Genomic DNA, 144,179 nt, shown 5'->3' on the forward strand with positions numbered 1-144,179 from the left:
ATAGGCAATATAATTATCTTTACTATAAAATAAATCTCACAGAGCCCAATACAGTTTACCGCTTAGCATGCATATTACAAATTGTAACATGCACAGTGCAGCCTTTTCAGCAACTCCCACTCATTTCAAAAGAATTTAGCACTGGAAACATTGATAATGTCACAGTATTACTAATAGGATTAACATCAGATAAAGTACTGTTTTACAAAATTAACCATGATTAGTACAGTACAGTAATACATGTTTTATAAGTCAATCCCACAATCCTAATATTTTTAAGTAAAGATTAAACATGAATATACTAGTTTGTTTAATTATTTTAGCAAGAACAATTTTGTTATGGAAAATTAAAAAGGCAACATGACTGGTCAGTTTTTCTTGGTTAGTTTCTTCCTAGTGAGCAATCATGGAGCGCAGAGACTATTTTAAGGAAGACACTGGCCTGAATCTCTGCATAACTTAAGGTGGTTTATGAAAGGAAAGATTTCTGATATCTCTCAAAAGCTGCTCTAATGAGGCTTCCTTAAGCATTGTGGGACTGGATGGGAGGATTTGAACAAAATCATATGTGGTTCTAAGACGTCAACTTGAGGAAAGTAAGCAAAGGAGAGTTTCCTGTTGGTTCTATAGTACCATCAGCAGGTCCCTGGCCTCATCACGTGTTGTTCAGAAGAGATCCCTGAAACTCTACCAAGAACAAAATTGGTTTTTGGGAAAAACAGGATATTTTCTTTCTATGGACTTCCTTAAATTATGTTAGGGTTATATAGAGCCTTCTGATCAAAACAACATGACATTCATGCACTCGTTCTGATGCTATTCTCCAACATTTCTGTACAAAATAAAGGTAATACGTTACCAGATCAACATGCTAAAATAACTAAACCACAATGGATTCTTTACTATAAATAGGAGAAAATGTCAATTATGGCTAGGATTTCTCTGCCCACACATACATACACATGCACCCCCCACCCCAATCCATATTGCCAGAAAGGATTTAAACCTGTATTTAACACCGATGAAAGTGCAACTGAGGGGCTGGTTATCATCTATTAATTCCTGCATGGCATAGGACTGGGTTATTTGCAGGACTGCCTGTCTCTAGTTATATTGTCTCACCCCATACACTCTGCCAAGTTGGGCATGCACCAGGTCCCTTGTGCCAGTGTCATTTGGCTGGACCTAGGAAGAATGCCTCTTCCATGACAATGCCTGGCTCTGGAATGATCTTCTCCTAAGATCCAATTGGCCCTGATCCTGCTAGCTTTTCATAAGGCATTAAAAAAGTGGCTTTCGGGCTGGGATGTTAGATGTGCCCACCTTGGGAGACAGTATGATGTGGTTTGATGGCCAGATTGTATGTTTTGTTATTACTGTTGACTACTGTTAATCAACATTAATGTCGTTTTAGCTGTCCAGAGGTTCTCTAGGAAGTTGGCAGCCATATAAATTGATTAAATGACCACCGCCATCACCATCATTTATTTATTTATTTATATTTCAAATTTAGATACCGCCCATCTCACAAAAACGTGACTCTGGGCAGTTTACAATAAAACAGCAATAAATATTAATTAAAATACAATAAAAACTATATAAAATACAATAAAAATAGAATAAAAACCAAACATGTCATCAATCATCATCAGTGTTTTCTCGCCAAAGCTAAATTACCCTTGATAACAGAGAAGGATTTAACCTTTCCTACTTCTATCCCAATGACCCGTGTCATCTCCCTATACTCCATGCTTAATATCTAGACATAGTAGTATGCTATATATTCCAACAATAGCTTGATCCCCCTTCCACACATGGGAAGCTGAAGTATTAACCTCACGCAATTTGAGGGGGGGAGGGAAGGTCAAAACTACATTCATTGCTAATATATAGAATCTCACTGATTTACTGAAATGAAATCCTTATTAAGATTACTCCTACTGATGCCCTGTTTAGGCTCCCAGGATATAGCAACAGAATATACTGTCGTCATTATAAGCTGTGGTTTATGAAGCATTTTTTTCAAAATAAGCATATACCGTACTAACACTGGTCTTTCCTTTCACAATTATGCTGAAAGACCTACCCAATGAATAGAGTTGCAGGGCTGATGAGATAGGCTCTCGGTGTACAGATTGATAGCTTTTCTTAATGTACGCTAGTGGTCCAATAATAGCAGTACAAATCAAGCTTATGGTCTTATAATTGTTTTTTGATGTGGCCTTAGATTGCTGAAATCTAAATATAAAAATTTGGAAACTTCAGCAATATATACTGTTGATCATCCAGTATTATATTTTTCTTTCTCTTTTGTTCAACAGATCTCCTTGGTCAGATTAGACCCCACATGGGGCTTCCATGCCTTGGCTTTTTCAGAGTCATATTTGAGAAAAAATCCAGATCTGAAGAGTGCATTTCCTTTTACTATTCTCCCAATGAAATCACACATAACCTCATCAGAGAGGAAAAAACACAGGAACTTACGTTCCTGTAAGTTTTTATTCCGTGCTTACAAATTGCTTTGGAACTGCAGATTCTCAGCAGTCTTGAGAGACATCAGGGACCCCCAAAGAGGCTTTTTAATTAGAAATATATGCTAGAAGATGCAACTGAAGGACTCTGACCTTATATCTATTTTGAACAGATTCCTAAATGAAATAAGTAGGGGATTTTAACAGTTTAAAATGAGATTTTTTTTATTACAAACGATAAGAATGCACATGAATAATGGAGTAGGTTTTGCCTCTTTATAACAAATAATTGCTGCTGTTTGGCGACATTTGTTACTGATTGTGTTCAGGAATTTAGTGACAAAAATCACTGAGTAAAATGTCTACATAGTTGTACTTTCTGCATTGGTGCTTACATATTTTCATTTATAAAACATTTTTTAAAAGTATAATGAGATGCAATGCTGATTTACAAATTCCAGGTGAAGTAGAGTGCAATAAAAGCCAAACAGGGAAGCTTTATTGAATCACAGCACAAAGTGTGATAAATGTATTGCTGAAAATAAGTACAGGAATGAAGAGGACACTTATTTTCCTGGGCTAAACCGAAACACTGCAGCTACATTGATTGGATTGCCCTCCACCCCCAATGACAACAGCATAAGAGATTGGGCAGTACGGATGGAATACTTTGTGAACATTAAGATGGTCTACCTACCAGTTTGAGTATATTTTTATGTTGTTTATGATAGATGTATATAACTGAGTTTGCACTTCACTGGCTTTTTTAAGTCTTGCTCTTTGTATACATTTGTGTAGACTGATCTTGTCTGAAGTATATTCAATAACGTCTAAAGCAATAAGTTGCATGTGCACACAAGGTATTGGTAAATTAGAATAAAGGAAAAGAATGTAGCAGTTTCTTGGATTTTTTCCCCCGTTAAAATGGTGTGTCCTATAATTACTGTATTTAAACAGCTAAATCCAGATATGATAGATGAAGAGAACTTGGTATTCCTTAGCAGCTTTGGAATAAATTATTTATTGGCACTGGAACAAGATAACCCAATTTTTTCTTCTGAGGACATAGTTTTAAAAGTATTCTACTTACACTATTAAAGTCTACGGTGAGATAAATTAAGATGACTCATGCCACACATCCAAGTTGTGCTGCAATAAAAGTTGAATGTAATTAAAAGATAACAGTTGAAGGTTAAGGCTTTTTATATAGAAATATTTGAAAAGTAATCTTTCACCTATACTTTCATATTCTATTTTACATATTATATTGATAAGTGGAATATGATTAAAAGCAGCTATATTTGATTAAAAAGCCATTTCAACATTTAAGCATTTCATTGCTATATAGTGGTAGCTGAGCAATTTTGGGAAAATACCTTAGAAAGTGCACATTAACCGTTCATCTCTAGTTGGACTCTGTTTCTCTACTCAAGATCTCACATAAACAGTGGCCACCACTTCAGTAGTGTACAGAAGATGCTGTAAATCTCTGTAAGAGCTGGATTGCAAAACGTGAAGTTCCCAAAGCCACACTTAAGTACAGAAAACTTGGCCCAGTTTTTCATGTTTGGGTTTTAAAGACCAAAATGTGTCATCAGCTTACAATATTTAAGAAACCATTTCTGCCATTAAGAACTTTGAATCCCCACTTCTTCAAAACTGAGATCCCCTCATGCAGCCAGGCTAATGCTTTTCATCTCTTCTCCAGTGTGCATAAAGCTATCAGTACTTAGGAAAATTGTTTCCCCCAGTGGCTACTCACAACATTCCATAGATCTTGGATGTAAATGAAGCTGAATTTTTGTTACGCCATTTTTTAATGTTGAATTTGCAACTGCAACTGAACTGTGTTAGTGTACCTGCTGAGATCTCAAGTAAAAGAAAACCATTGATTTTGAATGTTTCCTGGTTCACTTGCAAAATGATAGGAATAAGATCACACAAAAGAAGACCAAGAACAAAATACTACCTAGTATCCCAGCTACTACAACAAATACTTTTGATCATGGGTAAGGAGTAAAAAGGTTTGGAGGAGAGAAAACTACTCTTTTCCTATCATTTCTGAAAAAATATTCTGCAGAAGTTCTGTAATACTTAGAATTATGATGTCACTAAAACAATTGTAATTTTAACAAATTAAAATTGCTGTTGCCACATTGGCAGCAATGTATTCTATACACTAGTAGAACTAAGAATCAGATGCATTACAGTGGAAATTGGGAAATATTTTAATAGTGCCTCAGGCCCAACCTCTATATGACATTAACATGTCTGTTTATATAAACTCAACCCTGCCCTAGCCTAATCATCTATGAAGCTGCTGGCATGAAGTCATTTTAAAAATAACAGGAACATATAGATAATGGGAGCAAAATGCTTCTTCACCACAAGATTCTTCTCTACTATTAGGCTTATCTGAATTGGCATCCATGTTATGGAATAGTAATCTACAGTACTGTGTGATGAGTTTCACATGTGACAAGTTTATTTAATAAAGGTTTGTTCAATAAGCCATGATTGTCTGGGTTCAAACAACATGCTGAGCCATAAACTGTGGTACAAACCATGATTGATTCATGCAACATGCCAAATTGAAAATAAACCACATTATGTTTTAAGATGATACATTAACTCAGTCACAATGTATGTGTCTTACTTTAATGTTTGACAGTTAAGGTCTGTCACTGGCATGCCTTTTTGCTTTAAAACTAAGGACTATCATGTCCAGCTTTACACAGAATAAGAGAAGATCCAGATATAAACAAATATACCAGCTGTCATCACATGTATTCTCTGCCATTTGAAAAAAAAGCTGCCCAGAGTCACTTGTTTGGTGAGATGGGCGGCCATATAAATTTGACGAATGAATGAATGAATGCTTAAGGACAAATTATATATTTGTAATATGTATTACAAAAGTTATCGAACATATCTAGAGATAATTTTAATAAAATTAAACAATGCCTTATAAATGGTGTCACTAGTGAGATTAACAGAGCAAATCCACTCAAAAGGTAAAAAAAAAAAAAATTAAACCTGAATCTATTTGAAGGCCTTATATTGTAGTTTAAATAATTTATAGGTAACATGTTTGCATGTTTTTTTTTTCAATAGCATAATGTAAGGTAGCTTTCCTGAACCTTGCACATTTCAGGTGTGTTAAAAGTACAGTCACCACAATAATAGCAACCAATTAAAATTCATAGAATTGAAATGATTAAAAGTATCATTAACAACCAGAACTAAAGTAAGAGCATGAAGAAATGGTATCGATTTTGAGATTCAGTAGGGCTGTGAAACATTATTATTATGGTTGGTTGCACAGTCAACCAGATGTTTAGACTGGATTTGGCATTTTTATCCACTTCTCTGGGATAGGCAGAAGTTTGATGGTGTTAAAGGTATCATCGCAGGATATAAGCTGTTCCAAGTAAAGCTGCCTTTTGCAATTGACTGATGGTGATTTTGTCAGTGCTGATGGTGTTCAAATGGTAGTCCAGGTGTTTTGGGATTGCACCCAAGGTGCCTATTACTATTGGCACTATTTTTTCTTTCTTTTGCCAGTCATTCTATTTCTATTTGCAGGTCTTTGTATTTTGTGGTTTTCCCCAGTTCTTTCTCTTCTAGTCTGCTGTCTCCGGGTATTGCAGTGTCCACCATCCAGACTTTTTTGTCTTTCTTATCAACAGTTGTTAAGTCTGGGGTATTGTGTGGCAGGTACTTGTCTGTTTGAATTCTAAAGTCCCAGAGCACTTTAGTTTCTTCATTTTCTATTACTTTGACTGTTTTGTGGCCCCACCAGTTCTTGCTTGCAGGCAAATGGTATTTCATTCAGATATTCCAATGCACCATTGTTGCTACTTTGTCATGCCATTGCTTGTAGTCAGTCTGTGCGATCTTCTTGCAAGCAGCTAACTAGGTGGTCCACTGTTTTTTCAGCTTCTTCACAGAGGCAGCATTATATTTTTATTTTTAAAACATATTTTGGTCAACTCAAGGTGGCAAACATACCTAATATTCCTACCTCCTATTTTCCCCACAACAATCACTCTGTGAGGTGGATTGGGCTGAGAGAGACTGGCCCAAAGTGACCCAGCCAGCAATTTGTCTCACCACGCTGATACATATTTTTTCTAAGTCAGGACAATGTGCTTGAGTTTTAAAAGCCAAGCCACCAAACAAAACCCAGGAACCTACAGTCTAGTAAACGAGAAAAATGGTCGATTCCCTTCCTTGACTGACTGACCAAAGGGCAATTTTTGCGGAAAGCGGCCAGAAAACAAAAAAAGCGAAAGGCTCTGCTATTTTTTTCCTTAATAACTTCATATACGCCAGAGCTGAACTCAAATTAAGCCCTTTTCTCCCTAGATTAAGTCGAAAGGGACAGGAAGACACCTTGAACCCGAATCGAAGACTTTCCGCAGGCAAGACTCGGAGGGCCGAAGAAAAGCACGTTCTACGGTTACCGTAGAAACAAACGTCAGCTTCTTTTCCATTTAACCCGCCCTCTCCGCCGACTGCCGCGCTCCTAAGTCCCGCCCGAGAGACCTTCTCCGCCACCCCCGTTAGTTTAATTCGCCGTTTGGTTTTAAAGCTCCGCCTGATCGCAGAACGTCTCTTCTCGCGAGAGACATGAGGTGAGTTTCGCAGGGAGCTCGGGCCCCGGAGATTAGAGAGGGGGTAATTAGCGCGCCTCTTTTTCTCCCCTCGTCAAGGGGGAGAGCGCGTGCGTAAGCGAGCGCGAGAGAAGCGCGTGCAGCCGCCTCAGTGGTTTATTTAGCTGCGCTGTTGTCAGGCTTCTCTCTCTCTCTCTCTGTAATAGATGAGGTCGGGGGGGGGGCGGTGACTTCGGAATTTCTGTCATTCGGGGTTCCTTGACGTCAGTTCTCCCCTCCGCCACGAAACCCGGGCCAGGAACTGGGGCTAGTGGATGCCCCTCCACCTTGGGGGTTGAGAGGGAGGGGAGCCGAAAAAACTCTTGATAGGAGGGAGGGGGATAAAATGGACCAAAATACCCAAATAGCTAGAAACGTGGGTATGCGGAGGAAGGGGGTGGCTGGGTGGGGGGGTTCCTGTGTCGAATTGATGCGTGTCATGTAGCTTTCAAAATTCAGGTCAGGCTAGAAATCAGCCTATTTAACAAGGTGACCTTGGGTCGATACAATTCGGGTAGATAAACTGTTCAGGCAAGACATCAGGTGGTGCTCCTTCTCGGTACACAAATAAAAGCTGAATATCCAAGTCTTTGAAGATGCTGCTTATATTGGCTATACTGTGAGATGAGAGGGTGAGGTTTTTATGTGTTTGGATGTATGTGTATTAGTATCTATAGAGGAGTTAGTAAAAAAAAAAAACTATGCTGCACTCTTGCTGTAGCTCTCTTTGATGCAGATGTAGACCCCCCCCCCCCGCCAAAGCCTGTTTCTTCCTCATTTTAATTTCCACATTTCATTCCTTGTAAGTCCATCTATTGCCTTCATTTTCTGTTTTTTACACACAGGATTCTTAACATCTTGGTGAGTAGTTGTCATGGCTGGCTAGGGGTGTCCAGATTTGGACCTCGTCCTTCACTTGTTATAAAATGTTTAATTGGAAGGGGAACATTACTCTGTGATAGGGAAATTATTTAATGAATGATCAAATCTGGCTGGTTGTTAATTCCTGTTTTGAAGCTTCAGGTTGGAATTCTAGTAATATTTCAGTATCCCTGGTATTTTTCTGCTGTTTGTGTTTCTAATACTAATGTAGTTGAAAACATGTATATAGTTACATTTGACAAATTCCACTATTTTTAATTAGTTTAAAATGTTTTTCTTTTTCATTTTTTCTCAGGAAAATCCATGGGCTTTTCCTGTAGCTAATGGGCGGTCATGAAATGGAAAATATGTTTTGCTTGAAACTGGAAATTTTAATTGTCCATGGTTTGGCAGAAATAAAACCTTGGTTGATTCAGAGGGATCACAAAGTAATTTTATACAGAGTGTAGGGAAGGCTGGTAGTGTTACTCTCTCCCCATTTCTTCATGGCCTGTGCACAGCTCTGCTCCATCCAATCTTTCCAGGGTCTTCCCTCCTGCTTTTCCCTCCCCTTAACTGTCACCAATATTCATGGATGGCATATCTCACAGGCCCACCTATTCTCTGATCTTCCAATACCTTTCCTTCCTCCCTTGCATTCCCTCAGCTACTGCTGCTAGTGTCCTAGCACGACATCCCACCAGGATGCCAGCTCCCTGAACTTAACAGTACTTTCCTTTTCCTCTTCCTTTTCCTCCCTTACCTCTTGTTGCCACTCTCACACTTGTCATTCCCAGAAATCCATAATCTTACCTTTTTTCACTATAGCACCCCCCCTTCCTGCCTGGAACCATATTTTGATCCATATATGGAACAAAAGCCATCTTTAATTCTATATATGGATTAAAACAACCAAAACATATATGTTTCAGTTTGTGCATGGACCACCAAGCCTAGCTGTTTAATGGATGGAGTGGTTCATGCATGGAACATTTTGTACATCCTTTCTGCCCCAGTATAATGCTTTAAAACAATTATGAAACTCCAGAAAATAGTAGAGACAGTCAGTAAATTGTATAGCCATTAAGACATCTTATTAAATAAGCTTTTAAACACAGAACCAATTCATCGAGAAGGCAACTGCTAATGGTCTGAAAGCCTTACTAAAATGATGATAAATGCCTTGATAAAAAAATCACATCTGCCTGTATGTGAAAATTAATGAATATAATCATTCAGTAGAGTAACTGAAATAATTTCTCCTTCCCATGACTACATTCTGAGAATAGTATCTGAAAAAAGATATATGTAAAGTATGCTTGATGGGGTCTGAGCTAACCATTGACTGGAAAAGGGATCTTAGGTAATGGATAGCTTGATTAAAGCATTGGCATAGTTTGTGGCTCCCTCAGAAAAAATAAACACCATAACAGGAATCACTAGGAAAAGGATTTAAAAAGTACCACTATCATAATGCTGTCATAAAATTCTGTATGTGGCCTATTTTGTACACAATGTACAGTTCTGGTTGCTGCACCTCAAAGATTATAGGGTTGGAAAAAGTACCAAAAAAGCTTAGAGTAGCTAGAGGAGGGTACACAATTTGGCCTCCATTCTCAGTTGGCAACCAATTGTCTCTTAAGTTACAACTAAGCTTAGTGATTTTAGAACTTGGTAAAGTGTGAAGTGATGTGGTTGGGATTTCTAAAAGTCCATTATTAGCCCTTATGCAAATAATTATGGATACATGGGATAGAGTAACAATTAGGAAATATTATAGCATTTGGGGCTTTTTAACTTAGGAAAAAAAACATTTAAGGAGGCTGATGATACAAGTTAATAACATGTGCATTGTGTGAAGGAAGTGGACTGGATCTGAGATCATCCAGTGAAATTTAAATTTTGGAACCTACAGCATGCATAAAAAGAAGCTGTTCTTCACACTGTGTATAGTTGAGTAATAGAACTAATTACAAGAAGTAGGGATGACCACCAACTTAAATGCCTTTGAAAGAGTATTCAGCAAATTTATTTTGATAAATTTGATATCTCTAGAAAGAGAACGAGCATTATTTATCTATTGTGAGGAATGAAAATTTGTTGAAGCTAAAATGGCCAAGTATAGGAGTAGACTTCTGCCCAACTGTTTATGTCAGTTGCAAATTTGTTTGCTTAAAAAATATGGGAGATCTTTTAAGTAAATTAGTGTGGTTTTGTTTACTTTGTTATATGAAAGTGAGAGTTGGGTAAATAAGGAGAACATAAAAGTAAATTGAATATTGTGGAAACGGGTTTCTTAAATGCGTGTGGTAAAACAGTAAATGGGTGATAACTGAGTACCAAATGAATAAAAACATGAGTGACCAGTACAAAAGAAGTGCAGTGAAGTTGCTTGGTTATCTAGAGAGAATGAATGAAGATAAGTTGTGAAACAAATATATGAAGGGAGAATGAACGGACTCAGTAGAAGAGGAAGACCAAAAACGTTGTGATTAGATGGAGTGGATTGGATCCTGAAAAAGAAAGAGATGGGAAGTTTAAAGAACAAAAGGCAGTATTTGGGAGCATTAATATATTTTCTTAACTGATAGAAATAGTTGTTTAGAACATTCTAAAATATTCTAATATTTTAAAGAGATATCTGTTTTACAGTTTATTATGTTCTTTAATGTAATGTTTTTATAATTCTTCCATTAGGCATATTATTTGTCTGTAAGTATTTTATTTGTTTTCTATAAATTATATTCATTTGAATTTCAGGTGATCTGTCCAGTAATTTAAAATAAAGCAGGAAATTAAGGTTGTCATGGGTTTATCTGCATCCTCTCCGTTAGCTACACTTCAGACTACTGTATCAGAACAGTCTCAAACTGAAACCTCACAGTGTCCCATGCATCAGAAGAACATAGAAGGTGACTGCTCACTCTGTTAAACTAACCAGGCATTTTTTCACAAATAAAGATCTTTTTAAAGAACAGGAACAGTATCCACATTTTCATTTTACATCATTAAGTATGTAGCTACTGACTGATAAGCATGAAAAACTCCATCTTCCATCCATTTAGTTGCAGAAATGGGTTGGATTTGAAATCTCCTTCATTTAGAGGAAGGCTAAAGTTTGGCCACTGAAGTCAGTATAGCTTAGAGGTAAAACGTTTGGCTTGTTTCTGAAGGGTTGGAAGAACATTGAAGAGTAAAAGGGTGCCATAAGTCTTGCAACTCTTTTTAACCTTTAAAATCCTTCTGAAACAGAGGCTAGAAGTTGCACAGCGGAATTAAGTTTCTATAAAGCTGAAGACATGCCTTTGGCCCCTTGGTCTTCAGAAATGGCAACATTCCTTGACCTTGCCTGCTCTAGGAGTAGACTGGGGTCTAAAAGAGGGATGCTGGATACTGTATATGGCCATGAGTTGCCCACCCCAATGTAGATGAACTGTTCCAAGTGACAGTAAATCTACAGCACATCACCATATGTCCCATGAAGGTTGCCTTACAAAATCGATTTTCATTTATTTCTATTTATATAGCTGCCCATCTCACTTTTATGTGACTCTAGGTGGCTAGAGTACTTTACTCCTAGTGTTTAGATTAATAGTTGGCATTCTAATGCTTTGTTCTGTTTCAGCCTGTCCAATGAAATCAGGTGACAGTTCTAGTGAGAAGCAGAACGCGCCTGTTCCTGCACATCAAGAAAGAGCATATGAATATGTACAATGCCCCGTTACATCGCAGACACAAGAAGAGATTGATCCTAGAAATATGGTAACTTCAGTCTGGTTCCCTGAATGCAGTGCTGTCAATTATGAAAGAGATGTTTTACTATTTTGAAAAATTAGGGGTTATTTTGCTATGTTTCTGTTTCTGCTTTCAAAATAAGTTCTTAAAATCTTAATGCTTCCATTTGTCATAGTTGAACTGAGAATATATTAAACTATTTAATCAATAGTGAAGATAAACACTAAATTGTCCAGTTGAGAACTTCATTATTGCAGCTGTCTGCCCTTAGAAATGATCCAAATATATTCCTTCACATCTGCTTTTTTCAAAACTCACACTAACATAATTTTGGAAAAAGAGTTTTCAATTACTTATGATTCTGCAAATAAGACATTTATGACAGGCCTATATTCATTTTTGAATAAGAATTTGGCTAGTGTTTTAATGAATATGTTCAGGTGAACTCAGAAATTGATGAACTATCATTAGTTTAACTTGAGAGGTGTATAACTTGAAATTCTAGTGTTGCAAACAACCTCCAAAAACCTTAAGTGCAGCCTCGGCATCTCTTCAAAATTCTTCATCAAATTATAATTTTTAATATGAGAAAAGGGAGAAATTATCACATTCATAGTATTTAATTTAATTCTTGCTCTGACTTCACTCATTTCTTTGCCTTGACCCTCCTCTTTTTGGAGGATGAGCCCTATCATTCCTCTCAAGGTGAAAGTGCAGTCTTCAGCACCTTTTTTAAACTAAGAGTATGCCACAGCTGTTTTAACATGTTGGTATCAGAGATACTCTAATTATATTTGATTACACATAACAGTAAGGTATATAGGACAATAGCTTCCATGTATTAAAGCTCTTGACCAGTTCATTGTACAATTCTTTCTGTTCTTAATTAAATCTTAGTTATGTTTAACTCTAGTAGTCATCCCCACTGTTTCCAACTGTTAATAGTTCTTGCTAACCTGTAAGATATATAATAGTTCAGAAAACAATCTCAGTTAAAAAAGAAGGGCATACGTAGTGTTTAGTGTGCTCCTGCTTGGTCTTTGATTCTCAGAAACCCTTATCTACAAATGTAGAAAGGAAATAGTTGAAAAACTGCAACTGCATAAGTTAGGCATTAACAAGAGCGTTTGTTTATTCTTGTCATGCTCAGAGTTAAGTAAAATCTGGATGGAGTAGCAAGTGGCAAACATGTTGGTCCATTCAGAGTCCTCTGCCTCCAGTTAAAGCACCATACTAGAATTAAACCTGTTTGTCCTGAATTGAAAAGGAATGAAGCAAGTTGATAAATGGAAAAAGTATTTACTACTGAATATATTTGCTTCTCTAACTTTCTGTTCTTACTATTTTATTTAGATGCCACCACCTAATCAACTACCATCCCCTGGGCAACCTTTTCCATTATCTACAGTAAGAGAAGAGTCTACTATTCCTAGAACTTATTCAGAACAAAATTGGGTTTATCCCTCAGAACAGATGTTTTGGAATGCAATGCTTAGAAAAGGGTAAGTGAATTACAAATGTAGATTTATATTAGTTTTGCAGAATAATGATATGTATAGAACCAAATAATAAATGGGTTTCTCATACCTTCCTATTGTAACATTTGACTTTAATTCTGATGAAGAAATGACTTTTTGGAAAGACCCTTATTTAAAAATGGCGATAAAACACCTTTTTTAAAGAAAATGAGTGGAAATGGCATAGTTACTCTCAATCAGTTATTTATAAATGACACTTTAAAAACTTTTAAAATATTACAAAAGGAATATAATTTATCCAAAACAGCTGAATAGCAATAAATTCAGTTAAAGTATTCTTTGCATTCCTTGTTCGGTCCAGATTCCTGCTTCCAAACCCCTGGGGATTTTGATTGTTGAAAGAAGGTTTCTAGAGGTTAAGCCCACAATTTGTTATGATCAATTAAAAATTAAAAATTTGTACAAAAATACATTTTGGACAGTATACAAGACATTTGGAATAGAGAAGAATTCTTTGGGTTAAGTGAACTTCCCAGAAGTTGGTCAGAAAAAAATGGCTGTCATGTATCTTAAGTCGGAGATGCAATTGATTTTGAAAGTACACTAATACACATGCTTCAGTTATGTCAGTAGTAGTTCTTTATTGGTTGAATATTCTTATAATGGAGAACCAGGAAGTTAAGGTTAAATGATTATGCTGTTAATGTGTTGTTAAATTATATTCCACAAATTTGGAAGGTCTCAATTTATGAATTTGTACTTGGACAGTTGTCAAAAAGATTATTTATATATCCTTGAAAGGATACTTGAGTACCAAAACCTAATCTAAGCCTTTGAATTGGCTCTTTATTGGTGACAATTTGATTCCATGTCATCAAGGTTTAACTTGTTTAAAAACTGAGTTGTAGTTGTTTTATATAGATAGAATTGTTACATTAGTATTGTAATAATGTAGTATTGGATTGTTGTTGTTTTTTCTCCCTTTTAATATTCATGCCTCAGCCTATCTGGAATATGGTGTAGATTTGCAAGGTGAACATTAATTGGCTTTGTTGTTCACATTTATTAAGAGTCAAAAAGCTAAAATCTTCTTTTTTGGGTGTGTACATGTGCCTTCGAGGCAGTGTTGACTCCTCGAGACTGCCTGGATAAGTCCCTGTAGTTTTCTTGGTAAGATTTCAAAAGTGGTTTGCCATTGCCTACTTCCTAGGGCTGAGAGGGAATGACCGGCCCAAGGCCACCCAGCTGGCTTCGTGCTTAAGGCAGGACTAGAACTCACGGTTTCCAGGTTTGTAGCCCGATGCCTTAACTACTATACCAAACTGGCTCAAAATCTTCTTTAGCAGTTTCTTTCTGTTACGTTATTTATGAACTTTGTACTTGCTTCCTAAATTGCACGATTACTTATTGTTTGTTCAGTAAAAGTAGGATAGGGAGAAGTTAATCTTGATTCAATATTTAAGGTCTGCACATTTTTTTCCCAATTAGAATGAAAGAAGGAGGAGGAGATTGAGATATTTATTACATTGCATTTATATCCCCTCTTTCCTCAGGAAGTGGAAGCTTATATAACGTTGCCTTTGTCTCATTTTATCTACACAACAACAGCTCTGGGAAGTAATTGGGCTAAGAAATAGTGAACTGGCCCAAAGTCACTCACCAAACTCAGTGGTCAAATAGGACATGAATTGGAATCTCTCTAGTCACACTCCAACATCCTAAAAGCTACATTACGCTAACAAATGCCACATAAACAGCTCACCTCTTCATCTTGCTAACTTTTTCAGTATTGCTTTTTTTAGATGGAGGTGGAAAGATGATGACATGACCCCAGAAGATATGACGAATATTATCAAGATTCATAATCAGAACAATGAACAGGCTTGGAAGGAAATTTTAAAATGGGAATTACTTCATGTTAGGCAAGTACACATACAATCTTAAGATATAATACTTTCTGATTTGCATGTCTGAATGTGTTCTGAAAGAATGGTAGAAATGGAAAACTGATAAAGATCCTTTCTGGGACATTCCAATAATGCTACTTGAATTTTTTTCACTTGTGCATTGTCAACTAGCTATCCTTTAACTTTTTTTTTTTTTTGTGCTTTTGAGTCAGTGTTGACTCTTGGTGACTGCCTGGACTAGTTCTTGCAATTTTCTTGGCAAGATTTCAGAAGTGGTTTGCCACTGCCTGCTTCCTAGGGCTGAGAGAGAATGATGGCCCAAAGTCCCCCAGTTAGCTTCATGCCTAAGGCAGGACTAGAACTCATGGTTTCCTGGTTTCTAGCCTGATGCCTTAACCACTACACCAAACTGGCTCTCCATCCTTTAACTTCCTAGAACCTAATTTGTCCTTTAAGTATTCTTAACAGACTGTTTCAGTGTCTCTGATACTCTGTCACTAGATCATTTAGCATACTTTTCCTCAAAAGAAGTATAAGAAAAAAATATTGTTCTTTCTATTTCCCCCCTCAGAATGGATAAATATTTCCTAATATTTTCATTTTAAATGATACTTAAAATGTTTAAGATGTAACAGAAATTCCTGAATATTTGGAAAGACACCAAATCAAGGAATAAAGTAACTTGAGAAAGGACAAGAAAAACTTGTCTTGCCAGCAGTTTTTAGAAGTACATTAAAATAATAAAATAATATAAAAACTAGAAAATGAGTTTGATTAGATATACCTTTGCTTCCTAAACAAGCAAAAATTAACAGAAAGTTCTTTGGAATTCAGAAACTTCATGTCAACAAAAGTGACAAATATTTAATTTTCCATCAAGTTTGTATTTACAACAAAACAAAAACCTGAAATTTTCTTTCGGATTACTTTAAACCTAAATATATTCCTAAACTGTCTTGTCTTTATCACTTCAAGGGGAAATGAAAAATCTGCTTTTTTAGGAGAGATGGATCTGCTGTCTTTTGGAAAAAAACTTTTATCTCTGAGCCCAGAGTTAGATGAATTCCATTTAAACACTGCTGCTTTTCAAATGGCTTCAAAATAGCTTTTAACGTTTTTCTCAAGGTGAACAAAATTAACATACATGGCTACATACACAGAATTAATATAAACATTAACTCCACAGAATTAATATAAACATTAACTCTAGAGGATTGTTTTTAATTGATATTTCTTGTGAACATTTTGTAAGACACAATATTTTGTTCTCTGAACAACTGGGGACTTGTTTTGTGGTGACATTTAAGTCCTTGTTATGGCAGTGTGGGGCTGGAATATGCATTTTGGTTGGATGTATTTAGTCTGTTTTTCTGCATTCCCTTTTGTTACACATTTCTAAAATTGTCTTTCAGGGAGTGTCCATGTGGACCAACACTTATTCGATTTGGAGGTAAAGCTAAGGAATATTCTCCAAGAGCTAGAATACGATCCTGGATGGGGTATGTTGTTGTTATCTTGTTTCTATTTAAAAGAAGAGAAATCTTAAAGTTAGAATTTTTGTTTTCAACAGAAAATTGAGTATTGATAATACGGTACCTTCTATAATTTAAACTGTAAATATGAACTACTTATTATATAGAGAGAGCATAATTAAGATTTGTATTTCTTTCTAGGTATGAACTGCCTTTTGATAGACACGATTGGATTGTTGACCGCTGTGGAACACAAGTCCGATATGTTATTGATTATTACGATGGAGGAAAAGTAGATAAGAACTATCAGTTTACCATTTTGGATGTTCGTCCTGCTTTCGATTCCTTGTCTGCTGTGTGGGACAGGATGAAAGTGGCTTGGTGGCGTTGGACTTCATAATTAATTTTATGTGCTGTGAACAGGACTATATTTGCATCTGGTGTTATTCTGACAGTAAACTTTAATAAAGTTTATATTACCGATGTTTCTATTTGATAGCGTATATTTACGCTTGAGGTGTGTGTGTGTGGAAAAATGAATTATTTTAAACACACCTTTATTTAAAAATTACAGTGTCAGAGTTCTCTTTGTATTGACCTTTTGGTCATATTTTACCAGAATGGGAAAACTTATACTCAGAAGTTCCTCATGTATCAAGATCATTTTATTGGAACAGTTGTTAACAGTATTGCTGAGATATTAGTGCGCTAAATCTAGAGTCAAATGAAATTTTGATTTTGCTTTGAAATGATACTATCTGCTGTTGAAAAAGGGAAATAAAAATGACATTTAAAATGTTGTTTAAAATCTAAATTATTAACTGTACTAGAGTGGCTTATGTAATGAAGACCCCTTTGATTTATCCCATTCAAAATGGGCACAGTCGTAAACAAACCATGCTTTACTCACAAATCAGTTTGTAGTACCCACTTTAAAGCAGTCAGAAATCATTTGACATCATAATGATCAAAATCAACAGGCATGATCCTCAGGTTATGACCACCCATTCAGCAACAGTTGAAAGTTACCACGGTGCTGAATGCGGGGGACTTACGACAGTTTCTTGAAGTTGCAGCCACTGCAGCATCCCACAATCATGTGATCGCGATTCAGGCACTTGGCAATCGGTTCATGCTTAATGATGGTTGCACATCCCATGGTTATGTGACCACCATTTCTGACTTTCCCTGCTGGCTTCCCACAAGCAAGTCAATGGCGAAGCCAGCAGGAGGTTGCAAATCATCTGGTAAGTTGCTCCCACTCCCACTGCTTTTTCTTCTGAGGAGCCTCCAGGTAGCAGGGCAAGGTCACACTCACCCACTGCCCACCCACACGCTGCACCACAGCACCAACCCACCCCACTTGCACCGCACTGCAGCACCACCCCTGCTCACCCGTATTCACGCCATGCCACAACACTCACCCTTTCTGCTTGCACTCATGCCATGCTGTAGCACCCACCCCCTCGCTTTCCCCTCTTTGCTCCGTGCCGCAGCACCCACCCCACCTGCCCACCCGCACTTGCACCCATCTGTGGCACTCACCTCCCCCCCACCTGCACTCTGTAGCACTCACGCCTGCCGGCCTGCTTGCAAGCCACCTAAGGAAAGGCTTGTCATGACTGGGACTTGCAACTTCCTACTGGCTTCACCATTGACTTAGGTTGTTGGAAGTTCTCAGGAAGTCGCAAGTTGTGGTCATGTGAGGTGACTCACTTAACACTCATAATCCTTGCTTAACAACGGCAATGGGGACTCCTGGGATTGCTGTCACTAAGTGAAGTGGTCACTTGACATCACACTTTATGACTGCATTGCTTAGTGATGGAAATTCTGGTCCCAATTACCATTGTTAAGCAAGGACTACCTGAATTTTTGACAATCCTTTGTGATTTAGGAAAAAGGTGGCCTCCAGATTTCCCTAAAAAATCCTTTAAAAACCTTCCAAAAGTAAATTTTTAAAGGCAGAAAATGTTTCATTTGCAGATCTCACCACATCAACACCATGCCATCTGTATCCCTTGGAAGCCATTTTTGAGGAATTTCCTTCTAGGAAAATGAAAGGATATTGAAAACACATTAAACATTGTGATAGTGTTCACTGTTCTTTAGAAATATTGCCTCTTATTAATAGTTTTTTGAAAAATAATTTAAGATGTTTTAAATTAATTATTTATTTTGATACCCATAACATTGCAGAAAGTCATGCAGTGCTGCCTACTGCCTGAAAAGATTGTTGCTGCCTAATATACATCAGTTGCAAAATCACTTAGTATCTTTTTTTTTTAATCAATTTTTATGGGAGCTACCTACAGTGCACTTTTTTCTAGTCAAAACATTTTGGTTTTGGTTCTGAAGATTCTCTGTAGACAAAGACGTTATTTTCTAGCGATGGCAAATATTACCATGTAATATATGTGAACTGGCTTTTCAGTTTCTCTTTGTGTGAGTCAACAGTTGCTCCCCTGAGAAAGAAACAACCTGGCTACATATTGCTAAAGATGTGGCTCATGATGAACACCTGTGCAGTTGGATTGGGAGTTGGGAAATACTTCTGCTGCTATTTGTATCTAGGGGAACATCTAGTGTGATGTATGATGATTGCACACACACTCTTTCATTGTCCCGTTCCTTTCTGATTCTCAAAGGGATGGTAAAGAAGGTGAACCAAAAGGAAAACGAGTGATTTACTCTTTGAATATTCATTACGCTTTTGTACTCAAGCCATTGTCTCTTCCCAGACTTCAGATTGAGAACAGATCTTTTAAAAAGTGGAAAAACGTTTTTTGTAAGCATATATACAAAACATTGGAAAGATTTGGGGAAAATTAACAGAAAATGTGTACATCAACTACTTGAAAAAAATGGTCAGGATGTTAATATTTAAATTGTCAAGTTGAGTGCCTCTGCCCACTCAACATGACAATTTAAAACTGAAATTTAATTCATGAGTAGTAAGACAATAGTATTGTAGTTAAAAATATAAATCTAATTCTATCACTTTACATAATATTTCAGCCGATTATTCTTTCAGGTATATTTACAAAACTGTGATAATGTACTTGCTATACAAATGTCCATTTTTCTTACATAATTTTATATATAAAGTGCACACACACACAGACACTTTGTAAATTGCTGGATTTGGTTATTTTTTGATAAGACATTAATAGATGTGATTATTATATTTTAATGAACTGTTTTTTATCTTCTTTTACTGGTTCATCAAATGTTCTATGGTAATTAAGTTTTCTAAAGTACTGAGCCTCTATGTAGTGCTTTGCTTTGAAAGAAATGATTTGGCAAAGCAGTTTGCTCATATGACAGATGGAGGATGGAGATAGAAGATTTAGGGTGCAATTTGTGGAGGCAGCATAATATGGAGATTGTCTGGTTCCTCTTATAACCCTCTATCACATCATCTGCCGTGTGCCCTTGTAGCCAGCATCCAACAGCTTAGTAGCTCCCAGGACCTCAATATGTAAGTTCTTAGCAGCAGTAAAATTGTGCTAAAGGCCCCGGAGAAGAACAGGCAACAGGATCAGAAAATAAAATATTGGTGGTCTGCAGGGAAAAAGTTGGCTAGCAAAAAAAAAAAGAAAAAAAAATCAAAGCAGAAAGTAAATATGATAATCAGAAAATGGAAAATACAGTGCATGCATTTTGCGCTGATAGGCTACTATTTTAGCAGCATAATCTTACTCATACAAACTTGAATTTTTAGAAGAGCTGATGTCCAAACATCCAGAATTTTGGAACTGTCTTCTTTTTGACTACCTTCCTTCACTATTGAGTTATAACCCTACCCACTCATTATTGGGCCACCATAAAACATGCTGTCATAATGTTTGCTGTCCCTGCTGCCAATTCTTACCCTGCCCTTTCTGCACCTATTTCACATCATTGCTGAATCGTGTTGTCCAATTTGTGGGTGCGTTTTTATAGACAAGGTGATTCAAACACGGTAAGATTCTGCAAAAGAAACAGTCCCAACAGAACCTGCTGGGCAAGCCCTTGTTTTCGGAGAATTGATGAGGAAGTGATTAAAACTAGCAAATAAGCAACAAAAGCCCAATTTCACCTCCCTTCTTTTCAGGATGCTGAAATGAGGAAATGCAGTCTAAAGGTGAAGCCACCCCATGGATGTCATTTCAGAGTTGTGGATGCCTGTCTTCCCCCATGTAAAATAGCAGAGATCTGCTCTCCTTATCTGGTTAAAAACCAAGAGCAGACTTTCTCAACCTTGGGCACTTGAAGATGTGTGGACTTCAACTCCCAGAATTCCCCAGCCAGGGAAGTCCACACATCTTCAAGTGCCCAAGGTTGAGAAATTCTGGCCTAGAGAGAAGTTGGTTTCAAAAATGGGGAGATGAAGAGGTGACAGTAGGAAAGAAACTCCATAAACCAAGCACTCACTAATAGGGCAGCTGGGAGAGAAATTGGATGCCTAACATTTATTTATTTATTTTATTTGTTAAATTTATATGGCTGCTCATCTCGCCTCAGACCAGAGGACTCCTAAAACATACCTCTACCTCCAAGACAATACAATACATGGCAAGCTTTAACATACTCAAAGCGGGGGAGGGCCACTGTTGACTTAAGGCAGAAAATACAATGTTCATTATGGTACAGGAAGTGATGACATAAAGCCCTTTTCCTCGTGAGATCAGATGAAGACAATCTTTGGTGATCAAGGGGGAAGACTCCGATTGTGACGTTACAGCAGTGACATAAACTGGGGACAGCATCTATGTGTAACTGGCTCTCGTCCATTTCTTTTCAAAGGGGACCACTAGTCCCAGTCGGAATGCACACCACCCCCAGGTTCAAAAGTGGTATCTGACTGAAGGTGGTATCGTCTGCCTGCTTTGTTGAAGCTCAGAGCATCTCCCTATGCTAAATTTGGGATTATTCAGAAGATAACAAAGCAACACGAGAAATTCACACACACACACTGATGGCTGGTGACCAGCATTCACAGACCAGGAAAGGGATACTGAAATCATGGTGAAAAGCTCACTGAAAATATCATGAGGCAAAATATTCGATAATGACGCTTCCAATATAATAAATATATGGAACAATAGCCATAATTCTTGAAGACTAGAGGAGTTCCCATATGAGGAAAAACTCCAGTGTTTGTGCTTTTCAAGAAAGCTGCTAAGATGGATATGATAGAAGTAGAAGTATATAAAATAACGCATGGCACAGCACTTCCTTCTTTTTTCTTGTTTTAAAACTTCCCTATTGCATTTGGTCAGCTGCTACGTAACACAAGACATTGGCTTAGATAGCAAGACTCTGTAATGCTTTGGAATTAATTCTGAAAAAGAAGTTTTAATCCCATGGGAATGCAAATATAGCACATATCTTTAATCCTTTAAAGCAGTTGCATCTTTAAAACATCTTTTCTTGGGATCACATGGCAGGATCCCCAGCAGCGGCCATGTGATCTTGGAAAAAGACACGGCTACCTAGAGCTGGGAGCAGGTGCTATGTTTGGACGTTTTGCATGTACTAAAGCAGTGTTTCTCAACCTCAGCAACTTTAAGATGCTGGCTCTGGAATTCTGGGAATTGAAGTCCACACATCTTAAAATGTTGAGGTTGAGAAATACTGTACTAAAGCACTTTTCTGGAACAAAACGTGAAGTATGCAATTATATTGATCTTTGTCCTGATACAAAAGCGCACTTTTGATGTTTTTATTTCCAGGGAACGGGGGCTATACTGCTGTTCTGCCTCCAGCATCATCCACAAGGGTGGGGACAGGGGGATCAGATTGTCTAAAGCAGCATTGCAGTGTTGCAATGCAATGTATGATCCACTTCTTTTCTACATGCAATTGAGGTCACCCCCCCCACCCTCCCCGCAAGTATCCTATGGATACTGCTGCCTGTCCCTGTGGTCCTGCAGCTTCCCCTGCTTCTGTTTAGCTTCAGGAAGTAAGTTGCCATGTCGGTTGCAATGATGGGAAAGTCTACAATAGTTAGAGGCCGATATGTATCTGCCTTCTGTCTATAAATATAGCTGTACCTAACATGGTTGTTGGAGTCAAGAGTATGAATTATTATAATTAGAAATGTAATTTTCAGCAATAGCATTTGTCATTTGTCCCAACATTTCATTTAGTTTCTTTGTTTTTATACATAATATGAAATGGCATATTGTTTTTCAAGTTCATAATTTCCTTTGAATCTTCCACTGAAAAGCAAAGAGTCTTGTCATACACATTTAAGGGCATTAAAGAATATGTTAGTAGCTGTGGGCCATTTGCTCAGAAATAAATGATTAACTCCACCTTATAAAATTAAGGAACTCTTTTTGTTGGTGAAAATGACAGCTATGCTGCTTTTTTTAATGAAATGAAACCTGCTGTTAAGATTTCATGAAGCTGCAGATTGTCTTGACTTAAACCTGACCTTTCTTAAATTGTAGACATGAATTAATTCCACAGGAAGATCCTATTGTGATCACATTACTACCAGAAATGTCATGATAGGCCATCATATATTCAGAGTTCAGAAGCCATACAAAAAACATTAAAGCTATATTTACATCCTTTAAATCTGCTCTGACCTTTATAGAGTCGTTTACTCTCCATAAAACATGCTGGTTGCTTGTATAACTGTAATTAAAAAAAATCAAGCAATTTTCCCCCCATAATGGTTTATGTAACATGGTTTAAAAATGCATTCAATCTCTTTCAGACAAAATCCTCAGAAAAGGTGTCTTGATATACCAGATGTTGAAGTTCACTTAAATGTGGTATTTTGTGGCTTCACATGTCTATTCTTTTACATTACATAAATAGCAGCGTACACATTTCTGTGGCATTATGGCAATCCTGGAGCATCACAGTGATTGACTGATTGATTATATGCCATCAAGTTGGTGTCAACTCTTAGTGACCAAACAGATAGATTTTCTCCATGATGATCTGTCCTTCACCTGATCTTTCAGGTCTTCCAACTCTGCATCCATGGCCATTGCGACTGAGTCTATCCACCTCGCTGTTGGTCGTCTTCTCTTTCCTTCCACCTTTCCCAGCATTAGAGCCTTCTCCAGAGAGCTAGGTCTTCGTATAATGTGTCTGAAGGAATGAACAGATTTGAGCCTGGTCATTTGTGCCTCAAGTGAGAACTCTGGGTTGATTTGTTTGATGCATCATAGTACCTCCTGGGAATACATTTAAATATTGCAGATCATCTTTTACTGGAATCTCAACTCTTTTTCTTTTTTGCAACATTTAGTGGTTATCAAGATTTTTAGCTCAGATATGCTAGGCCTAAACTAGTCCTTTCCATTAATCCATTTCCATCCTTGTTTTTACTTTTTTTCTGATATTTCTACTGGGAAGAAAGAGGAATGTGTGTGTATGTAGTGTGTTTTCCTGCATTAGAATAGCCTAGGTGTGGGAGACAGAATGTTTGGTATATGGCAATAAGGGATCAGTTTTTATAAATGGAGTATCTTATTTTACAGTCAATTAATTTTAATCAATAGTTATTAATTCAATTAACAGAAATGTATTCTCTTGTCCTGTCTCTGCCCTTTTCTTTGACACTGCTTGCCTTGCTTTAAATTCTTGTGGCTCTGAAAGTAATTACACAATTTGGACATGCTTCATATTAAAATGAAGATAAGGAATAGAGCTATCAACCACAACAACTAAGCTACTAACAGGTCCAGAATATCGTGACTGCCTTAAGAAAAAACAGTAATTTGGGGCATGTAGTGAGAATGTACATCACCATGGGCTCTTCCAAACAAGACTGCAGACCTGATAGCAAGGTGATACGAACAATCACATGACTTTGTCCCATAACTGGGCTCTGATCATTGCAAGAATTCCAGACATGTCTTTGCCAATGGCATTCTATCCATTAGTGAACGTTAATTTGCTGATGGTTTTCTGGGCTCAGCCATTAGCTATGCAGAAGAAATGATGATTGACCATTGGCTCTGAGTTCTATAGACTTGCAAAATGCAAACACAGGACTCTATTGTCTTGATGTCTGTAAACAGTCAAGATAATTCTGATCAAACCCAGCAGTGTTTTAAAGTGGAATCAGAGGGATTGGGAGGCAGAAAAGCTGATCGTCTGGAAATATTCCATGTGTATAGCCAATATCTCCCATCAGTTTTAAGACATCATTAACTACAAATAGATATAGTTGGTAGTCATACTTCTGGTCAAGTGGAGCCATGGAACACTGGCAAATGGCTGGAGCAATGCTGGCCAAATTACAGAAAACATGCAAAAGCATAGCTAAGAATAAGAAGAAAAAGGCTGGGTCAGTAGATGAGCAGAGGATGTCAACAAAGCTAGGAAAGTGATAGAATGGACTGTCAACAACAAACCTGTCTCAGATTATTACAAGAAGCTGATAACAAGGAATGTCAACAAGAAGAAACCATCTCAGAATGTTGTAAAAGAGAATGACAAAAACAATAATAAAGACAGTGTTTGCTCTCATATCAAAAAAGGGAAATTTGTTATAATGAAAGGTTTCTCTCAGACAACACTAGCAAAGACAGATTTCTTGCAACAAAAGACAAAGCTTCTCACAATAAAATATCCTTCTCAGGCTGCCAGCAGAAAAAAATTATATATAGCCAGAAAATAAACTCTAAGAATTCATTGGACCAACAGAGCAAAAGCTCCATCTATGTGTTCTTGTGTGTAAGCTCATCTTTTTCATCTGACCTCATATTTGCTTTGGGTTAGCTACCCAAAAGTGTAGCAATGCAAGTAGGACTGATGAATGGGTGAAGGAAAAGACATCTCGCATTTATTATGATTATTATGCTTATAAGAAAGTCATACTTTACATTTATGCAGCTATCTCATTTAAGCCTCTGTCTAGGGTTTATATGTTTAGAAATAAAAGTTATATAAAAGGGGAATAATTGGAGTTGCATTTGGATTGCTCAATACCGCTCCCCCTCTTTATCGATCCTGCATCACAGATTTAATCACAGTGCCTTGCTGGGGAATAAAATAGAATAAGCCACCACTGGAAGGAACAGCATTACCTCCACAGTGAAAGAGTTGGTCACCAGATGTTTTCTGGGCAAGACTGAAAGTACTGGTTTTAACCTTTAATGCTCTATGCCCAATTCCCCATTATGGACACATCAACACTGGTACAATTAAAAAATGATACTGTAATCAACTTTCATAAGTTTCTTAGAAATATTAGTAATGTTAACTATAGAAGACTTAAAATCTACTTACAGAAATTTTAACTGATTACACAGTACTAATCTTAATTATAGCAGAATTTGAAAGTTTCTCTGTGTGGAAATCGTGATATTTTCTCTAGAAGGGAATGATTAAGTAATGAGACTCATGTTGCAAATGAAGTTACCACTGTATAAGCTTACCATATGTTCTCTAAAATTGTCTTCAGCAGCAAGTGAGAAGTCTCCATTAATTTTTTAGTTTGCAGTGGCAGAAAGTTAATGTGACAAGCACTCATTTGATTAAAACTGATGCCTGTGGGTAAGTCTACAAAACAGTATTCTAAACTTTTCTTGTACAATTTTAAATCTCAAGTCTAGAATTGCACTTACAGCAGCAATGTAATGAGTAAATTACTCCACCATGCATTAGCAGTAAAATCTGATGCAAGACAACTCAGAAGAAGATGCAGTGGGATTTATTTCCAGATATGTGTATATAAGATGGAAGCTTAAATTATTAATACTGTACGAAGTATAACTTATAACAGTTTAATGGTAGGAACAGTGTTTCTGTTAGTTTTAAAATACTAATTGTTTTTTTTACTATTCAAAAACCATTGTGCTTTTTCACTTCCTCCTGTAAAAACATCCAAATGTAAAAGATTAATATCTGTATTTTAAAAATCCAATCTATTTACCAACACTTATTTAATAGGAGAACTGTCCTTTTACTGAGAATCTGTGGGATTCTTCTGGCTTCTGAGGTTTCACCAAGATAAGTTGAAAAAAAAAAAAAGCCAGTCTTTTCAGGCTGTTTTGCTCAGTAATAAAAATATGGAATTATGATGGATAAAATGTAAAGTCTTCTTTGAATTGATCTTGACTTATAATAACTATATGTCCATGTCTATGTAGTTATCTTGGCAACAATACAAAAATGGTTTGCTCTTGTTTGCCCTAGTCTAGTCTCATCTAACTCTAAGAATTCCTGATGGACTCTCATCTAAGTACTAAACAAGTCCTACTGTACTCTGTTTAGCTTTTATTAGCCACGTTAAGTGTTGTTATCTACAGTGACCTATTGTAATACACTCTTGTGCACTGGATATTGTGAATACCCAGAATATATACCATTCTTCTGGCTAGTATCCCTAAATTGAAAGATTACAGCATCCAATTAAGCAATAATAAACTGTATCCTGGAAGCATGGATAGAACAAACCAGTTTCCTCCGGATCGTATCATGTGATGACTTCAAAAAACTGTTTACCTCTGAACAGGTGAACACATATAGGAATCCCATGGAAGGGATTAATAGTTCACAGGCAGGTGCCCGTTTGCATATTTTCTGGAAAACATGCAGAGAACGAGGAGTTGGGGGTGACCCCACCTTCATTCTCCTGTGAAACTGGTTGAAAGGACAATATCTCCTTCTGTATCTTAAAAAAAAATTGCATTTGCAGGATTTGGTAGGCCAGGCACATACCATTCTGACAGGCTAGCAAACTGAACTACTAATAATATTATGGGAATTATTATTATTATTTTAATGGAAAAGAGATTTTGACTTCCTTAGTAATAATGCAGTATGAAGATCAAGAATAAGATATTCATCTCAAATTTAAATATTTAACATTTTCACAAGGTGGTGACTACAAGAAAATGTATTACATTTAGATGGGATTTAATCTTTGACATGAAGCTGATATTTGCATAGTGTGACAAATATCAAACTGACATTATGCTGTCTCATTTGATGACTTCCAAATGTCAGAGTGCAGGAACTTACACATGGGGACCTCACTATTTTTAGATAGTGTCAGTTTAAAAGACATTTACATTGACTGAGTTTTAAAAAATATTGAAATGTATAAAAAAAACCCAAAGGACAGAAAGGAAAAACAGGAATGCAACAGGAGAAAAGTTTGTCATGAAAGTTTCAGTTCCTTTTTACATAGAAGGGTAACACTTTGATTGCTTGTGTTTCCTGTTGTTTTAGAAACTTAATTCTACGCACTCCACATCAACTTCTGAATTGTTCATCTGACACAGAAAGACCTCATCTCTACCTTCTGTCTGTCCAAGTGGTCTATAATGACATGTTACCCAAACATTTTAAACAGGATTTCAGTGCTCCAGTTCCAGCATATTTTTCTTTATATACAATCCAACACCTCCATCCTATTCCTTGTGAATGAAGTGTAGCTTTCCAGTGTTGTGTGCCAGTCATGATTATCGTCCCACCAAGTTTCAGTGATGACTATCACATCATATTTGCCTTCCTGAGTTAGGATCTCTAGTTCTCTCTGTTTATTTCCCGTAGTATGTGTGTTGGTGTAGAAACATCTGAGTTTTGAATGGTACCACTTACCTACCTCTCTGTTATCGTTTCCTATGAAACTCTTGGCCTTCTGCTTCTCCCTTTGTGTTCTGCCTTCTTGGCCCTGGTCCTTGGCTGTGTATTCAGTTCTGGGCTTACCCACTTTCTTCTTTTGTTCTAGCTTAAGACCCATTTGATGAGGCTGCCAAAAACATCTTTCCCAGTCTTTGTAAAATGTATCCTGACTCTTCCCAGAAGTCCTTTGTTGAAAGTAGCATAGGCCATTGTTGTAATATCTGAGTCCTTTTCAGTGATGCTGTCTAATGTTGCCAGTAGTTGACTTCCAGGATCCTGTTTTCTTTTTTTGAGCCATGACCCTCAATTACAAGGATTGATGAAAGAACTATGTGTGCTTCCAGTTCTTTCACCTTTCTGTCCAAACTCTTGTAGTCTCTGGATTCTTTCTTGGTCTCATTAACACATGAACCAAGAGTAAAGGATAGTTCTTGGTAGACTTGAATAGTTTTGATGATCTCACTGTCATGGCTTGGCTATGGGTTCCTGGAAGATGACACATCTCTTGGGTCATCATATTGGGCCAGTACATAGCCGTTTCAGTTCCTCTCAGCTGGGATTCATCCACCACCATGGCATGGCTTGTCCTTCCCAAGGTGGCTCCTGAGTTTGTTCAGTACATGATTGAACCTGGCATTGGTTCCTGAACTCCACTTTCACCCAGTGTTTCTTGATCCTCTAGCTTGTTTTGGTCATGTGCTTCCATGTATTTGCCTCTGCTGGCAGGAAGTCAAATGTACTTAGATGGGAACTGTGAAGCAGAATTCTGAGATAACATAATGGCTGCTTTTAGTCAGTTCATAATGGAATCGCATTTTTAAATTATGCCAACAAATAACATTCCAACAAAGAGGAAGCAAACTCCTGCAACGCAAGGGTGGGATTTTGTTTGATTTTATTTGACTTGCAGGAACTAAATTGTAATCCTTATTTGTAATCTGAAATTATGTGCTGTTTGTGCTGACTAGGCTCTGAAATGGAAACCATACATTACTACATATGGAGATTTACTCTTCCAATAACCCTTTTTGCTTTAAAATATAAAGAGGGGCTGAATGGGACATGTAGCAAGTACTGTACACATAGATTTCTTTCAGAATGACAGAAAAGGAGTAATTTGGCTTTCCTGGTTTCTGTGCAACCTTGTTGATGAGTTCTACATTTGTGAAAATGTCCTTCAAGCACAGTCTTTGTAACCGTCCTGCCTGAATTATCCAAGATGAAGGATGCTCTGAGAACAACTGTATGACCATTCCCAACTCTTAGTAACTTAACAAAAACAACAAAAAAGTGGTCAAGGATTCTTATCCTGCTTTAAATGTGGAGTTTGATTTGGCTGAACATGTAAAGAAAGGCAATGTCTGAGGGACCCTTAATGTATCAGCATTTTTTACTCAGATTGTTAATACTGTACTTATACTAGCATATTTCAAGATTTTATGTAGGGAATTATTTACCTGATACTGTTAAAAACAGTTCATGAACATTATCCTTTTAATTTCCCTTTTATTTTTGTGAATATGAATTGTTATAGGGTTTAATTGTATATTTATCTATTGTTTTAATGTGTTGTGAGCCGCCCAGAGTCCCCCATTGGGGGGAGATGGGCGGGGGACAAATTAAATAAATAAGCAAATAAATAAATAAATAAATAAATTTCCCCCCTCCTCCCAACAACAGGTAGCTATAGTTTCAGCATGTTTCTTCTCCTCTTCATCCAACAGAGACTAGCTTTCTGCAATAACCCTGTGAGGTCAATCTGGACCAGGCAAAGCCAGTGTTTCGCAAAAGTTTTGCCTAGCTGGAATCTGAACACATCCCAAGTATTAATCCTACTGTTCTAAGCACTGTATCAGCCCCCATCCCAGATGTGTAGGACTACAATGCCCATAATCCAGCCATATTGGACTTGCTGGGAATGATGGGCGTTATTGTCCAACACCTCTAAAGGACCAATGGTTAGGGGACACTGAAATAAGCATACTAACATTGATGCACTAAAGCTGTGTGTTCTTGGGAACTTTAAGATGTGTGGATTTCAGTAAAGCACATAACTCACATTCGTCTCATCTCTTCTGTGTGGGCACTATCACTGGGGGTCAACGTGCTGCATTTGCAATTTACGCTGCGCGGTGCAGTTATTTTGCAACGCCCTCCGCTGCAGACATTTCAAGCAGCCTCTCCCGTTCGGACTGAAGGTAGCGGAGCGCCCCCTCGTGGGGATATGCTTTCTTTTCCGTCTGCTGCCGCTTTATGGCAGGCGGAAGTGGAAGTGCTGCTCTCGCCTTTTGCTTGCGACCGGAGTGGGGCGACAGCGAGGAAGGGTCCCTTTCTGCCATGTCGGCGGTAGCTTTGGAGGAGCTTTCTGCCATTGCTGCTATTTACTGTGGGAGAGAGGAATGCGAAGTGCTTGAAGTGTCAGGTGACTGCTTTGCAACTGTGACATGCTGCTGTTTCGTCGCGTTATTTACCTGGGGGTGTAAGAGCACCGTCCTAATCATGAGATGCAAACCTCTGCTTTTGTCTCGAGGAAAAAGAGCAGGGGCTCCCCTTAAACAAGGCTCGCAATCAGTGCCTGCCAGATATTTTGACCGCTAATGTTCCTGCCCAGTCTGCAACACAGGATGGGAATATTAAGAGGCCCGGTTAGGGAAAACCTGCCCATGAGAGCCACATCAGTAGTTGCATCCTGCTTTGCACCCTCAAATATAGGGTGTATTTTTTTTTTAGCATTTCCCAAATGATCTCCCCAAGCTCAGTCCGTTTCTACCTAAAATTGGCATGTCGCTCTTTGTGCTGGGGGATATTTGAATTCCCCCTGAAGAAGAACCAATGATTTTAAGCGGGTGGAGCTCCAGTTTTTAGCCTGGTTCTTTTCCTTGTACCAGGACTGTCACCCGTTTAGAAAGGAAAGGCTGGTTTGAAGTATATACAGAAGGTCACTATCTCCTCATGGACAGCAGGATTGGCTTCTGGGGTGGAAGGAGTGAGATTTCTAAAAGTAGTAAAGCTGTCTGCAGAGTTTCCCTGCCCTTGCCCCCTCCTTCCACATCAACAGCCTTTTTCAAATGGACCTGTTGGTGCTACAGTTTGGCACTGATGGGTTTGCAGTGTTTTCGGGCAGAGGACTCCTAGCTCCAGCAGTCAAAAGACTGTATGCTTGTGCAACTACAGGTAGTTCTTGTTTAGCGACCACAATTAAACCGGCAATTCAGTCATTAAGCGAAGTAGTTGCCAAATGAAACTGTGACTGTGTTTATGATCTTACTTCAGCTTTCCTTTGCTTTACAGACCTTTAAGGATCGTAAATGTGAGGATTGGTTGCATAGTTACTTTTTCATCACTGTCGTAACTGCGAACAGTCGCTAAACAAGGCAGTTGTTAAACAAGAACTATCTGTATTGTGTTTTTTAGGTATTTTTGGTGGTGGTGTTCTTAGAGTTAGAGCGTGGAGATATGTAATCTGTACAATATCACATTTTATGAGGGAGGCGGGCAACTGTATGTTCAAAATCTTGCCAGAAGCCACCTCAGTTGATGCTGTCATTTTCAACAAAATGCATGCCTGTTAGGAGGCCCCTTTTTTTCCTTTATGTGTGCTTCTGCACAGTTTCCTAAACTATGTTAGCAGTTCCCCTGCATGGTGCAGTAGTTTTAAAGTATATTTGTGGGAACTGCGGGTTGTTCCAAGGCTTGTTATAGGTTCCTAGTGAAACAGTCAATTGGTTTTATTATTTATTTATTAAGTATATTTTGATGCTGCTGAAATCAGAATGACTTGGGGGCTTACATAGGAAAAAATACAGTCTAAAACACCCCCGGTACAAAAAATAAAAATGTGGCAGCCATACAACAATACAAAGGAAAGAGAATAAAGAAAGATGGCAATATCAGATTAAATGAAATCAAGGGAATGTTAAGGACTAAGCCATGACTGGCAGTGTAAAACCGCATTCAGCTGTTTCAGAGCAGGCTAACTTGAGTAAAATGTTTTCGAAATACCACCAGCTCCCTCATCTTTTTTGCTTCCCCTCTTTAGCTATATAGCTTGTGTCTTTTATGTCAAGCAGGAGGTAATACCAGTTTCCTATGAGATGTGTTTTCTCACCGTTTTTTCCCTCTATCCCTAGCATGGGGATAAATTACTCGATGTAAACTTTATTTATTTATTTCCCCCGCTCTCAGCTCAAACGTCTGTAAACATGTAAAATGTTCCCATCGCGTTCCCTTTCCTCTTGTAAGCATTGCCCTTCTACCCTGCCTATCTGTCAACACCTGCTGGTAAGCTGAACCAAACATTCTCCTTTGCTGCCAGTAGCCACTGAAAGCCCCAAGACTGCTTTACAAGAGTTTACCATCAGACTGCTAAACATCACTAATGCCCATTAAATATGCATTCTGGTATGTTGCAAAAAACACTTTAGCTTCTCTAGTCCGTGATGCTATTGGCATACTTTCTGTCAGAATTTTGTTTGCATGGTACAGTGGTTTTAAAGTACATTTGTGGGAACTGTGGGTTGTTCCAAGGTTTGTTGTAGGTTCCTAGTGAAACAGTCAAGATAGATAAACTTCTTTAAGTAACAGCATGACTCATAAAGGTAGTCTTAATTTCTAGGGGGGTGATGAAAGGTGACACATGCAAGTGGCAGCACCTGGTTGACATTGTCTGAATTTTGAAGCTAAGCAGGTTCAGGTTTGATTAGTATTTGGATGGGAGGCAACCAGGGACTCCCAGGGCTATAGGGTAGTTCTGAACATCAGAAAATATTCCAGAAGGCAGTAGCAAACCACCTCCACCCTGCTGTCAAGAAGACTGCATGGATGCATTCATGAAACCCCCAGGAGTCAAGCTTGACTTGAAGGAGATTTTATTTTTATTAGGGTGTTTTCTCTCTTTGAGGCTCTAGCAGAACTAGGTTTGGTGCTCTGCAGGAAGTGACAGTTCTCCACGGTGACTTTGTGTGGATAATGAAGAGCATGGGAATAAGATAGAATCTATGGGATCCCAAGGCCTGAAATCCCCCAATGCTATATACTGAAAATGATCCTGGAGGTAGGAGTGTAAACCCTTCTTCAAGTGCTCTCTCTAGCTACTAAAATATGTAATTGATGGTGTCAGATCTTCAGAGGAAGTTGTAAATACCACTACCTGTATTCAGATACCTTCTGTCAGGTCAACCAAGGAGATTTTGGTGCCAACCTTATATTGCAATGGCCCAGAAAAATCGGTTCCATCGAAGTGTGCTGGAGTAGAGCAGCAGCGCTTTAAGTATCCTGTCTAAATCCTCAAGCTTCATTTATTAAAGATGATCTCATGCAACTGGATCAGAAAGTGTTTTGGATGCTTCAGTAGAAGCTACTCTTAATGTTGAGATCATTGTCAGCAAATATGAGTGAAATTATCGAAGCCTAATAAATTAGGCATGGAAAGTTCTGAACAATTCTGATGTCTCTCTTTTGAGGCTTAGTTAAAATAAATTTTTCATCGTTGAAAGAGCTCCGCTGGATGGTTACTTGATGCAGTGGTGGTGGAGAATGAACTTCGTACATGTAGGAAAACTGTCCCTGAAAGCAAACAGTTTGAAAATCACTGATGTGCAACATATTGTGACAGTTTATCTAGGTGTGCTTCTGTACTGCACACACTCACATACTCCTCACCAGTTATTCTGAGTACCTAATTTTATTCTGTTTGCATTTGTATTAGCAGGGGCAAATTCCATTCAGCATCTTTTTCCTGACAGTTTTAGAAAGTCCTACATCTTTACTGTTGGCAGCTTTTGACACAGCAGATTCTAATGGGTGTCATATTTCTGTCACCATTTTTTTAAGCTTCCTCAATTGAAGATGAGAAATTATGATGGGTGAGTGAATGATGCTAGTCAGAATTTGCTTGCTAAAAGGGACCTCAGGAAATCTGCAGTAGACATTCTTTCTTTCAAATATAAGTTCCCAAGCTTGAAAAAGAAAGAAAAAGTAATGATATGGTGTTCATCCCTTACCCTTGCTATTTGATTATTAAAACGAGGCCTTAATGGACTTTATATTGACGATATCTCATATTCCTTAGCTTGTCAAAGCACATATTATAAGCGGTCCTTTGCGTTGTTAGAGTCTAGCTCCATGTGATGCTAACAGTATGATGAGTAATCATGTCATTTAAAGAAATATATATTTAATTATTATTAATTTAATTGAATAATATAGTTAACCGTTTCCTTCCATGCCAACACTTAAACTGTGGCACCTAAGTTTTACTAAGATGGTAGCTAGGTACTGCAAATGTACTGCAATGCCAGTGACTCTCCCAAAAGTACTGCAATGCCAGTGACTCTCCCAACCCAGTATCTCTATGCTTGGCATTTAAATGATGTGATTGTTCATTTATATCCTGTTTATGGTGGAAGAGGAGTTAAAGTAGTGTTTCCCAACCTGGGGTTCCTCCAGATTTGTGGACTTCAACTCTGAATCCATATTGTAGGCTAAATTCACATTAATCACTATTGTGGATGATTTATGGCTGGATTGGGATATGAATAATGTGACCCTCCTGTCATGTTTGATCACTCATTGGCCTCCTTCTGAGCTACCTATAAGTGTGGAATATGGGGCACTGTGTTGCTGTGATTGAAGGATGCCACAGGAGTCAATATTCTCTCTTTTCTTATAACATCTGCATGAAGTTACTTGGGAAGGTCATTCATCACTGTGCAATCAAGTGTCATCAATATACCGATGATACTCAGCTATATGTTTTCATTTTAGGTAGGTCAGAGACATGGTTAAGGTTCTGTTTTGGTGCCTGGAAAGTTTTAGGTTAATGGGAAGAAATACACTGAACTCAGCTCTAACAAAACAGGGAATCTTCTGGGTGCAATTTAAGACGCTGGTCATCTTAAAACCATTTGAGATTGAGGACCATCTGCTCCAGCAGTGTTTGCTTGTCCCTTAAAGATCTGGAAGAAAGGGCTGTCTCTGGATTCCATCCCTTAGGGTATTTCATTTGGAGACATCTTTGAGCTGAGCCTTCTCTGCTACTCCTCCCTTTCTCTGGAACAGCCTTCACCCTGACATCACACAGACTCCAACTCTCCTTCTACAAAGGAGCTTAAGGTCTAGCTCTTTCAGCAAGCCTTTAGGTTCTGAGGGTTGTATTTGTCTTGTTTTTCTTGGTGGGTGAATATGTGTGTGGGTTAGTCCTTGATATTAGGGATTTGTTACCATTGTTATGGAGATTCTTGTATATTGTTTCAACTTACTACTAGTTGTAGGTCAGTAAGCCACTCTTAGTCAGCTATGATTGCAGTAGCATATAAGAGAAAGAAACTTACAGAATCCTTCAGTCAGCGTGGCTACTGACTCCAGATAAGTCTTGTGGCTAAATTAAATCCAAGAAGAAACTGGAGTATGTCCTTCACTTGCCCTGTAGAAACCAAGCTAAGAATGTTGGGATTTTACTGCACTGAAAAGGGAACAGTATGAGGCTCATAAAACATGTCAATAGATATTAGTCCCCCTAATAGTTGCTAGAGTTGTCACTTCATTTTTTTTGGCAAAATGTGTCTATGATAGCTGTGGGTTTTTTGTTTGTTGATGTAACTCAGCCTTCCCTAACCTGGCATCTTTCACGTGTGGAGCAGCTGTAGCTTCCAGAATCCTATCCAGCACTTTATCTCCCATTAAGACTATGTTTTGATTGACATGCTTGTCCATGATTAACTTAACCATGGTTTACTCAGTTGACCCAATTCTCTCAATTTGAGCAACACACCGAACTAGCTGCACGGTGTGGGCTCACCCAGTGTGCAAGGCTAAAATGTGGGTGGGTAGTCTGTGATTTAGTATGTCATACAAATAGCCAGCAGATGGTTGGATAGCAGAAAAGCTTGCAAGTCTCCTGTTATTGATAGTCAAAAGCCTGCTGATTCCACCGATTGTGGTTCTATTTGGGTTTTTTTCCATAGCTATCAGCCCACCATAAGGCTTGTAAAAATACTCCTAGCATGTATTTTGATAACTCTGGTTATTTTTCTTCTCTCTGCCATTTCCACTGGGAACAGCAACAGTTTGGAAGCACACTGAATGCACGCCCCTAGAAGGCAAATATATTCTCATCCATGCATTTGTGAAGATTCCCTTTCTGTTTTCTTCATATATTCAGAACATTTCTATTCTGCCAGATGAGCTTGCTAAGCATCCTTGCATTCAGGCACTGTGTACAAATTTGCAACTGCTTAGCTTCTGGAAGTGACTTTATCATGTACTAATTCACCCTTCCCCAATCTGACACCCTCTAGATTTGTTAAACTGCATCTCCCAAGATTTCAAGTTAGCATGACCTATTGCTCATGCTAGTTGGAAATTCTGAGACTTGGAATCTGACAAATCAGAAGGAGACCAAGTGGGGAGAATGTATGTACATATCCGTCCTTCAGCTCTTCCTTCTGGGTAAGCAACTTTATGTATAAATGTTCATCAAACTTGGATTTTTCTGGATAACTCTGAGAAATGTAAAATGAGCATATGACATAAAAGCTTGCATAAAGCGTTTTATGAATGCTCACCATGGCAGTCATGTTGTGAAAGCACTTACTGCCATGCTCTCAAAATGCCCAACCACCCAAAAAGTTGTTTACCTCTGTCCTTCACTGTTAGGACATTGAATTTCTAACTGTGTGGCCCCAAGTGCTACAAATCTACAGTTATGAGGTATGTTTCTGTGTATAAATAAATTAATTTGTGGAAGCAGATTCAAATATTGCAAATATGCAATTATGATATATATATTTCAGTTTTGCAGAACAATAATTTTGTAGCTGTAGATCCCAGGAGTATCTTTGTGACATCCCAATTAGATGTGAATAATTTATGAAAGAGCTTTCTCTTAAAATGGAGATTAGCTGGAACAGTGTTCATCCATGTTTAGGATTGGAAAGATCTCAAATACCTGTACGCCAAGGTACCTTAAATCTCTTGCATTAGTCCCATTTCTAAATATTTTTTCTTGTTTCCAGTTCCTGCAATACATAATGAAATACGTTGAACACTTGATTCTGGAATGTTGTAGGTCACAAAGTTTTATTTCACCTGAATCTTCTTGTTCTCTGATTTCTTGTGTATTTAATATTTTTGGAGATTTGATTAGTTTGGGTTGATTATTTTAAAGATTCCTACACTTTGATTCTGACCTAGCAAATAAAGCAACGGAGACCCTACACATGTCCCCTTTTTATGGTCAAGACCAGACAGACTTCGTTTGGTATATTGTCTTTGTAGTAGTGACTGCTGAATCAGGATAAGTGTGTGTGAACCATCCATTTGTGCGTCTGAATAAGTTCACCAAGGACTGCTTTCAGATAATAACTTTTGGCTAGATCAGCGTGAACAGCCCCAACAGCCCTGTAACACAGTGGTTCTCAAAGTATTTGACCCAATTACCCCTTTTCCCGGTCTTAAATAATGTTTCCCCCCCCACCCAAAAAACACCCCCGACTCTGTTATTTTACATAAGCATCTTGGTAGTGGCACTCCCAAACTGGATCTTTGGCTCATAAACAATTAAAATTGCTCCATTATGTCCAGGGTATACCCAAATTACCCCCTTGGGGGTAATTACTCCCAGTTTAAGAATCACTGCTCTAACAACTAAAATCTTGCTGCTGTGGAGCCCAGTCATGAGATCTAGAAACACAAAGTGTGTTCCAACCAATTGTAAGAATTTTAATTCCATTACTTTGGGTGCAAGGACTGAACATGCATTTCAGGCCTGTTGACTATAAACTGGAGATTATATGGGCAACCTGATTGATTTCTTAGATTTTTGTTTTTAATTGCCATTAGGCGAAAGGAATTATTAATCTTTTTAAAGCAGCAATATGTTCAGTCATCTCCCCCAGGCTGTCCAGCGTTGCCCTTCTACTTCAAGTTGTTGTTCTGGCCTGCAGGGAGAAATACTCATTCTTCTAAGTGAGGAATACAAGGCTAATTTAGGCATATAAGTAAGAAATGGCATAAGGAGCTAAGATCAGAAGAGCCTCTGCTTCTAGCATTGATTGAACCAATTTGACAGTTTGCTGGGGTTATATTGGGAGGGAGGGAAACACAAGGAGAGTAACTGTGGGTCTCCCACATAACTTGCAGTTTGGCTATTTAGGTACCTCTAATGTTGGAATTAGGGGGATGTTAAAGAGTTTCACATGTCTGGTTTTCCAGAACAGCACGGGTACATTTTATTTCATGCAAGTGACACGCCTTTCAATGGATAACTTAGTTGTCACCCTGCAGTAGATCCTGGTTCCCCAGCATGGGGCCCTGTGGTGCCTGAGTACCTGCTGATACTTTCATTGATGCTCTCAAGGCTTCCTTCCCCCACTAGAGTTTTAAAGATTCGTGTAATTAAAACATTAAATTAAAACATGAATAAGTGGGAAGCTAGCATGCTGCTAAGGAGAAGTCTCAAACAAAAGCTAGCTTTCCACTTATTCATGTTTTAATAGGACTATAGGACTCAGAGACATTCTTAGAAACTAAAATGCCAGTGGTGTAGCTTGGTGCTTTGGTTGCCAGTGTGCTCACTTGCTCAGAACAGCCCCCCCCCACATACACCCAAATGGTACAAAACATCCTGGAAGCTGAAAAGGATGGTAGAGAGCAGCCTCCTTTATTTTCCTGCTGGTAAAAAGGTGCTTTTGTGACCAGCCCAGTAGATTAAAATGCTCATATGTGCACAATGAGAAATGGAAATTGACTTTCCTTAGCTATCAAGGGATCTCTGTTCTAATCTCTTTAGGTCTCCCTATCAGCAACTACTCAGAAACCGGTATCTTGAAAACCTTTTTAAAAGTCAGCTTATGTTTGGGAGATACTTTTCTACAAGATGGTTGTGTTAAATAAAGAGACCTTAGAAGACCAGAGGACAGATGCCTTGAGGACTGTTGACTTGGGAGGGGATATAAGGGTTTTTTTTCTCCTTCCACTCATGGTATATAAAAACATGAATTTTCCAAAGCTTAAAATTGCATGGTTAACATTCAGAAGAAGATTTATTGAAAACGATGTGTGTATGAATTTAAATAAGCTAATTAACGAAGACCTGTTTTTCTTTATTTGCCTAGTCCCAAAGATTAATGTTGCAGATAGAATGACATAATTTACTTATTAATCCATTCTCTCCTCTGCTTGGGTTTGCTCATCCAGCTTGTCATATATGTAAATGTTCATCAAAACTTGGATTTCTGCGGATAACTCTGAGCAATGCAAAATGAATACATGACATAGAAGGTTCGCAGATGTGGGATAAGAAGCTCTTTTTAGATGACACCAAACATAGGAAACCATTTTAGATGTGCCAGCACTACATTTGCTGGGATAAGCATGCAGTTGCAGCAATGAGAAAGTAGGTGCAAGAATCCAGCTTATTAGCACAGTAAATGTCAACAGTATGATCATATACTGCTCTCTATCTCGGATAACACCTCTGCTGACAGAGCAGGCAAATATAAAGTGTTATTAAAGTGAAATACATTTCCAAGATTTTGCACATTGCCATCTCTTTTACCCCATTTATTCTGCCACATAACTTTCTAGACACATTTAACAAATGAATCCACCTGTTCTTTTTGCATTCACTCTTGCTACCTTTCCCTTTGTATGGGGGAAAAGATGAGGTGCAAAGCACTCCATATTTTAACATTTCATTTATACCATCTACATCTGCAGCTTTAGCATTTTTTAAAACATTTTCATAGCATTTATGACTTCCTTTTCATCTTTTTTTTCTTTGATGGGAACACTTATAGCATTTGTTTCAACTCCATTCTTTGGCATATCATCATTCCCATACAAATCTCTGAAATACTCCATCCAGCCTTCCCTCACTTCAATTTCATCCCAGATGCTTTCACCACTTTAATTTTTAATTCTGTTCACTCTGCTGAAGGCTCCTTGTTTAGACCTCTTCATTTACTTCTGAAACAATTTTCTACTTCCATCAAAACTGTTCTATATTTCTCTTTCTCTTTTAATCTTATCCATTTCTTTCTCTCTTTGGCTATATTGTCTGCAGCTCTCTTTATATATAGATTTTATAATACTTTCTGTTATCCTTATTTTTTCCAGCACTCATTCTCATATGCATTTTGTTCTCAGCAAAACAGTTTCTTTCACTTCAATGTTCTACCAAGAATCCTTTTTCATACTTCACATTACTGTAACTCCACCCATTTCTGTGTAGCACTTTATTACATAATTCTCTTCAGTCAGTTCTAAGCAGTTTTCATGCACTTTTACTTTTTTGTCCATTTTCCGTTCATTTAACTGGGAGATTCTCTTCTAATTTTTTTTTCCCATACAGGACTGGTACTTTCTCTTCTTGCGGTCATTCTACTTTCCCTCTTGCTTTTCTTCCATAATCACTTTTTGCCAAGATGCACTTTTGATACTAACAAAAAATATTTCTCACATTCAGAACTGCTCATCATCTTTGCATCCTTCACTAATTCTATCAGTCTTTCATCATAAATAATCAGATCTACCTCGTACAGAATTCCTGATGAAGAAGAACTAAAGATGAGCATTCTGCTAGCCATGAAATAACTTGCCAGCTAAGTTATCTGAAGTGCTTGATTGACCTAAGGGGAATTTAGTAATTGCTGTACAGACAGGTAGTCCTTGTTTAGTGACCACAATTGGGACCAGCAACTCGTTTGTTAAGTGAAGCAGTTGCTAAGTGAAACTGCGACTGTGCTTATAATCTTACTTCAGCTTTCCTTTGCTTTACAGACCTGCAAAGGTCATAAATGAGAGGCTTGGTCATAAAGTTACTTTTTCATCACTGTTGTAACTGTGAATGGTCGCTAAATGAGGCATTTGCTAAATGAGGACTACCTGTACTTAGATATGGTTGAAGGTAATCACACACTGGCATAGTAGCAGAAGTGTTGCCTTTGCAGGCAGGGGAATAATTAATAACTGAATACAAAGTATTTAGAATCATAAAGTGATTTACTTCTTTTACTATTCTAACTTTTTTATGGCATTGAATGGCCAGGTCAAAGTCTAGATCTTATCCCATTGGAATTTTGTGGCAGGGCCTGAAATGTTATTGAGTTTAAGCAGGTCATCATGGAGGAATAGGCCATAATTTCTATATAGCAATGTGACATACTGATACAAGTTGCAGAAGTTACAGATATAGAATAAGTTCTATATTACAGATATAGAAGAAAATATATTTTGCTCGGAGTTGAACTGTAGAGTCCTTGGTGCTCTCTGAACTTGGTTGTTTGCTTGTAGATGTTTCATTACCTGACTAAATAACGTCATCAGTGCTAATGAGTTTGGGGTTTTCTCCCTGTTTATATATAATAGCTTGCCCTGCCAGTATTGCCAGCACCAAGGACTCCACAGAAATTACAGACTCACTGCATTGATAGCAGTTGTTGCAGCTAAAAGTGGCATAACCAGTTACAGGATTTAAAGGGACAACTGGTTTTTCACACCAGTTCTGTACCAGCAGGAGCCAAGATGTCTTAATGGACCAAAACAATAACAGCATCACATGTTGGGTGACTTTCGTTATGAAATAAGTAAAATAAGCACCACGCTTTGGTGTTATTTATTCATTCAGGCTCTGCTTATATATCTGTTGGATGCACAATTCTGATAACATTCAGTGACAAAGAAATGCAAAAATGCAAAACATCTAAAAGGGGGCAATATTTTTTCTTAGAACTGTAAATATTACTAATATTGATCCACTTTACAAAGCAGTAGTTCTTCAGCTTTGCAAGGGGAAAGTAAGCTAATCTCTTGTGACAAGAACATTGAAGCATCTTGTATCATCTTAAAAATGCCTCAAATAATGTGCCATATAGATTGGAGATTATGCCATCCAGTACACTTATAAATGCTTATGTCACATTTGTTAGTTTTATAGATGCAGTGGCATTTTTGTTATTTAATTTTTTCCATCACTTTCTGCAGGCCACCATCATTTCAGTAGATATTGCTGAATGATGTAGTTCTTGGCTTCACATAATTTCTTTGCTGCATACAGTAATGGGGTTCTGGTTTGCTTTCTTTTATCCATCATGATTGATATAGTAAACAAAGAAAAAAAATCATGTGCACAGCTGATCACCTTGATTTGTTAAGACCACAGCATTACAGTGGTACCTCAGGTTACGAACTTAATTCGTTCCGTGACTCTGGTCGCAGCCCGAATTGATCGCAACCCAAAGCAGATTTCCCCATAAGGTTCAATGTAATTACCGTTAATCCGTTCTGGCGTGGAGGACAGGGAGGCAGCTATTGCTTGGAGGGAAAGTCCCCCTTCCTACGACCACGTGTCAGGGGTGGAAAATGTGAAAAAACGTAGGACCAGCTTGGTCCTTTCCATTGTGGCAGTGGGGCAGATTGTTCTGAAAAAGATTACATCCATATGTCTTTAATACTATACGGTGTGATAAGTTGTATAGAGTTAGGCAAAAATACAGCCTTGCTGCTATGAGAAAAGCAATCCTGACACCATTTCTTAGAAGTCAATCAGCAAATTAGCAAATTAGCAAAATTCTTTCCTACTCTTCCTACTCTACCATAACTAGAAGGAGCAAACGTAGACCAAGGACTGCTGCTTTCCAGGTCTGTGGCCTGTGAACCCCATCTTGCCTCACCCAAGATCAAGTCTATGGCTACATCACTGATAGATGCAGTCAGGGCATCCTGCTACCTCCTCTGCCCAATGTGGCACAGAAAATGGATGAATTAGGTCTTGTTTCTTGTGCTTCTATGGAGTATTGAAAAATATTTGACAGTTAGTTGACCAAATCCCTTTTCACAAGCCAAGTATCTGAGATTAATGTGCTTGTAGTGCTTGGAGCAGTCTTCCACAGCCTGGGTGGGGATTCTGGGTCTTGTTGTTCAAAGATATTTGACAGATCAGTGGACTTTCTCATTGGTGGTATTACACCCCTATACATTATATGAGGGCATGATTGTGAAGGCTCTTGGCAACAGAAAATTTTGCCTTGCCTCCCATTAGTCATTCTCAGGGCTGCCTAAATCATTTCAGCTTGTCTCACTCATTAAATAGCTTTGTCTGTTGTTTTACTGAGGGCACTGAAGGTTGTGAAGCCGTTGCAGTCATGGGGAGGAGGGGAGGGCTGTGATCAGTGAAAAAAAGGATAAAACTTGGGAGGTAGGACAGAGACAAGCCACTTCAAAGGACTCATCTGAGGCTTGGGACAGCTCCACTGCATCTTTCAAATCTGTCTTCTCCCTGTAGAATGAATCTACTTGACATTTTAGCAACTTTTTGAAGAAATGGGGTGAAGTAGTTGAAATACATCAAAGAGAAAAAACAGCAAGGATCTGAAAAAGAGCATCTTTCATCTTACTCCCTAATTATTTTTCTCTTTTAGTCAAAAGCAGATGAGGTCCCTTGTCCTCTTTTAATTTCACAAAAGGACTGTTATTGTTTTATGTTAGCTATATCCTTGTCAGAAAATGCTACATTACAAATCATGTACTATGATCTGCTTTTAAAAAGTTGCCTTTTAGTTATATTGATTCATTTGATTATTGTCTACTGTTGAAGTAATTTTTAAATATCCCTGCAGGACTCTCCAAAGTGGTCAATATTGACCCCGAAGGGTCAATGGGACTATCCATTATTATTGTTATTATTATTCATAGTACTGTTAGTTAAAGTAGTATTTATTAAATTATTTTCATATAATAAATGTTTGCGGGTGGATGAACAATGTGAAATTTCATGAAGGGGTCAATGAGCTGAAAAGTTTGGGGAACTGTAAAGCAAGTTTGTAATTTGCTTATATGGCAGGTAGTATGGTCCACCAAGATATAGTGGTTGCTCATTTTCTTCAATAAATAAATGAATAAGTATAATGTTTTTGACTTATTTATTTAATTGGGTTCTTTTTATCTAGTTTTAGGACTTGTGTGAAGAACGGATCATGTTTTAAGTCATTCATGCAGAAATATTGAAAATTCAAAAGGATTCACAAACTTTTAAGCACCACTGTAGTTTACAGTGGAGGTGACAATTCAGCTAGAGACTTCCTGGCTCATAAGTTTAGTCATATAGTATCATACATTTAGATTCTCCCTTATTTATGATAGAAATAAAATAGCAGTGCTGTGTATAACCTTCTTAACCATGCTTCTTGGTGCTGGGTGGGGTATTACTTAGAAGTGACTTATATTTTCAAGCAAGTTGCACATACTGTTACTTAGGCTTTTTAGGTTCAACATACTGTCATGGATGTGTGATCTGGGAATCCTACCTTACCACACCTAGTGTATGATATAATAGTTCAGGAGTTGAATCAGGTCTTTGAAGGCCCAGGTTAAAATCTGCTCGCAGCCATGGAAAGGTCATGCTTGATTTTGTGGCAGACACTTTCTCTTAGCCTAACCTAACTCACAAGATTGTTGATGTGAGGATAAAATGAATGGACATCTTCATATAAGCCACTTTAAATTCCTGGAGAAAAAGTGGGGCAAGCCTGCCAAAATAATAATAAGAAATAATTCTTGTATTAGGATCATGGCTCTTACGTTGACAAGCTATTTATGTATGTGGCAAAAACTCATATGTAGTAGTATCTCTAGAACAGGCAATGTAAAAATCCATTTGTCTATTTCACCATCTTTTTCCCTATATGTGACCATTCTTTATGGAATAGGACAAGCACCAGCCCTTCCCACTAATACGTCCCCCTATACAGATATTCAGGATTATTCCTATCCCTAAATATGGAACTTTCATTTAATTGACCGTGGCTAAATGAGATGCCCTGGCTGTGACAGAGTATAAAATTGGCCTCAGTTTTAAAGTGCAAAATATCACATAGACACCAAGAAGCTTCTTGCCTAATTAAGACACCAGAGAGTAGGCACTGCTGACTTTTGGTGAAACTGTATAAAAAGCAGATTTGTTAGGCAATGGAGGAAGTTGTTGGACATTGCGGGTGTTGTATTTCTGCTGTGTGCACTGGAGGTGCTGTGCAGATCCAGGCACAGCTGGAGGAGGAACCTGCGGCTGAGCACCCAGCAGGAGCACGCAGGATCAGAAAGAGATCTGCAGTGTGGACTAGCAGGTGGAAAAAACAGCTGCGTTTGGAAAGAACATACCAGACATCACACGTCAGAAAGGATAGCTTGACAAAGGTGCTGGGCTTCTGAAAGTCTGGGGAAAGAGTGATTTCCCCCCTTTCCTTCCTCCTCTCTAGACTGAAAGCAAGTCCAAGAATTGAAAGTACTGGAGCTGTCTAATGGAGTGAGCGCATCAAAGTTGTGATAAGGAAAATCTGTGTGAATCAGGGAAGGAAGGAGCGAGGCAGAGAAGAAACTGTAAAAAACTCCATTTAGTTTTGCTATATATATATAGCTTTTGCTGTATAGAGATAGCAAGTAGGTGGTTAAGCTAAAGCCACTATATGCTAGAGAAATAAAAGTATTTACTTCAAAAACACTGTAATTTAGAGAAGGACAATGTGTGTGTGTGTGCGCGCATGCACACGCACCTGGAAAGTTCCCATCCCTTTTCTCACTCAGACACTGACATGACTATTAATCATTGCTAGATTGATCTCCATGAAATTGTCTGATTCTTCTTCGAAAACTTCACTGCGTTTGGTGACAGTATTTGCATGTATATGTTGTGTGAAGGTATGCTTCCTTTATCTGTCATGAATCTGTCAATCAGTTTCATTGGATGATGTCAGGTTTTAACATTTTGAGTGGGATAACTCTTGATTCATAGTTCGAATACTTAACATTTTTTGCACAATCACTTTCAAAGGATGAACAAAATTAATAGCTTCTTTACAGTCACCCATCCCTGCATATTCCCACCCTTGGTCCTCATGTGACAACAGGAATTCTGTATTACTTTAGATGTGTAGTAATCCACATTTATTCCTTTATTTTCTTAACTCCTTACCATCTTTAAAATAAACTCCTTACCATCTTTAAAATAAAAATATTTAAAGTAGGCCTGACATTTTGTTGATGACTGACTTACTGAAAGAGCAAACAGTTGATGAAAACATGAGTACAACATTAGTGTAATATGAAATCAAAAGTTGTTCAAGTGTGCCTTATTTAATCTCACACCTGTTTATTTTTTTTTAATACATACAGTAGTTGGATCCAGCCTTAGTTGTTACTTAAAGTAGACATTTGAAAATAGGGAGACTTAATCGTTTTTAGTTGTGGATACAGCTTACAGTTTTCTGTATTTATATTGTTTTATTATTTCAATTTACACCCTACTTTTCTACCCAAAGTGGGCCATATGGCATTCAGGGCAACTAAAAAACAAACCATGAAACAATTAAAATCAAGTAAAATAGCAGCTACAATAATTGTTAATCCAACACAGAAAGCTTGAATGAAGAAGAAAATCTTGACTTTTAATGGTGGAAAGTGTGTGAACTAAGTGCAACTCCCGATGAAGGGTATTCTATTTGATACAGGAGAAGGCCCTTTCCCACAGTTGTCTCTGTCTCTTGAATAAGTTCATACCAAGACAAGCAAGTTGCCCATAATCAGATTTTAAACTATTTAAAGCTTTCAGAGTTAAGACTAAATGGCTGGTTGAGTTGTGCCCAGAAACCAGTTGGCAACCAGTAAATTTACCTCAGCTGCCTTCCCAACAAATATTTTAAGTACTTTATTATTGCCTGGTTTGGTACTAGCTATAAGTGGGCCAAGTATTTTATGTTATTCTACTTAAGTTTACTCAGAAACAAGACTCACTGAGTTCAAAGGGCTTATTCCTAGATAAGCCTTAGTCAATTTTTCATAAACTTCACATCTGATGCATTGATTTTCATGTATCATTACCCTCCCAAAAAATCCAAAACAAAACACAGCCCTGCACAAAAAAAATCCATACTTGTATAAAGTATTGATTACTATTTGAGCTTTCCTAACAGCAGGTAACTAACAAATTGTTGAGAATATTTCATTTGATCCTCAGTTGATTATTGCTTTTGAATTCTTTTCAGAAACAAAGGGAATCTCATTCAGGATCCAGACCAGTGTGAAAGGACCTGTGGGTACAGATATATTGCTAAAGTTGTTGTTTCATTTACCACTCAGTTACCCATCAAGCTTGCCAAATATCTCGCTTAATTCTGAACAACTTACAAGGACACAGTGTATGGTTGTGAGAGCAAGATTACTTGAAGAAGCAGCAAGGCATTTGTCACAGCCCATGGTCCATGAGCTGATCGTCTGGATAAAGCAGAATTTTAAGTCTGTTGTTGAAGAAGCTGAAATTCCAGCCTGCAGTGGGATAAGTACTCTATCAGTGAAAACACCTGAGGATGATGATGTCTGGACTGTCCTTTTGCATTTAGACCATATGAGAGCAAAAGGAAAATATATCAAAACGGTTGAAAAATGGTGTAGAGATCTTAACCTGGCAGGAAGACTGATGTTTATGGGCAAGATGATTCTAGTACTTCTTCAAGGAGACAAACAGGACATTAAGGTGCAGGTGTTGCTCTTTGTTGATGGTTTTGCGGCTGGCAGCATACTGAATGGGAATGAGTGAGAATTTTGCTTGGTAGCAGTAACTACCAGAGATATCCTGGCTGGTTGCTGATTTCCGCTTCAAACACCACTTTCCCCTGGTTGTTTTCTCCCTCTGTCCTCTGGGTTCCCCCTCCATAAAAGTTGTGCTTATGGCAATGTTTAATATTGGGTTTGCAAGGCTAGCCACAGTTTGCACTGAGGAAATCATCACTGTCTCTCCCCCCAGGTAAAGAATGAGTAGCCACAGTAAGTTAGGCAGAATTCTCTCCACTTGCCTGGGTTGGTCTCACACAAGAGAACGAGCAGATGAAGTACATGGTGGGAGAACTTTGGGCCTACCTCTGTGGCTATTCACTCTATGGGGAGTCCAGATGCTGGGTCAAGACAATGGCTATTTGAGATACAGTGGCAAATGGCCTCTTTTTCCTAGGCCAGTCCAGTTAATAAGGCACCTTTACCACACAAGTGCTCTTCATACTTTCTAACAGTAAACCATGTAATACTAATGCATTAATTAATCATGAAAAAGTTGCTGCCCTTTTATGATACTCAATTTGTGCTACCACAGGCAGCTGCTTCACTTGGACTAATGGTCCTGGGGGTTTTAACCTATTGTGACTTCCTCTGTTCTGGAGAAAGTCACTAACATAAAGGGCCTTAAGATCAAAAGGTCAAAAGAGAAGCTAGCTTTCCAGTGAAGTTGCTAGGAAATCAGAGCCTTAATTGTCCATCCAGTTTACAAGGACAAAAGGAAAGAGGATGCAACAAATGATATACACTCCCCAGAGTATCGGATCATATCAAAGGCTGAAAAATTATCAGTAACTAACAATGCTGATTATACATAGGCCAACACATATCTTCTATTCTGATGTATGGAATTATGGATGAATCATGACAAATGTAGTATTCTGTCATGCCTTCATGCCCAATGAAATGTAACTGGTAGAAATTTGTGTTCAGAAATGGATTATATTATTTAGATCTGGATAATAATTACAGTCCTATGAGTAGCTTGGAATTTTATATGGGAATATATATGTGAACTGACAGATGGGAAAATTGAACAACTCCTAAATGTGAATTACTCCTAAATGTCAAAGTGGAACTTTCTGTTTTTTGGTTTAATGCCATTTTGAGCAATTTGCATTCACAACAGCCCTCAGTTACTGCAGTTTTGGTTTCACTGTTTTATTCTCCAGTGAACTTGGTTTGGTACACTCAGTCCTCATGGCAAATCTTAATGAGAATGGATGTCATTGTTCTTTTTGAGACCTCAGCAGGGTGTATAAATTTGCATGGCCCAAGTCCACTAATCTGATCACTACATAATACAATAGGATGCAATATTATTTTACTTCAAATGAAGTAAGCCTGTTAAACTTGGCGGACCTGCCTTCTAAGTAAACATGGAGAAGTTTATGCTGGTCATGTAGTCTATACTTACAATTTAAACAGACTTTCAGAGAATTCCAGGCTAGCCTATTGTAGACTGGAAAGTCAAATAAACAAACAAGCTGGTGGCAAACCTGTTCCATAGTCTTTCCAAGAAAACTGCATAAAAGTATCCGTAACATCCCTAAGAGCTGAACTTGGGTTGAAGGAGATTCTACTTTTCATCTTTGTTTGCTACATTTTTAATGCATGGATGTAGTAACCATTAAGTCACTAGGAGTTGATCTTGACTTCAGAGAAACTCTCTCTCTCTCTCCATATATATGTAGCTTATTTTTGTCCTGTCGCAATAAAAAAGATTCTTAGCAAATTACATAGAATAAATAATACAATTAAAACATCAGGGTACAAAACTGTAAAGGGTACTGTAAACCTCCCAGAGTCGCTCTGCAGTAAGATGGGCAGTGACAAATTTGAAATATAAATAAATAAAACACAACATTAAAACAAAGATACAGAGTCACTATCTTTAGTGACATGTGTAGTCTCAGTTTACTGAGGCAATAAACATGTTTGATTTTAAATTTCTACATTATCACGGTGGTGGAAATTTATTCTATTGGCAGTTTTTTTTGCTGCCATCATGACCTACTTCTGTTTATCACATTCCTGAAGTGTGGTTTTCAGCCACTGGTCCTTTTTTAAAAAAAGTGGTATATATCCTTTAAAATATATAGTACTGTGCAAAGGCTTTAGGCAGGTGTGAAAAAATGCTGTAAAGTAAGAATGCTTTCAAAAACATATATTGTCATTGTTTGTTTATCAGTTTACAAAATGCAAAGTGAGCAAACAGAAGAAAAACCCAAATCAAATCAATATTTGGTGTGACCACCCTTTGCCTTCAAAACAGCATCAATTCTTCTAGGTACACTTGTTTTTGAAGGAACTCAGCAGGTAGGTTGTTCCAAACATCTTGGAGAACCAACCACAGATCTCCTGTGGATGTAGGCTGCCTCAAATTTTTCTGTCTCTTCATGTAATCCCAGACAGATTCGATGAGGTTGAGATCAGGGCACTGTGGGGGCCAAACCATCACTTCCAGGGCTCCTTGTTCTTCTTGACGCTGAAGATAGTTCTTAATGACATTGGCTGTATGTTTGGGGTTGTTGTCCTGCTGCAGAATAAATTTGGGGCCAATCACACGCTTCCCTGATGGTATGGCATGATAGATAAGGATCTGCCTGTATTTCTCAGCATTGAGGACACCATTGATCCTGACCAAATCTCCAGCTCCATTTGCAGAAATGCAGCCCCAAACTTGCAAGGAACCTCCACCATGCTTCACTGTTGCCTGCAGACACTCATTATTGTACCGCTCTCCAGCCCTTTGGCGAACAAACTGCCTCCTGCTACAGCCAAATATTTCAAATTTGGACTCATCAGTCCAGAACACCTGCTGCCATTTCTCTGCACCCCAGTTCCTATGTTTTCGTGCATAGCTGAGTTGCTTAGCCTTGTTTCCACATTGGAAGTATGGCTTTTTGGCCACAATTCTTCCATGAAGACCACTTCTGGCCAGACTTTTCCAGACAGTAGATGGGTGTGCCTGGGTCCCACTGGTTTCCACCAGTTCTGTGCTGATGGCACTGCTGGACATCTTCCAATGTCAAAGGGAAGTAAGCATGATGTGTCTTTCATCTGCTGCATTACATTTCCTTGGCTGACCACTGTATCTATGGTCCTCAGTGTTGCTCATTTCTTTGTGCTTCTTCAAAAGAGCTTGAACAGCACATCTTGAAACCCCAGTCTGCTTTGAATTTTTTGCCTGGGAGAGACCTTGCTGATGCAGTCTAACTCCCTTGTGTCTTGTTGCTGTGCTCCATCTTGCCATGGTGTATGACCTGTGACATGAAACTGTCTTCCACAACCTCACCTTAGTAACAGAGTTTGGCTGTTCCTCACCCAGTTTTAAGCCTCCTACACAGCTGTTTCTGTTTCAGTTAATGACTGTTTCAACCTACATATGAAATTGATGATCATTAGCACCTGCTTGGTATAATTGGTTAATCATACAGCTGACTCTAACTCTACAAGATCCCTGACTTTGTGCAAGTGTACAAAGTGTGCAAGTGTAAGAATTGATGCTGGTTTGAAGCCAAAGAGTAGTCACACCAAATATTGATTTGATTTAGATTTCTCTTCTGCTTGCTCACTTTGCATTTTGTAAATTGATAAACATAAACAATTACAGTATATATTTTTGAAAGCATTCTTACTTTACAGCATTTTTTCGCACCTGCCTAAAACTTTTGCACAGTACTGTGTGTGTGTGTGTATAAAAAATAATTGTTTTCTCTCGAGCATGCTACAGCCATGATTTTGTAGTGCTCTGCTTGGTGGGGGAAGAAGAAGTATGAGAGTTTTCCTCTGAAGCCTTTGACTAGAACTGTAGTAATTATACAACCTAAACCTTAAAAACTTTCCATATTGCACATGCAAAGGCCTGTTTGCATTTTGTGTGTGTGCTTGATTATATTTTGAGGCTGCAAAGCCAATATTAAACAAATGGTCCCCAGCCATACAAAAGTTTGCAAGATTTGACTTGTGTGTGAGTGAGAGGTCTAAATTTGTAAGACTTTGTTGTTTGATGATAAATTAAAACCATCCTGGGCCCTTCACCATTTCAGAATTGAGTCTGTCAGCTCTGAGTTGGATGACTTTTGCTGTAGGAGCATGCCTGTTCATTATTCTCATTTGTGAAAAAGATGAAATCTTGTGACTAAACCATGCAACGTGCCTTGCACTGAGTATTAAATAGAAGGACCTTTCATTGTTAGATAGGATGAGTGGGAAGAGCTTTCAGGTCATGGCAGAAAAACCCTCATCTTTTCTGCAGCCCCCAGAGCTAATCTTTAGCAAAATACAGGAAAAAAATCAGTATGTTAATCCTCAAGTAGGTTTAATTCATGTAGGAAGAAAACAAACCCTTGAAGCAGAAAAAAAACTAAGCTGACATCACTACTATACCCACTGGGGTCTTGGCCACTGGAAAAAAATGTGTGTGTGTGTTTTTACACAAATTGCCTATCCTTGCCCTGGGAAATGATCTAACAAAAACACCTGTGGCTGAATACAGAGACATTTTAAATATTCACTGCAGCAGATGATGGAAAGTGTAACTCAGAAACTAGTTATATAAATCATTTGTTTTTCATGTGAGTTAACGTAATAGAAATAGGATAAATTGGAGGGGAACTAGGTCTGGTATAATTCTGCTTTTATAAGAGTGCTAAAGATGCTCAGCGAAGCTGTCTGGAAGGCTTGGTGCAGTTGTACATAAACTTGTAAACTGTCAGGATGTGTACACTCAAGTATGTGTCTTTCACAGTTCACATGAAAATGTAAGTGCAACATGGGCATACTTTGCACTGGTAGGGTTATTTACTAGAAAGAGTAATCCTGCCTTTAATAAAATGGCCAAGGGTTGCCTTACAGATTTCAGCAAAGACATATTTAGAAGCTCTTTCTGGAAATAATTATTTCTGTCAATAATTTTTGTCCTTGAGTTATTATGGATGATACTATATTAATGTTGTTGGATTATTTTTTTCCTTTGTGATTTAGGAATACCTTATTCTCCAAAAAACGAGCAAGGTAGATGTGGATTCAAGCGGAAAGAAGTGTAAAGAGAAAATGATTAGCGTACTCTTTGAAGCAAAAGCACAGGCTGAACACAGAAGGTACGATTTAGTTGCGTTCAGCTAGAAAACCAGCTTTGAATTGATAATTATATTCTGACATAGAAGTAGGCATAGTCATGAAGTCTCTTTTGTACAATGTAGGTTTCAGGCGTTTGAAGTCAAAGAATACTCAACGTTGGATGAGCTGCAACATGAATTTGAGGCTGCGGGACTCGCAAAACTGTTCAATGAGTTGGTGTCGGCTCAGTTAAAGTAATTTTGAAGCAAGCACAAATGGCTGTGACTAAAACTGTCATTGAATGTATCAAACGGAAGAGGAAGAGAACACGAAAGGTTTGGTGATGAGCAGCTCCTAAAGGTTTTCTGAAGCAAAGTGTCACCAAAAAAAGCCATCTCCTTGCATAAAACAAAAGGCACTTCTCACACTGGAACAGATGTTATTTGGCTGTGTGCCCTGACAGCATTTGCTAGTTACTGTTGAGGGTTTCAGTAGCTGATGTTTAAGAACTGTAGGTCAGATGTGAAGGAATTGCTGTTGTCTTTGCGATTTTGAAACCTAACTAATTCTGGAGTTAAATTATATATATATTTTAAAACCCTGATTTCAGTGTGATGTTTTTTTTCCGACTATGCTATAAAGGTACTCAAGATATTTTTTTTTTGCATCATATTTTCAAAAAGTAACAATTAAGTACATGACAATATTATCGTTTGAAGAGCTTGTGTCTTAATTTATGAATTGAAGAAGACAAGATATAAAACATTATTTTAAACTTCATTTGCTCCTTTTTTAATTTTAGGAAAGTGAAGTAAAATGTCTATAGCATTATTTCCCAGAGATCAGTTTTGCCCTTTCATAAAAGTTACATTTTACCTTTGATCATTATTTATAAATTGGATTGAAACTTCACCTTCCTAGAAGGTGATTTGTGTGGTTAGTAAAGCACACAAGAAAAATACAAAAATGTATTTAAAATTAAATTTAAAAAAATTTAATTAAAAACTGATTAATATACATAAAACAACAAGGAGATAAAGTAATTAAAAATGCTCTTTTTAAAATCTGAATATGTGGAGACAAAAAAATCCCTTCTGTTTTTTCTCTATAACTTTTGACCATTGGTCCAGAATTATATTTGATTACTGGCTTCTGGATATCCTGCGGGTTTCTTAAGCTGAAGAAAAGCCCCATTGCCTTTCACCAAAATTATCTTGTTTTTCTGGCTTTTAGCCAACATCTGTTAAGTTTTTGTACATAATCATATAGAGAAGTTTGAAAAAGGTACTACTGGTAGCCCTTTGATTAGGAGCCTACTTTTTTCAGCACCTATTAATCAGGGTGGTAGTATCTTCCTCAATACTGTGGAAATCCATTCAGGGAAGAATACCAGTCTCCTAAAGTTATGCTATAGTATAAAGCAGGGATGAGCAACTTGCACCTCTCCAGATGTTACCAAATGACAACTCACAGCATACTGGGTAAGGAAAAGGCTACTGGGATTTGTCCTTTAGCAAGATTTGGAAAACTGTAGGGTCTCCATCCTTTTCTTAATTTTTTTTAAAAAAAACATGTTTTCAGCTTGTTGACCATGGAAATGAAGAATTGGTCCCTTTAATCTAGAGTTGTCTACTTTGATGTCTCTGTTGATATTTAACAAAAGTAGATCCCAAACTCCACAGTTCAGGAGTCAGCTTTATTCTGGGCTCCATCTTTAGATCTGGTATGCTTGCCCTTTTTTGCACTAATATTGTTACTTTTATTTATAAAAAATTGATAGAATAGGTTGATTGAAACAATTTCTTCCAGAAGTGATAGGCTACCATTTCTTAGGTAAAGGCATCACACACAGGAGTGCCAGTGTAGTATACTGGTTAAGGTGTTTGCCTGTCTCTGGCAAGCTCCTTCCTGCCTAGTTAGCCTCAAGTGAGTGAAGGGAGTTAGGTTTATAGAGGAATGTAGCCAAAAGTCCCTTCTGGGCTTCCTTACTAGAGAGGGCAGGTTTTGGGTCATAGTTACTTGCTTCTGCTTTAACAAGGACCCCTAAGGGCTTATCTGGCTAGAGATGCCCCCCATACTCTATACCCCAGTGCCTATTTATTTACTTATTTCATATAATGACTCTAGGTGGCTCACAACAATACCTAAAAACATGATGAAAAACAAAGTACCCTTCCCCCCAGCTTCCAGATCAAACTTCCTTGCAGCTCAACCCCTATCCTAGCTCAATGCTTGGGGGAAGAGCCAGGTCTTCACGGCCCTCTGGAAGGCTAAAAGGGTAGAGATCCCTCAGATCTCAGGTGGGAGGCTATTCCAAAAGGCTGGGGTGGCCACCAAAGAGGTACAGCTCCAAGGTCTCATCAGGTAGCAACATTTAAGGGAGGGGACCTGGAGCGCACCTACCCTATCTAACCTAGTAGGATGGGCAGGTACCCTCAGGGAGAGGTGGTCCCTAGTATATAGTCCTGGGCACCAGCTTGTGCATGGAAATCTGTTTCCTTTTAGTGGCCATTCACAAATCAGAGACCCATTCTCCCTTGTAGTGCAAAGCATGACTTATTTGGAGTACATTCAGCTTTAATGAGCTCTTTTTTTATATTCTCCAGTTAAAAACATCGTAGCTGTTGTTTCAACCCACACTTGGCAATTTAATGAGATGATAGTAAACTTTGTGTGCTTTGGCATTTTGTCAACTGAAGTGTATGATTTTTAAAACTACTTTCCACATCAAATTTATATCTTGTATATTTTGGATGGCAACATCTGCCTTTATGTCACCTAAGAAGAAATAGTTGTAAAAAATCTGTAAGGAAAGAGCTTATGTTTGATATGATAATGAGGATACATCAGTCAAATCAAGGTGTCATAGTTTCTCCAAAACATTTGCTATGTGGGGCAAATTATGTCACTTCAAGTAATTGACATGGTCATACTAGACTTCAGAAGAATTTCATCGATGTGACGTGATCTAGAGCACGTTGTCAGAGCCTGTACAAGATGAACACATCCAATAGTGACATACCTGCAAAACAGCATTGTGTCACCATTCTGTATAAATATTATGGGAAGAGCATGCAAATTGTTCTATGTACATGGGTTTATATCTTTAGGCAACTGCTTCACATCAAGATTGCCAGATGAGGAGGATTTTGGGTTCCTGTGGGCCTTGTGGATGGGTACCCACAAGCAAAACAAAGGAAAAATTGCCATGGGAAACACCACACTTTTTATGATGTACTCTTTAGGGAAACCATGTCCCTAAATCCTGTAATGAGTGATAATGCTGATATGAATCATTATCAATGACTGTAAATCACCAGCAAATTGTTGACACCATCGCTTAATACCTAGTGGGAGTAGCAGGTAGTAATCAACTTGTATCCAACATTGACAGCTCAATATTAAATCCAATGTATGAATATAGTATCTTCATTGCCTATCAGAAAAGGATATAAGAATGTAAAAAGAACCTTATGGTATTACACCAAATGCTTATATATTTCTGTAATGTTCAACTGGATGTCTTGGGGAAGTTATCAAGCAGATCCTGAGCATTACAGAACTCTTAATGTTACTCAGCAATGGGTTCCTCTGACATCTGAGATAGTACCATGATTAACTATCCTTCCTAAATTTATCTTCTCTGTTTTAAAAAGTCACCTAGATTTTGTCTGTCCCAGCTCACCCACCACTTAGCTTTATTGGAATACCCAGATATTGGCATTGTGAAGAAGGTCATCTCCTCATGCATACCTTTATACATCTCTATTAAGTTTTCCACTTACCTTTTTTAAGCTAAGAGCTCCAAAAGTTGCAATAGTTATCCATAGAAAGAATGGGTGCTCCTCCTTGATTATTTTGATTGCTCTTTGTGAACCATTTTTAAATGCCATCCAAATCTATTTTGTCAGAACTATATACAGTGTTCCAAATATGGCCACTTCTCCATGGATTTGTATAAAAATAAATGTCTCTCTCTCTCTCTCTTTTTAAAAAATCCTTTCCCTAATGATGTCCAGCATGGAATCTCTCCTTTTAACAGTAATGGGTGCGTACTGGGTTATTTTCACTGGGCTACTTAACCAATAACCTCAAGACCCCTTTCTTGATTAGCCACTGTCAATTCAGATTTTAACAATGTGAGATTAGGATTGTTGCCCTGTCATCATGTGCTTGCTTGAGATCCTTCCAGTTTTTTTTAGAGTGGTCCTTTCTGTCCTCATGATTCACATACACAATAATTTAGTTTCCCAGCCAACATAGCTAACTCTTTGGCTAACTACTGCTGCCCCATAACTCCAGATCATTTAAAAAACAAGTGGTGCTGATATATTACAATGTCTGTATTTCTTTGTGAGAACAGGATTCTGATCTTTAACCAGTTATTAAAAATATAAGAGAGCTTCACCTTTTATCTCATTCTGCTAAATTTGTTTCAGACATCATCAAAGCTGCTTAAAAATCCAAGCAAACCCCTGTCCGCATCCTTGTTGATACTCAAGAACTCTAAAAAATGGCCTTATCTTTAAAGGAACTATATTGCTTGCTCTTCAGCAAGGCTTGTCATTCTATATATTCTTATCAATTAATCTTTAATAACATTTTCTACCAATTTAAGTGGAATAGCTATTAAACCAACTGGCCTATAATATCCTGAACTCCCCTGGATTCTTTTTTTTTTTTAATTGGCCTGTACATTATCCACTTTCCAATCTTCTGATACATAAGTTGACCTTTGGGGCATGCTACAACGAACAGATTGTTAGAAGATCAGTTCGTTTTTCATGCAATACTGTCTTTTGAAGATTTTTAAAAGATAAATGTGAATGGATTGGCTTATATCTGGAAAATTCAACTTACAAATATATTAAAACATCCAAAACATGTTGCAGTAGGTCCTGACCATCATCCAGTATTAAGAACATAGTCATCTCTCTCCTGGTTGGTGCCATGATAAATGTTACTACATATGTTATTCTACTTTGTGCTGTATTTTCCCTCTTTGTTGTGACTAAAATACATACGGGTAGTCCTCATTTAGTGATTTAGTAAATTGTGATGTTTCATTTAGCAACTGCTTCACTTAATGACCAAGTTGCTGGTCCCAATTGTGGTCACTAAACAAGGACTATCTGCATTACTTAATTCTATGTATGGATAATTGAAATTACCTATTTAGAGGTCTCCCTAATTTCATCCTCCATCTTAAGATCATCTGTGAATTTTGACTGGGGAAGGATAAATCCTCAGTTCCTGTGGGTAGATTTTTTTTAATGTAAAGTGTCAAAACTTTGTTCCTATTCAAATGGGCTCAGGTTATGCCCTAAAGTTTCTCATTACCTCTCTGTTCATTTTGTCATGCACAATTATTCACATGAAAACCAATTTACATAATATACGGATGATTCATACATTTTTCCAGCCTAGATTTGGAGCTTCTGATTGAATTTCTTGCTTTTCCCTGAATGATACTGTTGTCTTGAGTGGCAGATTGCTCCATTATGTTTTTCAGAATTGTTTTGGAAAACCTCAAAATGAGTAAACCTCTAGCTTTGGGTCATATGCATCTAATCAGACTTTGAAATACAACCTTTCAGTGCTTACTGGCAAAAAGCATCTCCATGTACATTGATGTCAGAGGGCACGTGCATGCTGCACTTTCCCATTTCATATAGATCTGCACTACAAATTGACCATAGACAACCAAAAAAAGTCATGGTAACTACTATTCAGAACAATAACGCCAGACAGAAAATAACTGTATCCCACCCGAACAGCTTTGATGCGATCCTCGGAAAAGTCCACTCTTCCATGAAAAGGTAACGTTAACTGAAGCCAAGTCAATGCAATGTCTTTGAATTAAAGCTGCTAATTCAAATATAACAATCATTTGGAAAGCTAATATTATGTGAGTCACACAGATCTCTTTGAAGTCTCATTCATGTTCATATCCTGTTGTATAAATGGCGATAGCCGAAGTTGATGGCATTCATGATAACTTGCCCTTGTCTCCTGGCTGAAGCCAGAAAACCAATGAAAGATTGTTAGTACATGGGATGCGGCATTTATAAATGAGCCACAATGCAAAAATGCTGGGACTTGTTGCAACCACCATAAAACATCTTTCTACTCACTAGGCAAGAAGTCTGATTATCTGTCAAGCCCACAGATAATAACAGATGCTTTGTCCATTGATCTTCTATCACCTGCTTAATTTGTTACTCACTATTCTTAAATAGCCTAAATCGACATATCCATTCAGCATAAGAAATGACTTGAGTTTTTCTGCTTAATTTGAAATACTTTAAGGGTGCATGTTGTTGCTCAGACATCCGTAGGGAAACATCAAAGTAGAGGTCAACTCAGTTTTATCCAAGCAAATGTTCTTGCTCTCTGTTCATCAGCTGCCAACATTAAAGAGCAAGCAGAGACCTAGTTTTCACACAAGCCGTCATAACTCTTACAGGTAGCATCCCTTTCTGTTTTGTAGCCAGGATGGCAAAATCTGAACGCTTATGTTTAATGAAGCCCACATTTCTCAATTATGCCTCTTGGATGCTATTCTACTGATCCATTTGATTGCTGGTACTACCTAATAAGGATGGTATTTGTTACTAGCTGATTTATGCAGGTTACCTGTTGAATTTAGGGAGTTTATGATTTAAAAAAAAATGCAATACCTTTTGAAGATGTGACACTAGAAATTCAGATAAAAAGTAAGAGATAAAAAGAAGGCCATCTTTTCAGCATAAAAAACAGAGTGAGCACCTGAATGTTAGTCTCTCTTTTTCTGAATGGCCTAATAAAACCTGTAGGAGAAGGTAAAGGGATGGCAGGAAAGCTTGGCAATTTTAAATTTTTATATGGGCAAGGTAAAAACTAACAACAAATAGAAGTACCTGGCCAACTATATCCAAGCTTGGAAGCTAAGCAGGGTTGGGGCTGGTTAGTACTTGGATTAGAAGTCCCCAAGAGATATTAGGGCTATAAGCTAGCCTGGGAAGTCAAAAAACGTCTCAGAAGAAGACAATAGCAAGCCATTCCAAGTAGTCTGAGGGATGTGTCTATGAAGTCATCAAGAGTCAAGTGTAGCTCCGTGGTATTGTTACATTCTTTGGGAGCCTCAAAAATGTTGATTTAGTGTTAAAAACTGGTCCTGTGGTGGTAGTATCATCAACACTGAGTGGATTTTTACCAATACATTAAAAACAAAAAAAGCAACAGAAACTAAAATGTGGGCAGAAAGTTTGTGGATTTGAAACCAATATGCACGCAGAAATAAAACCGGAAAGGGTCTATTAAGCAAAACACAGCAAAAGAATAACTTACACCAAGCATAATCTAGATGGGGAGTATCCTTATATAAGGCAATAAAACAAGACATGGCAACTTTTAATGGCAGTGTGTAAATACAAGCGTATACCAACTTTTCCAGGGAGGACTATCCTGACACAACCCCAGGTAAGTTTCCGAAAGCTTATATAATATTCTGTTGAAATTACTCAGCTTCCTAATTATGTACATTTATAGTTTATACCTCTTGCCTAATAGTTGTCAGTACCAACTTACCATCCTGCCCTCCCTGCTAGGTAGCTGGCGTTGGCAAAGCACTTCAAGAAGAAAGAGATAACATTATTGAGCTAAGCTGTATGAGAAAACGACCACTTTATGGGGGAAGAGTTATAGAAGCCTGTGTAAAAGCTACAACTTTAACTACTACACCATGCTAAGCATGCAGAAGAAAAACCATTTTACCCAGGAAAGCATGGGGAAAAATGGGGCGCATCACTTAAACCTCCTTGCCATTATAATAGATTCAATAGCACAATAAAAGCTAACTTGGTGTTGTTTTTAACTGAATATGTAAGAATATATAGCCTTATCCATTGCTTAGTGGGCCATTTCAACCCAAATAGTAGTAGTAGTAGAAAGTAGTAGAAGCAAATGATTGCTCTGAAATTATTCTCTGCATTGAAATTTGACAAATTGGCAAGAGGTCCTGGGGTTTTCTAATACTTGGAGAAGTCACATTTGGAAGCTAAGCATATGCAAATTCGGGAAAAACAATTGAAGAAGAAAGTGCAAAGGCCAAAAAAGCCCCATTTCACCCAATCTAAAATCCAGTCATACTAGTTACATCTGAAACGAGATTAATATTGCTTTCAAAATTAAAATGGTATAATGATGTTGTTCCCAAGACCAATTGGTTGTAAGGCCTATGTTTGTGAATTTAGACCAGTAATTGACTTTATGACAATAAGTGGTAATTATTGGAATAATCTCATATATTTTGTAGTATTAGAATATATTTTATGTCTTTTTAATGTTTTGTGTGAATAGCATTCTTGCCTGTTTGGAGTTTATATTTATGCTTAATTCTATGTTATCTTATGCAAGAAATACATATTATGTAACTTAATTACTGGATTTATAGACATAAATTGAACTTTAAATGAAAATATGCTAATAACATTTTAAAGTTATTGTTCTGCTCTTCTGAGATATGTGCTCTTGAATCAATATTATTTTGCTTGTCTAGTCTTGTTCATGGTAATATCCTCCAGCAAAGAACTTTTATTTCAGTTCATTTCCCCCTCTTTTTTGAAGAAAGAGAGCAACAGTAAAGAGAAAGAAATTATTTCTTTTTAAAAGGCAGTGTTGGATATTAAATTATGATATTCTTTGTACTATAAGAATAACATCCTTTTGGGTGTGGAACAATTATATATTCATTAAGCTTAACCTTAAGCTAATAAGGGAATAAAGCTTTCATTTCTTTCCTTTGTCTTGTCTGTAGTTTTTGAACATAATTTAATGGAAACATTGGTTCATATGTGTTCTAGTGTTCTAGTGATCAGTTCTGCAATCCTGGTTTGTAAGTATTTCTTCTAATCTGGAGGATCAAAATCAATTGTGGGATGGAGTTAAATGTGCTCTGAAGCCCCAGTAGCAGTTGCTCCACCCATTCCATTCCCATCATACACCAAGGTAAAGATATTACTCTATTTTTTTTCTTTTGTCCAAATGTAAATTTTCATGTCTAGGCCTCCCATACTGATTAGAATAAAGACTATTTCTTTAATGAATGGAAGAACTTTAAGAATAGAGCAACTGTTAATATTCATAGGAGTTGGCGTGACTGGATTGGGGTGGGTGAGAGGGTGGCAAAAGTTCGTGACAAAATGTAATTAGTCTTCCTTTTCCTAGTCTGAGGAAAGAACAATGTACAGTGCCCGTTCTGATACACTGGAATTATCCAAGGTGGTCTGATACATGGACTCCATTTTCTTTGTTTTGTTGTGTTCCTGCATTGCCCTGAAAGTTGATTCCCAAGCTGAGTGGTGATGAGAGGTTGTTTTTTGTTTTAATCTTCATTAAAGAAGTTGTTGATGAAATCCTAAGCAAACCAGTGTGACGTCCTATTAAATTCAGAGATCATTTCTTCTGGGGAAAAAATCCCAATTTTTAGGATTGCACTGTATATATTGGTGAGAGAATATATCTCGATAGTAAGAGTATATGCCTTATATTTAGAGAGTTCCAGGCTCAATCCCTATTGTTTCCTGTTAAAAAAAAAAAAAATTAAGTAGCCTCTCTTTATAGAAATGGACCTTTATATTGTTCCCTGTGCTATATCACATCTACATGAAATCACTGAGTTCCACTGATTCTTGCCAAGGAAGAATCTACTACCATCTGCTCGCAGAGTAAGCACCTCTGAAGATTCCTTAAACTCCATAACGAAGGAGATACAAATAAGCTGAAACGACATCCTTGTTTTTTCTGCTTATGTTTAATAATTTGTATTTTAAATTGGCGCTGGCCATTTTGAGTGACAGAAAGATGGGATATACATTAATAATTAACAAATAAATGGACCTGCTATGTGCCTGAGACTCGCCACTCAAAATTAATAGTCTTTCCTAACATGGAATCTTCTGGTTATAGGCAAAATGCTGCAGTAGTCCTGATTGCAATCCTCCAGTTCATTCACTGCTAAGACATTTAGCAGAATAGGAGTAGAACCAAGCCCATTAAGAATAGCTGGAGTTAGACGCTTAAATCCACTAGAACAAATCAAATTGATGAAGGAAATTACATTCTCCAACAGTACCTCTGTCCTAATGGTGGGTCAGAGAAGAAGGAAGGAACCATTCCATTGCTTTTGTAGGACGTGGGATAAAGGTGACAGTATTAGTTTTCCAACGAGGAGAAAGCAGTGCAGAGACAAAGGGAATCTCTTGCTTGCTGTCTCTATTCTTAATGCTTCTAGCAGATAAAAGATGCACCTTAGCATACGGAAGACCCTTGAGTTAGGGTTAGGGTTAGGGTTAGGTTCCTCTGCTTGGCAGTGTAAGAGAGCCTTTAGAATTGAATTCTTCTGTTGAGTACAGTGTTTCTCAACCTTGGCAACTTTAAGATATGTGGACTTCAACTCCCAGAATTCCCCAGCCAGCCATGCTGGCTGGGGAATTTTGGGAGTTGAAGTCTACATATCTTAAAGTAGCCAAGGTTGAGAAACAGTGGTTGAGTAGTTTCTGTATTTCTGTAGTTTAACAGAATAAATAATGAATAGGTTGCACAGGGGTCCTGTGTATTTTCACTTCAACTTCAGTTTCTTCATCTCTTACAATGAATTCCTCTCTTGGCTGCTGTGCTGCCTTCACGCTTCCACTATACGGATGCCTGGCTCACCGTCAGGTACCTGATTTGCATTTAGTTTCTCCTTCTTATAAAACTATGTCACATTGTAGTGTACATCTTGATTGTTTCTGTGGCAACATCCAGGATTCTACATCCTTATAGCCTTGTGCATATCCAACAAGCACCCCTTCTTTACATCTAAGGTTCAGTTTGATTCTTTGTATGTTTGGGTCTACACACATGACTTGGATCCAGTCACTCTGATTTGGCCCAAACTGGATGACTCTATTTACATATACAGTGGAACCTCGCGTTACGAACGCTTCTGTTAACGAACTTTTCAGATTATGACCAGCTCTGGCCGCAAAATTTTGCTTCAGTTTGCGAACTCCGCCTCGGGGTACGAGCAGGATACGCGCCCATTTTTCCTTCTGTGACACGGTCCGCGGCCATTTTTCCACCCCTGACACGTCCGTGGCCATTTTCTGCCCCTGACACATGGTCTGCAGCCATTTTTCCACCCCTGACACGTGGTCTGTGGCCATTTTTCCGCCCCTGACACATGGTCCGTGGCCATTTTCCACCCCTGACACGTGGTCATAGGGAGGGGGACTCTCCCTCCAAGCAATAGCCGCCTCCCTGTCCTCCACACCAGAATGGATTAACGGTAATTACATTGAACCTTATGGGGAAATTTTCTTCGGGTTGCGACTAATTCGGGTTGCGGCCAGAGTCACGGAATGAATTAAGTTCCTAAACCGAGGTTCCACTGTATCTCCTTGCTTAGTAATCTGTTTTGTAGATAGGTGGAAGTCATGATTACTTCTCAGAGCCATGAAGAATCTCCATTAGAGAATAGCTTTCCTATGCTAGATCCTTTTGCTCAAAAGTACATGGTACTGTTCTCTGGTGCTTATTATCCTCTTTCCTCATGTATCTTGTTACATCATTTACCATGTATTCCATCTTTCTCAATAATTTATTGCTGAGCGTTTCAACATCCTCTTTAAATTCCTGTAGCATTTCCATAGTAATCAAGTAAGCAAATCTATATCTGGAGAAGTCATCAATAAATATTAATATGTATATGTTCCCTGATGGAGTTTTAGTCTTCATAGGTTCACCAATATCACAATGAATTATCTCTAGAGAGTACTATTTCTCTCTTATTCTGAAGAAAAGTGGGTCTGATTCCCTTTGCCGTTACACAGTATTATACATTTAGATTTTACTTTACAAGGTTCTATCTTCAGACCTCTTGTTCAATCCTTCTTTTTATACTAAGACATTATATTCAGGTTTCTATGACCTAGTCACCTGTGCTATGAGTTGAAACAGTTCTTTTGAGGGCATTATTTTCCATCTGCAGAGTTCACTTCAAATAGACCACTGTCTTTGAGAGACCCTTTTCATAAGTAACACATCTCCATCCGTACAAAACAGTGCTCTCTTTTCAATTTTATTTCATATCTTCCTTCTGTGGCATATTTTACTAACACCAAACTGTATTTAGCATTTGGACATTTTAAATAGCAGTTCAAATATTTCCCCTTTCCAGTGTGCACTGCAGTCTTGCAATTCCCTTGTCTATGGTAAAAACTTGTCTTCCATCTGATAGAAAGATGGGAGTTTGGTCCAGTTCAATGAATCTGTTCCTTTCTTTAATTAAATCACAGGTTGCAGCAGGATCAATGCAGATCTTTTCATAATGCCTTTCAGAGCTGGCTCTCCAAAACTCTGTGTTGATGTGATAAAGTTTCTACTGCAGCTTTCTTTCTATTGTTCTTTGATGAGTCATCCCCTTCAGAATGCGATTGGATTTGTAACTGCCATCTCTTTCAGTCGTGGATGTCATGGCAGGGCTTTTCTTTCTAAAAAAGTCCATATTGTTTATTACAAATTATAACCATGGACCCCTGTGCAACCTATTCATTATTTATTCTGTTAAACTACAGAAAGGAAGGACTTGGTCAATTCACTGTGTAAATAGAACCAAGTTTCAACACTGCAGACCCTCTCAAGAAATGTCTTAAAGAGACACATATTAACTTCTCTTCTGTGGTGATAAGGACGGAATAGAAGAAGGCACCAGGCCAGAAAGCAGGAGTCCGTGGGTTCTAACCCCGCCTTAAGCACAAAGCCAGCTGGGTGACCTTGGCCAGTCCCTCTCTCTCAGCCCTAGGAAGGAGGCAAGGGCAAACCACTTCTGAAATCTTGCCAAGAAAACTGCTGGGGCTTGCCCAGGCAGTTGCCAGGAGTCCATGCTGACTTGCAGGCATGCACACGCATGCACACACACACAGATGGTTGAAGTAATAAAGATTACAGCTTTATGGAATTGCAGAAGGTAGCATATGTGCAGAAATACTATACAGTATGTACATACAGGAGCCTGGGGGCGGGGGGATTCAAGTTCTACTGCAGAATTCTAGATAATTTTTACTAGATCGCCAGCTTGCCTTTAACAAGGGATTTCCTAATCCCTGTGATATTATCTGCTCATAGAATTGATAATCTGGTTAGACATTCTGTTCAGACCAGATTCAGGGCCAAGTGCTTGCAGACCTCTTAAGATGAATGAAGCATAAGATGTGAAATCCAGTGGACACCTATAAGAGGTAAAAGCAGGATCCAAAGACCTCGTTTCAGTATATCTAGATATTGCATGTATTCATTAGATTTATTTCAGAACTTTTCCAAATAGCAAACCAATGCATTCTTTTCAATGCCATACAACAAGTAGTGTTTCCCATTTCAAAAGCAGCGTTGGGAATAATTAAATCCAGGGCCCCCTTTTCATCTATGGAACTAATTGCATTGGTTTGCACCCTAAATTCTTCTCATTTTTTGGTGCTTTCTACCAATTTCTCTTGCTCCATCTCCATTCTCATCATATTCTCTAAATCATTCCCAAGAAAAGACGCATAGTGGAAGCAAGAAATCCCTTTTCCATAAATATGAACTTCTCTTCCTTTCCTGGAAGCTGGGATCAAAACTATTGATCTTTGTATTAGGGCCAGATAAAATGAAAATGAAGCGAGAAGCTAAGCAAACAACAACAATATCAAGTCTGGCAAAATGGATGTGACAAGTGTGAAAGATTCAAATATAAAGTGCATTTAGGTTGTATTTATTGAACATCATACTCAAGAGGTAAGTAGTTTGCACTGCAATATCGAATAAGATTGCCTTATTTAGATCAAAGTTCAGATGGGAATGCTATCTTATGAGAAAGTGAGTAGCAAAATACAGAATTCCATTAAGAGCTATAAGAAAATATATTTCTCAGAAAAGTGATAAAAGATGAAAAGCAAGTTATGTGATAAAAACGCTGAAAGTATTCAAACAGTCTATCTTGAAATAATATGGAAGGACTTTTCACATACTTTTGTGAATATCAGGAAGAAGAGAGAAATGTCAGAAGCATTTAGTATATCCTGTCGGGACAGGGTGCTTACATTATAGAAAGATACGTCTAGATTTAAAGCAACTATGATACTTTTTTTATTAATATATCAGTCATACGACATTAGTTTTCAGACTGCCTTATAAAACATACATATCTTTAAAAGAGTAATAATAGCAGCTTCAGATCACTTATTGCAAATATCTATACCATGCCTTTGTAAAATAGAGTAAGCATTTGTGGATTGGAGACAGATAAATGGGTGGCATTTATATACCTGAGCAATGGCACTTCTTTGAAACAGACGTGCTATAATTTTTAAAAAATCCAAGCTAAAATCTATGACTTTTAGAAATAACCAATTTAATTCTGGGATCTTTACAATAGCATGAAATGCTTGCATTTCTTGCATTATTAGTCTAAAAGAATGACACATCCTGGATCTTGTCATGAGGGCAAATGTATAACTTCCACAATACAAAATACAATTATACAAGTTATAATTTGAATTGTATTGAAATATGAATTGTATCCCTGAAATAAATGGATTCAGAGATGCTCCTATCCTGTCAACAATGAGCAAAAGATAGGATTCTTTCATTACAGGCATTTAACATTGGCTGGCAAAAACATTTTTATTTTTTATTTCTTGGCAAAATCAAGATTTTAGAATTTCCCTCCCTTTGTTCTCTACCTCTTTATATAAGAGCTTCTTTTTCCTGATAAAATTGATCTGAATTGATCTTGCTTTGGCAGTTGTAATCCAGGTTAATACCACCACAACAAAATCCTATTTTAAATAAATGTTTACAAGTCATTCTTGAAAAGTGCAGATTAGTGAGAAACAAGTATCTCACGTTCTCTGTTATAGGTAGATCTAGCATCTGTAAGAGATGTTTGTGCCAACAGTCTTTCAGTGGGTGATATATGTATGACGAATTTGTATAAAAAAGAAGAATCTTGTATTGTAAAGTTCACAATCTGAACTTGATAATGTCAATAAGTAATTTTGCCTTGTTTTAGAAAACCCATTTATTTTAATAAATGTGATTATACATGTGTCTTTCTGTCTCTTTCAAGGATAGTATAACCCCAGATGGTCAGGCAAGGTTATTTTCAAGTGATAGGACCAATGCAGACAACCCATGTACTAGGGGGTGCATATAATTACATCTACTACAGTAAAGCAGATAATCTGGTACTCTTGAAATATTCTGGATTTTTATCTTCCATCAGCCTCCAACCAATGGCTAAGATCATGAGAGTTGTAGTAAAAAAACATTGAGAGGGCACCAGATTTCCTATTCCCATACCATAAATTGCATATATATGTAACAGATTATATTATACACTCCCCAACTGCTGGCATAGTGCTTTGAATGGGAATTCATACACATGCAGAAAAGAAGATGATAGTGTAACTATGGCAGGATCTCCAGTGACAATTTAAAGAGTCATCCAGCCACATTTAGGCCAAAAAGAACAATGATGGCTTTAAATCATGTATGTAATGTCTGGGTGACCCTAGAAGAAACTAGATGACAAGTCACCAGTGGGGATCCTGCCTAAAGCACTGAATCTGTTTCTTTGTTCATTCCACAGGCAGTCCCATGCCTTGTAAATGTCCAGGAGCAAGGAAAAGGCATGAAGAATAAGTCCCATGCCAGTGATATGTATGCAAGCTATATATTCAAAGAAAAATGTGTTCTTGAATGAAAAAAAAGAATGACAAGATGACTCTTGAATTCAGTAGGAAACATTCCTTGCATATCTTCCTCATCACCAATATCACCAGAAAAACAACAGTTGGCCGTATAGATTTTCATCACATAGAAATAGATCATTCTACACACTGAGGACTGTAATAATCCCACTCTGCTTGTGAGCTTTTCAGATCCACCTGGTTGGCTATGACTGATGGGCAATTTTTAGATGGAATACTTTCATTAATCTGACCAGTGTATTGCACAGAAATGATTGAGATTATGTGAAGCTGGACTGAAGGCAATTCAGCCATCCAGCCTTAAAATCATTTAGTTCTATAGTGACCAAACTGTCCTGCTTCTTGGGTGGTTATAGCTGATTTTGGTGATATTGAAACACAACTGTTGCCTTTAAATGCTTAGAAATTGAGTTCAAAGTCCTATGGATTTGAAGGATAATGGACATTCTCTGGATGCATTAAGGGAATGGAACAATTCAATGGCCCTATATCCCTCCAAATGTTATTGGGGTACTTTCAGTCATCATAATCGTTAGGACCAATGATCACGTATGATGGAATATGAAATTAAATAACTTAGTGGCTAGGATTAGAAACGTAATTAAAAGAAGATGTAAAAGAAAATAGCATTTACACATAACTAGATTTGCATGGATAGTTTCAGAGTTCATATTCTGTTGCAGAAGGCAAGGCCTTCAAAAGCTTCAGAATGGCCAACCTTCTCTTCTGCTGGTGTGGGTGATAAGGGCTAAACAAGGAATCTCCTGCAAAGTAAATGGAATTAAGAATAAACGGTGTTGGAATTATTTGGAGGAAACTGAAGTGAGAGAATGCTAGAAGGAGTATTTTAGAGATTTGTATGGGAATGATAGTAATATGTTGAAGTGTTGAATTGAAATGGATGTATAAATGTTAGGGTACAGACAAAAATTATGAAAATGCATACATTTTGTGAGAATATTGAAAAAAGTTAAGACTGGAGATTTAGATGGTGTAATGGGAGAAATATTAAAATATGGATGCAGTGTGCTTATAGAGAGGCTTTGCAACTTGTTTACATATACTGTATGTTAAGATTGCATCTGTGCTTGAAAATTGGAAGAATGTTGTTACTGTTTGCTTATACAAAGGGAAAGATAAAAAGAGTGAATGATAAAACTACAGAAGAATAGTTAGCTGTGCCTGGGAAGGTGTCTGGCAGAATTCTGATAGAAAGGATACAAGAGCTAACAATGAGTAAAATTTCTAGAGAAAGTATATTATAAAGTAAATAGGCTTGGACTTTTGCATGAATATAGAGTTAAAGGTTGGTTGCTTGATACAATAAGAGCAAAATGGGAAAAAAGGCAAATGTGAAAATAAATGGAATGGTTCAACACCAAGCAGAGAGTAAGATAAGGATGTGTGATCCCCCGTGGTTTTTTAATATATTTATAAATAATTATAAATGAATGTATATGTATCCTATGTATGCTTAATGTATTACATAGATAATATAGGTAAGTAATGCTTGTGGTGACTTAGAGCTGTGTTTACTGGGGGCATGAATGTATTTGTACTTTTCTATGCAGGTGATCCTGTGTTTGAGAACCCAAATTATTTGCGGCAAATAGATATATTAAATGAAGGAACAAGGACCATGGATCTGAAAATTATTAAAGACCAAGACAGTTGGGTTTAACAGGGATAATGGACTAAATGATTGCAAGTTTTACACAGATGATGAAATATAGCAAGTAGATGAATTAGTGTACCTTGGTATAATGTTTTTTTTATTATTATTTATTTATTTATTTATTAAAATTTATACACCACCCATCTCACTGTATAAGTGACTCTAGGTTGCTAGAATTCACCAACAAGAGGAAATGAATGCAGAAATGTTAAGATGTGCAAACATTGGAATAAAGCTTTATGTGATTTGCTGTGAGGAAGGGAATTTCTTTGTCAAAAGAAGTGAAAATGGTTGTATATCAGAGCATGGTTTCACCCACTTGGTTATATGGAAGTGCTAGGTGTGTCAGGATAAGTTGTATGGGGTAGTTAAGAAGTCTGTATGGTAAAAGACAGGGTAAAAAATGAATAGGTACTGGATACATGTGGACTGAATGCCTAAGTGGATGACCAATACAGAAATATGTCAAGGTGGTTTGATTATATAGAAAGGATGAATGAGAATCTAAGCATAAAACAGATATACAAAGGAAGAGTGAATGGTCAGGAGGAAGGGGAAGACTAAGAAAGATGTGATTGAATGGAGTAGATTAGACCCTGAACAAGAGAGAGGAGATGATAGACAGACAGACAGACAGACAGACAGAGACAGACAGACAGACAGACGATGGATGGATGGATGGATGGATGGATGGATGGATGGATGGATGGATGGATAGATAGATAGATAGATAGATAGATAGATAGATAGATAAAGGCAATCTATGAAGTGGTGTATTGACATGATGGAAGCAAGGTTGATTTGCTAGGACAGAATGTATGGAGAGCTTGTCCCTACTTGCATCTACCCAGGGTAAAAATAGGCACTAAAGTCATGTTTAAGAGGTGTCCAAACAACAGCTGAATGGCAGAGGTGGCATTGTACAGCAAAGCAGCAAAAAGAGAGCTGGCTCCTGCACACTCCTCCCTACCTGTCAGCTGTTGTTCAGGCTGCTTTTGAAGATAGGCTTAATGTTTCTCAAGCATGAGTTTACTACTCTTCTGGAAGAGAATTAAAGCTGGGTTCAGAAGCAGTTCCAACACTGCTGACTGTTGTGGTGTGTTTTGGGGAGAGTTGCACTACCACTTGATATTGGCTTGGAGACTGGGTGAGTCAGAGCCCTTCCTTTGCCACCTCTCACAAGCCTGGCAGCTGATCCCTGAGAGAGATGGCACAGAGGGGTAGTTCTGACAGACAGCTAAACCCATGGGTCTTGTCATTTGTCAAAAATACCACCAGTCACAACAGTGTTGAGTTTGGCAGATAGTTTGCTCACCCTCTGGTGGCCTTCCTTACAGTAGAAATGAGGACATCTCTTCTGGCTACAATCCAGAGGCAACTGCGATTGGCAATAGGGATAACAGATTCTGTACCACTTTAGTTTTCTGCTATCTCACAGATGGCAAGAATGTTCTTTATCTGAGCTGTGGGGAAGAGGTGTAGTGAATGGTGTTGGTGTACATTTCATTGATCTCATTCATTCATTCATTCATTCATTCATTCATTCATTCATTCATTCATTCAGCCTACTACTTCTTCCTCTTTCTCAGCTCTTTGTGTAACATTACTTATCCTGAAAGGGAATAGCAGAATGGGCACGTATGCACGTATATCTCTTTTATCTGTTGCTAGGACTTGTTTCCAGCTTCCCAAGTGGATCTCCATGAATTTAGTTGTTGCTCTGATGAAGTCTGTGTCCCCTGCCGTTTGGGAAGACATCTTTAATAGCACTAAAGATCTATAGGAAGATGATATTCATTGTCTTTAATTAAACTGGGAATTTCTACTTGCTGTGAGTACTCTAGTGATATATATGGATAAATAACTGTTAGTAGCTTGCCATAAATATTGTGTTTCAAAACAGCAGGATGCTTTAGTTTCCTGCTTCTTTTCAGAGAAATGAAAACAGTAATAATTTTTAACTAGAGTTGGCATATCTGAATTAAATCCACTAATGGTCGTTTTCTAAACAAGCATTATTAGTGCACACAGAATATGCCATTTGGCTCTTTGTTGTTTTCACAAAGTATGATTCTTTAGTTTCATTAGTTTATTTGCAGAATATTACAAAATGTTTGCAAGGTGAATTATTAATTGAATGTCTACTGTGTATTTAAAGAGGACAAATCTATTTGCCAACATGATCAAGGGGAGAGTTCTAATGTGGTTTTTATCTGTCAAACACGTTTTATATAACTGTTTATGTTTCTAATCACAGATGACAATGTTTTATGAAAATCACCTAGTTGCTAAATATTCTAGTGTTCAGTCAATACTAAGACTGATCAAGCTGGATTTTGCATGGTTTAATTCTTTTTTAGCCTTGCAAATCTTTTGACTTATTGTAGAAAATTAGGTGCTTCAGGTTCAGGAAAGAAGCCCCTGAGCCAAATGACTTCTTTTGGTAGGGTCAATCAGTTCCAACTCTGAGTAAAAATTTCAAGGGTATCCGCAAGGTATGGTCAAAAAAGAGAAGATGGAAACCATGATGCTGCAAATGAAGCTCTGCCTGTTTTTTATATGTGATGTGTGATGGATCACACCATTGTGGTCATTGACCATACCCTGTAAATCACCCTGAAAGGTTTAATACTGATTGCTTGAGGATTCTGCAGTGAGTTCTCTAACCAATATGACACTATAGTTCCCTCTGAACTCACACACAAAAAAAGATGCAGCATTTAGCACTTAAAGTGTAGGGCTGCACAGCACTCCGGATTCAAAGGGCAAAGGGTGCATTGGACTGAGCATGTAGAGACATTCATATAGCACCTGTTGGCAAAACCTTAAAGCAACCACAGCTTTCCCCAAGAGTGCATAGCTGCCCTCTTGTAATGGTATGTGGGAATGACCTTGGGAGACAGGGAGAAGAGCCGCAGACTACACAAAGGCAGCTTAACCTGCAGAAGGAATGTGGGCATGGCAAATGTCTCAGAAGGGACCCTCCCTAGTTTCTTGGGCTGTAAAGGTGACAGGGAGAGAAATGTACTTTCAGACTTGCAAGATTCTATTAATGTAACCTTATGATAAAGTAGAGCTAGTACTTCTGGGTGTGCTTGCCTGAACTATCTTGCAAGGCTGACATCTGTGCAGCTGTATTATCATCCCAGGAAAAGATGGATTTGGATGAAGAAGTTGCCAACAGGAGCTCTGTGTGCCAAAGGCCTTTTTCCTCTTCACATGCAGAATTCTGCCCTGTGCTAATAGAAAACATATTTTTCAGATGTCTACTGGTTTTTAAGGTATTTATTGTTCAATGGTTTTTATTATGAGTCATCTCTAGTATAAGGTGAAGTGGCATGTACAGATGGATATCAAAGGAAAAATAAAAAAGGTTCCATACTGTACTTTTCAGAAAACAAAGGTAACCTTCTTCCATGGATTATTTGTTTATTCAATGTATTTATTATTCAAGGTGGTTAGGATCCCAATACCTGAAGACCACAATTTTCTGAGGTTCAAACTTGCCCAAATTTTATGGATATTTGCAGAGAATTCATCCTCAAGACTGGCCCAAGATATTTTGCTGCTTGAGGGAAAGATATTTCTTCTCCCCCATTCCAGTTTCATATAAAGAAGACCAACCAAGTTTTGAGTTCATCCAAATCATCTGTTCAAGGAGGACTGGTGCGGGGATCCTTTTATACAAGGTATCTAGGACAATGCAGTACAATTATTCTGCAATTCTAGGCAGAGGGAGCCCCATAGAATTAATAGCACTTCGTTTTGAGTAAACATGTATAAGATTGGATAGTAAAAAAGCCAGAAAATTAGCAGCAGCAGCAGCAGCAACCAAGGACTAATAAAATAAATCCATAAAATTATATTGACTAATTTGATATAGAACATGTTGGAATTCTTTAGAGGGAAAAATCAAAGTTGCTGATATAAAATACACTTTCTTGAAGAGGGCATTTGATAGTTGACATCCTTGGGTTTTTCAGCACCATAATAAAGAGAAGAAAACCCCCAAATTTATTCCTGGTGTTTCCAGCAGCGGTTATCAGGTGATATGGAGAAAGGCTACTATATCTGGGCTTCCAGTTCATGACAGCAGAGATTCAGACAACTCTTAAGCCTTTGTGGTTGGCTTCATAGAGCCAACCATACATACTGAGTATTAAAGAGGCTGGGAGAGTCAACTGGCTATACTTCTATTCTTTTGCTCCTATTAATGTAATGCAAGGGGGAAAGTTTCCAGGTTTTAATATTTTTTTGTGTAAAATTGGGGAAAAAAAAAGAAATCACTGAATCACAGAGTGTAAAGGTTGGAAAAGACCTCTGAGTTAATTTTGTCCAAACCCTTTGCTCAGGGCAGGGATCCACTATTATAGCATACCTGACAGATGTGCATTCAGCCCCTGTTTAAATAACAACAACAACAACAATTACTTAGTAAAGCAGAGACCAAAAGGAAAAAAATCAGGACAGGTAACAGAATTAGAATTGTGGAGTCCTTGGGGTTCTCTGAGCTTGGTTCTTTTCTTGCAAACGTTTCATTACCCAGCTAGGTAACATCTTCAGTGCTAAAATGGGCTGGGGTTTGCTCTCTATTTATGTGCTGTGGCCTGCCTTGCCAGTGCTGGTAAGGGTGGGGGGTTTGTTTTGCTCCTCTGGTAGTTCTTGCCAACCAAAGAACTACCAGAGGAGCAAAACAAAACCCCGACCCTTACCAGCACTGGCAAGGCAGGCCACAGCACATAAATAGAGAGCAAACCCCAGCCCATTTTAGCACTGAAGATGTTACCTAGCCGGGTAATGAAACGTTTGCAAGAAAAGAACCAAGCTCAGAGAACCCCAAGGACTCCACAGTTCAACCCTGAGCTACACATATTCACCTCTAGAATTAGAATTAAAAATGACAAGCAGTTCTAAAATTGTACTTTTCTATGATTGCCCTGGGAGGATTTTCCCACAACTTCATGCATGTGATTTTATATTCATACCCATGTTTTACAAAAGCTGGCTTATCTCTTCAGTCATTTTGAGATAACTGAATTTACCTGATGAATGCTGGTTTGCTTACAGGAAGTGCCTCATATTTCATTTCTGGTCAGGTTTCTTGCCCTTCTTAGTAGTTACTCACCCAAACACAGCTTGTGGTGAGAAAAGGACTCAAAATGAGGTAAGGGGGAAGATTGGTCACCAGATTTTCTGGATTCCCATATTACCCCATTTTTTTCACCCTTTGATTCAAATGAGAAAGTTTAACTCTCTGTTCATTTCTTCTGTTCTGCTGTTCTGGAGTGTGGCAGTGGAAGAAGGCCTGAGTGTTGGCTTCTAATGCTGTCCTGAGCATCAGCAGCAAAATCCAGAGGCACTGGGAACACTGGGAAATGGAGATCTCCATATTGCAGCAGTAACTACACTTTCATCACATACTGAACCCCTTTAGTCTTGTGCATTGGGCCAGGCAGCCCATGTGGTTAGTTTATAGTTCAGTTGTTCAGTGTCTTGCAAACAGAACCACTGAATGAAGAATTTGGCAAGAAAGACAAATCCATATTTGACTTTATGTGGGAGAACAGTATAAACCATTCTTCACTAATTATTTCTGGCTCCTTGTTGAAAGAAGCTCTGACACTATTAGGAATATCCCATCTCTATTTTCTCAGAATTTATGGCTTTATTAAAGCAGGACTTCTGATCTTGCTTTGCTCTTTGCCTTAGCCAGCTAAACTCACCCTGCCTTTGTTTCATCCTTTTGGTATGTTGCAATAATCTCAAGCCAAAACTTTTTAGCTGCAGTTTGTTGAACATGCCACAGAGGCCTAGTTCATATACAGGTAGTCCTCTACTTATGACCATTCGTTTAATGACTGTTTGAAGATACGATGGTGCTGAAAAAAGTGACTTATGACCGGTTCTCACACTTACAACTGTTGCAGTGCCCATGCAGTCACATGATCACCATCTGTGACCTTCCCAGGGGGCTTCTGACAAGCCAAGTCAAGGTGAGGGGGAAGCCAATTTTACTTAACAACCATGGAAAAAAAGGTAATAAAATCAGGCGTGACTGAACGACTGCATTACTTAGCGATGGAAGTTCTGGTCCCAGTTGTGGTAGTCCTCACTTACCAACTGCCTTGTTTAATGATCGTTCAAAGTTATGACAGTGTAAAAAAAATAGCTTTGGAACCAATCCACACGTTTATGACTGTTGCAGTATCCTGTGGTCACGTGATCACCATTCGGGTGCTTTGCAACCAGCGCACATTTACGATCATCACAGTGTCCCACGGACATGTGAACACCATTTGTGTACTTTGCAACTGGCTTATGACAAGCAGAGTTAATGCAGAAAGCGGGAGTAAAATCATAAATTGTGGTCCCACAATATTTTGCTTAACAACGCCAGTGACTCGTTTAACAACTGAAGGGGAAATGAGGTTGTAAGCCTGTCATGGTCACATAATGTTTCGCATAGTTACTGCATCACTTAGCAACAGAGTTGCTGGTCCCAATTGTGGTCACTAAGCAAGGACTACCTGTATAGCATAAAAGATGCATTTACATATCCTATCCTGCTAAGGTCAAATCAAGCATTTTCTTTATAGCTTCAGATGTAAACCAGGCCTGTCTGTCACTCCATGGCAAGTGGAAAGGTAGCCATAGAAGAAGCCATTCTGAAGGTGCTTCATATAGTAGCTTTGTCTTTTCCAGGTTCAGGTGGCAGCTGTGGAGGGTAACCATGCGATCCTGGGGGAAAAAACAGTTGCTTTAAAGAACTGCAGACAGGTGCTCTATTTGCCCTCTCTTGCATTCCACAACACCATTTTTGGAACTGAAACTGAACTGCTGTGCATCTTTGGCTCTTGAATTAGGTTTTTTTTTTTTTTTGGTTAGAAGTGGCAGATCACGGGCCTCCCCATGGGTAGTGCAAATGATGGTGTGTGTGACAATGGCCTCCTGCAAATGCCGTGACTTACATGCTTGCACCAGGTACCAGGATGCAAGGACATAATGCTGGTGTGATGATGTCATCATTCACACGTCATCATTTTTGCATCATTGTGATTTTCTGCAAACACAGTTGTGGCACATCTGGTTCAATATTATAGGTAGTAATGGCCTTTGCTTCCTACTGCAGAGTCTGCTTATTTTTTTAAACAGAACTTTCCCCAAAACATTTATCTAGTATATAATAATATAAAAATTAAAGTTCTTTGAGTGGCTATTAAATAGTATTTTAATTGGGCTGACAAAATTGCTTTTGGCTTGCATTAAAAGTCATTAGTATCTTATTTCTAGTAACAAAATATAATCAATGTTAAATTCTAAAATGTAACCAAAGAAGGCTGTATTTTTATTAACTGCAGAAAGATAATGAATCTGCTCTATATAAAGATTTGGACTAAATCTTCTGAGATGTCGGGGATGGTGTTTTAATTAAGATAATCCTTATTTGCATCTAACAAACACTATTGCTACTTAGAAATTTAAGACTTTAGTGAGGCATATTAGTACATTACCTAAACAAATCTAATAGTGACTTAATACTTGTATTTGAAGTAGCAATCTGTCATAAATTAACAGCATTTGCATAGTAAATGTACAGGTTGTTATTCCTTGTAGGGTTTTATATAATTAAGGGACACAGTAAGCCTTAACGTTCATAATTTTAATAGTGGAAGGGAACTAAATTTTAATGTTAAAATAGTCCTAAGTTTAAACAGAAGTACTTTTTCAGACTTGGAGAATAATAATAGATGAAAAATCTGAGTGCATAAGGCTAGCATAGGTGAGAGAAGGTAGTTTTGTAAAATGAAATACTTGCCCTGGGCATTTGTAATCATTAATTCTTTAGGGGTCATTGTTAGAAAGAGTGAAGCAACTACCTCGCACAATGGATATTGGGGGGGGGAGCTTATAGTCAACTGTTGGAGAATGAAGTTGTATATGTTGTGCAACCTGTCCTGTACTCTTAAAGCCTGATTGTTATCCTCAGCTGTGATAGAGGGTCCTATTCCATCTCCAGAACTGACATAAGAGTCAGTTAGCTTTCTGATTCTTTTTTGCATTTAGAATGGGACCGTGGTTTTGCATTATCCATTGCCCGAGCCTGCAACTTGGTTGGAGTTCTGTGCTTCACTACATTCTGTAGCACTGGCCATCTGGGTATCACCACAAATTAGGTGGGGGATTGTGGATTTTAGGGATCAGGGTGTGATGAATCAGGGTGTGACAAACTTATGATAACAGCTTGCATATAGGTAGTCATCGCTTAGCAACCACTATAGGGACTGGCAACTCCATTGCTGACCAATGCAGTTGCTAAGCAAAACATCACATGACCACAACGAACCTACAACATCACTTCCCATTCAGTCATTAAGCGGGTCACTGTAGGTCATTAAGCGAGACATCACATGACCGCGACTTGCAATTTTACTGCTGGCTTTTCCACTGACTCTGCTTGTTGGAAGCCAGTTGCGAAGCGCATAAATGGTGATCATGTGACTGCGGGATACTGCCACGGTCATAAATGCCCATTGGTTGTGAAACCTCCAAATGTCGATCATGTGACTGTGGAGATGTTGCAATTGTCATAAATGTGAGGACTAGTACGGTTATTTTTTTCAGCATCATTGTAAACAGGGCGGTTGTTAAGCGAGGTCTACCTGTACAAATTAGAATTTTCTTTGCTTGCTATTTGTAAGGATTTAAACATGCAGATTCTTAAGCCCTCAACTACAGTATAGGAAGAAGCAGCATATTCACTTTGAGCATTTCAGTATTTTTAGGACATTTTTCTGATTTCTTCAGGATCTGCTTCCTTTGAAATAGGAAATAGATTACAGGGAGTCCTTGCTTAATGACCACTCGTTCAAAGTTACAATGATGCTAGACAGGGAGACTTATGACCAGTCCTCATAGTTGTGGCTGTCACAGCATCCCCATGGTCATATGCTTGCAATTACGATGGTAGCAGTGTCCCGTGATCATGTGATCACCATTTGCAATCTTCACTGCCAACTTCCGACAATGGGGAAGCCAGCAGGAGGTTGCAAAGGGTGATCATGTGACATTGTGCTTAACAACCGCGTGGGATCTGCTTAATGTCTGCAACTGGAATCGCTGCAACTGCCATTGTAAGTTGGCATGGTCATATGACATAGCACTTTACAACTGTGTCACTTAGCAGAGTTGTCGGTCCCAATTACCGTTGTTAAGCGAGGACTACCTGTACTTTCTTTTTTAATTTATTTATATTTATTAAGAATTTTACATAAAGTAAAAAGACAAATCTAAAGAAAAAGAAAGAAAAAAGGGAGAAAGAAAAAGGTGCAAGAAAAGAAAAAAAAAAGAAAATTAAAGTTATGAAATATAATGACTTTTGGCCTTCTCTTCAACAGATAATTACAGTCTCGACCACCCGTACTTTCACCCAGCCTTATACCGCTTGCAGATATGAATATATTTTGCTCAAGCATAAATTTACCTGGAATACAACCTACTTCATCAGTTCTGTGTTAATTGTAGGCCATGGAGAATGGGTGGGGAATACAACAGGAAGGTTGGAGGGAAAGTTTACTCACTGTGGAAGTTTTTTATTTATAAATGTGCAGGTATTATCGGGTGGTAGTCACGTGAAACAAATATATAGTTAAATAGGCTCAGGTTTAGGACAGCATCATGTCATTCTTCGTAAGTCATGCGATTCTCTAGAAAGGTCTTCAATATGCAGGTGAGCAACACCAGTTTTGCATTTCTTTTTTCCACTGCTCTGGCAACTTCATTGGGTAGTGAATTATGGGATGCACATTCACAGTGATATATTAGCGCCTTTTAAAAGATCCAAATGAAATCTGTACAAAGTAACATTTTTTAATTTCATTTTATTTTATTACTCAGTCTTTCATGCTGCTTCAGTCAGAAGCGGACTTTTTTTCTCTTGGACAGTAATAAAAAGAAACTCTTTCCATTATGAATATACAGGTTTTGTGCAATTCATGATTTATACTATATTGCTTTTCATGATTTTAATTGGCAAATTACAATATTCATTGTGTTGACTACTTTCTGAGTGGAAGGGTCCACCTCTTATCTTTTTTATAGTTTAAAGGAAAAAAAAAAAAAAGCAAACCAAAAGCTCACAGTTAATGGAAATTAAAAGTAAGATCATTTTTTAATTTGTGGCTTGTAGGAAGACCTCAGCTGTCAAGGTCAGCAATTTGCAAAGTTTATGGAGTTACATGACAAATTCCTCTCTTGAGAGAAGTTGAAACAAGAGTTGCAAGTCTAATCATGTGAGTCATAGGGTTAGGTCTCAGGGTCCATTCAGAATTTCTTTGAACTCTTGGCTGAATGCATTGACAATTTTCCATTAGCAATGAATTATGGTAGTAATTTCATTAATTTCTTCACCTCTCTAAAGATATGTTAGTATGAGTTGCTTAACCAAGCATCAAAGGAACCATTGCATTTAACCTTTAGTCCTTTACAGTGTAACCAGGACCAGTTAAGAAGTAAATTAGTGTAACATCCTTAAAAAAATTACTTTAGATAAGCAGTGAACATAATTTTTGTGTGCCTTTAATTTAATAGGGGTTTATGGTTCTGTGCAAAACCATTTGCATTACCTCTGACCCTGGGGAAATGGTTCCTACCCCCACCCTTCTCCAGTTTGTATAATAAGGTGTCTAATAATCTACTGCCTGTTAAATCCAGCACAGTCTTGATTAATGAATTGTGATGAACCAATACATTCATTTATAAGTTCGGTCTAATACTCTGAAAGGCTATATCAGTGCTTGCAGTTATTAATGCAAATTCTCCAGAGAGAAAACCTGTCGGCTGAGAGGAAAGAAACATAAAATGTATCTTTATTCAAACACTGATGGTTGACCTGTGGTACACCACAGCTGCAAATGGACAGGAGTTTTATGTAACGTAAGTTAAGTTGCAGATGGCACCTTACACTAAATTGAATGAAACAGAAACCCCAAGTTGTCTTTAGATCAAGAAAAGCTGATGAAAGGGATAATTTCAAGCAGATAATTTGCAACAGCACAAGATGCTTGATCCTGCCCCTGATTTACGCCAGCCTTGCAATTTGGGTATATTGGGAGTTATGGTCCAAAACATCTGGAGGTCATCTGGTTGGGATAAAGATGGTGTGGTCTTTGTATTATTTGAAACTGTCAAGAGAAAAGCCTTGGACATCATTATTTGGGCTGTGGAATTAGTGAACAGGGAGCATCACTTTTTGTCACAGCTTCTCCATTCTGATTGTCCTATCTGAAACGGCATTCTTGTTCTCGGAAGACCTTGGACTGCCATTTCATCTTTTTGCATGTAACATGTTGTTGGGTTTGAAGAATAAAGGAAAGCAAATCTAGCTCAAATGTATAACAGACATGTTCTATCTGTTGACCATGATGCTGCACAATTGCTTTTTACTTGTTAATATTATAACTTTCCATTGTGTCAAATATCATGGGGCTTGGCCCTTGACTAATATGAGTCACCCAACCAGCTTGCTCAGTTGATGTTCAATTACTACACTTCAATGCAGATTGTGAACCTCTTGTTAGAAGGGACTGAGATAGGCAGGCAATGATGGGATAATTACTGATTGGGATGCTGTGACATTATTATAAGATTAGAATGTCTTTTTTAGTCCAAGGATTAACTCTAAGCCTAAGGAAAGCTACACCCCCATCAACACTGGCAGGGCAAGCTACTGTATATAAACAGGGAGCAAAACCCCACACTCACTCGCCCTGATGGTGTTACCTAGTTGGGTAATGAAACATCTGCAAGCAAACAACCAAGTTCAGAGAGCACCAAGGACTCCACGATTAACTCTTTGAGTCTGGGAAAGGTATTGGAGGACATATTCCACTGTGGAGGGGGGCAAAGACAAAAAGGAAGAAAAATGAGTCTTACATACCACACTGCTACAAGTCAATGACATTTCTTCCCTCCAAACCAAATCAAGTCAAACAGCCAGCCCAGTCCTCTTCATTTACTCATTAAGTCCCATTGATTTATATTGAGTTTGCTCATAGGTAAATCTCAAATAAAAGAACTATAAAGCCCAATGTCAATGTTCTATACAGAAGTCACCCACCACTTTCTGACTTATTCATTCAAAAAAAGCTGTTCTGCCTTAGCATTGTTAATTTCTCTCTAAAATCCAATAGAGACAGCCCTGCCACAATTTAAAGTTAACCTTATTTTTTAATTCCCTGATAAAATGAAGTATTGCTCCATGGAATATTTTGAGTTTTATTGAGAATTAGAAGTGTTTGATAGGAGAAGTAACACCAGTAAGGTGATGTGATTCTCCAACAGCAATTCCAGAAAATATGCTGTGATGCTGAAAAGTGGGCACATCCAATACAGAGATCTTTGCAAGCTGGCTCAGAAGCTCCAGAGCTCCAGATACCTCGTATAGTCTGTGGGAGTGCAGAATAGAAGAAGAGCCTTGGAATAATCTCAGCTGATACGGCTTCGACTTCTTGCATTCTTCTTTCACCTTTCTTCTTTACATTTTAAATCAAGATTCCACTTACTGCTACCTAATTTCTCATTCCTCACACATTCATTTTGTGCATCTGGACATTGCTGGAGTAAATCCATCGTGATGGGCAAGTTATCTGCTTCATCCTTTATCCTCCAACAGTCCAAAGGTTTCCTAACTACAAGGTAAAAATAACTAGATTACATTGATTTCCATGTGATCTGAGTAAAATTTCTGTCCAATTACATTATACAACTTCAGTGTTCTTTCCTTCTAGGAAGAGGGCTAATTTATGCTGCCATACTTTTTCTTAGCTTTGGCAGCATTCAGAGTAGATGATCCCTCTAGATATTGTAACTTATATTGTAACTTATATGCAATGAATTGAGTATATTAATTGAGAGTATGGCAATTATTAAACTTTTCCTAAATTCTGTGGCTGATTTGCCAGATATCTATGATGAATTCTAAATCCTAACTTGTAGTTTTTTGAAGGTCTATTTCTGATTTTTTTCTGTATTAAATTTCTGTCATGGAGAATCACAAGCCTGTTGGAAATTTATCAGATTAAAACTTGACAATAATATTTACTAAGACTGACATGAGTCACAGAGTGATGTCATAAATCAGTACATCTATCAAATTCACCTCATGATGAGGCATATTATCAAAGAAGACAAGTGAAAGCACAGACGGTTTTATTCCCTAAAGCAAAACACAAAAACAGCTTCTTCCATCTGTGTGCAAATGTTGCTTTGCAGGGGAAGGAAATTTTGTGACATGTATTTATGGCTAGCATTAATAACTCTGTGTGTGGGAGTTGCCAGAATTGACTTTTGGGGGCTAGGGTTAGGGAAAGGGAGAGGAAATTCTGTGCTAAAACTCTTTTGTCCAATAGATTTTATGGGATGAGATCCAAAGAGCTACATTACAGTAGACGGAGCAATGAGAGTTTTGGCATTGAATACTTATATAGATACTATCCTTGAAACTTCCTTTTGTTTTATAAGTATTTTGCCTTGAATTATAATGGGCTATCATTCAAGAAGCCTGTGTCCAGCCTTGGGCATGCAAAACTAATCACCAACAACAGCATAGCAATATTTTAAAATAAACATTAAAATGTAGCACATAGGCTATGCTTCTATTTTTATATAAAACTTGCCTGATTTTTGCTTATCACTTCTAGGTATATGAAACTTTTTTCTTTCTGTAGGACAAATTACACTGAGGCTCAAGTGAGGCGATCACAGTAATTGATAAATCAGAATTTGAGATCTGGAGTTCCCTGCTGGGAGTTTTATTGTGTTTGGACCAGAGCAAGAAGTATTCAAATAGCAGAAGGGTAAAGAATAACATGAATGAATGGGAGATCACAAATGATACTTTTGCTTCAAAGCATCCATGATGGATGCTGTGATACCAAGTGAGACTTAACAATGTTATTTTTTAGTTGGCTAAAGAAAGCTGTTTGAAATTCTAACTATGGAACTTAGCCTTTTTAGTCAAATCTATTTAGCTTGTGTTCAGAAATTCCCTTTCTCCTCTCATTCATCTGATCCCCAGGTACACTAGCTTTAGAAGGTGTTATTAGGAATGCCCCAATCTAGTTAGCACTCCCTCCCCCAGTGTTGATGTAGCAGAACTACCCAGACATTTATAACTTCAGATACTGAATTCCACTGAGTTGTCTTTCATAGGATTTTGCTTTCTTGTGTATTTCTTTCATACCGAATGCATAGGGAAATTAGGTATTTTTTTAGTAAAATTCTGTACTGATAATGCCAATCAAATGTATGTATTCAAGGCAACATACAATGTTAACTTTGTTCAGGTGACATACTTTTAAAATTGTGCTGTCACTGAGCCTTAATGAAATCCTAGACACAGCATGAAATGTACAACTAAGGTAGTTATTTATGTATTTATTTAATCAAATCCTATAGCAAGAAAAAAAGTTCAAAATTGCATAATACAAAGTCAGCATTAAAATATTTAAAGCAACAGCATAAATAAAAATTAAACACTTGAAATCTTTAAAACATTTAAAACCTATCTCTCCACCAATAAACAGACATCCAAGGGAGTGTATGTAACTACTTAGCTATCGCTACATAGAACTTAGGAGCCAGAATTTTTTCAGAATCAGTATGGATGATAAAGCATGACAACTAAGCAAAATCAATCAATCAATCAATCAATCAATCATCAATCAATCAATCAATGGCTTGGCAGAGAATGTATGTGAACAGTGGGGATCATGCCAAAGCCTTGCATTAAGAGCACAAACTAGGGTAGGCTTGATTGTGTAGCTGTTACTGGTATTCATGAAAGTTCAAGCTTAGGGTCAAAGACATGATCCAGTACCTAAGATACAGATAGGTTACACTAGCAATGGCTCAGAACAATAATCATTTGGCCAAAATAGTTCTTTTACTAGTTTCATTCCTTCAGCTTTGGTGCAGAATACTATCCAAGGTTTTCTGAATCACTGGAGAAAACCCAAAATCTATTTCTTGAGCAGTCATACCTCCATGGGATTTATGAGGTGAATAGAGATACCTAAGAGGAATGAGGAATTGATTCCATGTTCTCCAAATTACTGCCATCAGCTTCCTGGGCCAGGACCACAGGAGACACTTCCTGGATACATCCATTTGACCCCACCCAGGTTGCACAAATAAGCCAGGATGAGCAAGACAAAGGAAGCACAGATAAAAGTGGCTTGATTAAAGCCCAGAATCTAAAACCTGATCCCATACAATCAGATCACTTGGTACATTGGCTGCCTCAACAGATTCTATATTAAAAGCTGCATTCAAGCTGGCATGGAGAGAGAGTGATTTTATCCTCCAAGAGCTTTGCGAGCTTATCTCAGCAGTCTCCAATGTAAGATTTACTGGAATAGTTGATAACAAACCCTGAACTATTCAGCCCCTGCTGCCACAAATACAATAACCTGGGTTGGAAAATAAGATTGCTCATTAAGAACTGTGTTGCTTAGTTTATGACAGAATATGGCTTTCCATGGGCTAAACTCAATTGCTCTTCTGTGGTTCTAGAAGAAATATAATGCAAGTTGAGAAGGCTTTGAGAAGAAAATATTCTAAACTTTGTTTCCTCTTTGCATCCCTTTCACTGGAAGTCTGGATAGAATAATATGCCATTTTTCATTTTTTTTTCTTCCTGCTCTGCTAAAAAGGGCTCAACCTTCAGGATTCCATCTGCACATAATTGTGAATATCAGCTTCTTTAACATCTTCATGAAAAATGCTGAATTCTAGTCTGGCATTCATATATCTAAGAAGTCTCTCTCCCTTCCCTCACTCCCCCCCCCCCCATTGCTATAGTCTTAAGCTCCAAAGGAAAGTATAATAACATCTGCAGGTTACATGTTTGTTTCTTTATTCCCTTTGTATACATTTGAACTATGTGATGTTCCTTTTCTGGGGAGGAACCTCTGCAAACTTTCCCTCTGCACAAAGGTTCTTTTGTGTTTTATATTTGAAGAACTTCTCATGTACGGCCCATCATAATAATAGGCACTCAGTTCATAATAGGTTCTTGCTTTCTTATGCAAGCTCTTGCTTTGATTTGACTGATACCAAATATTAGTCAGAAATGCACCCCCTGCCATACCATTCAGGGAGTAATTATTAGTCTTCATACATAAAACGAATGTGACAAAACAGAGAGAGATATATTGTTGGCTGTATATCTTTCTTTCCCCCTCAGAGCGACAGCAACTGAATTTTCCATTGATTACCATGACAAAGGCTGATGCTTTCAGTGTCCTGGAGGTCTCTTTCTGATTGGTAACGTGCTAGTAGCTGCGGTTCATAGGGGTGGTGTGAATACAAGCAGAATTTCCCTTTTTAATGCAGCCTCTCTAAAGCGCTCGGCTTCACCGTTGCCGCTGGCTCCTGCAACACCCCCTCGCGTCCACTAGGGGCTGCTGTTGAACTTCCAAAGAAAAAGAGTGTAATAATAACAACAACAACAACAACAACAACAACAACAACAACAATAATAATAACAACAACAACAGCAACTGACAGATCATATCATGCTGGTGTCGACTGAGCCTTTCTTGTAAAAACCTCAGTAACAAATAATTGTTTCAGAAATCACGCCACAATTGGCTGCATGTCATGCCCCGAGGAGAAGTAATACTGAAATATTACTGGCAGGGTCTTTTTTGCTTAAAAATTATATCTGGGTGTGTGGGTGTGTTGTATTGTCTCCGTGGATAAAATGTATCTTTCCCAAACAAATGAATGCAGGATTTTAATTAATTTCAAAGTGCCTCCCATGACGTCTTTTTAAAAAGTCTAATATAATAATACCATGATTTAAACTTGCATGATAAAGCCGACAAGCTGTTTTGAAAGCTTAGCTGGTGTTCAGACTTATCTTTAATCTGTACCTTATTGTGTTTACAGGAGACAAATAACATCAGTCTTTTTTTTTTTTCATTTTCCGTTTTTTTTCCTCCCAAAGCTTTCCTCAGTGTGATTTAATCTGGGGATATATTAAGGATTGCCTTCTATTTTGTGAAGATTTTGGGTCCTTACTGGTGCAATGGGCTTGAGTTTTGTATGTGTGTGTGTTTTAAATGTGGGCTTTCAAAATATCACAATGAAAACTAAAATAACATTGAAAAAGGCTTGAATATGTAAGCTGAAGAGAAGAGAATGGCTATTAACCTGGTGTACAATGCAATAAGGTTTAAAGTCTCAGTTTTTTAAAGCCAAATATCTTCTGCTTAATAACTACTATGCTATGGTGTTTTAAAAATGTGATTTCTGATTGGGTTAAGACTGAAAGCAGCAAAGCAGACATTTCACATATTTAAATCAAATGAATATTGACAAATTAACCTACAGCAATTCAAGGAACTATTTTATGCAATAGAAAATAAAGCTGCAATTATTGTTGTTTTTTTATTAGGCTCTTTCTAATACTGAGGTTGAAGATAAATTTCCTAATAATAAATGTTTCTGCTTCAGCTTCCGCTAGCAATGTCTTAGGAGCAACCACTTAGGAGTGGTTGGAAGGATTCCAGACAGAACCTTCCATATGAAGACTTAGGGCCATGTCACTTCAAGGACAGCTGCAATATTATCTTATCCCTAACTTTAACTCTTGCCTCCCCTCTTTGGAGGCTCCTGAGCTTCAGGACTCTTGCAGGATGCTTTAGGACAGTGTTGTCCAAACTTGGCCACTTTAAGATGAGTGGACTTCAACTCCCAGAATTGCCCAGCCAGGCTGGCTGGGGAATTCTGGGAGTTGAAGTCCACTCATCTTAAAGTGGCCAAGTTTGGACAACACTGCTTTAGGAGAATGCTGGCTGGACTTAGCGGGAATGAAATTGACATGGGTTCTGTCTCTTTCTTTCTTTCCTTTTGGCAGAGCAAGAGCCGGTAGGAAAAGCATGAGGCTGTTTGGGGTTTTAATTGCTTCTTTTCGCCTTTTGTGTGAAGTAGGGAGGGAGATTTTGGATACCCCAACAGAGTAGACTTAATGGCATTGTGGAATTTTATAAAGTTCAAAATATTGATCAGTGGAAAAAGAGTACTGTTTGTTGTGTTCTCAGCTCCCCAAGGTTGGGAAAAGTTAAGAAAATAAGTGAATCCACTTTAAACTGCTTTGGAAGGTTTGGGGAATGGGAATGGTGCCAGGTGGAAGTATCTAATGCTTGGGTTTGTGACAATAGACAACATGAGAACAGTGAAATATGTCTGCAAGGTATCTTTTAAAATAACATTCATTTTTTTTTTTGTTTAGTTTACAAAAAGTTGCTGTAACAAAATGCTGATGTTGTTTGGAACTATAAAATGCACAAGATTTTTCCATTATTCATTAAGATTCCTTCTTTTTTGGTGAATATGTAGTAATATTTTCATTCTGAAAATATGTTATCTTTTTCTGAGAAAGAAGTCCTTATATTTTCTTTGTCACAATATTTGATTAACTGTTGTACCAAGTATCATAGAGAATGGCCCATCCATTCATGGATCAAATTATAATCTTAGCGTGAAGTAGAAAGTGACTGAAGTGCTGATTTTCTAGCTTGAAGTAATTTAGGAAGGAGAAGCTCTTCCCTCAAAAGAAGAGAGGAAAACTATGCTCCTGGTGAGAGAAAATGTACAAGTCCAGCACTGTCTGTTTCATAGAAAAAAGGAAGAAAAGGAGCAGAGTACATTTCTCTTATTTCTGCTCCTTTTGATTTCGTACATGAATCATGGAAGTGTGTCTTTCAAATTGGACATGAGCATGTATCAGAATACGATTTGGTCTGTAGAACATCTCTTTCCTTATAACAGCATGTGGGTTTCTTGCTTTTAACATATTAACAAGATATACTCTGCTTTCGTTATGATGCATGTTGATTGGAACTCTGCATATATAAACAGCTCCTCCATTTAGAGGTCTCACTGAGCATTATTCCTTCACACACACATCACTTTGGCAAATGTTAGATTCACACTTGCATGGTCCTTGTGTTGCTGAGTGCTGAACACTTGTCAGCCTGTGTGTGTGCGTGTATACACGTGTACATGTGTGTGTGTCAGTGAGTCACCTGGAATATCATGCCAACTCACTCAATATTTTTCAGTTATGTTCTGCTGTAAGACGGGTATTTATGTGTATACCCACACACACACACTTACACATTAGAATTCATTTATCCTAGAAAAGTATTTTTCATATTACTCTGAAAATTGTATGCTTCTAATCACATACTTCATGTATTTAGCAAAGCCTCAAATGTGGAACTATATTTGGTAAAAAAAAAAGGGGGGGGGAGTTAAAGTTCCTCTTTCATCCCCATGCAATTTGTGGTGAGGAGAAGAAATAGATGCCAATTGGAATAGAAGTGATGAATCTTGATGATAAAAATAGGAGCTATATTAACAACATGCTCAGAAAAAAAAAAGCGGGGGGGGGGTTCCCCATCAGCTGTATTAGGGCAGAAACACTGTAGATTCATGGTAGTTGAATGCTGACTACATATGTAATAAACATTATAAAGTAGCATGTTTCGGAAGGGTAGTAGTGATAAACTAGCCAAGCTGGGGGTTTTAGTTTCAATTCTCAGCCCCTACCTATCTTGTAACTTTGCAATGAAAGATTCGGAAATTGGAGCCAATTACCATAATATGTGGTGGTTTCGTAGGAGCATGTTCAACATCAGACAGTTAAAAGGTTTTATTGCTATTAGGAGCATGTTAATGTCCTTGATAATGTCTCCAGTTGCTTTGTAATGTCTCTTGTTGAGGTATAGAATTCTTTTATCTTACTACATTATGCAGGAACTTAAATTCAAAAGATATTTGTGGGAACATTTAGAGGAGTGCATCAATCAGTTTCAAAGAAGAGAAAATGTTCTTAGAATAGCTTATAAAAGGATAACTGTCAGGTTTTGGGGGAGCTGAACAAAGGAACCAAGGTAAAAGGCATTTTACTGTAAAAGCACAGCACGCAATTCAATAAATATTCCATATAAATATAAAGGAGAAGAAAGTTCATAATTATCCAATGACTTACATATAATTTATGTAATACCTGCAAAAACACTAAGCCAGAAGAGCATTTTTTGGATTATAATGTTCTTTGCCCTTGGAGAAATTGTCAAGCAAATGATACCTCTCTGAGAATGATTTGAATAAAATCTATAGGATCTTTACAGTTATGATTTTGTTATCGGGACAAAAATAACATTCTCAATAAATCTGAAGAGGACAAAAACAGTTGACCCCATTCCCACCCCATCTTTCCCTGCGTTTCTATCCTGCCTACCAGCTAACTCTTATGACATCATTGCTTCTACCACTCTCCCTTCCTCAGCCAACTGCAGAGGCGAAGAGGAGTTGAGAACAGTGCTGTTGCTGCAACTACTGGCAGGAGAGCAAGCAAGCCGAGGATGGACACTGGCATATGTGGACAGGGTAGTCCTGGTGGCACACCCCTTGGTCTCTTACATGCCTCACCTTCCCTCTCTGTCTCCTCAACTTTTCATCAGGTTTCCCACTCTCCTTTTCTCCTACTATTAAAAGTCACCTCCTCATTTGCTTTGCTGGTTATTAGCTTCTAATCAAGGGAGAGTATTTAATCCATAAAAATGTGTAGATCTTCCCTAACCATTAGCGCTAGATCAAATTTAATATTAAACATATCACTAAATTTAGAATACAGGATTTTACAGATCCAAACATTGTCAGCAGGTCAAAAAAGGCCACTAATAATTATCAGCATCCAAGTAGGGTGGGTGAAATGAAACCCTTTCTCACTTGCTATGCTGTGGAGGAAAATCCGAAATTGGTTTTGCTTTGGGTGCAGAGGAACTGTTTCATCTAAGCCAATACTTTATTTCTTCTCAGTGCAGGACATTTCCAAGTCTGGTTGAAGGATTATATTCACCTGCATGCATGCTTTTGATGTCTGAGATGATCAGGTGTTTTTCCTTCAACTGATATTATTTGCATTTTTTAAAACATCCATGTGTCATATCTAGCTTGGTTTTCTAGTTGTAAAATCTGATATTCAGTGACACATGTTATCTGCTTATTCATTAGACTGCAATTTGACACCACTTTCTTGGAATAAGTCTTATTGAATACTGTGGGATTTGCCTTTGACTAAATGGTAGAATTGCACATTTCTGTATTTTTTTTACTGCTTTTTATGACTAACTCTTACAAGGGAGCTTAAATAAAATACATTGAAAAGCAAGAGAAAACCAAACATTGTAAACATTTTTGTAAAAACACACACTAGTTAATTAAAAACAACTAAAATAGCAGCAACAGCCGCAAAGATTTCAATGAAGAATCAATAATAATAGTAATTGTTTTAAACCAACAACATTAGCAGACCTCAATTAAATTTTGATGGTTTAGACTATATTGGGCAAAAAAGTAAACAGAAGCTAAATTAGCTAGTTAGCTTTATGTAATGGCTGAAAAGTAATACAGTATAAACTGTTAAAATAACAGTTTCAGGTGGTATAAAAGTCTATTTCTCACTTCAGGTCTCATGTCCTGTCCTAGAGGCAATTCTGGGTGCAACATAAAACTATTCTCACACTGTGTTTCTCCAATCGTCTCCTAATTTCTGTCCTGAGGCCAAATGGACCTCATAGCACAGCAATTTTGCCTTCTCTAGGCCAATCTGCCTGATCTAGAGATCTTGAAAATGGGCACGTTTTGGTGACATCCATTGGCCTAACAAAATACTGCTCTAAAATGGATTTCAGAGGTTTTCTGATAGCCCCCCAGGAGACGTAAGACTTTGTGATAATTAATAGCCTCAATCCACTAAGTAAATTTATCTAATTTGGTTTTTATCTAGTATAGCATCTAAAATTGTCTTCACTTCATTAGTATCAAAACTATCTAGCATAACTATATTTCTTGTGTTTAACTACTAGGAACTTGTATTTCATCTGAGATAGAGAAGGCTTCAAACACAGGGGACCTTACGTTTTCAAAAGTGGAAGATGTTTGTTTCAGTTGTCTAAGAATCAATTAATCTGTCAATTTGATTTATCTCAGAATACTAATAAAAGTGACTGAGCCCATGTTTTAATTCAGTTAAAATGCAGAAAAATATACCTGTTTTTATATACAATTTTATCTATTATACGCATCTTATGCAAGTACAATGCATTTTGTGTATTATTTTCACAAATATACACATTTAATGTGCATTTTTCATAACAGTGGCTTTTTGGTACCCCTATTTTAATTGAAGAACCATAAAATTTGAAGAGTGCAGATGTTGAACGATAATTGTCTGTAGTGATCATATTAGATTGAAAGTATGAAATTATATACGTTTGCATTAAAATATGAATCAAGCTGATTTTTTCCAACCCTATAGCAGTCTCATGGGAGATGTAACCTTCACAGCATCAGATAAAACCTAATCTGAATATCTGAACCCTCCCTCCCTCACTCCATCTTAAAATTACAAAATTAATGACTTCAATATCAAAACAGTCTTTTGCCCTCCCTTCCCTTTTCTAACATTGTACCTGAAGAGAAGACAGAGAGAGATCAGAAATCTTTGAATTGGTCTAAGAAAGGTGTTGCTCGAAGATGGATTTTTTCCCTTATATCTTTTGCTTTTTAATTAACTGGAAATGATAATGTATGTTTAGTTTTCCTGTAGCAAATGAATATGTTAATATTAAACCAACATTTTACTTAATATTTCATGTTGTTTTTTTGTCTTTTAGGAAGAATATGCTGTGAAAGAAATAGAAGGCTCTCACTTTCCAATTTTATACAAGTTTACTCAGAAATAATTACCACTGACTTCAATGTAGCTGATTCTCAAGTACATATAGGATTGCTTAGATATCTTTATTTCTCAATGGTTCCTCTCTTAGCCTGCAGGCATACTCCAAGCCTCTCTTGTCTTTAAACAGAATCAATTACCATACACCCATTGGAGGCAAACTTGAAGTGATTTTCTTAAAAAAAAAAAAGGGGGGGGAGTTTAATAAGTTATTGATACTCCCTCCATTTCAAGAAAGCAATAAATTTAGAGCCCGTAAGTTCATGAATTGTACACATCTGTACAGCTTCAGCAAATAAAGATTGTTACCATAGCAACTGCCACATAGTATGGAACATGCTTGTGAAATTCAGAGCTTCATATTAAGGGAATCCGTCTGCCTCCCCCCACCCCATATTACATGAAAATTTGCTTCTTGCTGCATCATTTTTCTATGCAGTGTTTTTAGCATTTGTGTGTATCTTTAATTATAGCTTTTGCTCTGGCTCCTTTGTTCTAAATTACACTCTTATCATTTGAATTTTGTATTGTGTAATTTTAAAATCAAAAGCATATAATCACACAGCTTTAATGATTATGGAAAAAATGCGGGCAACCCAGAAACAACCTTGTTCTCTTGTGAGTGGAGTCTGACTGAGCTCCTTCTGTGAAAAGCATCTCTTTCTTCTATTACTCATCTGATTCAAAGCTTTCATTTCCAGCTACTTTCTGGTTCCCTTGGCCTACTCTGTTCTCTCTGTCAAAACATAATGGGACATCAGTGGGGAGAATCAGCCAACTTATTCTCCATAAATACATGTCCCTTAAGGAAACAGGTACCATCAAAACGTAGTGAAAAATAACCACTGATCTACTGTATGGTATTTTAAAATTTCAACTGTAATATAAATTATTGGTCCCTACTCACAGTTTCTGTCTCTTGTTGCTTTTGTTTTGTAAAGCCCACATTGTGGAAAGCAGAGATAGCTGTGCTAGGTAACAAGGCTTGGATCTGAATTATTCTAAATCAATCATTCCCACTTTTGTGCCTTCTGAATATGTTAAACTTCAATTCCTGGCGTTCCTTACCAGTTTGGCTAATGAGCATGGTGGCCAAGAATCCTGGGTCTCGTAGTCCAATAAATCTAGTTGGAAACAACACAATGCTTTTCACTCCATTATGGATCTGAAAAGCTTTTCTAGAATTCTATGGTGAAAAGATCAATAACAATAGAAAATGTGCTGTTAGTCAAATGACTGTTTGCAGAACTTCTAGACTTCATTCTCAGAGAAGTCTAACAAAGATAAGGCCTATTAGGCTTATGCTTATATGCAACCCCTATAATATCCCCAGAACCTTTTACTTGGTATTATAGTAGACATCTGATCTCCTGAAAATGTGAAGTGCAGTACACAAAACAAGTCACACAATTTATAAGTAAAATGTAATTGCAAACTTCACAATAATTAAAACACAGATATTTCTCCAGCATAAGTGCTATTTCCATCTCCTACTTCCAGAGATGTTCTTCCAGAAGTGTTCTTCCTTCCGGCTGCCCCTAATAAAATCCAGACTGAACTCGCAACTTCAGACTGGTCTAACTTTATGTAACCAGATCTCTTTCAAGGATGGTTACTTCTCTCCAGCCATTTTAATGTTCTTGAATTTCTCCCCCGAGAGCTTTGGTTGTTCTGCTTGACTTCTATAGCATTGAAGTATTTATTGAATCGTCTTCTCAACAGCTCTCCATCTCTTTTAGCAGATCTCCAACTATTTTCCTCTGTGTTGGCTGTGTAACTCCCTCTCTCACCTTGTGCCATATGTGTTTAAACATTCTCTTGACAGCTGTATGATGTATAAATGGTTCCTCACATGTATAAACACACCTGATTGATTCAAATAAGTCTTTAGGTAATACAGCCAGGTTGCTAGAGAGAATTGCCAACCAACTAAAATGAAATAGATGTTAGGCATAGACCCAACCTGTAACAAAATGTGATTTAATCAGTGAGTAAGAGAAGCAGGAGCCAATATCTTATATGGTAAGGAAGAATTACGGAGAGAAGCAGGTGTTAGCCTGGGAGTAAGACCTTCTGCTGGGAGAAGCAAGCTGTAAGCAGGTTACATTTTTTGTTACTTCAAATACAGTTGCTAATGTTTAAATGAAAGTCCCAGACCATTTTATAAAGAAGAAACACACACTAATCTTTGAATACTTTCCGAGATCCTCATACATATTGTTAAGACTGCTAGATCTCATATTGAGACTTAGGATGGGATTTATTGTGTGTCAGAGCCACAAACAAATTGAATTAGATGTCATGGAAATGGGAAGCAATTAACATCTGCTGTGATTGACTGATCCTTCCATCTTCCTCTTATTTTGGCAAAACTTGTGATGAATTGGGAATCCTGCTGTTTTTTCCTCATTGTGACATAATTTTTGTCTTGCTGAAGCATTATGTGTATATTGTGACAAAGGGAGGAGGCATGGCTCTGGATGAGTGAAGAGCATTGCCAGAGAAAAATGTCTTTTAAAAAGGGAATTAAAGATGGGTAGTAAGGTTAATTTCACCATCTCAGTTCTGCTGAAAATTGTGATTTTCTCATTTTTTTTCACCCATCCATAGCTTCCATGAATATACTAAAAAAAAACCCAAATAGAACAATGTTCATTTAAATTGCTGAAAACTACATTACACCATTTGAGGAAGTGCAAACATAATGGATAATTCAGTTCCAATCTAAATGAACGTAAGAGTTGCAGAGCCAATAAGTTTGAACTAGAATTTGCAAAGATCAAATCTTTGCACTCGTTTATTTATTATTAACAAGCCACCTTTCTGTCTATAAGCATTTCAGATGTCCCAGAATAAAACGTGTTCTCACTCATAATTCTCTGTTCCTTTTTTGAAGACTGATCAATTATCCAGTGATGATTTGCATATTAAATGATGATTTCACAGTAACACTAAAGCTATAACTGTAATATCACTACCTGTAACCTCAAATGCAGCATTTTTAATGTGACACATTTCTATTCCCATGTAGCTTGCAAGGCAGAAAAGTTTCGGTGTAGAGGCAAAGAAGTAGGAAGGGAAACATATAAAGAAGGAATGTCCCCTAGAAAAAAACTCAAGGGAGAGAAAGAGACTTTGGCAGAGGTTGAAATGCCTAAGAAATATGAAAGCAGAGGCAAACCAAAGAAAGGCAAGCTATAGGGACTGAGGAGAAGAGCTGTTATACCTGTGGGAAGATGGCCACTGTGTAGGAACACAGAGATAAAGTTGGTGAAAGTATGCAAGAAGTGTTAACAGATAAGAGAGACAGTAAGCAACAGCCCTGGAAACAGAGGCAGCATGAGAGCATAAGAAAGAGACTCAGAAGAACTCACCTTGATTCTATATGCTATAAGAGGAGCCAGAGGGAAACTCTGGCGGCTTTCAAGATTCTATTATTATACCTTACAATAATAGAGTTCCAGTAGTCCCTATCGTGTCTCTTTCCTAACCTGGTCTACCTTGATGGGCTAATAGCCATTGGCCTCAGTTTTGCCCCACAAAGGCCAGAAAGGAGACAATGGTGGCTACCCAGAAATATCTTAAGAATAGAGAGGGTTAGAGTTAATGGAAAGAGCATCATTGGGTTGTTAGGCACAGGAAGTCAATGAACACTGGTGTACCTATCCTTGATGAAAAATACATGCCGGGTAGGAGCAGATTTTCTCACACATGCATATGGCACCATGAGGAAATTACCCATAGGGAAGGCTTGTATGTTGTATATTGAGTTTTCTCAAGATTATTGTCTGTCTATTTATTTATTTATTTATTTATTTTTCAAATTTATATATGCCGCCCATCTCACTATACAAGTGACTCTAGGTGGCATTACTCGATAAGAGTGATAAGGCAATTATCCCAGGAGCTTATCCTAGGCACCATCTGTGGTTGGTTGGTAGGTGGAAAGGAGGACATGGAAACAGGAAGAAAGGAAAAAACAGAAGTCCCCATGAGACCACAAGCTAAGGAAGAGAAGGAGGAAGAGACAGAGGATTGTTAAATCATTCTTCCTTTGCACCCTGACCTGTTTGGGGATAGTAAGCCTCTTTGCAAAGATAAGGAGCTAAGACAAGCAGATAAGACTAAGGGAAAACCCATGAATCAAAAGAAGAAATAAACATTGGATTGTTGCAAGAAAGGACACTACACAGAAAAAGTGCAGAGTAGTCTTCAGTGAGGCTAAAATAAATGGGTGGAAAAATCTACTTTTGTTACAAAACCAAAATTGGTATAGAGGAGGTCCAAGTACAGGAGAAAGGTTGGAACAGGTTTTAGTCCCAGAAGAATATAGGACTGAGCTAATGAGGTTAGCTCATTAAAGCCCTTAGGCAATACATATGGGTTATCATTGAACCCTAAGTCATCTGCCAAATCAGTTTTACTGGCTGGGAGTGACAGCAGAGGTAGAGGTCCTATGATACTGTAGGTCATGTCCAGAATGGCAAAACGTAAGACAAAAAGGAGTGAGCAATAAGGTTCCAATAGAAAACATTCCAGTAGTTCCGATTCCTTTTTCACAAATTACTATAAATATTATAGGTCCTTTACCCCAAGACTACAAAAGGCCATCAATATATTTTAGTAATCTGTAATTATGCAACACCTTATTTAAAAGCAGTGCCTCTGAGGAATAGAAGAATGAAAATGATTGCTACAGAGCTAACTAAGGTCTTTGGTAGAGTAGGAATACCCCATGAGATTTTTGTCAGATCAAGGGTCACATTTTCAGTCTTCTTTATTCAAACATTTATAAGAGGACTTAGGCATAATGGGAATTTCTACTACAGTAGTCCTTATCACTCACAGACAGGAGGAGCTACAGAACAATTAAACCAGATGCTAAAAGATATGTTTAAAAAATACACCGTTGAGGTTCCTAAGTGTTAGGATGTGCGGTTGCCTAACTGGTTATTTGTATACAGAGAAATTCCTCAGCCATCCACTGGGTTTAGTCTACTTGAGCTTTTGTATGAAAAATGATCCAGAAGAATTTTAGATATTGTTAAGGAAATATGGACTAAGAGAGTTGAAGGTCCTAAAAATATGATTTGGTCCAAGGGGAAAAATTAGAGAAATAAGCAGTTGGTTCAGAGACAGCTCAAAAATGGTTGTATGATCAAGGTGCCCGAGAGAAAAGTTTTGAGGTGTTAGAGGAAGTCTTATTATTACTTCCTAAATGCAGAATGCAAGTTAAAAGGCAAATGGAGGGACTATGCACAATAGTTGCCAAACTGGGAATAATGTTAATCATAACATTTATGTAGGGAAAAGTAAGCCAAATTTTATTTTTATTATTTTTATTTGATTTATCTGATTTCTATAGCTGCCCATCTCCACTCTGGGTGGCATTGTACTATGCCAATGGATTAATCAAATGGATAGACAAAGGTCAGAGGAAACAAGGAAACCCAGAATTGAAACATACACCAAAACAAGATTAATAAGACCCGATAGCAGAATTTAAGACAATATTCACTAGCCAACCAGGAGCCACTATTCCATTTGAGCATAAGATTGACACTGGAAATACTAAGCCCATATCTCAATGTCATTATAGAATTCCAGGAAGGTTAAGAGGATTGGTGGAAAAAGAAATATAAGCAATGATCCAATTAGGGTTGTAGAACTATCCCCTAGTGAATGATGATTACTTTGATATTGTGTGTAGATGCTTTGCTTGTAGGTTTGGGTGCAGGGTTGGTACAACCTCCTGAGGATGGGGAGCACCAATATTGGACCTATCAAATGAGTTGTTGCCAAGAGAACAAAGACATCTCACTAAAGGAGCTCATGCACTGAAATGGGCGATTGAATGTTTAAAAATGTACCAATGGGGGTGTGCATTTACTGTAATTATTGGTCACAAACCTCTTGCACATTTAGAAAAAAAATGAAAGACACCAATAACAGATTGACTCAATGGTATTTAACTTTTCAACTTTATAGGTTCAAAGTACAGCATCAATTTGGAAAATGCCATCAGGTCGCAGATTCTCTATCTAGATATGGCAGAGACCGTGTGGGTGCTACATATTTAGGAAACTATCGAAACCTTTGGGAAGGCTAGATCCCCTTTGGTCAAGGAAGGGGGTATGTGGCAGGGTAAGCTGTCATGCTTGAGAACACAATTCTTCTTTGCATCATTGTACATATCAAGATTAAAGAGTGTTGTTTTTCCTGAAAGCTTTGATGGCCATGTGCAAGGCCCTAGGCATATTGGCAGGTAGGGGGGGAAAAAAAGCATAAATTCCCTGTAAGCTGGCACATAAACTTTGGGGAGATAAACTATATAAGAACAGGAGTAAGAAGTTGGGTGGTAGGTGTTCTTTCAAGTTCAGCAGGAGATGTTGCAAGTGAGAGAAGTGAGCAGACCAGAAGTGAGCCAAGAAGAAGTGGTGAGCAGTTATGCGGGGAATCCAGACCACCCTTGACTGATGGGCAGAAGGAACAAAGGGATACCTGTAGCAAACTGAGGAGGAAGCTAAGAAGAAGCAGCAAGGAGGAAAAGAACCAAAGCAAGGCCAGAAAAGGCAGCTTTGGACTAAGTACTATTGCAGATTGTTCAGTTGCTGATGAGAGAGAGACTTTGGGTTAAAACGGGAAGAGCCAGTGTAGTCTCTTTCATTTTCCCTTTCGCAAGAGTATGATTTTCTCCTGTAGCAACAGTGGCAAGGCTAGTGAAGGGAGGAAATTAGCATTCCAGAGCTGGCAATTAAGATAAGCGATTGTGGGAGGAGGGAGGAGGTGAAAGTGGTGTGCAAGCAAAGGAACATTAAGGAACTCATCAACAAAGGCTAAATAAGTGCATATAGAACATTGTTGTTAAATTTTGCCTTAGGTATTCATTTTGGCACCCACTTAAATACAATCTGCACCACTTCTTTATTGTTATCTGTTGTAAATAGGAATAAATGACACTTTGATTGACCTCTCAGCTCCATGTTGTCTGAATCAGTTCCTATCCTTACCCTCTGACACAGCGACACAATACCCACACACTAGCCTGGGAGTTTGGGCATACCATGTTTACTCTTCCATTCACTGCGGCCATTCCTTTTTTTCTTTTTTCTTTTTTCGTTTTTGGCTGCAGAAAACAAACCAGCGTCTGATGTGGGGTAGTTTATTGATTTTGTCCAGTGGATGAAACAGTGGAATGAATGAGGTGCAAGCAGGAACGGTGCTAGTGCTGGTTGCTACATTTAGGTTCCAGGTGCAATGGCAGCAGTGACTGAAGAACCTTGTTGATAGACATCAAAAGCTTTTTCATACCCATTCTCAGCTTTTGTTGTGAACTCACTGTTTTCCAGTCCAAGCTGCATGTCCTTCTCTGTCTCTGTGTGTTCTTCTCAGGAAGAGGAGACTTGGTGGCCTCCAGATTGCTTGGACTAATTGCAAGCTGGCTGGGGAATTCTGGGAGTCGAAGTTCACACATCTTAAAGTTGCCAAGTAGAGAAACACTGGTCTAAAACGTTGGGAGGGCATCGTGTTTCCTCCTCCCTGTCTACTGGAATATTAGCCTTTCTCTGGTATTGTTTTGACACGCTATCGGATTTCAGGAGAAAGGAATGATTAAAGCAGAGGCAGAAGTGCAAGAAAGATGAATAACATGAAAACTCATTGTTGTGTCGAATGAAAGAATGTAATATCATATCATTAGCAAACTGGCAATCATTTACTCTCAAATCTCCCGAGGAATAAATTAGATTTAAGATTGCAGAGAGATTATTGCCCATTAAAAAAAAAACAAAAAAACAAGGTTCTCATCTGAGGTATCACTGAAGGGTGAGCAAAACAACAACCCACCAAACAATAAAAACTTATTATCAAATATGCGTATGCATATATGTTAAGTAGTCTTCAATAGTGTTAGAAAAAAGATGCATATCTGTACATATATGTTAGGTAGTCTTCAATAGTGTTGGAAAAAATTAAGAGCTCCTCAGTTTAGCTCCTATTCATATCCATGTGCATTGGATTTTAAAAATATAATCTGAATGCATAAAAAGAGATGTTGCTAAGCAACAGCTTCGTTCAAGTTGGTATCTCAGAATTGGGGGCCTTTTTGAGGAACTTGTCACTATATAAAAGTTGGAGAGAAGGAGAGGAGTATGGTTCATCTTAAAGAATACTTTACTAATAGCGTCCTCGTTTGGAAGAGCCATTTGATCAAGGCCATATTTAAATATCTGTTTAGCTGTCCACATGGATCCAATGTTTGCCTTGTACTCAGAACAGAGTTTTGATACAGCACAGATACATTTTTAAAATCCTTCTAATGAAATCAGAATAAGCTTTCCAATCTAGCATGCAAGCTAATTTCTTTCAAAATTCAGCTCCCAGCCAGAAAGCTTTAGACTAGTTAGGCACTTTGGAGCAATTCAACTCTTTTTTGAGCATCCCCTTCCAGGCCAGGCAATGCAAAATCATGAAGTTGCAGGAGATTTGTCTTCTTTTGTTTACTATACTGGTATGCTTATTTGCATAGAAAAACGAGAAAAATGGTTGTGTGGTGAAGAGAATGTAAAAGGGTTCTACTTCAGACTAAGTCATAATATAATATGATCCTCTCCCCCTTTTTTCCTTTGACTTTACCTGTCTTTTTCTTATTTCCCATGCCATTGGTCTCGGTCTGTGAGAATAAATAACTACAGTACAGTAGCTTTAGAACTGGCACTTTTTGCTCTAGTTGCAGTGTGTCATGGGGATGGGAGGGCTTTGGATCCACTGGATCCAGTATGATCCCTGATCCAGTCCTCCAACATATTATCACCTTTTGGCAGCCCTTATCGTTAAGGAAGGTGTGATTGGGGGCGGGGAGGTCAGCAGCATACCCAGTGGTCCCCCCAACTTTAAAATTTCTCCCTTTAATGATAGGTTTAACATAATTTATGGAACAATATTGTCCAAAATATAGTCCAGAAGAATAATACTACCATTGTACTTACGGAAGGCCCAAAGATTTTATCCCTCCCCACAGGAAGCCTCGGGAATCTATGTGGCATCCTTGCACTGGTGAAGCCTTCCTTAAAATTTGCTAACATATACATTTAGGCAGTAGCCATTATGCGGCAAATAAAAACAAAACATTTTAAAATCCCTATCCCCACCCCCCTCACAGTTTGGGACAGGCTTTCTGTCAATAGTAGAGCCCATAGGATGTGATTCTGTGCTCCCTAATTCAGGAATAATAGTGATGCCTCTTATGAACAGAAGATGAGACTGAAGTGTATATTAGTGCCTTTTGCAGATCAATGCTGCCAGGAAAGCAACATTAGCAGGACTATAAGCCAAACCTATTTTTTCCTGCGTTTCTCCTACATCTGATGCACCCAGCATTATGATGCATCTTCACAGATTTCTAGTCTCTAATGCTCTCAGTCTGAAATCCAAGAAAAGAGCAATCATTTTAAGGAACCAGTTGGACAGTGGATAAGAGATGATTTTTTTCTTCAGCTAATATGCAACACATATAATCCTGCACTGTACAGTCAGCGTCCAGGGAACAGATGGCAAGATGGGTAGCTCTTCTATTTTTATGCAAATTCTTTGAAAGACTAAACTGAATTTACTCCTTCATGTTCTTGTTGACAACATCATAAACACTGTATCTTTTCAGATTTTGCTAGCCCTGCAAGGTAGTCCAAATAAGAAGCACAACTATGAGTACTAACTCTATCTTTATTGTAAGGTTACATTAACAGAATCTTGCAAGCCTGAAAGTATTTCTCCTCTCCTCTCCTCTTCTTTTACTCTCTGGAAAACTAGGGAGGGTTCCTTCTGAGTTGCTTCCCACACCCCTTTTCCTTCCGTGGACTGAGATATCTTTTACATGCCGGTTGTCCAGTCTGTGGCTCTTCCTCCTGCCTTCCAAGGTCATTGCCACATACTGTTAGATTTTAGGAGACCAACTTCCTTCCTTCCTTCCTTCCTTCCTTCCTTCCTTCCTTCCTTCCTTCCTTCCTTCCTTCCTTCCTTCCTTCCTTCCTTCCTTCCCTGTATATTATTAAATGCTAGTGGAATTATTATGTACTGGTAGTCCTTGCTTAACATCAGTAACTGGGACCAGAATTTCCATCACTAAGCAATGCAGCTGTAAAGTGTGACATCATGTGACCTCATTGCTTAGTGACAGCAATCCCGGCAGTCCCTGATTGCCATCGTTAAGTGAACCACCATGGGTTGTTAAGCGAGGACCTCACATGATCACAACTTCTGTCTTCCTGACAGCTTCCCCATTGACTTTGCTTGTGGGAAGCCAGCAGGGAAGGTTGGAAATCGTGATCATGTGATGTGGGGATGCTGTGACAGTTGTAAATCCAGGCCAGTTGCTGAGCACCTGGATCACAATTATGTGGCCACTGTATGTTGTAATGTCGAACAGACACTGAACGAATAATTGTTAAGCAAGGACTACCTGTGTTGTGTTATACGGGCAATTGTTCATGTAGGTTTCTGATAGAAAAATATCAGTGACTGATGAACTCAGGCAAATTCCATGAGATGTCACCTATTTTATCCCCATAACACTTCTGTCAGTTAGGTGTGCTGAAAGAAGGGATGTCCAAAAGTCATATATTAGCTCTGTGATTGTGTGGAGATTTGAACATGGGTCATATGGTCCAGGTCTTACACTTAACCACTATTCCAATGTACTACATTATTTACCAGCATTTGTTGTCATCCATCTTCCTAAATAGCATTCATACTGTCGCTGCCCATAGTCATTGGCGCCAACTTTCAGTGTTTTTGTACATAAAAATCTAGCATAATGAAAATTTGTCACAGTCCTGTATTTCCAGGGAGAATTTTAGACTATTGGTAACGGGCACAGTCTACTCAGTAATAAAAATAACGATATCATGTTTTCTTCCTGTGAATGAAATGAATGTGTCATGGCTAAAATTTTAGGTCATTTCACTGGTAACATCACCCTACTTGCAGCCCTCAGGAACCCCAAAAATTCCAACCTTCAAAGGGAAGCCTCCAGTTGCAAAAAGACCAGTGGCCCCTGTGCTAAGCTTTAATGTTGCTCAGCAGCGAAAAAAGCAATGATCTACAGCACAGTATTTAAATCACGTTCCCTAGATCTTCCTGTACATGAGTGCAGCTAACAAACTGTGGTTGGCTTTTCTCTGTGGCTTGTTTAAGGGTCATGCAAACCAGGGACCCTGGATTGCTCTTTTGGGAAGACATTAGAGAAAGAAGTTCAGAACAAACTAAGCCTGCTTGTACAAATGCTTGATGACATCCACTCTGTAAAGTTCATGTTCAGTCTTGGAATAGCTGTGAGAATTGGTCCTTTCATCCGAATCTGTGAAGAAAGGATGATCTCACATGGCCAGGACTGGTCTAAGCACATGGAACAGCTGCCTTGAAAGATCTAGGATGTGGTCAGTAAAGCCATAGACCAGTGTTTCTCAACCTCGGCAACTTGAAGATGTGTGGACTTCAATTCCCAGAATTCCCCAGCCAGCATAGCTGGCTAGGAAATTCTGGGGGTTGAAGTCCACACATCTTCAAGCTGCCGAGGTTGAGAAACACTGCCATAGACTGTAGGGAAGATTGAGAAGTAATGAAACAAAACAAAACGAGGAGGAGGCTATGGCCTTGAAGGAGCCTTGCTTATTTTTCCATATAGTCAGAGCAATGCAGGCATAAAACTGGCTTGCTTTTTTCTGTGTTAGTGGATTGTTAAATGAAGCTGGTTCAGTAGAAGTGATCGACCCACCCCCTGGCAACTTCCAGCCATTTAAAACATTCTTTAATGAAAGACAGATATTTTGATAGGACGTTTCCAGTTTTATTGCTCCTTTGCTCAAGAACTCTCTACGAACCCAGCCTCTTTAAAGAATAACATATTACACTTCACCGCGGCATTACAGAAATACGAATGAAAATGCAACTTTGCTATAAAACTGTCACCAAGATTCCCCCCCCCTTTTTTTTTTTTGCTAACAGGTATTCATTCAGTTGAGAAAATGGAGAAAAGCGAGTAATAAAATCCAGCAGAGAGGCAGCCATGGACGAGAAGTTAATCTTAACAAATACTGTGTTCCTCCCCCCCCCCTTTTTGGTAAACTGACCAGAGCTCACAGATGCTTTGTGTGCAACTAATTAAAATTCTGAAGCTTCTTGCTTTGCGAAGGGCGGTGGGGAGGTGGTGGTTGGCAAAGCAACGCTCTTGTATGGTTTGCCTTGCCAATTCATTTTCTGAAACAATTACACAGTACAAATATTTATGAATCCCCATATAGGCTGTAATTTTATTTTCAAAACAAACACTGCCTTATGCTATAGCTCCTTTATGTTCTGCAGGGAAAGGGCTCTTGGGGATGGTGGAGGTTAGGGACATTCTTTTCAATTTAGACGAGATTCCAGGAATGAACAGATTCTTTGATTCAGATTTAAAGGAAGCCCTAGATAAATTCATGCAGGCTGTGGCTCCCACCCAAAAGTGGATTCTGAACTATATCGACTTTGCTTTTAAATTAGTCACTAGAGATATCATTTAGTGCCACTGAAATCAAGGGCCAAATTCTTGTGGATATTAAGAATTAGCTTGATCCTATAATCTATTTTAATTATGCCTTAGGAAAATGCATTAGGTTTTCAGCAAATTTTGTAACTCAGAAGACCTGGAGGAAGTTCACTGGTGTATTCCTTAACATGGAGATGCTGATTCCGAGGCTTATTTGACCTACAAACATGTGTGAATTGTTTGTTGTCATTGCTGTCACTCAATAGTGAAGATTAATGTATCTGCTAGGCCTGAATTGGGTTTCTTCCATTTTGGTTTAGTGTGGTTGGTAAACCATGATTTAGGATTGTGTGTGATGTGTGAACCTGTAAATTGTGCCTTATATAAGAACATGGTTAAAAGAAAGCATGGATTATCCTGATGCTGAACCCAGCCTTTATGAACATTTATCACTGAAAATGCAAGGCTTTTGATCTGGGACTTGCTGTGGGTAGATACTAATGAGAGTCATTTAATCTTTATGTCATAGTGTGGTCTCTAATAAAACAGTCTTCGCAGGGCTTGGTTTTAGTGTAGGAGGAGGCTGGTTTCACATCCCAGAAGAGACATTGCACAATGCCAAGCCTTTATGCTTAAGCGATGGCCTATTCCAGTGCTGAGCTTCTGATGCAGCTTGGGCACTTAGAAGTCCAAGGTTGCTATTTACAGCTTCAATTTTATTTAGGCCATATCAGAAGAACTTGATTAAGCAACAACTTTCACAGAAGCTCCCAAAGTTTCTTCTAGACCTTTCTCAGCCAGAATCCTGTGGACTCCCAAGCAGCTGGAACAGGAGAAACAGTTTCAGATGGTCTCTGCCTAAATGTTTTCCTCAGTAGACTGTGTTTAGCTCAGAGATGAATGAATAAGACATGTAGCTATTACAGGTACTCCAGCAGTTTTGGTTAGGTGCTATTTGTGGAAGGCAAACTAAATATACTTGCAAAGAGCAGTGGCAGTTTTCTTTCAGAAAGCCAAGGTCTGTCCTTCCCTATCAAATTCAGAACAAATACTGTATGGATAGTTTCCTTTTTTTTTTTTTTGCACTTGTCTCCATATTCTGGGCTGTCTGCTCTGTATTTATTTTTCATGTGCTTGGAATATTTATTTGATCAAAGGTGCATTGTGCCTTTTGTAGATTTTTTAAACAGTTTTATACAGTTTCTTCCCATGTCTGCCCAATTCTATGAGCTACATTTATTTTGCTTTTAGCTGGCATTAGTGCATGGGTGGGGGGGAGTGTGTGTGTGTGATCCCTCCACCCATAGATTAGCCTTGCATTTACCACTGCTTTTTCTATGCAAATAGTTATTCGATATAATATATGTGCGCCATCAGAAGGAGATTTTCATTGATTTAGTACCCTAAAAGCTACCAGCCAGATGTGCTATTCCCTCCTATTCCAAATAGAAATTAGGCTAGTAGAATCAATACTAGTCCAGAAAAGCAAGTAATATGTAAAATTCTGAGTTGCTTTCCTTCCCTTCTTTGTGATTTTACTTCTCCCATTTATTGTTTAGCATTTCGGTGTGAAAACAGCAATGGGAGGGGGGATGACTGTCTAGACAAGCATTTAATGCACTGTGCTGTTACTCTTCCTGAAACATTTTAATTAAAGTGGCTTATGAAAGAGATGGTGCAAAATGGAGCCATTTCAAGAGTTGCTGGCGTCAATGGAAACTGAAGCCAAATGCAACCCCAGCGTGTAATGGATGACAGGCTAGGAATTCCATATCCATCAAATGCACTATTGAAATTATTTTCTTTGGGGAACCGAAGCTATAAAAAACAGCCAAAGATGTTGAGAATATAAACTATTCAAGCCCTCGTTTCTCTTATTGCAAAGTTTGAGATGGAAGGATAGCTGCCAAAAAGTGATTCTAAAAAATCCAGCTTTTCTCAAAACAGTGTCTTGTTCATATGGCTCTAAATATATTTATCTTCCTCTTTTTTTTTCCAGTACGCTGCTGAAAATATCTCGGCGTACAAGGATATCTGTTGTAAACCATCCTCAGCTGTACTGCAGAAGGACAAAAATTATTCTAGGGCTGACTGGTCCTTTTTGCTTTTCTGTTTACACTTTTTTTTAACCGAGTGAGACAGTTTATTCAGCTTATTCTTTTTCTATTCAGAATATTATTCTCTGATACTTTGTTGTCTGCTCTGAACTGGATTTTACAGAATTTCATAACGCAGTACATACGATAATCTATGAATTAATGAACACTGAACTGTTGGAAATAGGACCAGTGCCGCTGACGCTTCACACCTCACAACCTACTGAGCACAAGATGCAGTGGGGTGTGGATAGAAAGTTAAGGATTTACTCTCCGTCTGCTCTTGGTTTGTGAGATTGCTAATCTTTGTATTCCTTCCTGCCTTTGTACCCGAGGCACGTCTGCACAGTCTCTTCTCTGATAGGAGGTAGCTAGCTGAGTGCTGGGGCCTTCCCTAGCCTCTCTACCCATTTCCTTAAATAAAGCTCCTTTTTGTTAAAGTTATAAACTTGCTTCAGCAATACTTACTCAGGCTAGTTTCAGTTCTTAGGAATATTCACACACAAGCTTGTTTTCTCCAACATAAACAACTCCCCTCCATCAATTAAAAAAGAAATAAACATATATTGCAACATACTGTAGAAAGGCTTAAGTCAAGTATAAACTGCAACGTGATCAACTATTCTGAGTTGTACTAAGTATTCCAAGTTCTAATCTACGGAAATACTGGGTTATATCGACACTCTATTGATCATACATTGATTTTGATAGGGTCTATGTGAAACCATAGCTAACTTTAAAGCCCCTTTAATTTCCGATATTTTATTTACTTAAAATATTTATAAATCTTGTTATAAAAGAACTCAAAGCAGCTTACAATAAATATCAGCAATTAAAATACTAATTTACAACAATTAAAACATATATTAAAGCAGTATGTAAATATACAGATTAAAATAAGCAGTAACATAACAAAGCAACAAAGAAAAAGCTACAATAGGGGACAAAAACTGCAGCAACATTATACAACAACAACAACAGCAACAACAACAATAATAATAATAACACAGATTGACTACAAAAAGTGGCAAGACCAGGTAGCAACAACGGTGCATTGGAATATCTACAAGAAACACCATTCGCCTGCAAGCAAGAACTGGTGGGACCACAAAACAGACAAAGGAATAGAAACTGAAACAGCTAAAGTGCTTCAAACAGACAAGCACCTGCCACACAACACACCAGATATAACAACTGTTGATAAGAAAGACACAAAAGTCTGGATAATGCAATACCTGGAGACAGCAGACTAGAAGAGAAAGAACTGGAGAAAATCACAAAATACAAAGACCTGCAAATAGAAGAACAACAACTATGGCAAAAGAAAGCAAAGATAGTACCAATAGTGATAGGTGCCTTGGGTGCAATTCCAAAACAACTGGAGCACCACTTGAACACCATGTGGGCCTTGACAAAATCAACATCAGTCAATTGGAAAAGGCAGCTTTACTTGGACAGCTTACATCCTGCAATGATACCTTTAACACCATCAAACCATCAAACCACAACATCTGCCTATCCCAGATCCTTGGGAAGGACTCGATAAGTGGATAAAAATGCCAAATCCAGTCTAAACTTCTGGCTGACTGTGTGACCAACCCTAACAGCAACAACAACACCTCATTGGGGAGACATTCCAAACTGAATGGGAGTAACAACTGAAAAGGCCTGATTCTGGTTAGCCTCCTGCCATGTTGCAGCCTCATTAATAGCATTTATTTCAGTTGTACTCTTCGATGTGTAGTCAGGAAAAATCGATAAAGACTTTTTTAAAAGACTGGAAGCCTTATATGCCTTTTTCTTGAAAGAAGGAAAGACTGAATTGATGATTTATGGATTTGGAGATTAAAACGAGTTAAAGAGGAAGGGGAAAAACCAAAATGGCAATTATTCAATGGAAAGAAGGGCAGAAATCATAATTCTGTTTTCTTTCTTTTTTCACTTTTCTTTCTTTTTCACTATTTAGTTTTAATTAAAAATATTTTTTTCAAAAATTACTCTTCAGTATAACTCTTCCATTCCCATATACTGTACATTTCATAAAGTGAGGGAATACAAAATATTCCTTCTGGCATTCCCTCACTTTATTTCATTCCTTTTTTTCCCATCCCTTTTTTCTTAATTCCATTTACTCCGCTGGGAGTTCCTTGTTTAACCCTTTTCACACACTTCCAAAACAATTTTTATTTTTGTCAAAATTGCTCGACATTCGCTGTGCCTCTTTTAATCTTAAGCATTCTTTTCTCTGTCTGACTATATTCTTTGCAGCTACAGTATCTTTCATTCCATATACACATTATACAATATCTTTCTCATGTCCTCATATTTTGCATCAATCATTCTCTTATTTGCATTTTTTCTCAGCCTCCGTCCCTTTCACTTCTCAATTTCACCAATCATTCTTTAACATACTTCCCATTAGCTTAACTCCACAAACTTCTGTGGCACTTTGGAAAAATTCTTTCTCACCCAGTTCCAAACAGCTTTCACACCATCTTTCTTTACATCCACTTTCCATTCATTCTGTTGGGAAATTAAACTACGATTTAACACTTTTTCATACATGATTTATACATTTTTTTTCCTGCAGTCATTCTATTTTCACTCTTGCTTCTTTCATGTCTATGGTTTCCCAAGGTCCTTTTGTAACATTCTCCCAAAATGGGTTGTCCCATATTTCGAACCTGTCATCAGCCTTGTATCCTTCATTAATTTTCTCAGTGTTATCATAAACAATAAATCATGTTTTTTCTTTTAAAGTAGATTCATGCTTAATTACATATTATATTCAAAAGATTTTGTTGCTAAGTGGATATTCACCAAGCAATCACCTTCCTTATTTGTACTTGCATCTTTAAATGACCCAAGTCACTTTTAGTGTGCTCACTCATCTCATTCTTACCATCCATTCATATAATCCAACAAAACAACTCTCCCTGCCCCTGATCACATTGATTTAGAAATGTAGCGTTTTCCCTAAAACTCATCCCTGGTCCTTTCTGTGTCACCATTCACTGGACTATAACTTTCAGCTGTCATCAACCTAGGGATTCCTTTGCTTGTATGCATCTACAGCAACCTAGATGACCTCAATTCATGCTTTCTGATATATATTTTAGCCCATTCATTCATTCACCTTCATTTTCAGACATATTTTTATCAACTATACTCCACAAGACCATGCTGCCTTCATTCAGATCTATTACATGTTTCCCTCTTCTTTTAGTTTCATACTATAGGTACAGTTGTGTGAAAAAGAAAGTATACCCTCTTTGGGTTCTATGGTTTTACATATCAGGACATAATAAAAATCATCTGGTCCTTAGCAGTTCTCAAAAGTAGGTAAATACAACCTCAGATGAACAACAACACATGACATACTACATCATGTCATCGTTTATTTTGCAAAAAGAAAGCCAAAATGGAGAAGCCATGTGTGAAAAGCTAAGTACACCCTTACTGCTTTCATAGGTATGAAGAGGCTAAGTAGCAGCCAGGTGCTGCTAATCAAATGCCTTTGATCAATTGACTACCTCTAGAAAAGCCAAAGTTTTAGGAGTTTGCTGGTCTCGAGCATTGAGGTGTATGTTAATACAATGCCAAAGAGTAAAGACATCAGCAATGATCTTAGAGAAGCAATTGTTGCTGCCCATCAATCTGGGAAGGGTTCTAAGGCCATTTCCAAACAATTTAAAGTCCATCATTCTACAGTGAGGAAGATTTTCACAAGTGGAAAACATTTAAGACAGTTGCCAATCTTCCCAGGGGTGGACGTCCCAGCAAATTCACCCCATGGTCAGACCGTGCAATGCTCAGACAAATTGCAAAAAATCCAAGAGTTTCATCTCAGACTCTCCAGGCCTCAGTTAGCATGTTAAATGTTCAAGTTCATGACAATACAATTAGAAAAAGACTGAGCAAGTATGGTTTGTTTGGAAGGGCTGCCAGGAGAAAGCTCTTCTCTCTAAAAAGAACATGGCAGCCCAGCTTCAGTTTGCAAAGTTGCATCTGAACAAATCACAAGACTTCTGGAACACCGTCGTTTGGCAAAAACCAAACACAGCATATTAGCACAAACGTCTCATACCAACCATCAACTGTCAAGTGATCATTTGGGCTTGTTTTGGAGCCACAGGACCTGAGCACCTTGCAGTTATTGAGTCGACCATGAACTCCTCTGTATACCAAAGTATTCTAGAGTCAAATGTGAGGCCATCTGTCCAACAGCTAAAGCTTGGCCGACATTCAACCCGATTGAAATGCTGTGGCGGGACCTCGAGAGTTGTGCATAAACAAATGCCCGCAAACCTCAATGAACTGAAGCAATGTTGTATAGAAGAGTGGGCCAAAATTCCTCCACAATGATGTGAGAGACTGATAAAGTCATACAGAAAACAATTACTTCAAGTTATTGCTGCTAAAGGTGGTTCTACAAGCTATTGAATCATAAGGTGTACTTAGTTTTTCACACATGGCTTCTCCATTTTGGAGAACTGTATATAGTATTTCTCTTCTCTTCTCTTCTCTTCTCTTCTCTTCTCTTCTCTTCTCTTCTCTTCTCTTCTCTTCTCTTCTCTTCTCTTCTCTTCTCTTCTCTTCTCTTCTCTTCTCTTCTCTTCTCTTCTCTTCTCTTCTCTTCTCTTCTCTTCTCTTCTCTTCTGCTCTTTACCATTGATTCCTCTTGTATTCCAAGTTGCAATCTTCCATATGCTATGGTCATAATCAGGTGGTCCCACAGGTGTTGACCTCAGCTGTCTATCATGGCTTTGCTTAAGTGAGACTTTCACATAGTGTTTTTCAGTAAGATGGAGAAGGTGTCAACTAGATTAGCAGGCTTTGTTATATCTGTACTACATGCAGCTTTCCCTACCAACAGTCATACTGGACAGTTTTTGGCACATGTTGGCCAGTACGGGTAGTCCTCACTTAGCAACCACAATTGGGACTGGCAATTTAGTCATTAAATGAAGCGGTCACTAAGTGAAACATCATAATTTTACTTCAGCTTTCCTTTGCTTTACAGACCTGCAAAGGTTGTAAATGAGAGGACTGGTTGCAAAGTTACTTTTTATCACCATCGTAACTGCGAATGTTTACTAAACCAGGACTACCTACATACCACAAGAGCCTCTAAGGTTTAGTTTTACCCCCATATGCTTTTGTGCGAGCTAGAATCTCCAATCTAGAGACTACCTTGGAAGCTTCCATGCTATCAACTGTATGCCACTAATTTGGAGATCCATGTAGTGTATGGACACTCTCAGGATAAGGCTTCAGGGGACAGAAATGTAAACAAAAAATCCCTGAGTAGCACAGTCTTTTAAATGTTGTATGCAGATTTTTGGCTCCTGGCTCATGTCAAATCTTGTTTTATTTACATTTTGGAAACAGAGAAACATGGGAATCATTGTTTGTATGCTGAAATTGATTACTGAGTGCTTTGTTCGCTGACTGTTCAAAAGAATTTAAAATAAGATCATTCTCTCCCATTTTGCACAATTGCATAAAATATGATTTTATGTAGCACAATTATTCTGAATAAACGATATATTTTAAGCTGTAATTCTGCATCTACTTATCCTTGAGAAAGAGCCTTGCAATTTGATATGATTCCTAAATAACATCCATCAGAATACACTGCCATTTTTCTCCTTTTACTGAAATATGCAAAGCCTATAGAACAGGAAACAAAGCTGCAGTAATCACTGATTGCTTTGCAAGTAAATACATAACAAATTGGGTCAAACAGGATGATTTATAACTTCTCAGACAGCATTATGTTAGCATGGGCCAATATATTCCGTGTTTTATTTCTGAAAAGTAAGTACCATATTATACTGCAGAACAGTATTCGGCAAGGACAAGATGGACAGCAAGGGAAGTCAGGCTAAAACTGAGAAATTAGTGAAAGTTTTTTAGATGAGTTTGGAAGGGTTAGCTACTTCATCCCATTGCTTTTGGATCTAAACAAAAATATGCTTTGCAATAGAAGTGAGCGTGAAAGCTGAATATCCAGACCGAAGAGCTCTACACCCCTTAACTGGAAGTGAAATGGAGGGATTTAGTGGAGCTCCTTTCGATTCCTAGATGCTTAGATTTATAGACAATTAAAAAAAAATCGTCAAATGATACCACTGTGCCACAATCCACTCTTTCCTCAGCAGACAACTCAAATAAATTGCCTAAGTTCCATGCTCTGCTCCTGTAATATTCTGAAAAAATAGCTATTTTCTGTAAATGTGGCTTATCCCAGGAAGGAGTAGCTGCTAGAAATACTGCAGTTCCTGCTTTAACCTCTGCCAATCCTCAGCAGCCTCATATGAAAGTCTCCTCAAAGTGGTCCCAAATAGTCCAACCTATATTTACATCTACCACTAGTTTTAATTCCTGGTATCATAGACGGTGGCCAGTAGCAAAGTTACGTGAGAACAAATCCAACTAAAAGAAAGACATCCCACATTAAAACATGCATGTTTTAATTTCTCTTAGCAATAGCCCTAATTCCCCTTGATATCAGGATTCCACATTTCTTAAACAAATACAGTAGTATGCACTACTATATACTGAATCACTATCATAGTATGTACCTCACAAAGGTGAATGTTATTTTGAAGTGCAAAGAATCTTGGTTTCTCTAAGATGGAACAATGAGAAGATCCCTTAAAAAGTATTTTTTAAATTTCATTACCAGTGAAGAATGTGTCAACAAGTGTGTACTGATTGAAAATTGGCAACCTCTATTTTCTGAAGATCGGAGCACAAGTATATAAATCAATACCAAAGTTTAAAATATGTGGATGTTACAAAATATAATTTAGGGATATTTTGTTTCTCCAGGATAAACTTGTGATTGTCAGACTTGTATTGATTAAGTCTGGTGTCATATATACCTCAGAGTGTTTTTAAATTGCCAATGAATGCTGAAGATGGAGCTGAGGGCGCACATGTGAAATTTCTCCTGTTGTTTGATGTGCCTTTGGTACAGAGTCCAGGACTCACATCCATATAGGAGAGAAGGGATAACCACAGCTCTGTAGACTTTCAGCTTCGCGGAGATATGGATGTTGTGTTGACTGAGCACTCTAGTACGCAGCCGCCTCAGTGCCTGGCTGGCCTTTTTGATCCTGGAGTCAATTTCTTTGTCCAAAGACCCATTGCTCAAGATGATATTCCCAAGTATTTGAAGCTGTTTACATTTGTCAGCTGGATGTCGTCAACAGTGATTTTTGGTTCTACAGAGTTGGTATTTGGTATGGGCTGGTAAAGTACTTCAGTCTTGTTCAGGCTAATAGTCAGGCCGAAGAACATAGCAGCATCTGAGAATTCATTCAGCATCAACTGTAGATCACTGACTTTGTGTGCCAGGAATGCACAGTCATCAGCAAAGAGGGTGATGACTGTATGACGGCACTTCGTCTGTGTGTTCAAGCAGTGAAGGTCAAAGGGAGAGCTGTCCAATCGGTACCTAATGTATGCTCCCTCCTTCAGACTCTGGACAGCACATGACAACATGCAAGCAAAGAACAGATTGAACAGGGCTGGGGCTAGCACACAACCCTGTTTTACCCCATTGGAAATGGCTGATGTATCACAGTTGTAAAGAACTGGTCCTGTCATTCCACTGTGGAGTAGCTGAATCAACTTCACAAATTTCCTCAGGCATCCATAACATCTCAGGATGATCCAGAGAACCTCCCTGTTTACAGTGTCAAATGCCTTTGTTAGGTCAATGAAGACAGAATAAAGAGGCTTGTTCTGCCCAATGCACTTGTCCTGGACTTGCCTCATGGCAAATATCATGTGTTGTATTCCATTCTGGCTGAAAGCCACACTGCACCTCTGGGAGGTTCCTTTCCAAGAGAGTGACAGATCTGTTCTGGAGAACGTGGGCAAAGATCTTGCCTGCAATGGATAGCAATGAGATACCCCTGTAGCTTCTGTGGTCTGATTTGCTTCCCTTATTTTTGTAGAGAGTCACAATGAGGCATCGTGGAAGTCAGGCATCTCCTCTGTGGACCAAATGTCTTCCAACATGTCTTGGAATTCCTGTAAGGCATTTGCATCTAGGGCTTTGTAGATCTCAGCAGGAATGCCACCCTGCCCTGTTGCTTTATTTGAGTTCATCTGAGAGATCACTTTTTTGATCTCATTGGTAGAGGGAGGCAGGTCTAGGGCATCCAAGACTGGCAGCTGAGGAATCTGCTGTAAGACATCATGATCAACTGTGGATGGCCTATTGAGTGGTAATAAATGCTTTGGAATTTAAGATGTAAATCCTGCTTTTCACAGCATTGAAGCTGAAGTGGTTTAAAATTAAGGCCAGTTACCCAAAATTAAAATTAAATTTCCTTTACAATAATCTCAACAATTTGGATTATTAAGGGCGATCAGTTGTAATATGTATTTGTGTATGAGCGTTTCTTTTAACATCCTCGTGAAATACAGAGGCTTTAAAAATATTTTGTAAGAATATGTTCATGGAAAGCTTAAAAACTGCATATAATTGGAAAATAGACCAATTACTATGACATAATTAAAGGACTTTTTTCTTTCATCCCCACGGCATGTACAATTTATTTTTTTTAACATAGACTGCAAAATGATGGATTCTGGGTTTATGCTGCTTGGGTTTTCCTCATAAAACCAAAAAACCTCTGTAATTCTACTTCTTACTAACTGCACTATCTTTAAATGTTTTGAAGGTGGTTCTTTTCTATTGCCTCACCAGTTTTTGTCATGATGGAAGTGACAGGGTGCAGACATGACCAAACAGATGAAGAGGCCGAAATAAACTCAAAATACTATAGGTGAGAGGAGGAAAAGTGAAGCCTCTCTCTCAATAGATATCTCCATTATTTCACAACTCATCAGAAAAAAACAAAACAAACCTTTAACCTTTTGTGGTAAATCAGCTCCATTTTTTTGGCTTGAATGCAAAGCATTATGTTTGGCAAAAAATCCCATAACTGTCGTGGCAAATAAAGTAATACCAGAACCTGAATTTACAAAGGGGTAACTTGTATGATAAAATTGACTGATGTTACACACACAAAGGACAATAACAAGGAATCAAGCACCTTTTTTCCCCAAATAACCATCCTGTGATGGAATGGTTTGGTGAAGGCCACGCTTGGGGAGATAAGCATTGCCTTAGCCCCCAACAGGAGCATGGGAAGGTTAAGAGGATGAGACTGGCACCACCCTAAGGAATTCACGGTGTTTGCTTGCTGGCTTGGGAAGTTTAGATTCAGTCTGGCAAGATTCTGTCTTGTGGGTGAAAGCTAATAAAAGCTATCGAACTAGACAGCTGTACTGTCTCGTGGAGTTCCTTGGGCTGAAACTGACACATCCAGAGGACATCAGGTGGTACAGGGGCATCCCAGAATTTTTGGGATGGATGCCATTCAGGTACCCTTCCTTCCTTCCTTCCTTCCTTCCTTCCTTCCTTCCTTCCTTCCTTCCTTCCTTCCTTCCTTCCTTCCTTCCTTCCTTCCTTCCTTCCTTCCTTCCTTCCTCCCTCCCTCCCTCCCTCCCTCCCTCCCTCCTGGAGTGGGGAGTGGGAGGGGTATAGGGGAATTTGGACCCATACTTAAACAATCTCATAAGATTATGAGGAATAAGCATAACCAACTAATGGAGGCTTTGTAAGACCTTTCGACACCATGACCAATATATACAGTGGTGCTTAAAGGTTTGTGAGCCCTTTTGCATTTTCAACATTTCTGCATAAATATGACCTAAAATGTAATCTGTTCTCCACACAAGTCCTAGAACTAGTTAAAAAGAAGCCAGTTAAACAAATGAGTTAAGAACATTATACTTCTTCATTTATTTAACTATGCTTTGGTCATATGACTTGTGTGTTTTGGGTTGTTGTCTTGCTACATGACCCACTTTCTCTTGAGCTTCAGTGCATGGACAGATACCCTGACATTTTTCTGTAGAATTTGCTGGTACAATTCAGAATTCATAGTTCCATCAATGATGGCAAGGCATCCTGGTCCAGAGGCAGAAAAGCAGGCCCAAACCATGATACCGCCACCACCATGTTTCACAGATGGGATAAAATTCTTATGCTGGAACGCAAGAGTTGCCTTTTGCCAAACTTAACATTTTTTATTCAAGCCAAAAAGTTCTATTTTGGTCTTGTTTGAATCATCATTCAAGTGGTGGAATGCCAAGCCTCAATGTGATTTAGATGCCCTCTAACTTCTCTGTTACATTGCAAGAAGGAGGAAACTTTTAGCCTTGTTTCTATTCATAAGAGTTTCTTCAGTCCATACTTTAATTCTAAAGCTGTCTGAAGCTTTTTTTTTCTTTTCCCATGTAATACTTCTTTAACTGTAGAGGGCTGTATCATTTTTAAACTTGTTCACTGCAACAATTATATAAATACCTTTGGGAAAGTACCATGGTTCTTAAACTATAATATGGGGACTATCAGTTATTCTATTGTTCTTTATACTACTTTCCAGGTGTACACTGAGAAAATTTAGAAACTTCAGAAGTTTCTTTGAATTTTATCACCACAGGCCTCCAGTAAAAGCCATGATGATGTCATGGATGTTTCCCCCTGGAAATGTGCACTGAAGAGACATTATCATTTGTCAATACATATTTTAAATATATTTTAAATATACCTTGAAAACAAGTGTGCTTATTTTTTCAGTTTATACCACAGCATCATCTGCAGTGAAAAATACAAGGAACTTCTAATAACGCATCTAGTAATCCACCAGATGTGCTAAGAACTTGGCTGGAATGTAGCCGTGAAAGAAAAATGCACTTGTTGAGTTTTAATTCAGAAAGTTTCCATAAGGTGGTTATTTAATTCAGTCTTTCCATAAGGACTTTAATTCAGTCCATAATGTAGCTATATAAATGTGAAAAGTGATATTTCACTTTTTGGAAATATCAAAATGGAAAGAACCAATGCATCAAAGCAATGGTTTTTATAACATCAGAGTTTATATATGTCAAGTTCTTCTGGGTTTTCCAAGTTGCATTCTGTGGAATACAGAAATCAATTAGAAAAGATCAATAATCTGAAAGAAATTTGGTGATCCATCATCACCAATCATCTCAGATGCACTTTATTTTCAAGCCATTCTCAGGCTTTCGGTTGAGAACTCCAATTGCTGATACACACAGTGGCCAGTACACAACCAGCATCAGTTAAAAATGTATCCATACAGGAGCTAAAAACCAATAACCAGGATTGTCATCTCTGTGGAGGGAGCTGTAAGTATATACATTAGACTGAGGTTGATTATCAACTGGTCAGGGGTCTGTGGTTGAAATTGCTGTTGGCAGGGTAATGAGAAGTGCCATTGGCTCATTCTTCAAAGTTGGTAGAAAGTTTCAATTTTTAAGTCTTGGAACAAAGTATGTCCATCTGGCCAGATGCTGCCAAGATTTAGAATCCAGTTTTCACTGGTTCAGGGGCCATAATATATTTTTGCAGGTTGAAAGCCACAATCTGAAGTGGTAAGACCAGGATCCATTTGGAGGGAAGTTTTAAGAAATAATAAGTGACACTGCATTTTGTCTCTTAATCCCTCCAAAAACACTACCCATAAAAGTAATTAAGAAAGACACAAAAATGAAAAAAAAAATCTAGAAATTAGACTGTAGGGAATATAATTTGTTCTCTAGATAAAAACTGTATATGAATTTGTTATGTAAGAAACAATTGTATATCAGGAAACATTTTTGTTTTAAATTCTTGGAAGTTTTTAAGAAAAGATTGCATTTTAAATAACTACAACAAGAGTTCTCAGGGGGTTCTCAGTTGGATCCTGGGTGGGTGGGGGTCACATTTTTAAAAATCTGATCAAGCATTTGTAGGCAAAGGGAAAACACTGTTAAAACTCTGGAGTTTGCTCCTCATTTTGCCTTTGTAAGCCCACAGTGGACAGATGTTCTACCACAGCTTGATACATAGATTAATATGTAATTATTCAAAGAATATAAATATATTTCTTGCTCAGCCCTAGCACCAATTAAATCATTAGTTTTATTCATGGGGGACAGACATAAATTCATTTATCATTTTAGGGGGTTGCTTGATTTTTAAGGAAATGTGGATACTATGATGTAATTGCAGAACTGGAGTTATGGTTGCAAATTGAAATATCCATTAACTGTAGTTTTATCCTGTTGATCTGATTTTCCATAGCTTTTTTTATCCTGTTGATCTGATTTTTCCATAGTTTATTTTATATGTAAAATAAACATTTAGGAATAAACACATTCTTAATATATAAACATAATTTCCAGATTAATTTTCAACAACCTCTTGTGTGAATCTGTCTGGTTGCTAAAATTTGCTACCACCCCTAAGAGCCATTGGAAGCACATCATGAGTACATTTGGTATAATGGACTTTAGCTGGGGTTTCCTAGGAAAATAGGCCTCTGTGGGGTGGCATATACATCGTATATTATTTATTTGCATGTGAGTGTAGGTTTGGCTAGAAATCTCTCTTTATCTATGGCAAATATTCAGAAGTTTAACAATGACTCAGCATAAACTACAGAAAATAAGAGTTGTATTTTACTTTTTCTTCCCTCTTCTTGTCTTATTTTTATGTTTGTTTATATATCTTCTTTAATGCTCAATAAAAATACAAAAAAAAAAAGAAAGAAAGAAAGAAAGAAAGAAAAAGATTTTGTGCAACAAAAACTTAATACCAAGGGTCAGAAATCAAAACCTGTCAGAGGGTTGGGAAAAGTAACCATCAGAGCTCGAATCTAAAAGGGTTAGAAGAATGCTGTGTTTAGTTTGAAAAATCAGACAGGTAAGTTGTTTGGAAACTGACCGTCAAAGAGACTTACAGGTAGACAGGAAACCCATTTTGAGCAGTGACAGAAAAATGACCTTTATTCATTTATCATCTTTAAAATGTCCAGCCACAAAACACAAACTAATTCCAAAGAGACAACAAAAGAGACAGCTGCCATATCAAAATTGAGTAACCATAACATTTTATCTGGCTATACGCGTTCTGTTGCAAACTTCTTTCAAAATGTGACCTTTTGATTTTCTCCTTTAAAATCCAAAAGTCTTTGGAGATATGTAGGGCTCTCCCGAGTGATCATCCTTAATGATATATTTATCAGATCATAGGTATTTGGAGCTCCATAGTGTCCCATATAGACAAATGTTCTAGAAATTATGTCTATCATCTTAAGAAAAAGAAGCTGTGACCAAAGACTGAGTTTTCTCCTCTTAAGGCTAAAATCTCCAGTTTCCTCAATCTTTCTTCATAGTTTTTAGTTCCCTGATAATCCTTGTTGCCATTTTCTGGACCTGTTCCATCTGGTCCAAACCCTTCTCTAAGTATGGTGTCAAAAACTGAATTCAAGTGGGATCTGACCAGCACAGAATAAAGTAGAAATGCTACCTCTTAGGTTTCTGATGTACTGTTTCTGTTCAGTTTGTAGTCAACTAATATTACACAACCTTCTTCACAAAACCTATTTGCCAAGCCAGGTATCATCCATTCATGCTACTTCTACTTGTTTTCAAAGTGCTTATAGACTGATCTCTATGATATCCTCTAGAACCTGTTAGACTGGCTGTTCTGTAGTTCTCTGAATTGTTGGGTAAAACTGGTATTGAAATGTCAAGGATACCAAGAAGTAGTATGGCATTATTATTATATAGGTCAAGATTATGCAGGGCTCTTTAAATTTTAATAATTCTGTACCTTTGCTAGATGGCATAACCTTCGGGCCCTGATGCTCAATTAAATACAAGGATATTTAATCCTTAGGATTAAACAATTAGGATAACAGCAGTACTTTGAGTATAGTTGGAAGGGTTGGATATTATACCATTAGTAATGATATCAAAATTAGTGGAATCCAAAACAACGAATGCATTTTAAAATGACTGTATGGATAGCAAAACATTGGAAGACTGTAAAGCAATCTTATCAAAGGCTTTCTTAACATTAGTGCCAAAATCAAAGCATTTTTGGTGCTGTGGCAAAATCAGGATGCTTACAATATCACTTCCTTGTCACATGTTGATGAGGCCTGTTTTATCAAAGTGGATTAGAGCGGAAACTTCATTATTTAATTTGTGTCACCTCTATCTTTGCAAACAGCATCAATGTTCAGGAGGCCTACTGGTCTCTAGCTAGAGCAGAACAGAAAGTTTTTGTGGGGTGTCAAATAACAGATGCAGGACTTGTCCTGAGAATGGGGAAGGTTTCAGGTTTCAGTGTCTCCTTCCAAGTAAGTCATATTCTGGATGCTCAAATCTGGAAATAATGTTTATATACCACTTCACTAGAAATTCCATTTCAAATTTAAAGCTAGCCATCTTTTAATGATGGGTATTTCTTCTTATTCCAAGAGTGGTGAGAGAAAGTCCCATTGCATTTCTGACAATTAAGGCAAACTTATGCCACCGAGAAAGTTCATAGTCTGAACTGTAAACCTGTATTGAAATTCTTAATTGACTCTTTTGGAAGTTTAGTTTATTTTACTTAAAAGATTTGTATGGCCGGCCATCTTAGAGCACAATTCTGGGTGCTCTAAGTTCTATGATCAGGTTCCCAACTCAACTTAATCTGTGATTAATACTATTTATCTACATTTTTCTCTAGTAAAGAGACCCATTCTTGGCTTCTCCAAAGATGTTCTCTGAATCTTCTTTCCTTCTGGAGGGCAGTCATTCTGTTAGGTGAGTTCCAATGGACTGCTATTTGCTCTAATATTTTACAATTTTGCCAATATTACCAGGCTGGTAAGGTAACAAATGGTTAAATTGTACTGTCTTCTCCCCACACTCACTGGCCCAGGCAAAAAAAAAAAAAAAAGGAGGAGAGCCCCAAAAAGCATCTGCTTTTTATATCGCAAGAAGGGCTGGATAGCAGTTGGAGAGATGTATTTGGAAAGGGCCTGGGTGTCATGGGAGATGACTTTCTATGAGTAGAAGACTGCTTTTTGAAAGCTACACAAAGAAGTTGCCGTTAAGGAGTTTCTCCCCCAAAACATACAGTGCATCTTATACTGTATAAAATAAGAACAAAAATGATGTTCTGGTTTCTCTGTGTCTCCCACTCATCTATATATTAGGTTGAGTCACTATTTGTTCTAACTTTGATTTGTTGAATTAGCCTGAATTAGTGACCTATGCAAAACAAAGTAGTCTTGTTTCTTTCCTTTGCAATTTTCTTGTCAGTATCAAACCTCTTAGAAGTAAGACAAGATTTTTTTTTTTTTTGCTTGAGTGTTCTTGGAGCTAAATATTTTGTTTGGCATTTGCTGGCATCTATAACATCTTCTTTTAATGTTCCACCTCACATTCTGAGGCATTCCCTGTTTCTCAGAGCTTCTGAGGATGAATGCTGGAGAATTTCTTCATGTTTTTGGCAGTCTAGATCACACTTCTGAGATTATTATGGGTTACTCTTCCAAAATGGTTCTGCATGACCTTGAACTTTGTAATGCAGTTTTGGATCAAAAGTTTTGTACAAAAATACGTATCTTAGGGAAGGCTGCGTCTGAACATAGATGAATAATTGGCAGAATTGCGAAGACATTTCTTATAAAGGAATTTTGATTAAGTATATGGAAATCAGAATTTCTTCAGTGATATACTAATCCATCCTGGCTTGGAACCACATCTGGCTGTTTTCCTTTGGCCTGAAAGCTATTTCACCATCTCATCTGGTAATTTCCCTCGTAATATCTTCAGTTCTTTGTGTCCCATTCTCTGGGTATAAAGTAGAAGCCATGCTTCCTGCTCATTGCACACTTTTTCACCTTCTCTCTGCCTTAGCCATCCTGTTCAGCCAATTGGTTGAATTCCAACCAATTTATTTATTTATATATTAAAAAAGAAGGGTCATCCCTCCTATTCCTAAACTGACTAGTATGACAAAATGGAGAGACTTTTTTTTTTTTAATAAAAGCAAAAACATTCACCTTAGTCAAGTGCAGAATTTATGTCAGCTCTCCCTAACTTGGTGCTTTCCCCAAATACTGTATACAGTCCCTATTGACCCATGATCCTACTTACAGTATTTAAGTGTTAACATGAAGATAGGTGGCTATATAAATCTTTTAGACAAATAAATGTATAAATAAATGCATCTAGCAAAAACAGGCTTGAATTTTGCCTCAGAGAATAAGGTAGGTGTATGAGGACACTAGAACATTCATTTTATCAGATTTGGACAGCTGTTTTGAATGAATTTATTGTCTTCCTACAGAAGTATTGAGAAAGATAAATCAGTTTGCCACTTAAATGACCTATTAATCTGAATAATGGATAAATTAATGAAATTTGGTTTATCTTAATTTGTATTTCTTCCCATCCCAAATTAATATCATCTGGTTTCTAAATCAATTTGTGAGTTTTTAAAAAATCTGCAAGAAGCCTGCACGTTTGTGTACAGTATTCCCAATATATAATTTACAAGCAATCTTCCTTAGAAGACTCCTCTTTTGTAGGCCAACAAGTGCATTTTTGTGTACATTTTCTTCTAATGGATGCATAATTGTAAGCACTTTGTTTTCAAAAATTTGAAAAGAGCAAATAGAGTGAATAATGAGGCCTACTTGTGTTCCTTGTCATATATTGAGTTGGGATCTTATATTATCTCCCATTCTGTCACAGCTAATGGTGAATTAAACTATACTAGGAGATACTAAATTATATTGATGCATATCAACCTTCTTGGGGAAGAGGCATGCTTAGCCTTGATTAATAATGTCCTGGGAATATAGGTTGCAAATATAGATTGGAAGAGAAAAGCAGCAATTGTATATATTCCAAGTCTTCAGAAAGACAGTTCCTTTGATCTATTCCGTGTCCGAACTTCACCGTTTGGTTTACTAACCTTTTTGTTGTAGCCTGTATCACCTGAAATTCCTATACACATCAAGATTCTAACTATGAACAATAATCTATGAACCAAAAATATTGTGGCTTCTTAAATGGCGAGTAGTACTGCATCACCATCATATACAACTCTACATGCCAAATAATACGAAGACAGAAAATTATAGACATCAAGGCAGATGCTGTTGCTCAAAAAGTTCATAAAATTTTATCTCTTTTGGAAAAATGCTTCATGGGTGATTAATTTAGATAGAAAGGAGAAGCCAGCTTTTGAAGATACAGTGATACCTTTAGAAACCTGGAATTAAAACAAGTTGGTTTTCAGAAAAGTCATTCTATTTTTTTTTTCTTCATATCTTAGATGAGTTGATTGTTTTTGAGGAGGTATGACCTTTAAAGGAAAAGCTTAGTTAGTTACATTGGTGGCTCTGAAGACAGATTTGATGAAAATTAATTCTGTATGCCATCAGGGATTGGAGGTTGCCTAGAAGGGCACAGAGATGTATTTCCTGCTTGGGAAAAGAAAGGAGAGTTTGGGGAATTCAAGATGCCTTGTGACATATGTCACTCCTAGAAAAATGAGCCATCAAAGGGAGGAGTTAATTTGCAGCAGTGTGTCCAGAACATTTCTGTTATTAGCAGCAGTGATGGAAGGAGAATGCAGCTAGCAAAAGCTTGGGAAAAAAAGCTTATCATAAAACCTCTGTGATGATGACAGCTACATTTTAATCAGCCTGGAGGACCTAGACTAGCTGAAAGAGAATTTAATTACAGAAGGATAGAAGAGTTCTAAAGCTGAGTTTATGACAGTAGTAAATGAACATTCAGTAGCCCAGTCAGGATCAATTGCTGCTTATTTTATGAATTTCTAAAACTATATTTCCACCCTGCCCTTTATACCTTGGGAAGGGAACAGCCATTGGAAAATGCAAAATCAGAACATTGTCTGCCACCTCACTTTGTACCCATGTTGAGTCAGGATCCTGAGTGTTGTAGTCCAGCTGTATGTTGGAACCCCAGATTTGAGAAGGGTGTCATAAGTTTTCAAGTTGCATTCCTAGGGACATTTTCAGATGTTTAAGGATAATATTCTTCATGCTATGAATGGCACAGTATTTAAGAATACTGCAGTGATATGCTGAATGTATTCTAAAACCAAATTTTAGTTTCATAGTGAGGTCTATCAGGCCTGACTGTTACCATCCATAAACTAATAGAATATTCTAATCTAGTAAATACTCCTGCAATGTAGCTTTTATGACATTCAAACCATCAGTGTTTTCTCTAGAGTGTGTTTCTCAACCTCAGCAACTTTAAGACGTGTGGACTTCATCTCTCAGAATTCCCCCCCAGCATGCTTGAAGTTGTTGCTGTTGAGAAACACTGCTCTAGAGAAACCCTAATGTATTATAATGATTCTTTTAAATTAATCTTAATCTTAAGTGATGACTGAGTAACCAATCTGACACTTGGCTGTTTTTAGAAACTACAGAGCTACAACTATTGGATACAATAATAATTTTTAAAAGATACTGTAGTAATTAGGTATATTTGGTGAAAGGTCTTTGCTGACAGTTTCTTATACCTCTACTTACCTGCTTGACTACAAGAAATTTATCTCAAAGCTAGATTTTCAAAGAGAGGAGACAGCTTGCCTGAGTGTTTTGAATCAGAATTTTTTGTAGTGGTTCTTTGATTTCAAGTATTTTAATTGAAGTTTTTAAACGATTCGTCTTGTAATGTAATACTTTGATCTCTTTTTGTGTGCTATTTTGAGATGTTTTGGTAGATCCATAATTGATTATATACATAAATACCGTATTGCTCTAATAGTTTTTGGGCAATGTCATCAGCATTTTTCTCATGCTTATGGCTGGGGCTACAGTGTCGGAGTGGCAAAGCAACAACAGCAAAACAGACACATGACCAGTAGATGGCAGCCTAAAGATACAGTAACTCTGACCTCCTGCTGTCACCTAGTGGCCATCCAAGGCTCTGCAGCATAGATCTGATAATCTTATTGTTCTCCTGGATAAACCCAGACTGCCTAGCTGCTATAATACCTTTAAGGAAGAAAGACATGGCTCAAACTTTAAATTTTACCCTAAGATCAGGTTATCTCTTTTGAGGCCATGCTTCAGCAAATGTTTAGCTGAGGGTATATATACCTTAGATATGAATGATTGTATCTAAGCTATCACAGCATAGTAGAAAAGTAGAGGGGAGGGGAATTGTGAGTTTGGCTATTTCCCAGGAGAACCAGTAGCGTGTTGAAGATTTATAAGCTGGTTTAACTCCTATCAGATCAAAACTGAAACCAGAAGTTAAATTGCTTCACTTTTATTATTGTCCTGATATTCTGTGTCTCAAAGCTGCAGAGATTGAGGAACAGCCTCATAATATATCACCTGACAAAACAACTTCCCTACAGAAATACCTGTGCTTCCCAATATAATATTTTAGGCATTATTCTCCTCCCAATCAGTAGTGCTTTCATTAAATACAACTCCTGGCTAGGATCTCTTTTTCAAATCACATTTATTTTCCTCTGAATACAGAGGTAATCAGAATTCAGTCAAGTGGGCCGACTCTGTGAATCCTGACATGAAAGGGCAGGATGGTTTGATTGATATCACTCAGATGGCAATATTGTTTGAAGAAATGTAGTCAGAAGACTGGCAATTTAAAGGCTGTAAAAAGTTACAGGAGTGCAGTGTTCCATACTGATTTCTAGTGTACAAGGCTATGTATTACAGGATTGACAATAACATGGCAATCTCGTCTCTCAGACATATTCATTGTTTGAAAGGATAGCAAGAAGGAAAATTGAGCTGCTGGTTCCCAAGGATGAGGCATTCACATTACAGCAGTAAATGATTCCATGGGTGCTTTGGATATATTGGAACAGGCTGCTCCTTATGGTGCATGTGAACACCTATATATGCTTACATGCTTTGCAAGCACTTATACATCAACCCATATATATTTTTTAAAAAAACTATTATTATATTGTACTTTTTTAAAAAATGAGGAGTAGGCCATGCTTTCAAATTGGCCAATATAGAATAAACTAACTGCCTTTTACAGGATAGGCTTGTATGGGAGCACGGAGTTGTGGAAGACGCCTTCCTTTCTCTGCTGCAAGCATATGGAACTAGTTGGAGGTACATAGGCAGACAGGCAGATCGATAGGTAGTTAAATACATAAATAGAGAATGTAAGGATCATCCCAGGCTCAGCAGCCTTCATACTCATCGTCGTGGAATTCTGTGTATTCACCTGCAGGAATTCTTGGATATAAACTCTTACCTCTCTGATCCTCCAGAGGGAAACAGGCAAGAACTTTATGTAAGCAAAGAGGGCTGAAATATTCTTTAAGTCCTGGAAAACAAGATGGCATTCAGAAGATACCCTTGGAGTTCTCTGAGCTTGGTTGTTTTCTTGCAGACATTTCGTTATTTGGCTAGGTAACATCTTCAATGCTAGATACCCTCTTCCCTGATTCACTGGGATATCAGAGGGAGGGGATGTAAAGCACAATCAGGCTTGCAAGATTCTGTTCTTATAGCCGGTATCAATAGAGTTCCGGTGGAGTCTGTTTCCTGACATGGCTTACCTCAAAGGGCTGATAACACCCAAAGCTACCGGTATATAAGTGCTCTGCAAGGATTGCACTTGCACCAAGGATGGTGGGCTGAAAGTGAAATCACAAGCTCCATACCCAACATTTTGAAGCACAAGGATGCCTCTGTTGGTCTTTGGCTATGATCTGTAAGGGCTTTATAAGTGTATTGGGCTGAACATGCTTAGAAATACAGGGACTACAGAGAGGTGTTTATTCCAATGAATATACGTTCATATATATTCAGATGAATATACATTTACAAATTCCCAGCTGGGTTTCAGTGTGCAAAGTTCTTAGAAACACATACCCATCCAGGCTCCTCGGCAAAAAGCCTGAAGAACAGAGCTATGCCATAGAACACTGTACATATAGGATAAATTTTCTTTCACAGCTGCAAGTGGTAGAAAATTTCCATTACTCATGGTATTTCCTCTAAACGACATCTAATTTTTTATAGCTTTTGCACCGTTTCCACATTTGCAAAACCTGTGCAATTCTGCAACAGCAATGGAATAGGACCAGCACATACAGTTATCTATCTATCTATCTATCTATCTATCTATCTATCTATCTATCTATCTATCTATCTATCTATCTAGTGAAATGATCTTGCAAGGATGTTTCAAGACCTGTGAGTGTTAACTCTTGTAACAAAACTTCAGTTTTTAAACAGTGGCAATCAAGAGGTGAGGAAAGGTTAGCCAGAGGCTTTTAAGAAAACATTGCTTCAATAGAGATTTTTGTTTTTTTCTCTCATTATCAACCATATTCAGCTTCCCATTCCTGTAGGTTAAGACTATGAATGGGATGATAGCACCCTCTTTGTGCAGCCTCTTGGCAGAAAGTTTCCTTGGACAAAATACAGCTGGCTTTTGGCCAAGATCATAGACTGGACTGTATTGTTGCTGCAGGTGGAATCAAGGTGGGAAGCCCACCATTATTTTTATTTAGTTAGTTACCAAATTTTTAGGCTACCCAACTCCATAACAACTCTGAGTGGTATTATCACCTCCAACCTAAAGGGACCCTAACCTAAACCTCTCACGTAAGGGAAAGAGCCAAGTTTTTAGGACTCTCTTGAAAGTGGATAGGGTGGGGGCCATAAGAATCTCAGGAGTGGGACACTGTTCCAGAGGGCAGGTGCTGCAAGAGGGAAGGCTCACTTCTTGGGTCCCACTAGATGATGCCGCTCGATTGACCTGAAGCAAGCCAATTCTGTCTGATGGCACAGGATGGGCATCTGCTTCCTCAAATAACTAGGTCTTATGCCATGTAGGGCTTTAATAATTATTGCCTTGAGCTTTTTGGCAACCAGTGCAGCTCATGAAGCAGAGGTCTTACATGGGCATGGCAAGGCCTGCCTGCCAGTGCTCATGCTGTTGCATTCTGGACCAGCTGTAGCTTCTAAGTCTTCTTCAAGAGTCGTTGAAGAAGTAGTTTACCCATGAAAAGACCAAGGCATGTGTGACTACAAGGAAGGCCTCTTCTGTTCTCAGAATTTTCCCAAAGCAATTTTCTCATAGGATGTATATGTATATATATTAACCTAAGTATAAGAAACCTAGTGTCCTCCAATCTCCAATAGAGAAAATCCTACCTTTAGCGGCTGTCTGAATTTTCACACACCAGATGTGTAATATTGGGCCCCAATGCAACTATGCAACCAGATTTGTATTTTTAAAGATTTCATCAAGGGGAAGTGTAGGCCACAAAAGCAGCTATCTCCCTGGCCTTAATATTTGTAGGCTACTGTTACACAATTGTTCTATCACAGCAAACTTGAAAATTTCAAGAGTAGAACCCCAAAAGTTACCAGCAACATCTGGTCCTTTAAAGACCTGCAGCTGCCACTCTTTATTGTAAAAAAATTGAGGGGGGGAGAAAAATTTTAGGGATAGTCCCCTTGCCTCCTAGGATATAAATTTAAATTATAGAACTTTTAACTTTCATGAAAATTATTGTGCATCTATTATTCTTTCTGAAAAAAAAATCATTTGTTTCATATATACTGAAAAGTCTTCTGCTTCTCTCCATCAACTTTTCTCTTTTGCAGCTAGTCTGCCTAATAGGTTAAATGTTTAGGCATTATAGTAAAAAAGCAGTTCATTAATGATACTGTTTTTCACCTAAAGAAAGAAAAATGCACAAAATCTAATAAGAAAATAGAGTTAAGTGTCGTCGAATTAGGTCTGGCACCTATATGGACAATGCTCACCATCTTGACCTGATTCTGGCAACAACCTGCAGCTCTTTCAAGGACAATCCAGTGATAATCTCTTTGATCCAGTTTATCCACTGTTTTCCATTTCTTCTACTTCTCTCAACCTTCTAATCAATTTCTTTTCATTATAAACATAATAATTTTTTCTCATCCGCCATCCATTTTCATCACATGCCCAAAATATATGAGTTTTGCTTACTGATCATCACTGGAAGGAAGCCGTTTAGTTTTTATTTTTTTGTTCAGGACTAACTGATCAATTATTCTTGTAATTCATGGAATTCTTAGCAACCTCACCAAATCCATAATTCAGAACTATCTATCTTCTTTCTCTTACTTTTCTCAGTCCTACTGGAAAAAAATTGCATTAGCTATTCTGATCTTTGTTGTCATAGAAATATCTTTATCCGTCATGATTTTGTCTAAATTTGCCATCCTCTGTAGGATGAATCTCCCCTTTATGTTTTTAGCATTCTATCCATTTTTATCTGTTCTTGAGCCCCCCCCCAAATAAAACTAACATCTTTTCTGTCAGTTGTATGTTCACTAAGCACTTATTTAAGATCACCCCAGATTTTTCTCTTTCTGTTTGTGTTTTATAATGAGATTTCTAACTCTTCTATAATTTTGGCTCAAGAAACAGTATCATCTGCATATCTCACAATATTAATATTTCATCCTCCATTTTTCCCAGTGTCATCTCTTCCAATCCTACCATTCTTATATTTACTGTATAAGTTAAACAGATATGGGAATAATAGGAATCCTTGGGTTTCTCTAAATGAATCACTCTGATTCTCTAAATCAGTGATGCTGGCTGGGAAATTCTGGGAATTGAAGTCCAGACAAGATTGAGAAATGCTGCTCTAACTTCAGTTATAACAGTGAGTTCCAGCTCCTTAGAAGAATAGTAAGGTCTTTTGGCACACCCATTTTTTAAAGCATATTACACATTCTTGCATCATGTGTATAATCAAGGCCTTGTTGTAGTCAATCAAGTGAAGGCAAACCTGTTTTGTCAATTCTCTTGCTCTCTCCATTAGCCATCTTATTCTAGTGTTCCTCTGCCTACTCTAAGACCTACTTGTTCATTTTCTGTGTCTCTGTTTCTGTCTCTATTCTTCTTTGTTAGACCTTAAATAAAACTTTCCTTACAGGAAGAATGAATGTAAAGTTCTGTATATATGCTCATTTTGATGCATCTCTTTTCTTTGGGATTGGTATATACACCAATCTTTTCCAATGTCTAGATCACACACTTTTGTCCCATGCTTGTTGACACAGGGCTGGAAGCATTTTAACAGCTTCTTCTACTGCAGTGTTAAACAGTTCAGTGCATATTTCATCTGCAACTGGTTGTCAGACTTTGTAGCAGCAATCAGGACTGGAAATGATCGATTCAGGGAACAACTCTCCTTGAATTCAGATTAGGAAGATTTATTGGGGAAAAAGGTTAAAGCTAGAACACAAACATTTTGTTGAGTACTTTCCTTTCAAATGAGAAATCTGCATATAGGCAAATCAAAGCAGTTCGATTCTTGCACTCTTTCTTGTGCTCCTTTAATAAAATTGGGAGTAACCCTGCCTGTTTTAAGAAAGTGGGAAGCCTGCATCTGGACATTGTTTACAAAATGGCTATTTAGCCTCTTATCAGCGTGAGAGCCAGCTTTCACACTGGTGCTGTCCTAGCTGACAGCTGGTTTACTCCCTATCATATCTCATTTTTTTAGTGAAGTTGGTTCCTAAATGTATTCTCTGCCAATATTTCGGTCATTCTTTAATTCCATTTGTAAGCATTTTCAGTACACTCTTTTCATCTTTTAACCCCATTTGCTTTGATTAGATAGTTCCATAAATACTCTGGAGTAGTCCAACCTTAGCTATAAATTATCTTAAAAACCTCTCTTTCCTTGTCCTTTCTTCCTTGTTGTTCAAAATCTGTGTCTGGTAGCTACACACCCTTTTTGTTGTCCAAAGCTTTCATCCTCTGCTTTTCCCAGGCAATCATGATAACAACTTCTGAAAGCCCCTAGGATTGTTTGTTTGCAGGATCACTGTTGCTTAAGTACACTGAATCTTACACTGATCTTATGTTTTGACTATATATCCTCCAAAACAAATTTTGTTGCCACACTTGCTCTGTTTAATTTTCTAAATTTAACCAATATATTTGACACCAATAATTCATAATCTGCTCCACAGTCTGCACATTAAAGTATCGTGGCTTGATCGGATTGCACTTTTCCATCTTCTGTTTCCTGTCGTGTAGTACATTTGACTCCCATGTTGTCCAAATCTAGACTATGTGTTTATACTGCATAAAATAGGTGTTAGCAATGGATGAAACAATCTGTTTGAAAAACTCTGTTGAACTATTTCTTGGTTTATTTTGTTTACCCAACTGAAATCTAGCTATAATTCCAGGTTCCTACATTTCTCCATCTTTTGCATCCTAGTCACTTTTTAGTAGTCCTGCTTCCTTTCCAGATATTACATTTAGCCCCTTTTGCAGTTTGCTGTACAATTCTTCAATATACTCAGCCACTGTTTATTTAATATAACGTTAATCTTCAGGGGATATAGACTAACTCTACTAAATATGACCCTGCTATTTAATGGGTTATAATTGAGCACATGTTTTTTATAATCATTGCCATTTCATTTCTTTGTATGGTCTCATGCCCTGATTTAAAGTGGCCCTTTCCAGTATACCTAAGTCCCTTTATTCTTAAAGCATCCAACTGACTATGCTTCATTTCTATTTTAACAAATTCAGATTTCCTTGGTTCTTCTTTCTCATGTTCTGTCTTCCAATTTTATATGTCCTTGTAAAACAAGCAACTCTTCTTTCAGTACTGGGACAATCAGTATCCAGATTGCCTGTTGTATGGCCATGTTATCATCTCTAGATATACTTATGAAAGTTCAGTGTTCTTCAGGGATAATGAGAGGAGTGCTTCCCTGAAATTTGCTTCATCTGAACTGCAGATTTATCTAAATGTTTCAGCTATATTTACACAGTTTTCTTGATTTGTTATTCCCTTCTCCTGGGTTTATCTTTGAACTTCCTTCACCTATGTGGGTTGGCTTCCTCCATGTCTGCAGAGTCTCATCCTGCCCCAACTTATGAATTCACCTTAGCTGTATCCTTCCTCTTTTGATCATATTGGCAGGGGTAGTCCCACGAAGAATTCCTGTTCCCTCCAACATTGTCTTCAGGCCATTGAAACTCTCCCACCAGTAATCCACTGGGAAGAAATAGGAAAAGAGCACATTTAAAAACAGAGTGTGGGTTCATGAACACTTTGGAGCATTTATAATTGATAAAAAGTGCAAGAATCACAGGGAATTTCTCCACTACCTCCCATTTAAAAAGAAAAACAAAAATAAGTTGCACTGATGGAGCTTTCAGGTCCTGAATGTGATCAGGTCAAAGTATTTCAGTATGATGAGGTATGGAATACTAGGGAAAATAAGAAATAGGTAAAAGCAGTTGCTACTATACAAGGAAGGATGTAAATCTAAACTTCTGGCTGCAAATGCTGACTTTAATGGTACAAATTCAGGTAGCAGAAGTATAGCAATTACCAAAGGAATTCACATTTCAAGGTGTTCTTACTATTTAAATAATGGAGATGACTAATAAAAGCTTGGCACTGAGGTAGTTTAACAAAGAAAGAGGCTTGGTTAATAAGCTTTCCATCTCCTTGGGCTCATATCTCTCCTTGTAATTATATATATTTGATAACAGCATGTAACTTTCTATTTTATCAGTGAGGTTGCATGGCAAAATAATGGATTTTTAATATTAAAATAAGGTAGAAGCATGTTCAGTTTTATTTTTTTTAAATACCTATGTATGTGTATTTTGTAGAAAAAAACCACAACCTACTTCTGATTTCTTTTTCTGTCTTTCTTCCTAATTGAGATATGTTGAAAAATGCATATTACTCTCATTCAGGGATGAGCTTGGGTGAAAAGAACAACTGCTCCTATTCATGTTTTTACATTTTTCCCATTCCTGTGAAAAAGTCATTTGAAAAAGGGTATCTTATAGTGAGAGATTGTCTATAAGTAAATCAAATATACCTATACTTACTTATATATACACATGTCTATGAGAACAAGGTCCAGGTCATACATTTGTGAACATCACTTGATGATTAGGAACCAAACTGACTCTACAGATAGTCCTCAACTTATAACCACAATAGGGACTAGAAAATTCAACATTAAACAGTGTGGTCATTAAGTGAGGCATCATGTGACTGCACCCAATCTTACAACCTTTTTGCCATGGTCATTAAGAGAATCATGGTTGTGAGATATCACGTGACCTCAACTTGTGACTTTTCCTGCCAGCTTCCCCATTGACTTTGCTTGTTGAAAGCCAGCTGGGAAGATCGCAAGTGGTGATCATGTGACCACAGGACACTGCAACCATTGTAAATATGTGACTGTTGCCAAACACCTGAATCAAGATCACATGACTGTGGGAATGCTGTGATGGTTGTAAGTGCAAGGACCAGTCATAAGTCATTTTTTCAGCACTGTTGTAATTTCCATCCTGCTTCAGGTTTCAACCACACACACTCACACATGGCTGCTTATGAAGTTTAGCAATTTTACTCCAAGGCTGAAGAGATAACAGCAGACAAAGGAATGTAAACAAAACTGAAGCTTGCCTAAAGAGTTTGCTTTCTAAATAGGAACAGGCAGAAGAACAGTCCAAATTCAGGGTTCTGAGAGCCAAGTCAGGGTGGTCAGCCAGTCCAAAGGTTCAAGGTTTCAAACCTTGATTTGCAGAAATGTTATGTAAGAGCTGGAGGTCAGACATTGTTTCCAGCAAAAAGAACTTAGGTCAGATCTGCTTCTTAAATAAGGCTGCAGCCAGCTGTCACTAATCAGGAGATTTACTCCCTTGCTTGGCAAGGAGCCTAATAGACCTTTGCTGCTCTGCTCTCTCCTCTACTTGTTGGGTACGGGGCTGGGCGGCCTTACATCATCCTCATCTGACTTCTCCAGCTGCTCAGGTGGTGCCTGTGTTTCATCAGCCTCATGTGATTCCTGGCTTTGTCTCTCCTGAGGCTGACATTTCACAGGCTCAGCTGGAGCAGCTTCTTCAGGGTCAGATTCAGATTCAGAATCTGAGTCCTGAGTCTGGGCCATGACAACTTCAAACAGTCACTAAAGGAATGGCTGTAAGTTAAGGACTACCTGTACTGGTGCATTTTCATCCTGTATTCCACGTATCTGATGAGGTCATCTGTAATTCATGAAAACATATAATGATAAATTTGTTTCTCTTTAAAGTGGATACAAGATACTTTGTTGCTTTTGATTTCCATCAAATTAGGTAGAGGGAATGTGCTGGCTGAAGTTTATGGTGGCTTTATGGCAGCTGTGGTCTAATTTACCATGTTGGTGTGGCTTTATGGAATTGGTAGAAGAACTTACTTGGAGGGAACCAGACTGAGAAACCTGCTATACCTATATACATGGATACCCGTGAGGGCCAGATTGAGCAAAGTAGGAAACAAAGATCCTGAGAGCAAACAGTCCATTACAGTAACAATATACAAATGCCAATCCCACCCAATAGTAAGATGCTTTCCCTGCAGGGGTGGGAGGAAGAGATTCAGGATTTGAACTTTGATTCTGCCATATGCATGGCATGCACTTTGCAGTTGCTGGATGTCTTCATTCATGGCTTTTCTAGTGGCTGCAATAAAACTAACTTCTCAACAGCTATGTCCTTGACTCTTTGCCTGCAAAATTTCTAGTTCCAGTATTGGTTACAGAGATGCCTGATAATAGCCCTTGCGCTTTTGGGAGGTAAGCAACTTTATGCGAAGTGCAGGAAAGGAGTCAGAAATAGTAAGCCAAAGAAAGTAAGATATAAGGAAAACAAAAAGGAAATGCCACTAAATCTCATTTATGTCAACATCAATCAGTATACCTCTGCATGCCTTTCTGTCCTTGCAAATCGTTCTTCTACCACCTTCATACACCTCTTCATACATTGCTTTTTGTTCTGTAATTTTCTCACCTCTTTTTGAGGATCTCATTGACTTCATCCAATGATGACTTTTTTGATTTTACTCTTCTTCTTGATCTGGTCACTTTTCCTTCATATACTTATATTGCAATTCAGTCCTCATTCATTGTTTCTACATGACCAAATCAGCACAGTCAGTACTAGTCGCTCCATTTTCTGTTCAATCCATATTCACCGTCCATTCATTTTTGATCCTATATTTTCCTATTTTACCATACATGCTTCTTAGGTAACTCATTCTAAGTGTAATTCAACTTATTTTTATGTTTTCCCTGGTATACTCAGCTTTCGCTTCTACATAAAAATGTGGGCAGAAACATACTTTTGTACATAGCCATTTTAGCTTTTGTTATTCATTCATTGCAACAGACCATATATTTACCAATTACCTTTCTACCAAGGTATCCAAATTCATCTATTTGTTAGAATTTTCATCATTTATGTATAACTTGCGATCATACCCTCTATTTTCCCTGTCAAACCGACTTCCTCGGACTTTGATACATTCATTTTCAGATTCCTACTCTGTGTTGCATCATACAATCTATTTAATATTGGCTGCAGATCATCCATTTCTTAACCAACAACATAATATTGTATGTATACCAAAATTGCACATTTATTCACAACCTCAGCCAACATACCTCTAATATTACCAAAGGATTCTGTATACTTTTATCCATAAATACATTAAGCAACCAACTTATGCTAGTCTTACTGTTCAATACTGAACCACACTCTAGGCAGTTTACTTATTTTCATGCTTACATCATACCACTCATACTATGTTCAGCAACCAACCTTCAACTCCATATTCATGCAAAACATTCCATAACTCAAACCTATCCACTGTATCATATGCTGCCATATTGATTGCTATTAAGGCTGAGAATACATGTCAATCGCTTATACATATTGGAAGTAAGAGAGCCAGTGGAATGATTAATGCCTTAGATTTGAATCAGGGATGCCTTAGTTCATGTCTCAGCTGGGTGATGGTAGACCAGTCTCTCTGTCCAGCTGTGGGGCTCCCTAGCTAGAACTTGAAGAAGCTACCCAAACATTTGGCACAGCACAGATAGATAAGAATATTTATTATATATAGCATCTTAACAGGCAGTAGAAATAATCTTGAGGACGAGCCACAAGGAAGGCAATGGCCAGATAAAAGAAATCTGAGTCCAGGTCAGAAATAAAGTTTGAGAAAGCATCTTAGACATAACCCTTCCCTGTTCTCATGAAGATAAAGGGGGTGGGGTGGGGGGAAAGCATATTCAGATTTGCAAGATTCTGTTACTGTAACCTTATATATAATAAAGTATTAGCATTCATAACTCTGGCGTTCTAGTCTGGTCTGCCTTGAAGGGCTGACATCTCTTTAATCAGTTGCTTGCCCTCTGTAAACATGAAAAGGGGAACCTTCTTATATCCCAGGCTGGTGAATTATGGTTTCTTTTGCCTACTTTTCCCCATGTTTTAAGAGATATTTAGCCTTACACTTCTCAACCTTGGTGCTAGGAAACTACTGGTTGTTGATATAACCAACGTTTCATCCCTAAGTATCTCCTGGAATTGCTGTGGAGATAATTGCAGGAGAGTGTCATGTATGCAACCTTTAACTCACTGAAAAAGCAAAGATATGAATGCAATAAATGATACTCTGGACCAGTGTTTCTCAACCTTGGCAGCTTGAGGATGTGTGGACTTCAGCTCCCAGAATTCCCCAGCCAGCATGGGAGTTGAAGTCCACATATCTTCAAGCTGCCAAGGTTGAGAAACACTGCTCTAAACCCTCCAGCCTTGGACAGTAGAACTACTTGCAATACAGTGGGACTCATCAAGCAGCATCCTCTCTTTATTTTATTTTAATCATTTTGGCAAAATAGCTGGAACCTCCATATAGAGATTAATTAAGTGTGCACAAAACCTATTAGGGAATCTGATTAGAGTTCTCATTCATTGCCAATTAAATGCTGGTAAACTTGTTAACCTGAAGTATATTTTTTGTTTGATTCAATTGAATGTAAAGAAGTAAGAATCTGGAAACTCCTTTAGATCTCTGAGTGAATGTTTTGTTGCCCACAAACTAAGGGAGAGAGGCTAACATGCAGTCTGTTTCTAATAGCACACACACTGTTTCTTTATGTAGAGCCTCTTTACCAGTATCAATTAAATCACAGTTAAATCTGACACATCTTAACCTTGTGTTGGATCCAATTCATAGCTACAGCAGAACCCATATGGCACTGAGACAGTTTCATTGCTTATGTAGAGGCCCTGGCTGAATGCCAAGCAGTAATCACTGCTTTTCTGTTAATAGACATGTTTGCTTTGCAGTAGTTTCTATACACAGGGCTCTAGATTAATTAGACAAAATCTGTCATCCAGTTAAGAAACGCCGAAAACTCTTCGCTTCCCCCACCTTCTGTGCTTCAAAACTAAAAGGAAAAAAAAAATGAGTTGGCTCTAATGAAGCTTTTTCTGACAATGCTCTGGTTCTTTTTTATTTGGAAATGGATGGAAGGTTATTCCGTTTTAATAAATCAAGGAAAAACAAAGTCAAGAAGAGAGTTTTGAACATCATCAAAACCTACAGGCTAATGCAAATTAAAAACCAACTATGAATCTTTTAACTTGACAGGGTGGGCATTCTCCCCCCCTCCCCCCCATATTGAGTGGAATATGTTTCCAGGGACTGGACTGCACAAGGTCGCAAGCATGTTTTCCACTAACCACGAAGTTGACTATAGGGACAAGGCTTTTCTTCAAAGTGTGAAGGGCAGCCGGTATTCCTTGCTATCCCCAATATTTAGTGGGAGCCATTGAGAACAAGTCTGATACTTCCAGGCTAGCTACCCTGAATCTACAGAGCTTGCTACTCTGGCTTGTTCCTTCATTACGGTACAGCGAAAATGGGCAGCCTATATTCTGTTGGTCACAAGATGAGACATGACCACTGAAATTAGCTGCAAATCTCCAAATAAGCCTTTGGATCAGCTCAGGAGACATACAATCTCCCTCAAACCTAAAAAGAGTTCATTTTGGCTACGTGTAGAGACAGTAAGTTTGTGCCTGGCAATGCGTGTGTTTGGGTACATGCATAGTATAGTTTATAATTTGGAAATGTAACTCATTTCATTTTCATACCTGCAGAAAGAGTGGGTGGATTTAGTCTGTATTGGTAGTAAAACGTGTACCTGTGGTTGTGCTCTCACAGTTCTGAACTGCAGTAACAAAGAAAAGAACAAATATCAGGCATAAAGGTTGTTAAGGAAATACGTATGTCCTAGCAGGAGCCTGACAAGGCTGCTGCTCCATCTTCTTTTGGATATTTCTGGTTCAGAAAGGGGGAAGAGCTGATGAATCTAGTATATGGGAGTCAGACTTGTTTATTCTATGAAGGCTGATAGGCTTATATCTGACTTGGTAGGAATATAAAGAGAGTTAGAGTCACTTCAATTTCTTGCAGGGTAGAGAAAGAGAGAGGGAAAGAGGAGGAGGAGGGGAGGAACATAAAACTATTCAATTTTCTGCAGAAATCACTTGAAAGCATTAGATTTTCTACAGAAACTCTAAAAGGCTAACAATTATAGTTTATAAATTCACGCTCTGAACTCTTCTTAGTTATAGTCAACACCTGCTAAATTAATGGTGGAAGCAGTCAGTAATGGCCTACAACCACATTAAGAAGCCCTCAAAATAGCTCTCTGTCCTCTGCTACCCTACAGCCACTGGTAAATGCATAATAAAATCCTACACATTTTTAGGTGCAGGAGTAGATGAAAAACATTTACTAGTTTACAAGGAAAATTATATTGCATTGCTCTGTTAAGCTAGCTAGGTGGACTTTGGAAGTCTGGGCTGATGTACCTGTACTGCTAATGTTTAGGGCTACAGATGTTTTAAAACTGTTCATTTTCTACATGTGTAGAAAAAAAACCCAGCAGAGCATGTCTTATTCAGGAGAGTTATGTATTTTCTTGAATTGAGGTGGCTTGTTCTCACACAAAGGTTGCTTTGTGTTGCTCATTGATATAGAGAGGCAGCTGGGCAGGTTGCCTAATTTTATGCAGTCAGCCATGGAAGATACTGAGATTCAACAACAAAGTTTGATTGATTCCAACATTTGAAATACTGCCTTACACATCTGCCCCCAGTTGAATTGGCTAAGCTCACCCTGGTTGTAGGGGAAGACAGCCACATAGCACAGCTGAAAGGTCCAGTCAATGAAGTCTTCTAAGAGAAACCTGTACAGCTTGTTCTTTCATTCTTTGCCAATAGGGTCCATGTCACCTCAGTCTTAGATTGATCCTACTGGATCATGACTCAGCCTTTTGTTGATTGGGCTAAACATGACTTGCTGTATGGCAGTTAATTGTTAATTTCCTATTTCTGGTTGCTATCCTCTGGTGTCTGGTCTGCTCTTGAAGAATTGCTTCCTGGTCCCTTGGGAGGAAATGCTCCATTCATAGTATCATCATCCTTCTATATTTGTAGTTTTTCCATTGAGATATTAGTGAGCATAGTGGGATCACATTAGTGGGGAGAAGAAGATCATGTAATGTTGGTTAATATAGGAATAGTTTTGAAGGCATCATATATCTCTAGCATCATATATCTTTAGCTCTCTCACCATCCAAAATCCTGAAATCCTGGGCAAATCTACTCCAGCTGGATCTGCATATTGCATTCAGCCATGGCTTATTTAACTGCAATTTATTGAATAATCCACAAGTGGCTGGGTTCACACACTGTCCTTAGCAATAAACAATGGTTTATTTATCCAAATAGTTGAATTTGCACATTAGCAAGCCATAAGATGGCTTGGTTGTTTGTGGCTTAATGACTAGTAAGTATTATCTGATTGGAAAGTAACAAGTGGAGCCAGCAACAAACATTGCACTCTGGGGTGCATCTGTTCAAGAATTCAGCAATTCCATTCAACCAGCTTGCCACCCTCCATCCAACCTCCTATCACTTTCCCAATAGTCACCAGCTATCTGTCCATGCTCAGTGAACATACTCAGCCTTTGCTGTGATGTCATAAAGCTTCTTGTCATATGGATACATCATCCCAACAGAGGTTGGATGATGCTCTAAGAAGCTGTAAATCACTAGAAACAGCACTCTTGAGAAATAAGAGTTCAATTCAGCGCATATGACGAGGACAAACAACTTCCTCATGAACCCCTGAGAATGGTAAGGGGTTGGACATCTCAGAGAATCCTCAGGACCCTTCTCCAAATGCAGTTCCTAGAATTTTACATGATGAAGCTGAAATACCAATGAAATGAACATAAAATCATTTCTAGTGAGTGCTTGTTTGAGAAGACACAATTCAGAAACTAATATTAAGAAACTGAGTTGTTGCTGGTTTTGAGGATGGTCTTCATTACTAACATAAGGTGTCTATCTGAGGTGTCTGTGGACAGCTGTGCAGTCAAAACCAGTGAAAGAACCATATAATGCAACAAATAATCCTTTATTATATTTCTTCTATTTGAAAATAAATGTACATTTTTTTTATAGAGTATAGGTGGTATATGGTTTTTTCTTCAAAAAACCAGTTTCTGGAAGAATATTACTAGTATAACTGTTATTTCAGGTGAGCCATATAACATGGAACCTTGATACTGGAAGATGAAATACCAATCATTGACATGGTAAATACTTTCCTTTGCTCGTTTTGATTTTCTGCAAACCCAGAATGAAATCCCAAGTTAAAGTAGAAGGCTATTTATACAATAGAAGTCACCTTTATGACCCAGAATGTCATGCTACTTTCCAAAATTTATTTCAGAGGATCCACCACTATTTCAGAGAGGATTTTGCAGATGCTGAAGTAGGCTGGAAGGCATAATGAGAACTGTCCCCTTCTACTCTTAAAATAAGCAGTAGTGGACCTTCAGTGGACCTAGTTAACTGGATTTCATCCTGTATCCTTGGACATTTCTGAATTAGTTATTTACACTGTCACTGCAGTGGCTTAGAAATCCACATTGTTCATCCTCTCCCCATGATAATGACCTTGTTCTTTCTCAAGGCCATTATTTATATAGCCTAATCCACTGTTTTCCATATTAAAAACACTCATCGCACAAAGCAAAGAAGATGGCAAAGAAAATCAGGATAATGAGGGCTACCATGTCTGGGCTGCAAGCATACAGATAACCACCAGATGACAGCAAAGAGATACAGAAAATGCTACCTATTTGCTACTATCTCCTGATCCTTTGGATGTTTGCAGCCTACATATAGGAGCCCTAGGATAATGCAGGTCTATGCTGGCAGCTTTTTTTGTGACCACAACAAGTGGTGAGTTCTGCTAAGGATACTAGCGGTGAAAAGTTATTTTTATGTACTTTTAATTTGTGTTCAGGCACTGGAAACCCCAGATGAGGCATTTTTCCTTTTCATGCAAATTTTTGCTTGCGGGGAGCCTGATGAAGTATCTAGGTGGTGGAAGTCATGGCCTCCCATTGTTGTTTGCCCAGCTGTGTCTCTGCAGAAGACCTTCCATTTCCGTGACTGTTTGCCATTAACCTACCTCGTTAAAAGAAAAAAGAAATCCAGGCATTGCTTAATGTGTTGCAAGTAATCTGTATAGCATCATAAGCTCAGGAGCTCAAAAGAGGTCAGAACAAGAGAGTGGAATATGAAATGGATGTATTTTAGATCATCTTTTTTGGAAAAATGGAAATTCCAGAGGGTTTAGTCACAAGCCACCTGATTCACTGGTTACAGAAAAAAAAAAGTACTGAGGGAATGACTTTATTCCAAAGAAAATATGATTATGCAAATTAGACGTCATTGCATTGTATGTATCTGTGTAGGTCCTAAATTCCAGGGGTCTTCCAAACAGAGTGCTCCTGGCACTCCATGTCAGAAAGGTTTTGTATGTTATTTTGCTTTTTCCAACTTTATGGATTTTTTTTTTTTTTTTGGCAGAATGGGAAAAAAAAGGTAGAAATTGCAATGAAAAAACACAGAAAGGTTAAAACAATGGAAGATGATGTAATCTGGGTTCACCATAAATTCCATGAATGGGACAAAGTTATTGCTTAATATAAATACCTTGACTGGAAACAACCTGGATTCTGCATGAATACAAAACTATAAGTCCACCCAACCAAGGTTTTGATTGATGTAACAACATCAAGAGACACTGACTTATTGCTCCTCCTATAGCAGTGTTTCTCAACCTGAAGTCCACCCATCTGAAAGCTGCCATGGTTGAGAAACACTGTCCTATAGTGTTCAGAATCATACACTTCTACTCTGATATCCAGATCTTTGTTCAGAACATGGGACTTAAAATACTTTGAATACAATATGATCAGCTTAACCAAGTCTGTGCTTAATTTTGACTTGAACATTTATGCCTGACCCCTTTTCTTGAGAAAGGAATCTCATGCTTGAGATTATGCTATTCGCTGGACATTTCCTTTCAGGAATACATGGCTGCATGCTAATAGTAAATTCTTCTGCTGCTTCTTTTTTTAGCAACATTTAATACATACTGAGAAAAACAGAATCAAATGTTTAAGTGTGCCTGTGGGTTCTTTTCTGCAGATATGAGTCTTACAAGATACATGGACGTTATTTAGTCATCTAATGAAATCCCAGGCTGTTTTGCATAATCAGAAAATGTATATAGCATAGTCTTCTATTTGTTAATTACAATTTATATGCCACTATAGTTTAAGTAAGGCT

General features: G+C 38.0%; 2 protein-coding genes across 4 annotated transcripts; both read left to right on the plus strand.

The window, feature by feature from the left end:
- The first annotated feature begins 6,975 nt into the window (after positions 1-6,975).
- On the plus strand, positions 6,976-17,379 carry HCCS (holocytochrome c synthase). 3 transcript variants are annotated; one of them, XM_088153649.1, is made up of 7 exons: positions 6,976-7,108; positions 10,748-10,899; positions 11,613-11,749; positions 13,076-13,224; positions 15,003-15,126; positions 16,524-16,606; positions 16,781-17,379. In XM_088153649.1, the coding sequence occupies exons 2-7, from the start codon at positions 10,794-10,796 to the stop codon at positions 16,977-16,979; spliced, it is 798 nt and encodes a 265-aa protein (XP_088009775.1). In that variant the 5' UTR covers positions 6,976-7,108; positions 10,748-10,793; the 3' UTR covers positions 16,980-17,379. The 3 variants fall into 3 exon arrangements, with proteins under 3 accessions (XP_088009775.1, XP_088009776.1, XP_088009774.1); XM_088153650.1 differs by lacking the exon at positions 6,976-7,108 and adding an exon at positions 7,132-7,151; XM_088153648.1 differs by lacking the exon at positions 6,976-7,108 and adding an exon at positions 7,564-7,758.
- Positions 17,380-30,416: 13,037 nt separating this feature from the next.
- RWDD3 (RWD domain containing 3) lies at positions 30,417-53,456 on the plus strand. The gene is made up of 4 exons (XM_007426721.4): positions 30,417-30,587; positions 47,200-47,687; positions 52,751-52,866; positions 52,969-53,456. The coding sequence occupies exons 1-4, from the start codon at positions 30,419-30,421 to the stop codon at positions 53,081-53,083; spliced, it is 888 nt and encodes a 295-aa protein (XP_007426783.2). The 5' UTR covers positions 30,417-30,418; the 3' UTR covers positions 53,084-53,456.
- Positions 53,457-144,179: the final 90,723 nt, after the last annotated feature.

The sequence above is a fragment of the Python bivittatus genome, unplaced genomic scaffold (assembly GCF_059951505.1).
Source record: "Python bivittatus isolate LINGU-HERP-01145 unplaced genomic scaffold, Pbiv_v1 ctg000700_np1212, whole genome shotgun sequence".
In the NCBI taxonomy this organism is placed as follows: Eukaryota; Metazoa; Chordata; class Lepidosauria; order Squamata; family Pythonidae; genus Python; species Python bivittatus.

Bases quoted from the DNA above. Each gene is read 5' to 3' on its own strand.
- HCCS (XM_088153649.1), top strand. From the start codon at position 10,794: ATGGGTTTATCTGCATCCTCTCCGTTAGCTACACTTCAGACTACTGTA. The intron at 11,750-13,075 runs GTAACTTCAGTC...TATTTTATTTAG, and splicing joins AGATTGATCCTAGAAATATG to ATGCCACCACCTAATCAACT. The intron at 15,127-16,523 runs GTACACATACAA...TCTTTCAGGGAG, and splicing joins AATTACTTCATGTTAGGCAA to TGTCCATGTGGACCAACACT.
- RWDD3 (XM_007426721.4), top strand. From the start codon at position 30,419: ATGGCAGGCGGAAGTGGAAGTGCTGCTCTCGCCTTTTGCTTGCGACCG. The intron at 30,588-47,199 runs GTGACTGCTTTG...AATTCTTTTCAG, and splicing joins CGAAGTGCTTGAAGTGTCAG to AAACAAAGGGAATCTCATTC. The intron at 47,688-52,750 runs GTGCAGGTGTTG...TTTGTGATTTAG, and splicing joins GAGACAAACAGGACATTAAG to GAATACCTTATTCTCCAAAA.